The sequence below is a fragment of the Aedes aegypti genome, chromosome 3 (genome assembly GCF_002204515.2).
Source record: "Aedes aegypti strain LVP_AGWG chromosome 3, AaegL5.0 Primary Assembly, whole genome shotgun sequence".
Taxonomy (NCBI): domain Eukaryota; kingdom Metazoa; phylum Arthropoda; class Insecta; order Diptera; family Culicidae; genus Aedes; species Aedes aegypti.
In genome coordinates this window covers 259,656,920-259,801,098 of record NC_035109.1, presented here as the reverse complement: position 1 = coordinate 259,801,098, position 144,179 = coordinate 259,656,920, and the positions used below count along the sequence as shown (strand labels likewise).

General features: G+C 39.6%; 3 protein-coding genes and 2 long non-coding RNA genes across 7 annotated transcripts; 3 read left to right on the top strand and 2 right to left on the bottom strand.

The window, feature by feature from the left end:
• Positions 1 to 23,156: 23,156 nt before the first annotated feature.
• On the top strand, positions 23,157 to 24,163 carry LOC5567501 (eukaryotic translation initiation factor 3 subunit K). Its single transcript, XM_001651746.2, has 3 exons — positions 23,157 to 23,322; positions 23,412 to 23,851; positions 23,917 to 24,163. Exons 1-3 carry the CDS (start codon positions 23,252 to 23,254, stop codon positions 24,069 to 24,071), a joined length of 666 nt encoding a protein of 221 aa, XP_001651796.1. The 5' UTR covers positions 23,157 to 23,251; the 3' UTR covers positions 24,072 to 24,163.
• Positions 24,164 to 31,426: 7,263 nt separating this feature from the next.
• On the bottom strand, positions 31,427 to 32,179 carry LOC5567500 (39S ribosomal protein L12, mitochondrial). Its single transcript, XM_001651748.2, has one exon. It carries the CDS (start codon positions 32,037 to 32,039, stop codon positions 31,482 to 31,484), a length of 558 nt encoding a protein of 185 aa, XP_001651798.1. The 5' UTR covers positions 32,040 to 32,179; the 3' UTR covers positions 31,427 to 31,481.
• A 6,939-nt stretch (positions 32,180 to 39,118) lies between these two features.
• On the top strand, positions 39,119 to 85,465 carry LOC5567511. Its single transcript, XM_021849434.1, has 8 exons — positions 39,119 to 39,375; positions 39,443 to 39,558; positions 64,916 to 65,924; positions 67,012 to 70,156; positions 81,512 to 82,296; positions 83,182 to 84,473; positions 84,546 to 85,037; positions 85,098 to 85,465. Exons 1-8 carry the CDS (start codon positions 39,346 to 39,348, stop codon positions 85,345 to 85,347), a joined length of 7,119 nt encoding a protein of 2,372 aa, XP_021705126.1. The 5' UTR covers positions 39,119 to 39,345; the 3' UTR covers positions 85,348 to 85,465.
• Positions 85,466 to 99,374: 13,909 nt separating this feature from the next.
• Positions 99,375 to 100,665, bottom strand: LOC110679234. Of its 2 annotated transcripts, none has more exons than XR_002502316.1 (3): positions 100,541 to 100,665; positions 99,881 to 100,145; positions 99,375 to 99,827 (listed from the first exon to the last, which is right to left on the bottom strand). It is a non-coding gene; the product is annotated as an uncharacterized LOC110679234 (long non-coding RNA). The 2 variants fall into 2 exon arrangements; XR_002502317.1 differs by having other exon boundaries at positions 99,881 to 100,107.
• Positions 100,666 to 117,821: 17,156 nt separating this feature from the next.
• On the top strand, positions 117,822 to 119,301 carry LOC110678443. Of its 2 annotated transcripts, XR_002501620.1 has the most exons (3): positions 117,822 to 118,056; positions 118,128 to 118,521; positions 118,598 to 119,301. It is a non-coding gene; the product is annotated as an uncharacterized LOC110678443 (long non-coding RNA). The 2 variants fall into 2 exon arrangements; XR_002501619.1 differs by lacking the exon at positions 117,822 to 118,056 and having other exon boundaries at positions 118,071 to 118,521.
• The last annotated feature ends 24,878 nt before the right edge of the window (positions 119,302 to 144,179 follow it).

The window sequence follows — 144,179 nt, the reverse complement described above, 5'->3', positions numbered from 1 at the left end:
GCAGTTATCAAAATAAACGATTATACACGTGACATCAGATGTTTACGACATTCTGCATTTTTCATTAGATTTTAAATAAGACTTAGAAGTAAGTCTACGTAGAATTTGATGAAATTGTGTGGCTGACAGTTCGAATTTAGAAATGCCACAGTTGATTTGACTTGAACCTGGATCTGTTTTCGCTAGTTCATTGCGAGTCGGGTCGGACCTGACCTTAGGTTTCAAACCGAAAACGCCATAAGATCCAAAATTATGGGACAAGTATACTCCAAGAGGACGAGACACTAATTTTTTGACCCACATAATTTTTGAGTTATTCATATTGTGTTTTATTATTTTGGTTTGAGTTTGTTTCTATATAAATAAAAATGGAGTGGTGTTTGTATGTCACTTGAGAACGGATGAACGGATCGACATAATTTTTCAACAAGAGGTGTGACGTGATCGTGCGAGGAAAAATGTTGTAAAAGTTTCCGGAATAATCGGAAAAACGGGAGAAGATTGATTGGTCATTTTATATGACTGTTACAACAGCCTACTTGGTGGCAAGACAAAGTTTGCCGGGGCCACTAGTTTTAAATATTTTTAAATATTTGATTAAGAAAAAGTTTGTACTCCTAAATAGATTTGTAATACAGACGACTCTCCTCAACTTGATATCGAAGAGACCATCGAGATAGGGAAAGATCGAAACAAAGAACATATTTTTAATGAATACTAGATTGAAAATCGCTCCATGCATATTGACATACGGAGAGAAAATTGGGAACAAAAAATCAACAAGAGCACAGCAGGATACTGAGATATCGAGATATGAGGTGGAAAAATATATGTAGATTGAAGGAACCGAAGAAATCATCGCCATAGGGAGAGATATCGAGATGTGGAGTTGACTGTAGTTCTTTAATATGCAATAATAAATATTTTAGTTGTAATTTGTGGGGGCCCCTAAAATGTGGGGGCCCGGGGGCCATGGCCCCCTTGGACCCCCCGTAAATGCGGCCCTGCTCATACCCATTTACAAGTCTGGTAGAAAATCTGATGTTCGAAATTATCGTGGAATTGCTATTATTTCATCCATTCCAAAACTATTTGGATCAATTATAAATAAAAATGTGTTCAGCCAAATAAAACATAGAATAACGAATACACAACATGGTTTCTATAACGGTCGTTCTACTACAACAAACCTTCTGGAATTTGTAAATTACACTTTGAATGCAATGGATAGAGGTAACCACGTCGAAGCACTTTACACCGATTTTAGTAAGGCATTTGACAGACTAGACATTCCTATGTTGATTTTCAAGCTCATTAAAATGGGAATTGCGATGAGACTCCTCAACTGAATTGAATCTTATTTAACAGATCGCCAACAAATAGTTAGATTTGAGGGAAAAATGTCTAAACCTGTTCAAGTTACATCAGGAGTTCCCCAGGGTTCGCATTTAGGTCCATTGTTATTTATATTATTTGTAAACGATATTTCATATGTGCTTAAACATCTTAAAATTCTGATTTATGCCGACGATATGAAACTTTATATGGAAATCAATAGCAACAAAGATAGCGACATATATCTGAATGAAATAAGTATATTTGATAAATGATGTAGCAAAAGCTTACTTCAATTAAACGTCAAAAAATGTAATTTAATCACATATAGCAGAAAACGGAATACACCACAGATTACTGTCTCTTTAGGAAATCAAATTGTTCAAAAGTGCGATAAGATTAGAGATTTAGGTGTCATATTTGATTCTAAACTTACCTTTACTGATCATTATAATACGATTATCCATAAAGCAACCAATATGTTGAGCTTTATTAAGCGTTTTAGCTACAATTTTCGGGATCCATATACGATTAAAACCTTGTACATTGCTTATGTAAGATCAGTTCTAGAATATTGTAGTATTGTGTGGTCTCCGCATATAAAAACACATGGTGATAGAATCGAATCAGTACAGAAGCAATTTCTTTTATATGCCTTACGCAAATTAGGCTGGACAACGTTTCCACTGCCATCATACGAGGCTCGATGCATGCTTATCGATATTCAAACCTTAAATGAGCGTCGCGAAATAGCCATGATTTCATTTGTCAATGATATTGTATCGCAGCGTATTGATTCCACCCATCTTTTATCATGTTTGAATTTCTACACGCCCGCTAGACAGTTAAGAAATCGGAATTTGATTGCATCAAATAATCATCGAACTAACTATGCAAAATTCGGCCCAATGAATCGAATGATGTCTCTTTATAATCAGCATTGCACAGAAATTGATCTGACCATGTCGCGAACAAAGCTAAGACAATATTTAAATTCCTTAAGATATAATACAACATAGAATTAAGTAAACGTGTAGTCTACTATTGATTGACGAAATAAATAAATAAATAAAATAAATTTAGCATAATTTCTACCTACATTCACACAAGGTGACCAGCCCATGGTGGTATGCCGTTTATTAACGACATCGCATTTTTACATAAATTTATTAAGGCACACATACTACAACTTATCAAGTTTCAATCAATGTTTCCTATTCTACAGAATAATTGAAATCATTGGAGTTCGTTATTGAACATGAAGCTTTTTTAAGATAACAGACAATTGTATAATTACATGCAACCATTAAAATAAACCGCCATACAATTATATAGGGCAATGCACTGTTTAAATTTTGTATGGTGTGTTCACATCTAGCTGGTCTTGTTATTCACATTTGTTTTGATTGAAAGATGGAGGAAGATTCTACGTAGACCTGTATACGGTATGTCTACATCCAAAACAAGAACGCATACAAATATTGTAAACTATCGTTACATATACAGGGTTTATACAGAAAATGTAAGATGTGAAAATAAAAAAAAAACTATGATAGTCTTATATTTCTTGTATGAGTAACAATATTATATAATACTTGTAAAGTTGTCATGCAGATTTAAATGGAAATCTTGCAGCCGCTGGTTGGGTGCGTTTGCTAAAACCTCACATCATTAACGTATCCCTAGTTACATTCATATACTTAAAACTAAATACATACCATCAAACGGCGTAACTTTGATAGTTTTTTTTTTAGAGAAAATCTAAATATTTTATTTTTTACTAGTGGTCCCGGCAAACTTCGTCTTGCCATCAAGTAGGCTGTTGGAAAACGTCAAGAAATTCCCCATACAAAATGACACTTTAGTCTTCTCTCGTTTTCCCCATTATTCCGGAGACTTTCCTGAACTTTTTATTCACCCGAACACGTCGCATCCCTTGTGGAGGGCAACAGTGAAAAATTTGCGTCAATCCGTTGACCCGTTCTCGAGCCATTTCGTGACATACAAACACCACTCCATTTTTATTTATATAGATTTGTAAAACAAGCACTGGTTTGTTAGTTATCGATTGCACATGAAAGATTGCATAACGGTTCGATCTTAATGAATCTATAGTTTTTCATATAATCGAAAGTCAGTTTTTGGTAATGGGGTAACATTGATAATGAGTAGATAAGCACATGAAAATCCAACACAAACTATTGTTTGACATCATCACAGTTTGAATTGGATTGGAGAATGTTAACCTTCCAGTCGTCGCGCGGTTTGCCACCGTCAGAACCACCACGCTGCTGTTGGGAACGAAGAGCGAGGTTTTTCCACCAGTGTTGTACAGAATACAACAGCGCGACGACTGAAGTGTTAAAAGAGAAACTGGATTAGATTTTATCAATTAAAGTACAGAATTTATTGAACAAGAAACATCTTTAAAACGGTTTTCAGTCAAAACAAACATGATAAACACCTTCATAAATTGATAATAATGGGTATAAAAGTATATCTCTGAATAGATATCTATCGATAATCATGTTTCGACATTGAATTCACCATAAATCAATCGTTTTTGGAACATGAATGAGTATAAATCGAATGAATCCCGTAAAGTACATGAGGCGTTGCATACCTCTAGGCTTTTAATGTTATATGGGAATTTGTGACTTTGATTACGAAAATGATTCCAAATTGTAAAACTGTTTTTCCCTATGAGGTTTGATACCGGATTCATGTTCTACTATAGCTAGGCCATCAAGCATACGTACCGAACTCATTATAGTTTCATGAAATAGTGATAGTAAAACAGATTGTTTGTGAGCGTTTTGAAAGTACCAAAATCTCATCATTTTTAAATATTCGAATATAAAGCCTCAAATACTCTCGATTGGCACGAAAACAGCTCAGAGATGAAGTGTCACACTGATACCCCTTAGTTTCGTATTCGTTTTGCTTAACTGAATAACATAATTTTTGTTATTTTGTTTAGTACGTTGCGGATCCTGCACTATCAAAGTTAGCCGCATTTTCAAAGATACCTCGTTTTACGATACTAAAAAGTATGTGTCCATGTTGGATATTGAAATTGTTGTGTCTATTTCGCAAAATTTGCCCCCTCCATAAGTGCGAAGTCTTGAATAAAAGTGCTGAACTACGTTGGATCGATTTGTCATCGTCGCCACATTTATTATTCATCCTATGACAAATAATTGGAGTGATGACATAATGTCGATCCGAAGTAATCCAGCCCTTTTACTCAAAACCAGGCACTTCAAACCCCAAATATCATGTGCGCATTGCATTTGAGTAGATTAGTGACAGCACAAAACTTGTATCACGATGAGCTTGAGACCACATTAAGGCTGTATAAGCCGTTTACTGTTAATCATGTTATAGTGAACCCTCTCTCAAGACTTTTGCGCGTATAAGCACATGAATACAGCCTATACTGCCATGTGTATCCATTTCTGGGAATTCCTATTCTGATTAGAAAACTTTACCGTATACGTAAAATACTACTTATTTGATTCAGAAAGAAGAATACAAAGCGTTCGTATGAGCTTTTCTGAAGTGAAAAGTGAAATTTCCATTATATAAAATACGGCATACCACCATGGGCTGGTCATATTGTGTGAGTGTATGTAGGAAATGATGCTTAATTTAAAACATCTAAGAATTCATTCATGTTAAAGATATGTCAAATTGATCATTAAGCCGTTAAAAGTCATCATATTAGTGTATCTCTAATATTCTCCTATGAACTCATATATGGGAGAAGGGTAAAAATACAAAAAACGTTTTTTCCTATTTTTTGCCGATGAAAGATTTTTTAATATTCTGTAAGCTTCTTTTGACTATCAAGGCTAACTTTTAGTGAAAAAAGATCGGAGGTTCATGCAAGTTCGATAATATGTGTGTTCCAGCACACCGTGTGCCGTAAATAGACTCGCTTTCTGGTATGGATCAGTCGATATGACGTTTGGCTTGGGCCCGTTCAATATAAAACGACCCAAGCCAAACGTCAAATCGACTTATCCCTACCAGAAAGCGATGCCGTTTGCGACAGCCATTAGCGCTCGTAAAAAGCTGGATTATGGAAGAAAAATGCAGTAGTAATATTCTATGTACATCGGAACATTGCCCGAAGCCTAAAGCCTATTTGCAGAACCCTACACAGTGTCTCAGATGGCACATGGCGCCATGGTACAAACAATTTTCGCATGGATACTAAATACATTTTTCAAGCGTGTGCTAGAATAAAGACGTAAATAACATGATCGATTTCTCTTCATCGATCTTCTTTTCCACGAATAAAGATTAAGAGATATCGATCATGTTACTTACGCCCTTATTCTAGCACAAGCTTAATTTGTTGAGGTTCTGAGGACGACTGTGCTGTGAAAGAAGACACCAGAAAGCTTGTATGAGTAGATTGCGAAGGCATCCATAAGTTAACTTTTGAGATTGCGCTTAACGTAAAGTGACCAAACATGTTTGTTTTCAATGCTAGACACAATTTATAAACATTTGAAAGCTAATGAGAAAGTAAGGAAAAATATCCTCACCGTAAGTGTTGCTTGACTATCGGACCGCGGTGGAAATTTTTTTTTTTTTTTTGTTTCTTCATTAGTATCATTCCAAACATTACATTCATTTCTTATATCTAGGTGTTCTGTGTTATTAGAAAATACTATTATCCTAATTTGGTAAAACAAATTTAAAATTTTATTACCATTTTGTTAACAAGATATGATTACATTTCATTTGCCGTAGCAGTTCAGATTTTTACAGGTGAGTTGATTTCACCTGCTCATAAGAGAAAAAACGCTTTCAATTTACTTAACCTAAATATATAACGCATTAATCGTGACAATACAGTCAAATCCATGAGTCAATATTGAAGGGACCATCGACTCATGGAAATATCGAGTCATGAAGCACATATTTTAGGTGTCGTGACGCTAACGGTGTTTGGACGGTATCCGCCGAATCCGTTGGCTTACAAAACTTTTTACTTGCTAAAAGTGCGTCTATTCGCTCTAACATTATCCAACAAACTGATCACTCGTATCATGGCAGCGGCTATTCGAACCGCTTGGTACCGACCGACCGACACGTTCGTTTAAACTTCGTAAACAGTTCGTAAACGTTGGTTCGAGTGCGTCGTGGAATGCTCTCTTTGACTGTTTAAGGCCTTTTGGTGCGTCATCACAAAATGGCTTCTTTCAAAAACATTAACATAACGTTATGATAGTATTGGTATTTGCATCATCAATAAAATATAACGGATCATCGCCTTATTATATAGATATTTTATTCGAAGAAAAATGCTTCAGATGGTACTCCAATATTTAATCATAAATTTCAGATACAGCATTGCCAATTTAGTGACAATATACTTGAGATTTATATTCCCAAAAAAATCTCCAAACTTATGCCGCATTTCATTGCCTTACACAACTACACTTGTGAATAGAAGGGGCTTACCTTTTCCGTTGTAATTCTGCATTAAAAATGAGCGTATTGGATTTTATATTGCGTTCACAACACTTTCACTTAACAAATCTTTCATTTACTTTCCTTAAAGGAACACATTTCAAACGGGAACTGAAAATTTTTATAGTTTTATCAACCGCAACATTCAAATGTGATGGCGGCGTTTTTCACTTGTAGCAAATCGACGACGACGACGACACCACCGTACGTGCACAATTATCGCGATCGTGAAGCGCAGTGATGCCAAGGATGCCTTCCATACATTCATTGCAATTAATGAGAATTGATCATAAACCTCGTGGACATTTCATTAAATCAGTTATCTTGTGATAAAAAACTTTTTGAAGAATTATAAGGTTTCATAATATGCCGCAAATGTTCTGAAAACGAACATATTACAATTCGTAGAAAAATCTGTCACCTACCACCTGGCAACACCGTCATCTCCTGCAAACATAAACAGTGCCGATGCATAACAAGAATATGCGATGAATTCAACATCAAACAGAGAAGTTCCGTTGCTCGTCAATAAATCATAATGTGTTCTTTTGATATGTACGATTAAACAGCAGATTTTGATTTTCAATACTCGTCAAATTACTGAATTTCCCGTGTGTTTACATAAAAATATGCTAAACAAAAATTATATATTTTTTGTTTGTTTGTTTTGAAAATGTACATGGAAAGGTGACACTACTACTATTACATCAATGATGATTCTAATGATTCTTTGACTTACACGCCGCTTCACCTTAACGATAAACTTGCGACGATCTACGCGCCACCAATTTCATATAACGGAGGGTATTAGAACTAACTTTGAGGTGATGATTTGGAGTTGATTTGGCAATTTGTAGGTAAAAATCCCCTCCAAACACTAGCGATTTTGCGGTGGGATGTTGACGTTTGATGACGAATCACATTTGAAACGATTTCGGCAGAGCAAGGGTACCAAAATCATTGTAGGTGCACGGTATCATTTTCTTCCTATTTTTTTAATAGCAGGTTTCGGTTTCACAACCGACACGCTAAATATTTATGAATCATGGCTCATATTTTTATTTTACATTCATATTGGAACCTATATCTACTACACTAGGGAGAGCTGTTTGAGGGGACTATCATAGTAAACATTATTTTTTTTTTTTTATTTAGTATGGTTTCATGAGTCGATATCGAGTATTAGAACATCGACTTATGGAGACTCACGGAAAGCGACACGAGACCGGACATAACACATATTGTTCTTACAAACGAATGACTTATGGAGGTTTAACTGAAGAAGATTGTAACGATTTTTGCCTGAAATTATTAATTATTTTATTTGACATTTATTCGAATGGTTCAACATTGGATATTCTATGTAACTCATTGGTACTATACTTCAGAATCGTTTTCAAAATTATTATTTTGAATCCTCTGCAGAGTTTTCTTCCTGGTATTACAACAGCTAGTCCATATTGGTACAGCATACAACATGGCTGACTGAAAAATTGTTTGAATATCAAAAGCTTTTCTTAAGACAAAATTTTGATTTTTTGTTAATAAGGGGATAGACACATTTTACATATTTGTTACATTTGGTTTGAACGCCCTCAATGTGATTTTTGAAAATAGATACTTAGCTTCATCTCACCAATTATGGAAACCCCTCTCATTGTGACAACATGTGTATATCGTGTGACAGGTACGAAGATACTCTATGCCCTGGGAAGTCGAGAAAATTTCCAACCCGAAAAGATCCTCGACCGGTGGGATTCGAACCCACGACCCTCAGCTTGGTCTTGCTGAATAGCTGCGCGTTTACCGCTACGGCTATCTGGCCTCCATGTCGATTCTACCCCATTACCCCGAATCCCATTACCCCGAATGCCATTAACCCGAATTCCAAAACCCCGAATGATCCATCACCCCAAATGACATTACCCCGAATTCCAATATCATGGGGAAATGTCATCAATATCATCATGTGAAGATAATTGTAAATTCGGGGAAAAAGCATTCGGGGTGATGGAATTCGGGGTAATGGTACATTGGGGGTAATAGAATTCGGAGTGGTGGCATTCTTTTTTTTTTTTTTTTTCTTCTAGGCAATGGGGGGATAATCTGCTCAACAGACGCCGTGTGGGGTTAGGGACCATTTACTACATGCAAGCAGTAAGCAGGACTACACCCTTGACCCACTAAACCATTTCCATTGCCGCCAAACCCTTCGTCTCTCCGGGACCACCAAGAAGGCATTGCTTCGAAGAGGGGCTATTGCACATCGCATCCTCCAGGTTAGCTGCGTAGCCATGCAGCAACGAACATCGATGACACGCTTAGGGGGGTCCACCAAGGTAGCATGCTGGCGCTTTGCCAGCTTCCCAAGTAATCCTCACCTCCCGTTGTCCGCTGAAAGCGGGCAGGGTCGACCACTACGCCCGCGCCCAGCTGCACCGCAGGTATCAAGAACTGATACTGCGGGCTTCGCAATTTGACCTACTGAAGGCTCAGGCCCTATCAGCTAGCACCAGCTGGGATTGCTGACGAAGGGGCCTCCACCTGCCCCGAACAACCAGAGGCTCGTATCCACCCAGTAGGCCGGCGCCACGACAGCAGCGCTACCAGGATGTTCTCCCCGCGGCCACTTAATCGCTGTAAGGGTCGATTTCGACCGTAGGGCACCGGTATGACCTACGTGGCCGACTGCGAACCCTTGGACCACCTGTTGTTTAGCGTCTGCACTAGCCACTCCTCGAGTCCACTCGCCACCTCCTTTGCAGTTCCGAGACGATGTGGGTGATAGCCGATGAAACGGCATTCCAGCCAAACTCGTCTTCACACATCCTCTGGATCAAATTGTCCGGAGTCGTGTCCCGACCGCATGTGGCTAACATGCGGTCACGCATTGTGCGGAAACGCGGGCACACGAACATAACGTGTTCCGCCGTTTCCTCTAAACCTGCACAAACTGGACATTCGGGAGAACCCGCATGACCGAAACGGTGTAGATACTGTCTAAAGCAACCATGGCCCGAAAGGACCTGTGTCAGGTGGAATGTTAGTTCCCCATGGCGCCTATTGACCCAGATATCTAACCTCGGAATCAACCTGTGAGTCCACACTCCCTTGGTGGAACTGTCCCACGCACGCTGCCATTTGACCATGGAGGCCAGTCTGGCAGTCCTGCGTATGCCTCTTGTGCCGCGCATTTCGAAGCACTCTATGTCTTCCATGATAAGGATACCAATAGGCATCATACCGGTGATGACGCAGAGTGCATCGTGTGACACGGTACGGTACGCGCTCGCAACCCTCAGGCACATTAGCCTATAAGTACTCTCTAGCTTGCTACGGTAGCTCTTGGTACTTAAGGCCGTGCCCCAAGCCGGGCCACCATACCTCAGTATGGACGAGGCGACACTGGCCAGAAGCTTTCGCTTGCTGGCGTACACCGCAGAGCTATTGGACATCATCCGGGACAGTGCCACAATAGCTGTGGAGGCTCTCTTGCAGGCATAATCGACGTGGCTACCGAAGGTAAGCTTATCGTCGATCATCACCCCCAAGTGTTTGACGGAGCGCTTCGAAGTGATCGTGCAGTCGCCTACACTGATCACCGCTTGCTGCACCGACTTTCGGTTGTTGACAACAACCGCCTCAGTTTTGTGGTGAGCCAATTCCAGTTTCCTGGAGCTCATCCACTCCTCCACAATTGCGATCGAGTGGGCTGCAGTCAATTCCACTTCTTCGATCGATTCACCGTAGACCTCCAGCGTAATATCGTCGGCAAAGCCAACGATGACCACACCCGCCGGGAATTTTAATCTCAACACCTCGTCGTACATGACATTCCATAACACCGGGCCCAGGATGGAACCTTGCGGGACTCCTGAGGTTATGTGAAAGCACTTCCGACCCACCTCTGTGTCATAGACTAATACCCGATTCTGGAAGTAACTTCCGAGAATCTTGTACAGGTACTCGGGTATCCCCAGACGCAGGAGCGCATCGGCAATAGCCGCCCAACTGGCACTATTAAATGCGTTCCTTACATCCAGAGTCACTACTGCGCAGTAGCGAATCCCCCTCCTCTTACGCTGGAGTGCTATCTCAGCGGTTTTCTTAACCGTCAGAATAGCGTCTACGGTGAACTTCCCTTTCCGGAAGCCGAACTGGTTGCTTGAGAGACCATTTACACTCTCAGTGTACCTCAACAGTCTGTTGAGGATGATCTTCTCGAGCACCTTCCCCGCCGTGTCAATCAAGCATATTGGTCTATACGCCGACGGGTCACCAGGTGGTTTCCCCGCCTTTGGCAATAGTACCAGGCTCTGCCTCTTCCACGCATCTGGAAATACTCCCTCGTCCAGGCATATCTGCATAGCAGATCTGAACATACCGGGAGCCTCCAAGATTGCGACTTTGAGGGCCAGGTTTGGAACTCCGTCCGGACCTGGTGCCTTCCCCATGCTTAGGGATTTTGCAATCCCTACAAGTTCCTCATCGGTTACTCTATCCTCATCGCCAGCCCCAATCCCCGGCTGTCCTACAAAAGGAGGCCATGGGCTAGGGTTGTGGCGCGGAAAGAGCCCCTCGATGATCCCCTCCAGCATCTGTGGAGATTGCTCCGTAGGAGCAATTGCACCTCTTGTCTTCGCCATAACGATCCTGTAGGCATCACCCCACGGGTTCACGTTGGCACTCTGACAGAGTCTCTCAAAGCAGGCCTTTTTGCTTGCCCTTATCTCGGACTTCAGCGCGACTTTGGCAGCGGTGAACACCGCCCGTCGTTCTTCACGCTCCTGCTCGGTACGTGCTCGCTGCATCCGCCTCCTGGCCCGTAGGCAGGCACGGCGCAGGTTCGCAATTGCTTGAGTCCACCAGTACGTCGGTGGTCTCCCATTTCTAGGCTGGACTTTCCTAGGCATGGTCGCATCGCACGCACGCGAAAGCACCGCTACCAGTTCGTCCCCGCTTAGGCCGAGTAGGTTACGCTCACGACGGAGCGCCTCCCTAAGTACTTCGTCATTGAAGTACGATGTCTTCCACCTACGAGGGCTTGGCCGTGACCTAGCCGCTTCCTCTACGCGCTGCCTGCTGTTGTTGTAGTCGATACTGTAGCGAACCGCCAGGTGGTCGCTGTGAGTGTAGGCATTGTCTACCCTCCAGTTCGAACTACTCGTTAGGCCAGGACTACAAAAAGTAACGTCGATAATCGACTCCGCTCCGTTTCGGCTGAAGGTACTTTTGGTACCAACATTAGCCAGATCGACATCTAGCACGGCCAGTGCCTCTAGCAGGATTTGACCTCGCTGGTTCGTGATGCGGCTTCCCCATTCCACGGCCCAGGCATTGAAGTCACCCGCTATTACTACTGGCCTTCGCCATGTAAACACGGTCGTCATGCAGTCCAGCATCTGCGTGAACCGCTCGGTCGACCAACTCGGAGGCGCATAGCAGCTACAAAAGAGGACCCCGTTTACCTTGGCGATCACGAAGCCCTCGTAGGTAGTAGACACCAACTCCTGGACGGGGTATTTACCCGTCGTCCATATCGCCGCCATTTTTCCGGATCCATCCACGACCCAGTTGCCGTTGCCGGCGGGTACTCGGTATGGGTCCGATATGATGGCGATGTCCGTCCCCCACTCAGCAACTGCCTGGTACAGCAGTTGCTGAGCTGCGTCACAGTGTTTCAGGTTCAGCTGCGTTACCTGCACTGTGACTTTTCGTTAATGGCTCGTTTGAAGGTCGGGCACCTTGAGCCTCCCGTTGGATGATTGTTGTTCACGGACTTGCCGGAACAAATCAAGCACTTGGGAGGGTTCTTGCAGCCTAGTGCCTTATGACCTTCCTCACCACAACGCCTACACAACTTGGTCCTATCAGGGCCTTTACAGCCCCAGGACTTGTGTCCCGGTTCCCTACACCTAAAGCAGATCACCGGTTGCTCATGTATGTTCAGTGAGCATACTGACCAACCAACCTTGATCTTGCCTACCTTAGCGGACTTATTTGCGTCCGCCACAGGTAGGTGTACTAAGGCCACCTGAGTACCTGCCGGACCTTTCCGTAGCTGAACGGCAGCGGTGGGCACCTGAATCTCGCACTGTTGCCGCAGTGCTGTGACGAGCTCTTCTGCGTTGGTGATCTCGTCAAGGTTCATCACCTTCAGAGTCACTGACTGCGTCAGAGCCCTCACTTCGACACCCTCGCCAAGGACCTCTTCCGCCAAACTTTTGTAGGCGGCGCCCTTGCGCTCCTTGTCGCGCTTAAGCTCGAGAATCATTTCACCTGTACGAGTGCGTCTGACACTGCGTACGTCGGCTTCAAGATCTGCGAGCTTCGCGTCACTGCGCATCGCCTTCAGGACTTCCGAGTACTTGGACTCTTCCGTCTTGATGATGATCGCATCACCCTTTTCGCGCTTGGCACCTACCCTCCTACTTTTCTTAGGCCTGGTATCCCTGCGCTCCTGAACTTCCTGCTTCTCCTTCTTCTTCTTTCTCACTACGGTTGTCCAGGGGGCGCCCCCCCCCCCTGATCCGCCCTAACCTGTGGTGATTGAGGACCTCTCAAAGGTCGCAACCCCCTGTTCCCATCACTCCGTGAGGGGCCAGCCTTTTCGGGCCCACCCTTCTCGGCTTTCCGGGACGCCTGGCTAGGGTCCGATTTTCCGGCACTTCTGCCGGTTTTCGGGGTTAATATCCGCCTGGCCTTGCGAGCGCCGCCGGGTAGCTCCTCCCCTGACGGCTGCCTCGCGCGCTTCTGCGATTGCTTGTTGTAAGCATTCGCTTCCGCACTTTTGGGGCTACCCGCGAAGACGAAGGGCTCCGTCTGGGTAGACTTCGGCACCTTCAATTTCACGGGTTCTGCCGCAGCCACAGTCGCCATGGGTTCAGCATGGTTCTGCTTGGCCGCGAACATCGACTTACGAAGTCTGAACAGGGCCTGCTTGAGGTCCTTGCTGATGTTAGACTTCGAGGACGCAAAGTCAATTATGGAGTCGAGCTGCTGTGCAGCCACTTCCATCGCAGAGAGCCCATCTCTACTTTTATTGATGGCCCTCATCAACCACGCTCCATCCATAACCTCACCCGATGCGTTAGCCGGGGATGAAATATGGTTTCCAGCACTGGCACTACGTGCACTGCTGCCTCCTCCTGCTTCCGCTCTCCTCAACGGAGACCTAGCTAACCCACTTCTTGCGAAGGGGTTCGCTTCCCTACTATTGCTACTACCTGCACTACTACTATTATTTTGATTTTGGTTTAAGTTTGTATTCATGATTGGATCCCACGAGTAGCACGGGAAAAGAGGTCCACCACGCCAGAGCCCTGCATTAACGCGGTAAGGGACAAAATACTGTGAGGGGTGCCCAGGTGCCCCACAGGCTCCGTTAACGGCCGAACATCTTTTTCACCCCTTCGACCATTCATTCCTCAGCACGGTTTTTCGCATCACACCTTGAATTGGGGTTACCCCGTTTGGTGGACTCTTACCACCGGAACAGGTCGTCCGTAGTTCTATTCTATACGCCGGAACTACACGGCTGGTGGTGGCATTCTGGGAAATGGTATTCGGGGTAATGGGGTAGAATCCCCCATGTCTACTTGAAAGTTTCAAATAAAGAGCTTTTGGTTTATGTGGGAATATTATTAGTAGAGTTTTGGAAGCAATAGGAGAAATCTTCCATTTTTGCAAGTATGAAGAAACAATATACAAACTTTTTTGTAATCTACTCCAGATGACACGCAGGCTTCGTCCTTTAGCGGAGAGGCCTGTGCCATTCGCAAACAAAGATTTTTGACATCGCTGAGGTAACTCAGGAAAGTCAGATATATTGTATAATATTGGTCCCAAAATACTGCCTTGAGGAACATCAGCTCTTTCAGGAAGTCTTTCGGATCTGGAGTTCCGATAATTAACCTGAAGTGTACGATTTGACAGATAACTTTGTATTATTCTAACAATGTTTGTTGGAAAATTAAAGTTTTTTAATTTTATAATCAAGCCTTCATGCCAAACACTGTCGAATGCTTTTTCTATATCTAGAAGCGCAAGACCAGTAGAAAAGCCTTCAGATTTGTTGGAACGGATCAAATTTGTTATACGTAAAAGTTGATGAGTGGTCGAATGTCCATGGTGGAATCCAAACTGTTAATTGGCAAAAATTGAATTTTTGTTTATGTGGATCATCATTCTGTTCAAAATGACCTATTCAAAAAGTTTACTTATGGAGGAAAGCAAACTGATTGGACGATAGCTAGAAGCTTCTGCAGGATTTTTGTCAGGTTTCAAAATTGGTACAATCTAAGCATTTCACCATTTGTCAGGAAAATATTCTAATTGAAAACATTTGTTGAATATATCAACTAAGAATGATAAGCTACTTTTTGGAAGTTTCTTGATGAATGTGATATCCTGTCTATTACAGGAACTAAACTGCGGGTTTTTGCACTACAAGCACCATTTCAGTGACCGACTATCTCACGCACTCGTCCGACTTCCTCTCTCTCCACCCATAGCCTGCTGCATACGCATACACTCTAATATTAGGATACCACATCCTCTCTTTGCCACAAATGTTTGAATATCAATTAATTGGCATTGAAATATTATATCGAAACATTTACAATACGAGTTGAACCAAGCGTAAATTATTTATCGCTCATGAAAGATAGTTGTAACATAATTTTCTTAGCAACTTTCTATCCTGTCTTTCTTCCAGCTATTATAAATGTGTCGTAATTGTCAATAACACATCTTATTTTTAAGTGTGTAACTTAGTCCAACTGTTCCTCCTCGTTCCAAAATAAAATATTTATAAATTTTAATTTATAAATTAATACAGTGATTTTAATTTGCCTACAGCATTGTTGGCAAGCGAATAAGCATATTACTAATTCTAAAACCTAGACAATAAATTCAATGTTCATACAGTACTTAAATTAAAATTACTTTTCTATATTGCCGAATTTTATGCGCCTTTGTCATAGAGTACGCTAGGGAAAAACGTGTGTTTAGTCCAGAAATCCAAGAAATAGCTCAGCAAATTGATTTTGTATCACTTTCTTGCAACTCAATCTCAAAATATTTCAACCGCAATCAATAAATACCCAGCGATCAACTAGCATTCAACAGCACTAAGAAGGGGACCCTACCACTGCATTGTTGTGCATCGATAATTGATTCCCAAACGACTTTTCCTGATGGGACATTAATATAAGGCGAGATTGATTGTGGGTTCTTAACGACTCAACAGCAAATTCAATCATAACATATAATCCGGCAGTTTATAACCTTGAAAATTTAGCCAATTTTAGGTTTATGGGTTCAACTACGGTTTTACGATGAAACCACTCAACGTTGAATAGTTTTTGTTTCTGAACTGCGTGGAGGTTTAGTTTTGAGAAAGCTGTACGCTGTACTCGAAAGTCTAGTAACTTCAACTTGCGGTTAAGTAAAAACAAACTTTATAGTTTTGCGAACAATTAAAAACAATCAAATTCATCATCAATCCGAACAATTGGGTCCTAAAATGTTTAATGAATTCTTGTTTTTATTTAATAATACGAAAGAGCATGTTATTACAACTACTTTAGCAAGTTTTCCAGCTCAAATAACGGCTATAACATTTTTAAACTTCAATTTTAAAAAGGGTTTCGAATATGAACCTTGACACTTGTGATCTTGTTTGACATTCACTTTTTCGACAAAAATGCCACAGGGCATATAGTTTGAACACTGGGGTTGTTCCTATCTGACATTTCGGAAGGGACACGGAAAACAAAATATACCCAACATTTGAGTTTAAACCAAAAGGTGTGACAAAATCATAAAAAAATGTTCTTTGTACTTAAACCAATGAAAATCAATTAAAAATTGAGTAAACATGTGTTTCTGCCCTAAACTTAAGCGTTTGGTACTAAAATTGAGACAAGGCTTTAGGACCCTATTCAAATTGAAATTGCCACTCGTAACATCAATGCTGGGAGAATTGAATTCAATTTTCGATTATTGGCCACCTGATCGCCCATAGTGTGTTCTTGAGTCCGACTGCACACACAGCAATCAACACAACCTCTACCCGGCACTCACCGAAAGACATTGATTAGTGTTCACCCACTGACCGGCACTGCTTTTAACAATCAAATACATTCCATCCACGCTACTTTTTTTTATTAATTCAGGTGATCCAAGTATACTGTATATATATCGTTGACTTTAAAACTATATTCAACTCGCCTATAAATTACCTCATCCAAACATATACCAAACGTTTTCAATATAATTCACGATTTATATTTTGTACAATATGCAAACATTCGCCCTTTCTTGATTTCACGCAGTTCGCTACAACTTTGTGTCGAAATTGCTTAGCGTGTGAAGCTAATGTGCACATACACAAAGGCAAATGAAATGAACACTGTTATGTTTGCGCTTCGTCTTTCTTTTTGAACTTGAACAGTGTGGTCAGATGAAATAGTAGAAAAAAGAGCCAACATATGTATATCATTTTCAATTCTCATAATGTAAAATTTTATCACTTAAGGGATATAAAATCTCGATAGGTAATAACTTATGTCTAGACGTGTTTACTTTCATTGATGTCTCCCGCTTTCCGGTCTTGAGCTATACTTGACTCAGTACGTAAGTTGGCCATAGGCTTAACCCGACTCAACTACAGTCAATTCCACATTTACCTATGTTGGCCATGGGCTTTACCCGACTCAACCACAGTCGACTCCGCTTATGCCTACGTTGGCCATGGGCTATACCCGACTCAACTGTCTAAAACGCTTGGTAATGAGCTGAAACTCTACGCAAGCTTTCCACTTCAATGTTTTATTGTATTGGCCATGAGCTAAACTCGACTCAACACGTCCATTTACATTGGCCTTGGGCATCACCTGGCTCAATATTTGATACTTGGTAATGAGCTTAAACTCTACGCAAGTTATCAAGTTTCTGCTAATCAACATTTCTGGCAACCATGTCGCAAGAACTCTTACCGTTTTTATGTGAATATGACAGCTTTGAAAACACTCATTTCACTCGCCACCACGAAAAAAAAAACAAACAAACTTACAAATTCTTTTCGATTTCTAAAACCACTTTTTTCGCAGATTCTTTTCCGCATACTTTAACCATATTCATGGCAGGATCGCCAATGTGATATCCTGTCTATTACAGGAACTAAACTGCCGGTTTTTGCACTACAAGCACCATTTCAGTGACCGACTATCTCACGCACTCGTCCGACTTCCTCTCTCTCCACCCATAGCCTGCTGCATACGCATACACTCTAATATTAGGATACCACAATGAAGATGTAGAAAATTCCATCATCGCCAGTGTAGTGATCAGAAGCGATTATATATTTATGGAAAATTTAAAAGTTATTATAGAGGTTAAATTAAAGCGGTAGTAAAATGTTATTCTTATAATAAATAATAATTATTGACTCAGATTGTTGCATTGTCTGAGATATTTGCGTAACTGTATTATGTTATAAAATGCAAGCATCACTGGCAACACAGTAATTGAGAAATGAAATTATTCGAGAGAAATTTCATACTCATAAAAAAAGCGAAGCAAAGGCTGAGAAGCTTCGATTCTGGAAGAAGAGAGAGAGAGATACAACGAGAAAGTGAAAGAGAGCGGAATCCAATCTGAAATTGGTTTGTCGTGGTCTCACGCTATTAGAGAGGCATTCTATAGTCAGATTTTGCGACGATCGGACGCTTGACGCGCAAATAGTTCCCGGACCAGAAGCGGAAGAATTTCGGCCGATCCAAAATGGATGGACGCGGTCACCACAGCCAGGAGCTTTCATATTTTTGAATTTTTGAATAATAGTTCTCACTTTTTCCAAATCAGTCTCGCAGGAATTTTCGAAAACCTTCTCTTGATTGAGAATGTTTTCGAAGTTCTGAGTAACTTGAATTTCAAATGGACTATTAAGTCCTAAATTAAAATTATGCGCGCTTTCAAACTGCATAGCACAGACAAACAGACGTCACACTCTCATCATAGTCCATCGGTCCATCCTTTTTAACGATCGATTCAAAAATATGGTAGGTGGCCATTCCACCACCCGCAGCGCTCGCATCGTTTTTGTTCGTGTTTGACGTTTACACACTACCGCCATCTGTTGGCCTGTCGGCCAAACACACCAATTTTAGCATTGGGCGTACATGTCCTCGTGACTATGATTTTGATCGAGATTTGTTCTAAGTGTTACGTCTGTTTGTCTGTGTGCATAGTGTTGAATAGATAGAAGTGTAATGATAAACAGGAGAAATAAATCTGCTCAGAAATCATTTGGTACTCAACCGAAAAACTTGTGTTTTAAAAACCCCTTTGAGAACAAATTGATAGTTCCCTGACTTAAAACCCTGTTCACGATATTTTACACATAGCAAGTTTTTGAGCTATTTCGCAATTAGTTAGTAATAATTTGTTCTCCTCTTTCAACGCCGGTATTGGCTTCTGAGTTTTTTTTTTTTTAATTTTAGACAATTTCCAAAAGGGCTTAGAGCCAGGGTCCAATTGAGAATTTTTATTTTCAAAATTTTTATTTCTTGATTGTAAAAAATGTTTTTTGGTTTCTTTCTGCAAATACTGCCATATAATTTTCTAGCAGGATCGCGAGTGCGTTGAAATTGCCTTCTCCTCACGTTTTTAAGACGGACCAAGAGTGTAAGATCATCGTCTATAATCACGGATTCAAATTTTACTTCCCATTTTGGAATTGCAATGCTCCTGGCGTCAACAATGGAATTTGTTAAAGTTTCAAGAGAATTGTCAATATCAAGTTTTGTTTGTAAAGAAATGTTAACATCAAGATTGGAGTCAATATACGTCTCATATATATTCTAGTCGGCTTGATAATAATTGAAAGTGGAGCTGATAGGATTGAAAATCGCTTCATGGGATATTTGAAATGTATCAGGGACATGATCAGAATCAAAATCAGCATGAGTAAAGAGTTGGCTACAAAGATGACTAGAGTCGGTTAAGACGAAATCAATCGATGGCAATAGATGGCTCTAGTAAAAACGAATGCCTAAAGCAAAAAAAGCACCATGGGGCATGAACTGAACACAAAAAGTTATGTATTCACTTTACGCTTGATTTCTAATTACTACTTGTTCGATCCAGTTTCCTAATTGCTTTTAATTCACGGTTTTCTTCATTTTCCATACGTTTTAACAGTTCTCGACTATTATCATTCTTCCATGCGCTACAAACTACAGTGTCGCCGCTTGGTGGCGTGTGAGAGAAACTGGGTGTTCGAAAGGTTGTTGTCTGTACTTTTTGCCGCTGGCGCCAACTGTTAGCGTTTACTTTGAAAGCAGTCGTGAGGGTTCATTCACATATTTCATAACGCCAAAAATTGCCATTTTTGGCACCCACCCACCCCCTCGTAACGCTTTTTGTATGAATATTCTACAACTTTTGTATGAGCCGTAACATCTTGAGGATACCCACCCGCCCCTCTTAGCGTTATGAAATTTGTGAATAAACCCTTACCCTATTCATGAAAATAGTGAGTTTAATGACTATTTACATGGAAAAGTAGCTTTTAGTTGCAAATAGTGACTTTTTAGTCACCAGGTTAAAAGTGAGTTGCTAACAGACCTGTAACTATTCGTTTTGGCCACACAACGCACAAAACAAACAGACGTTTTCTGTGTGACCATCCGGATTGAACAACCTATCCCACCACGGAAGCATTATATTTTCGGCGCGAAGAATCGGCTCTTCTTCGAAGTTAGGTTTGTTTATCATTTGATGACTCTCGAAAATGTTTATCATTTGATGACTCTCCACAGTATTAACTCGAATTTGTCGAAAATGTCGAATGTGACAAATATGCAGTTATAGGCAGAATAGTTCCTTGGTGTTCCAGCTCTAAGGTCAGACCGATGGCCACATCGGTATTCGATGAGGGACCGAAAACGTAAACGGCATCCATAACAACAAACACGAACTAGCAAAGTAATTCCCGATCTGTCTGTCTTCTCTGAAGCAGACTTATTTTTGCCAGATCAAAATCAAAGGGGAAATAATTTCCGAAGTGTCAAATTTAAGTTCGGACTAATTTTAATAACGAAATTGAGACAGACCCTAAACAACCTAATTCAATGCAGGTTGGTGCTGCTAGGGTAATAGGCAAATATAATGCGCCACCACAGACAAACAGACGTAACACTTAGAGCAAATCTCGATCAAAATCATAGTCACGAGCACATGTACGCCCAATGCTAAAACTAGCGTGTTTGGCCGACAGGCCAACAGATGTCGGTAGTCCGTAAACGTCAAACGCGAACAAAAACGATGCGAGCGCTGCGGGTGGCGGATTGGCCACCTACCATATTTTTGAATCGATCGTTAAACAGGTGGTCGATGGGCAATGATGAGAGTGTTACGTCTGTTTGTCTGTGGCGCCACCATCATAGAGGTCGCTGGGGAATAATGAAATAAATGTCACTGAAAATGTTTGTTTACGTCCAAAATTCAATTTTTCAACCCAAAATTTGGGTAATGATCAATTGATTATTGAACTTTTTTCCATTGGCATACCCAAGTAACCATAAGCACTAATAATAAGCCCTTAATCAGCATCATAAATGCGTACATGCATTATAATAGCACCACAAATGCTTACACACCTTATAACAGCACTACCGCTGCATAGAAACCCTATTACAGCATCATCAATGCTTCTAAGCCTGATGCATACGGGCATTAAATAAGCACTATATTGGCTCTATATTCCAATACAGGGCCTGTTTAAATGCCATCCAGTGTTTTGACAGATATACCACGTGCTATGTGTTTACATATAGTGGTGAGAGGGAGTCAAACATAAGTCTTCTCACTACTACAAGTGCAGGTTTTATGACGGGGAAAAGTGGTGGTTTAAATTGGTCACTTTTCTTTCCAATACTATTCATCTTATGTGGGCGAAGGAGCAAAGGAGCAGAACTTCAACAACTCAACAATACAGGTGTCGCCGGTTCGAGACGCAAAATGAGGAATTTCATCATCATAAAACAAGGATCAATATGTGGCAATTTCAAGTCCTCAAAAGGATGAAAACCACCAAAATGAATAAGTCTGATACGGAGAAGTATAGCTCAATCATTTTATTACATTTTGCATACTATTCGAGGTTTCCGTTTTCATTCATTTATTTATTTACCTCGTGTACCAGCTGCTTGGCCGCATACGCGAAAGCTCTCTGGCTGCGTACGCGAAAGCACAAAATATTCGCCCGAAAAACCTGGCGAAAACAACTGACGTTTCTCACGTGGTCTTATATCAGCACTAGTGATGCCGAGAAGCACGGTTATATCTTCGCATTATAATGGCACGCTATTTCGCCTTTTCTGGCATTATAATAGCATTATATGCGTATATAAAACTGACAAGCATCAAATGATTACCCTATATGCGCATATAATGCTGTTACCGTGCCGCATTATCGTGCTTACTGGTTACTTGGGTAATCATTTGGAATCATTATTCTTGCGATACGCGCGATTTCACAACAAATTTAACCGCTAACAAAGAATCCGGAAGTTTATAACCTATGTTGCCAAACATCAATTTTCCAATTTTATCCCACTAATCGTACATGAGCACTGACCGGATCTGTACATTTTCATTGGAAAACAAGTTTATTATGTTTTTCAATGCTCTCTGATCGTCTACAACATAACTATTCCGAGAAAAAGTGTGCTCCTTCCTATGCTGAACACGGTGCGTTCTCAACCCAACCTCTTTTTTTAATGTTCTTCTACTAGCCACCAGATGTCGGAGAGATCGTTTAGCTTTGAAAATATTTGCCTATCAGAGCACCCCCGCTAATTTGAACGGTACCTCATGCAAACCAGAGAATTTGTTTAGGGTTTATTCACAAATTTCATAACGCCAAAAATGACCATTTTCGACACCCACCCACCCCCTTGTAACGCTTTTTGTATGAACATTTAACAAATTTTGTATGAACCGTAACAACACGAGGACACCCACCCACCCTCTTCAGCGTTATGAAATTTGTGAATGGACCCTTATATAGAGAAGTGAGAATGAATGACGTTTGACCTATTTTTACTCTGAACGATGAGCAAATTATCGGGGTACAAATCAAAAAGTGTTCAGATTAAATGTGGTCAAACCAACGGGGGTACCCGGTATTTCGATTTGCATTTCTCCGTGTACATTATTGTTGGATTGTTTCAAAATCTCACTAATAGAGGGCCAGACGCAGCAAAACACGAGACGCCCTTTTCAAATTCAGGCTCCAAAGTGTCATTTTGAACACCCCTGCAAAGTTGTCAAATTTTTGTGTTCTTTCTTCGATCCGCCGTTCAGTCGTGGAAAGTTGTAGCATTTCCAGCGTAAATTTTCCCTGATTTTCTTGCAAAAAATGGTGCACTACGTGAAAATGGAAGATGGCAAAGTTATGCCAATACAGGATATGCTGAAAAGCATTGAACGGTATGTAAAAAGATATTAATTGACTGTGTAATCTTCATTGCAGTGAAAGCTAACCTAAAACTGGGATTTGTTTACTTGCCTCCTTCCAGCTACAATCCGGAACATCTGAAAGTGATCGAAGCATATGTTGAGGAACAAGCCCGCGACAATCAGTACGATCTGGAAGCGAATCTAGCTTGTCTGAAGCTCTATCAGTTCAATCCGCAGCTGATGAACCTGGACGTGACGTACGTGATTCTGTTGAAAGCTTTGACCAACTTCCCCCACACCGATTTTGTCCTGTGCAAGTGTTTGCTGCTGCCGGCCCAGATGAACGACGACACGGTCAAGGAAATCATTTACCTGGCTGATATCCTGGAGAAGTGTGACTTTACGCTGTTCTGGTCCCGCGTTGCCAAGAATCCACCTTTCTTCAAGAAGATTAGCGGATTCTTCGATTCGATCCGGAAGTTTGTGTGTCACGTCGTAGGAATCACTTTCCAGTCCATCGAGAAGCAATATTTGGTGCGACTTTTGGGAGACGTTGACGGTAAGTACAGTAAAGCTTTATTTGAGTAAGTTCAGGAATTCAACGTTGAAATTTTATTGTTCTAGATAATGTTCTCCGCGCTTGGGTCAAGAAGAACAACTGGAAGGAGGATGGCCAATACATAACGGTGGCCGTGCAGGAAGGCAACATCAAGACGAAGCACATTACCGAGAAGATTGACTTTGAAAATCTTGCTCCCCTGATGGCCAACTGTTTGTAGAGAGAGAACTGTTGTTGGAACTCGGCTGGAAGATGTGCCAGCTGCATTCCTAGAGAATAAGTATGCAAACTAAACGAATGAGAGTACGAACACTTTGGAAGTTTGTCATTTTTGATGACCTAAATTATCCTAATAGGCTTAAAAAATATTACTTTTTCCCCATACAATTTTGGGCTTCCCGTGTTAAAATAATAATTCTGTCGCTACTCGTGTAAGAGTTTTACGTCAATATTGTAGTGTTGAGAAATAAGCCACTGGAGTTTTTAAATGCGTTATTATATATAATATATACGCTAAATATCAAAACTTGTAATGAAATAATGAAAACTTCGTCAAAATTTGCATAGAATCCGCTTATCTGCATAGATGAAAGGAGATTAAGGACAATGCAATGGTTAATCTTCTCTTTCAGAAATTCCTCCAAAAACTCTTCTTCCGATTCCTCTAGTTTCTAATGAGTTCATCCGAGAAAATCAAGTCAGAGTTTTTGAAGAAATTTCTATAGGGATTTTTTAGGATACCCTACAAGATCTCACCCGTGATTCCAGCCAATAAATTCTTAAATAGATTATTTCAATAATTTATCTACAGTTTCTCTCACAAGTTGCCCCAAAATTTCTTCTGGGTTTAGTCCACGAAATTTATTTAGAAATCATCCAGGACTCTCTCAATAAATTCGATCAAGGATTCCTTGATAAAGTGTATCAATATATTTCCTTAGGAATTTCTCCAACATTCCATCCAGTCCCTGCTGTTCCCACAAACATTTCTAGGTTTATTCCTGAAGTAAAATGTATGTAGATGCTTCAAAAGTTCATTAGAGGGTGCATACGAGTAATCTACTATATGAATTATTCCAGTTATTACTCGGACCATTCTTACACACACTTCTGGAATTCCGTCCTATGTTTTATCAAGGAATTCATTCAGAAAATCCTGCAGGATATTGGCCTGAGATTAAATACTTAAGATTCTTATAATTATTTTGTACACATCAAGAGAATCCTCTAGAACTTTTTCAAGAGCCCAGTTTTTTTTTCATACATTCTTGCTGGAATTACTACACAGTTTTGTAACAGAAATTCCTAAGGAAAATCTTAGGAAGTGTCCCTAATTTTTTTTATCTGGTATTTCTCTGGCATTACTGGGTCAATTCTCAATGATGCCCCAAAGGATTATATTGGTGGAATCTTAAGAAAATCGATAGATGAATCACTGAATAAATTCCTGGAGGACGTAGGACATTCATGGAAAATTTCTAAAAAAAAATATAAAGACTTATCAATGATAACAGCAACTTGAAAATTATTTTAGGATTGTTTTTGAAAACCCACCTCATTCAATCGTATGATTTCAATATACAGAAGAGCTAATGGTAAACAGTATAATATATATATAATATATCCTTGAGACACGCAAAAATGTCATTTTTGTTACGCTGTGTAATGCAACGCTAATAGGTAATGAAGTGAATGCTTACAATTTTTTCGGAAATGTTGTTTTAAATAGATATACCCTGGGCAAAGGCACAACCTTGTGATCAGCTTGATTGCTGTCAGGTCCTGGGGCTTAAATGTATCTTTACTCTAAAGAGAAAGATGCACACTAGTGGTGCTATTGGTGATGCGAGTCAGAAGTGTTTCAAACTTGAACACTTTCGATGAATGTGGTGTACAGAATCTGCGTTATAAGATTTAAAATGATATGCTTCTCTCCGTGCATGTGAAAAAAATGTTTCAGTGTTGTATGATGTGAGTGCTCAATCCTACACACGACCCAACTAGAGGCATATAACAGAAATTAAATTGAATTTTATCAGAATATAACCTACATATCTCATAATGATATAATTTTGTTAGACACTGTGATCCACAAAAAATATTGAAACAAAAATATATCATAATGTGTTACCCCTCCCCTTGGTTATGCGACCTTGCCGCGATGGGAGGGCATAATCCATTAGCCCATATGATGGAAACCAAAGGCGTAACCTGTAGTGGTGGTATCACATTTTGGCATTTTTTGCTTAAAGCCGCGTCATAATTCATATGGCATAGACGCAATAATATCTCGGATGTGATCCAACGGACATTCTGCGTCATTGATAGAATTGATGCCCATTTCAAATAATTAATCTATTCGAAGTGGACATTAATACTATTGGTGACGTTCAGTTTGCCTTTTGCTAACCAGAATGATCCGTAGCCACTCTTACTATTAGCTAGCTAGATACATCGTTATCATATACGACGTAGGGAATACTTAGGAACTCTTAGGAAAATGACATGTAGATTCACTGAGTAGAAATGAGTGGTAACAATCTTATTTTAATATGGTTTTTACATTGCCATAATAAGAAATACCTCTTTTGTAACAGCGGTATAAATAATCTAATTCCAGCTTCATTTTCGCAAAATTTACAAGTAGAAAGTAGGCGTTGTGAAGCATTGCATTTGCCACCGAAAAGTGAATCTTGTAGGAGACTGTAATAGAAGCCTAAGGTAACTTTACTCTTCAATATTCACTATAAAAATGACTATGGGAAGTAAGACGCTGAGATCGATCATTAGGGTACACTTGCTAGTTTCGAAAAATTGTTGAACAGACAAGGAAAGCGACTTTTTTCTTTAAGGATATATGAACGTAATGATCAATAAATACTTATAACAACAAAAAATGAAATTAACTAGAACTACTACTAAACAGCCTAATTTTGTTAAGACTTGACGACACTTGACATTTAAGACTCTAATCTTACGTAAAAGACAATAGTAATCAGAATAGCACTTGAATGACAAATTATTCAAAACCATTTCGACTAGACAGTATTAGTAATGCACTACTATTTCAAACAAATTCTACACTACTGTTTCAAACAAATTCTAATGGAGCTGCTGATTTTCATAATGCTTCCTTTTCTCAGAAGCAAGGGAATATGGGTACTTTTCAAAAACTACCACGTCACAATACTAATAAAAAAAACAGTGTTCATGTGGGCGCCATTGCCTAGTCGGTCTGAGCCAGACCGAGGGTTCAGCCTTGACAAGTTAAGCTGTCAGGCAGCTCCAACTGAATACCAAAAAAAAAAAAAAAAAAAAAAAAAAAAAAAAAAAAAAAAAAAAAAAAAAAAACATAATGTGTTATATTTATTTTGAAAATGTTCCTATTTGTTTATTTCTAACAGTTTTATAATGAAATTCAACACACATCAGTGCATTTCAATAAGTTATCAAATTTGGAAATTTACTTTTTTTTTCTAGGCTTACGATTATTTGGTTTTAAGTTTTTTCATCCATTTCATTTCAATCCTATTCTTTATTGTTTCAACATTTACACAAAATGAATATCTAAAAATCTCTTGGATTTGTCAACAAAATGTTACGATCATCACCAAATAATTGAATATTTGAAAGTGATTACCCGACTAAGGGTACATAACAAAATTATATCAGCATATGTTATTATGTTATAAGATTTTTTCGAACATAGGTTGTTACAAACTTGATGCAGGATGTTGTTAAAATAACTAAAATATAACAAAAAGTGTATGAATAGTAATATAAACATAACAAAATGTGTTTTAATTCTTTCAAAAACATATCAAACCAAGTTATAATGTTTGATACAAAGTATCAAAATTATAATACTGTTCGATATACGATAATATTGTACATTATTGAAATGCATTACTATCTATTTATTTTGTTATAAAGTTGTTAAAAATGAACAAAAAAATATCTTATAGGGAAATAAAACACATTATGTTAAATTTCTGTTTTATTATGTTCTATGGATAACGGAGCCTAACAAAATTATATCATAATATGATATGCATATCAGATTCTGATAAAATTTTATTATATTTTTGTTACAAGCCTCTAGTCGGGTAGAAACTTTAAAACATATTGCTTAAAAAAATCCAATATTTTAATTGCTTATTTTATAGCAAAACATACTTTTCTGTTTATTGCACGGAATATCATGTCTAATTAGAATTTTCTTAGAATTGATCAACGATTCATAATTAAAAACAAGTATTTATCGAGCAACGGACTCATGTTCCGTAACCGGTCGTTTGAGAACGTCGCGACCCATTGGAAGCCTACACAATAGAAATCTCAGCCACCACGTCGGTGGAGAGTGTTGTGTGGCATTTCACTACCTAAAAAATAATGCGCTCTCGGGCTAGGCATTGGATATATATAGAAAGCGTTGTGTTTGGATGGGCATCTGATTCTTCCGAAAGAGGTGCACTTTGCGAAAGAGGACCACGTGATTATTGAGCTGAAATCGAATTCAGGTTAACTTCTGCGTTCATGAGTCCTCTCATGGCGTAGTGGTTAACGCGCCCCAACTAGAGATCGGGGAGTCGTGAGTTCGATTCTCACTGAGAAGACGTGTAACTTTTTCGCAAATCTTCACATCAATTTGTCCATCTAATCCAATTGCAAATTATATGTAATGTTTAGCTTTTCGGTAGTTGTTAAACTTCCACTCGGCTGGTTAGCCGTAAACCACGATTCATAATTAAAAACACGTATGATAAAAGTGTTTATAATGACAACGAGTGCAGAAGAATGGTTCGAAGTGATTTTTTTTACCGTAATATTCTTAATCGTAGTTTGAATAGTAATGATTCTAAAGCAACAAAAAAATAAAATTCAATCTTTTAATTACTAAGTAATGATAACAGATGGTAAATGGTAATAACAATGAATTTATGTAAAAATGGTGGGATGTAATTTTGATGAAAATTTGTAGCTGCGTAGTGAAAAGTGATATAAGGTACCGTGGGGCAAGTGGGTAATGGATTTCGCATATCTGGGATTCTTCAAATTCTAGAGACCTTAAATCAAAACAAATGAGGTCGTGCATATTTTTTAGCTTGACTTCCACCAAATATAAGCAGTACATATACTGAAATTGATTTTTATGTAGAATTGAAGAAAAAAGTACAGAAAAAGTTTTTGAAAAACGTCTCCTTACTGTGGGGCAAGTGCCCCACTTTTGGGGCAAGTGAAAAGTAAGAAGACATTTTTCAAAAAAAAAATTTTTCTTCAATTTTTCATAAAAATTAATTTCAGCATGCTGATTATATTTGGTGGGAGTCAAGCTAAAAAATATACACGACCGCATTTGTTTCAATTTAAAGTCTCTAGAATTTGAAGAATCTCAACTATGCGAATTCCATTACCCACTTGCCCCACGGTACCTTACTAAAATTCGGACAAAGGACAAGCATTTGAAAAGGGCCCAAGAGGTCTTGAGCCTTGTTTTTTCAGAAACGTTGCTGTTGAGCCCTTTTCAGCCCGCCCACGCAAACTAACCCCACTATCAGAAAGATTGGTGTTAGCTCTTCCTGATAGTGGTATTGGTGAGCGTGATCGAGTTGAATTGGGTTCAACAGCAGCTTGCAAAGCCAATGTTTACCAATGTCGATGTGCCCTTTTGAAATGTTTGTCCAGGAATGATTGTTTACATTCTGATTCCGTTCGAATGGCATTCGGGTTTGAGTGTTAATGAGTATTTGGTATTCACTTCTCTTCGCGTTCTTCCGATTGTCGCTTTTACACAATCGGTTTCGACGCTTTCATGCTACACTCGGCCTAGGACGGTTCAGCTATCACTGAATGTTTGATAGCAGCAGATTTTTTGCTATTTTTCATCGGTGGCGTTCGGGTGAGTGAGTGGATTTTCCCATGCTTGCTGAGGGTCAGTCCCTATTACCTATATTATTAAATGTTAGGATCGTTTTCAATTAAAGACTGTTGGTCTCAATAGTAAAGGTTACAAATAAAGGACATACAAAACACCCAACAGACCAATGGAGAGTGCTCCGATTGACAAAAAGCTTCTTCTGACTGGAAAAGGAAGGATGGTTTACTGCGTTACACTTACAATGCGTGTAAATTACTGTTCGCCGTTAGCGCACGGTTATGAGCTCCACAATAGATCACATTTTCCTATGGGAAGCGTGCGGGTGGTCATCGGTTTTTCAGTTCTGTCGCCTAAACGGTAAAAGATACCACTTTGGCTTCTATGGACGAAAGTTAGAGTATGGATTGATGAAACAAAAAATATTTTTTTGAATTTTTTTCATGATACAGACGATAGTTTTTTGGCTATTTTTCCGACAATTTTTTTCATGGTGAAAAATTTTCTGAGAAATGTTTTTCTTTTTATATTTTTAATAGATTGCTGAAATTTCCTTTCGATTTCATTAATAGACTTTTGTTCTACGATGCATAGTTCAGGAGATATGAATTTGCAAAGTTTGAGGTATATAGGAAAATCGTGAAAATTCATCTAGAGTTTTCCGGGAAAATAGGCCACCATAATTTTTTTGAATTTCACTTTTGGTCATGTATCCACCTCTACCTCTGGTGAAAATTTCATGCAAATCGGAGAATCTCCGGCCCAAACCTGTCCGATAAGTAAAAAAAATTCCCCTAAGCTTTGGAATTGAACCTTGAAATAGCTTCAACACGCATTTTAAAAAAATCTGGAGGCTTGAAACACTATTGAATCAAAATTATTTTGTCAATATTTTTTTATCTGAAAGTGTTTCTTGAACCTGAAATTATTTTGTAAAACCCGGAGAAAAACGGGAAATATCAGGGAATTTCATTTTTGTAAACGAGTAGACACCCTCAGACGTCCGATTTGAAAATGGGTTTCTGCAAAATTGTAGTGTAGCTGACAAGTGTATCAGCGTTGCTCTAACCCTCAAGAACACTTGGCCAAAGACTAACCGATTGAAAGGATGGTTGCTTTTCCCATTGTAATTCCGATACAAACTATAAAGGGCTTCGACAGTCTCAGTTTTTCATCCAAATGAGCTCAAATTTTGAGAGCACATCAAAAATTTAATCTCCTTTTTTTTAAGTTTTTTATGTTATGCTAAACGATCATTGATAAAATGACCATTATGCCAAATGGCCTTTGATCATTTAATTTATTATGCCAAATGACCTCTTGCCTTATGGTCTCCTTACGGAAAATTTGGGAATTTGAATTTCAACTTTTTCGACCAACTCTCCGAAAATTTTGTAAGGCTTGTCACGCTTGGCTTGACCCCTTCCTCCCTTGGAGCATGACCCCTTTTGTCTATAGAATAAGACTGAAAAAAGGGTGCATCACTATATTGTGCAAAATTAAACAAGTCATTTGAAAATTTTAGAAGATGGGAAATTCTTCAAAGTAATGTGCCTGAAGATATTTTTATCGGAAGTCATGGTGCAATTTTTAAAGAAATCCTGAACATCTGTTTTGAAAATAAAAAGAAATCTATGGAGGCAACTTATGATCTCATGGGTGTGACGAACTCGCCAAAAACGAAATGTTAACTATATTAATAAAACATATTTTCGGCTCCCATTTTTATTCAACTACAAAATTCTTAAGACATATCTATTCTATTTCAATAACCGCACCCACTTTGGTAAACGCTTCTTTCAGCTTTTCCGCCTCGTCTTTCGGGATATCTTCCTTTACAATCGTTGGGGCACTTTCGACGAATTTCTTCGCCTGCACCAGGTTCATTCCCTCCAGCAGGTTTTTGACTTCCTTGATAAGCGCCACCTTCTGCTTGTCGTCGAATTTGACCAGCTTAACTTTGAAGGTGGTCTTCACCACTTTGGGGGCGGCTTCTTCCTCGTCAACTGGCGCTGCAGGAGCGGCAAAACCAGCGCCAAATCCTGCCGGCATCATTGCAGCATCGGGAAGATTGAGCTTCTTCTTCAGCAGACCACTCAGCTCGGACACTTCGAGTAGATTCAGGGTGGCGATACTGTCCACAATGGACACCAGCTTGGGGTTTGCCGGCTTTTCCGCTCCTTCCGGAACGGGAATGGTTAATTTTTCTGCTGCGGAGGCGACGGCGGCTTCTGCATTTCGCACGCCGACGGTGTTTGAGATTTGCCGAATATTTCTCAAGGATAGACTAGCAACGGAGCGCAAATGCATCATTTTCGAAAGAACTGTCGGTTTTCTTAAGAAATTTAAACAAAATTTAATGAAACAGTGGAACTTGTGATCGGACGTGGGGTGTTACGTTATTTTTACGAAGAGCGAACATCAACTCAGCACGAGTGTTTGACATTCACATCAGGGTTACATAACGTCAAAAAACCAAAACAGAGGAAGTGTTGCCACTTTCTAGAAAAAAATAATTTAAATAAGCGCCATCTGGGTATGAAAATCTCAAAAGTCTAATCACACCCAGAGCACAGACAAACAGACGTAACACTGACGAAATTTCCATCGCTACGCATTTAACGATCATTTCAAATTCTCTGTGTTACAAATCTTACAACACACTTAAATCAGAATGCCGATCTCAGCTGTGCAAATCTCGGTTAAAGTTTGATTACTGACATCTCAGCAAAAATGACGTTTGATGTCAACGGCACCCAAACAAGTTGTAAACAAACTTAATGTTTTGTTGACATATCAGTTAAAATTCAATAGAGTAATGACTGTTTATTTTGTTTGTATTCCACTCACTGATCTCGCTACGCTGGATTCTCATATTTCTCAAAATTTCAACACAAGTGCATGGAAGAATGGTAGTCGGAGAACTGTCAAAACGTATGGAAAATAATGAAAATCGTAAATTGCTTGCAATTAGGAAACTGGATCAAAAAAGTAGTGATAAGAAATCAAGCACGCAGCGAACTGGACTATCGAATTTCATACATTTTGCCTTATGAAAGGTGGAACGAATATTCCAATACGAACGCTTTATGTACCGCCTCATCAAGGCGTCGATAGGCGCGTGGTGTACGCTCGGGCCTATCGATCGCAAGGTTCTTGGTTCGATTCCAGGTTGCCACGCAAACGTTTTTTGTTTTCAAATTCTGGTTTCATAAGGCAAAATTTATGAATTTCAACCCGATTTTTTGTGGCGAATTTTCATAAGGGGTTCATTTATCGATAGTCCATTTGCCTGAGTGAGTGCAAAGTGAATACATAACTTTTTGTGTTTAGTTCATCTTCAGTGATGCTTTCTTTGCTTCAGGAATAGAGATAGAAAACTATAGAGGACGAATGTCGCTGCTGTTCCCATTGTTCTTGCTCAGAAACATGTCGGGTACATAAGTGTCAAACTGCATACTTTTTCGCGTTGACATTTATAGCCCCGCCTATCTCCGCCAGCAAAAGATGTTCCTGCAGTGACGCCAGCGACATTCTTCCTCTATAGTTTATTACCTCTATTGCTTCAGGAGTTCGTTTTTACTATCATTGAAAAAGAGCCATCTATTGCCTTTTCAGCTTTGAATATCGCCATATTGCTGACGGCTTGGCTGTGCGGATCTCGGTAAAAGAATGAAAATTAGCCGAGCTCAACTGAGTGTGAACCAGAGGTGCACGCATAGTTTTTCTTCGTTTTTGACGTTTCGCACTACCGTCATCTGTCGGTCTTGTTGCACGAAACACCTTTTCACTCAGGTAAATGGACTATCGATAAACATTGGAACCCCTTATGAAAATTCGCCACAAGAAATTGGGTTGAAATTCATAAATTTTGCCTTATGAAACCAAAATTTGGAAACAAGAAACGTTTGCGTGGCAACCTGGAATCGAACCAAGAACCTTGCGATCGATAGGCCCGAGCGTACACCACGCGCCTATCGACGCTTTGATGAGGAGTAATGTTAAAACGATACATAAAGCGTTCATATTGCAATATTCGTTCTGTTACGATGGGAAATAAGGCGGAGAATTATGACTCGTAACAAACAATAACTTTATTCAATAATTAATAATTAAACGAATTAAAATGTACATGCTCTGCACACAGGTGTACTGCTACTCGTATATGTACGAACTGATGACAGACTTCTTCGGTGACGTAGCAGTTGGCACTGCCGATAGGCGACAGTGTAGAAGAATGGCAGAGTCGGCGATAGGGGTGCCCAACACCTCCCCTGTTTAATAAAGCTGATACGGCTCGTAGCGGATCGGTGCACGTCGTTGCCTCGATGATCGTCGCTGAATAACTTCATCTAACTCAGGTTGCCTAACCGGAGTTCTCTGTCGACGTTGCTGCTGATCTGGTTGCATCAGGTTCCGTAGGAATTCCAACTGTAACTCGTTCAATCCATCAGGCTCAGTTGGCGGTTCTACTGCTTCTACAGCAGCTTCGGAGTTTGTTGGATTTAAACTCCACGTGTCGAGCAGAATATCGAGTGGAACATCTGGATTGGTTACTTCTGGGTTGCTTTTGCTGCCGTAGCGGTTTCGTAACTGGTTGCTGTGACAGCGGATGAGCCGTTTACGATCAGGCAGCCAAATGTTGTACATGACTTGCCCAATACGTTCCACTACTTCTCCTGGTATCCAGCTCCACTCGTTTCCGTGGTGTACTTGCGCATACACTTGTTCCTTGACATCAAAATACTTGGCTTTTGCTCCATGTTTTTCGTTGTACTGGCTGTCTTGTTTGGAGTTCACATCCTTGAAGAATTTGCTTGGTGGTTTCATGAGCTCAAACGATGTTCGAAGAGGTTTGCCGAAAAGAATCTCGGCAGGTGATTTTCCTCCTGGCGCATTTCGACTGGGTGTAGAGCGATAGCAGAGCAAGAAAGTGTCTATGGCTTGGTCTATATCTTCCCCTCCTGCTTGAATTTTCTTAATTGTCCTTTTGAAGGTATCGACAAACCTTTCGGCTAATCCATTGCTCTGTGGATGGAATGGAGCAATTTTCAGATGCATGATACCGTTGGACTCGCAAAATCTCTCAAATGCATCGCTGGTTAGTTGGGCTCCGTTGTCGGAAACTAAGACTTCCGGCATACCAAACCGGCTGAAGATTTTACGAAGAATAGCTATGGTGGCTGCTGTCGTGATTCGCTTTGTTGGAACTACCTCGGGCCATTTGGACAGTGCATCAACCAGCAGAAGATAGTAAGTATCGTTGACGGGACCTGCGAAGTCCACATGAACCCTCTGCCATGGCTTTTCAGGCACTGGCCATGATTGCAATTTAGTTTTGGTGTCTGTTTTGGCCACCGCTGCGCATTCATGACAATTTCGAACCAGAGCGGTGATGTGGTCGTCGATATTTGGCCAATAAACGAAATTTCGAGCTAAGGAGCGCATTCGTTCGATCCCCGGATGTCCCTTGTGCAGCTGCTGAAGCACCTTTTGTTGCAGCTTCTTGGGGATAACCACTCGGTCGCCGTACATCAGGACCTTCTGCGCTTCATACAGCGAATCTCGACGTGCGAAAAACTGTTGTACGCTTGAATGCTCACTGGTTGCTTCGGTAGGCCAGCCTTTCCTGATGAAGCTCGTAACTTTACGCAGTGCTTCGTCCTGTGCTGTCTCTTCCGCTATCATTTTGTATGAAACGGGAAGATGTTCGATGGACTGGCCTACAACATTGCAGATAACCTTTTCGATCTCGATGGACGCAATTACGAAATCCTCATCTGGCTTGATGTGAGAATTTATCAGGCGTGACAGAATATCTGCGTGACCAAAATGGTCCGTAGAAATATACTCGATTTGAAAGTCGTATAATAACATGGTGAGCGCCCATCTCTGTAGCCGGTTGGCTGTGTATGGTGGAATACCTTGTTTCGATCCAAAAATTGCCAGCAGCGGTTTATGGTCGGTCTGGAGAGTGAAGCGTCTTCCATAGATCATTCGATGAAATTTGGTGACCGCGTAAACCAATCCCAACGCTTCCTTTTCAATTTGGCTGTATCGGGATTCTGCTGGTGTGAGGCTTCTTGATGCGTGATACACAGCCTTTTCGGAGCCGTCTGGAAATCGATGAGCTATGCGGGCGCCAATGCCCACATTTGATGCGTCGGCTGATACTACTATATCCAAACGAGGATTATAGTGCGTCAGCATGAGAGGAGATTGCAAGATTTCCTTAAATCGATCAAACGACCGTTGGCACTCATCTGTCCATTCGAAACTGGTTCCTTGCTTCAAAAGTTCGTCCAGAGGGTGGCGAAGCTTTCGCATTTCTCGAATATACTTCCCGTAATAATTTATCGCACCTAAGTACGACCGCAGCGTCGAGACATCGCTAGGAGGTGGCATGTTCACTATCGCTTTCACCTTTTCAGGATCAGGGCGGATGCCCTCCTTGTCTAGAAGTTGCCCCAGATAGTTCACTTGGCGCATGAAGAATCGACATTTATCGATCTTAACGGTGAACCCATATTCTTGAAGGCGTTCGAGTACTTTATATAGGTTCTTCCTATGTTCCTCCTCTGTGCGACCCCCAACGAGAACGTCGTCGAGGTATGGGCAAGTGCAGTCCAGCCCAGCTAACATCGCATCCATAATTTGTTGGAATGCACCCGGGGCGCTTTTGATACCGGGTGATAACCGGTTGAACTGGTAAAGGCCCTTATGCGTATTGATGTTGATCAACTTCCTGCTTTCGTCATCCACCTGGACCTGAAGGTACGCATCTGATAAATCGATATGGCTGAACACTGTACAGTTAGCCATTCGATTGAAAATATCCTCCGGGAGAGGCAATGGGTAATTGTTTGCCTCAAGTGCATTATTCAATCCGGTGGAAAAATCGGCGCAAATTCGAACGGTGCGATCTGGTTTACGCACCACCACAATTGGTGCGGCCCAATCTGCGTACGTTATTGGCGTGATGATACCTTTATCTTGCAGGCGTTTCAATTCATCTTCAACGACGGCCTCCATGTTGTACGAAACCGGTCGCTTTGGCTTGAATACCGGTTGAACGTCTTTTTTGAGCGACAAATGCACCTGCATCTTTGAGCACAACCCCAACTGATCGGTGAAAACGGTCGGGTACTTGGCTTTCAATGCAGCGACTTGGTGGTCTTCTTGCTTGGCGTCAACCAACTTGCAGAACGACGAGAATGGTACGTCCCACAGCCCAAACTTATCGAGTAGGTCTGAGCCTAGAACGTTAAGAGATAGATTAGTTCTACATACGTAACAGTTACCTTCTCTTTGATCGCCGCTGATGGAAATACAGGCACGGAACATAGCAGCGATTCCCAATTTATCGCCAGATGCGGTCTGAACTTCACAGTCCGGTGGCGATGTTTTCGGTGCTCCGATTTTGAGCCAGTTTTGTCTGGATATAATGGTGATATCAGAACCGGAGTCTAGTTGAAGGTTAACCGGAACTCCGTTGATGGTTGTCTCGACGTATCTTCTGCTCCGTGTGACGTTTTTCACGACGACAATCTTGCTTGAAGGTTTGTTCCGATTCGCTGGCTTTCCTTTTCCTGACTTTGGACGTGATTTTGACGAAAAACAGCTGCAATAGCCTTCCTTGTGGCCCGTTCTACCGCAATCTCGACACTTATGATCCTTGAAGTTGCAGTGGTTGGCAAAGTGCATGCCACCACAAGACCAACACGGTGTCTTCGGTGCCTGGTCTTTTGAACGGTTTGATTTCTCCTTTCGATTTGGCTGAGAGTGCGTTCGAACGGCATTTGTTGCAGCCACGGCTGGCGTGGGGGGTTTTCCTCCAATGAGCACCGTATCCTGCTTCAAATTGATCAGACTCTTGCACTCTTCGACGATTTTCTCCAGGGTCATATCGCTGGTCTCGTTCATTCTCGAAAGAAGGCGCATTCGTATGTCCGAATCCTTAGGTGATTTGAGCCCACATACGAAGATAAGACATTTGAATTGATCTTCCTTTAGCTCTTGGAGCTTAAAATCAACACATGCTTTGTTGACTTTACACGAGTAGCTGATAAAATCCTCATCTTCGTCCTTCGTCGTCTGAAGGCACTGATAACGTCGATGGAACGTAGATACCGGTGTACCGAAGATGGTCCTCAGTTTGGCTACAGTTTCCTCAAACGAAAACTCCTTCGACAGTTTGGGGAGGATGAATGACGTGTACCGTTCGTGCGCAGAAGGACTCAGTTTTCGCAGTAACAAGCGCACCTTGGCATCGTCCTCCAGCTGGGCGGCATCCTTCTCAAAAAGATCCGCATACCGTGAAAACCAAGCATCGAACGAGTAACCTTTTTCAAGGTCGTATGCAAATTCCGTGATATTCGTCGCTAAGGAATCCAATATCAACTCGTTGCGGTTTGCGTTTTGGATATTTCCTTCGATTGCCGCCACATGCTGCGACAGCTTTGTCATCAGCGCCTGCTGATTGCTGAGAATTTGCAAAATTGTGTCTTTGAATGGTTGTTCACCACTGCCGGCCAACGAAGATGGCGCCTGTGGCTGCGACATTCTCACACGCGGTTTTCGGCGGCGCGATACTTTCGACCCGAAATTCGGTACTCCGCGAACTTCCGCAGACTCGTCGCCACTTTGTTACGATGGGAAATAAGGCGGAGAATTATGACTCGTAACAAACAATAACTTTATTCAATAATTAATAATTAAACGAATTAAAATGTACATGCTCTGCACACAGGTGTACTGCTACTCGTATATGTACGAACTGATGACAGACTTCTTCGGTGACGTAGCAGTTGGCACTGCCGATAGGCGACAGTGTAGAAGAATGGCAGAGTCGGCGATAGGGGTGCCCAACACGTTCCACCTTTCATAAGTCAGAATGTATGAAATTCGGTAGTAGTTTTCGCTGCGTGTTCGTGCAACATGCTCACTATGATGATGGTGTATACTGGGCGATGGATTTTGAAGAAATTTGTCCTAAGTGTTACGTCTGTTTGTCTGTGATAAAAATGTCGTCAGTTTTACGTCTGTTTGTCTGTGCTGAAGCTTTCAATCTAGACTCAAACATATAAATTCACACAATGACAGCTCGTCCCGCAGTAGAATATGATGAGGGATGATTCAAAAGCGAATTCCATACTAACTTCAAACTGGCTCAATTTTTAACGTAAAATAGGAATATGTAAGAAAAACTGGATACCCCTAAACAAGCCAATTTCATAGTTTATTTTTAATATATGCCCTTTTCAAATGTTTCGCTAGAAATTATTGACAACCCTTCCTCAGGTCTGAAAATTCTACCGCTATATTGGCATGAAGATACGAGTAACAAATTTTCTTGCCAACCGTCCGTCAACGAAAGCGGTTATTTTTTGAAGCAACCGGTTCTGCACTCGCGAGTGATGCATCGAAAAACCAAAGCGAAGCGAAAACAGAACGTCTGAAATAATTTTGTGCTAGTTGTTTTTGTGCATTTATTTCGGTGAAAATAGCTTACGAAACGAGTAAACGGTGTACAAATCGAAAGAATAGATTGCGGAAAGCATTGGGCTTGAAGAAAATTCAATGATTTCCCATTTGTTGTTGCTGAAATCCGTCAATAAACATGAGTAGTTCGCGGCACAAACGATCTTCGGTAAGTCCGTTACAAAATATGTTTTGGCTGGAATGGTGTGCGAACGACGTTTTGCTGTGTTTTGCAGATTCTGAAGAAACGGGCGTCGATTGATCCGGCCAGTTTGGAGGGAAGCCCGTCGGAGACTACGGCAACGTCGAAAGTGATAAAACGAATCGGATTCAAGCCGAAAAAGTCCGTCAAGTAAGTTTGTTTACAAACAGTGACACAAATGCATCTTCGTACAGGGCAGAGTTTTCTTATCAAGTTGGTAAAAAACTATCAAACTGATCTATCAATTTCAAATTACTTTATCAACCATGAAGGCCATAAGTGGCATCTTTTGTTCGACAATCATAAACTGTTTTCATATTCTTGCGTCTTTGGAATAATGGAACAGTAGGGTGCAGAGCCACTTGGGCACTTTCATGATTCACTTTGGCATGGGGGTTATTCTTGGCTGAATTGTCTGAAACTTTGTAATTAAAAGCGCTTCAGTACGAAGCATATTGCGGCCAAATATAAACTCTGTAGCTTTCAAAAAACCCCACTACCTAAGTGAATCAAAAGTGCCAAGAATTGGGTCCGGCCCTATTGATTTAAATTTACTTAAGTATTTTATAACATCGTTCATTTATATTGAAGGACATTTGGATAATTTGCAAGTGGTCATTTTTTTAATTTTTCAATAATGTTTCTTATAAAATACACTTAGTCGAACAGTAAGGTTTTGTTTAGAAGCATTTCCTTTTGAATGATATTTGGGTATACTGAAAGAGCTCAGTTTGCAACTTGCTATGGTTGAATGTAGATGCGTTGATCGCTATCTCCAACTGTGAAGATGTTTATCCATTCATTAACCCAAACCGTTGATACGCGAGGCTACAAATAAAACAAACTCGGTTTGTGAACTGTGGTGGTGTGCAGTAGAAGTGAAAGCTTGAGTTGTGGCTATAGCCATCTGTCCCATTAAACATTTGACAGTTCAATAGCCGACTGAAAAATTGGTCGATTGTTGCACCGACGCTTATGGAAGTTTAACACAGCGATTGACTGACTAATCGCCAGATTAACGATCAACGCTCCGTCATCGTAATCATCGTCATCATCGAAACTTGAAAAGCAGTTTTTCTGTTCAAAACTAAAAATTATTCGATGGAAATGTGTTCACTGTGTTTCGGTAGGGGAACAGAATACAATGAACACATTTTCCTTTAAATTTTCTTGATTTTGAACGAAAAAACTGCTTTTGAAAATTTCGAAATCAATGACGGATCCTGCCCCCTTAAATCGGGTGACCGACAAAATCTGCTGTTTAGTAGGTTAACTTGGTAGGATTTTATTTAATGAACCAATTTATCTACCTATTTATTAAGATTACGTCGGTATATCCAAATTAATCGGGTGATATTCGGTTGATTCCTGTGTTAAACATCCATAAGCGTCAACAATTGACCGATTTTTCAATCTATTTAGTCGGCTGTTGTACTGTCAAATGTTTAATGGGGTGGTTGTGATATTGTGAAGCTGTTTTCGACAGGCGTTCCCAACCTTTCCTGGCATCGTACCACTGACGCGTTTTTGTAGAAACCGTATTTTGAGAGCTTTAGTGACAGAAGAGCCGAGAAGAACACAGTAGTGAAACTGGTATTACGAGATTGTTACAGCAATTTATTATGGGCTTCGTAGCCGTGCGGTTAGCGGCGTCAGTCGTTTAGGCGTATTGTGCTACGGAATGTAGGTTCGATTCCCGCCCCAGTTGAAGAAAACTTTTCGTCAAAACGAAAAATTCTTCACTGGTCCACTGGTCGTTCTGTGTGTCCGTTGTCTAATGTTAGTTATGTTCAGTCTGTGCAGCCTATGGCTGAAGACGGTGTGTAAATTGTCTTCTATAGTGAACAATTAGTGAATTGCCTTTATGGTAACGGTGCCGGGAGGCTCCCCAACTGGATAGTGCGGTCTCAAGACGCGTCGCCGGTAGCTTTTCAAGAGCTACACTGCCAGGCTTCATGGACAGAGATGGGATGTACGAAGATCTACACGTCCTCCGACTGCAAGGCGTTAACAAAAATGTACTGCCACACGACCCTTCATGATACGAAAGTCTATACATGCTCATCTTGGTGCAAACATTGAAAGAGCCTATCCTAAGGCTAAAGAAAATAGCTACACGCTAAAGGTGAGGAATGTCCACCACTTCGAAAAGCTGCTATCGATGACCACACTCTTTGACGGTACTCCCATTGAGATTATCGAGCACCCTGCACTGAACACAACGCGTTGTGTGGTCAGTTGCGATGTGATCGATGAATCAGAGCACAAAATCGCAGAGGAACTTCCTCCTGGCCGTAACATACCCCCTCAATCAAGAAGGTGGGCTAATAAGATGTATAAACGCGATTCCTAGCTTCAAACCGAATAACATCGAAAACGACGATTCTGATTAATCAATTTCGGAAACACCGATGGCGTCAGCATCTCGAACGCTTTGATTTTAAAGATTATTTGGGTGGCCAAAAGCCAAAAGGAGAAGAAATACTCAACCGACAAAATGTTGCGCATGGAGCGTCAAGTATTTTTCCTTGTGTGTATATTAGGTACACTGTTGTTGAAATGTCTTAAATATTATTGAGACTATTAAACAATTTGTTGCAATATAAAGAAAATAACAAAAAAAAAAAATATATATATATATATATATAAGTTACGTCATTGGCCTTCGGAGGAAGTTTTTTAAAAAATATAAAATCGACTACACGGGTTGACTACTCAACTAAGAAATGATTTCTGCCTTTATTCCTACCATGTACAGAGGCCTCGCTTAATTGCAATTCCCTAGCTCTTTCCTGACTTATGCTTACTAGTCTGAAATATGAACTGTTTTCCGTTGAACTGCTGTGTAGCTCGGCACCTGTTGGTCGGTTAATCGTCGGGTGTTGGTTGATGGACGTTGGACTTGCTGACTATGGGGTTAAGGTGTTGGGTAATGGTGCTGCTGCGGTTGAGGAATCTGGCAACTGTTGCAATTGTTGTTGGAGTCGTTGGAGTTTGGTTGAAATGTCTGCTAGACTATCACCTTCGAGGTTTTGCTGATTGGTTACGTCTGTAACTAGATCGCCCCTAAGTGAGGAACGTCCCGTTCCGTTAGTTCTGCTGTTGTAGAAAATTTTTATGAAAATGCCAAGTATCGCCAAGCTGAGTATGGTTGAAAATGATAATCCTCCAAACATTGTCCAAAGCTTCAAATGGAGTCTATCCTGAAGCAGGTAAACGTGGTTTAGTTGCTGCCTGTTGTTAACTGCTGTTTCGCTGATTGCTGCGATATCATGTTGGTGGGTTAAATTCCATTCGATGAAACTGTTATGAAATGCGCCGTGGATGACTTCCGTCTCAACTGTTAATTCTGAGCTGGTAAAAGACTGGTTATTGAAGTGAATAGTACAGTCTCGGAAAATGATGATGTAATTCCCGGTTATGGTTCTATCTTCGGGTCCGCAATTTGTTTTTAACGTGTGGTTTTTTGCATTCGAGATAATTATTGTGTTCTCGTTAGCAAGCTGTTGCGTTGTACCGTTTTTTGCGATAGAATTACATTGGGATCGTTTTCCCAACATGATGTTCTGAATACAATTGTCTTCAAATTCCTTGATGTTTGATGATTTTTGTACAAAATCTCCGGGGGTATCTGTTGTAAATAGCCTATTCCCATGCCGTATAATGTGGCTTGGATATGACTCGATGATCTGGTTATCTACGATGAGTGGAAAGATTCTAATGACGGTTGATGTGGTGTTTTCCAGGTGGGGGACATGCAGTATGTAAAGCAGGTCTCCCTTCTTCACTGCGATTTTGGGGGTGACGAATTGTAGTGCTTCGTCTGGAAAGTTGACTTCAATTCCTTGTTCTTGAAGGGTGGATTTGATGACGTTTACCTCACGTGTTGATAACATTTTGTTGTTGGTGACGGAAATTTTCGAGAGGGTGACTGCTTCTTGAATATTGTCCAGGAGTTCATTGATGACATCTACATTCAGCATGATTGTGATAGCATCCAAAATTTCCAAGCTCGCCTTGTTGTTGTTGATCGCATTGGCCATCTGGTTAATTGTTCCGGTTAGTAGTGAAATCCGTTTGTTGATGCTTTCGTTTACTTTGTATTGTTGATTATTCTGGTTGATTATCTCGTTCATGGTAGAATTTATGATGTGCAAGTCTTGGGCGTCGGGTGATCCGGCGATCCATTTCCATGCGGTGCCTATTGAGTCCCACCGCCGGTGTCGCTGAATCTGCTGTGGCTTCAGTCCATACAGAGTCGAGTACAGTCTTTTGACCCTAAACTTAATTACTTCGTGTAACTGATTATTTCGGGTTAGTTTATTATAAAAGGTGTTAGTTATTAGCTCTATGCTCTCCTCAATGCTATCTAGGTTTATTGGGTGTACAATTTTTATTGATCCCGTTTGGATTTTGCAATCGGTAACTTTGATTTGGGCTATGGGATCATTCGAGGTGTTGATGATTTTTAACAATGGCTCACAGAATGTCGACGAAAATAGGGTGCATAATATGAATGGAATTGGGAGTATCTGTAAATTAGGGTTAGTGTGTTAGTATGTGTTATTAATTTATAAAGTAAGTTTAGAAAATTTTAGGAGTAGTTTTGAGATGGTAGGCTCCTCTCCCCCTTTAAGTGCTGAAAATCCTTTTCAGGTTCTATAGTGTTTTACAGCTTTCTTTTCCTTTTCAAATTGATCTTGTGTAATCTAATATTCCTACGATCGATAACTGTTTTCCTTCTGTTTGTCCTAACTGTTTGTTTTTTAAATTTTTGTTTCTTTTTGTTGGGGATGCCTGAAGTTTTAACGTATATATCATCATTTGGTTCGAAATTTGGGTCATTTTCTCTTAATCTGTTGTGGGAATCGATTAGTTTTTTCTGACGGGATTCTAGTTCATGAATGACTTCATCAAAATTTCGTTTCTGTCTTCTAGTATTTTTTGGAGATCAAGTGGCCTTTCGTCTTCATCTCTCATTCCAAAAAATACTTCAACAGGTTTCAATTTTGTTGAAGAATGAATTGTGGAATTGTACAATGTAGTTGCAATTTTGTATATCTCTTTATTAGAGAGGTCCGGAAATTTACCTCTAATGCACCTAAAGATCTCACTCAAAGTGGAATGAAATCGTTCAACGATCCCATTCACTTCACTGCGATCTGATGGTGTAAAATAGGTTTCGATATCCAGTCTCTGAAGGAGACTACGTACTTCTATCGATTTGAATGCAACTTCATTGTCACAGACAATCATTCTTGGAGTTCTATAGGTAGTGAGTAATTTTGTTAGCCCCCTCTTGATATCAATGATAGATCTGGATTTAACTGGGATTAGTATTGCAAATCGCGATAGCTTATCTACCGCGGATATGAAGAGGTCAGGGGTAGATATAAATATATCCACATGAAGGATATCTAAAGGTTTCGAGGGAAGGGGAGTATAGGCGAATTTAACCTTGTAGGGGTTTCTATCGTATTTGTTCTCCAAACATACGTTACAAAGATTGACAAAACTTGTTACCTTGTTCCGCATCTTCGGGAAGAAATACTTTTGGGAAATCACTTTACAGTTGTCTTCGATTCCGCGATGGGCACGGTCGTGTGTTTTTTCGATGATTTGGTCTTGTCCCTCTTCGGAAACGATATCCTGCAAAATAGACTGGGTGAGTATAACTTTGAAGGATTTATTACGAGAAAAATGATTCCGATAAGCTAATTGAATCCATTTTAGCCATTTCTCCGGGCATAGGATACAATTCATTCGGGTCGGATGCATGTAGTCTCGGAAGATGGCTACAGCGTTCACCATTCCAAACGTTGCTCTGGTGATGGTCCGTCTGAATATAGAGGGGAAAATTTCCTCATACAATTCATCGTTCCTTGGCCCTTCTGTAATTAAAACTTGGTTTTTGAAAACATTAATTGGTCGTAAGGTCATTTTAATCAAATCATTTGCATCAGATGAGCTGGAGTGGACAGTCCCACTATCGCTGTCATCATTGTCATCATTGTCATCATTGTCGCTATTGTCATCAGATTCGTTTCCATCACTGTATGATGATAAGGATTCTTGCTCGTTAGCATTTATTTCCGGTTTAATTCGAGATAAACTGTCGGCGACAACGTTTTGTTTGCCAGGCCGATATTTTATTTCGTAATTGAATTGTTCCAGCCTCAATTTCATTTTGACAAGCCTATCATTTGATGTTTTCAAATTTAAGGCGTAAGTAAGAGGTTTGTGATCGGTGTAAAGGGTAAATTTACGACCGAACAAGTAGGGTTTAAAATATTTGCACGCCCAATCTATAGCTAAGAGTTCTTTCTCTATGGCAGAGTAGTTCTCTTCGGTACGGGTTAGGGTGCGTGAAGCAAAGGCTATTGGTTTGTCCTTCCCGATGGGGCCTTGAGACAGTACCGCGCCTAATGCGTAATTCGAAGCATCTGTGGTCAACACAAATGGCTTCGAGAAATCGGGATATTGTAGCACGTGGCTACTGGTCAACAATTTCCTACAGCGATTAAAGGCAGATACAAAATCAGGAGTATGCTGGATTGTTTCTCCTTTTCGCAATTGTTGGGTTAGAGGTTTCGCGATTTTTGCGAAATCTCGGTATGAATTTTCTGTAATAGCCTATCATGCCGAGGAACCCCTTCAGTTCCTTTTCGTTACTTGGCAGAGGCCATTCTTGAATTACTCTTATTTTTTCGGGATTGGGTCTGACTCCTTCGGGAGTTACGACATGTCCCAAGAAGGCAACTTCCTTCTGTAAAAATTCACATTTATCAATTTGAATTTTCATATTGTGTTCCCTAAGGGTTTCCAATATGATTTTCAAATTCTCTAAGTGTTCCTGTAGGCTAGTGGAAAAGATGATTATATCATCCATGTACACTAGACAGCGAACGCCGATGTGTTTCCTGAGGATGTTGTCCATCACCCTCTGGAACGTTGCAGGAGCGTTCTTCAATCCGAAGGGCATTCGGATGAACTCGTAGTGTCCACCATCGACACTAAAAGCTGTTTTCCGGATGTCCTTCCGATCAATCTGGATCTGGTGAAACCCGGAGGCCAAATCCAGAGTGGAAAAATACTGACATTTGCCAAGTTTGTCTAAAATGTCAGTGATGTTAGGGATTGGGTATTTATCGTCAACCGTTTTGCTGTTTAGCTTGCGGTAATCGATAACCAATCTCCATTTTTGTTTGCCAGAAGCATCAAGCTTCTTTGGCACGACCCAAATAGGTGAGTTGTAGGAACTATCCGAATGTTGGATAATTCCTTGAGCTAACATTCTATCCACCTGTCGCTGAACCTCTTCCCTATGACAGAAGGGGTAGCGGTAGGTTTTAGAATAAACAGGAAGTTCATCCTGAGTATTTATACGGTGATGAATCGCATTGGTAAAAGTCAGCTTTTCATCTTCATTGAAGAAGATATCTTCAAATTTATTCAAGAGTCTGAAGAGGTTGGATTTCTCTTCAGCGTTCAAATTATTGTGCCGTATTTTATCGGTACAAAATCTGGTCGCCTGGACATTTTGTTTTGAAACGGTTTCCTTAACTTGTGGAGAGGTTGTTTCGAAGTTATTTACCTCTATATTGAGAGTATCGCCAAGGCTAAACTCTTTGGTGTCGTCGTTGAAATTATGAATCAAGATTTCAGCTTTGTGATTCTTGCTAGAATAAACTCCAGCCAAAATATGAATATTGGGAAGCAATTCGACCTCTTTTCCCAGGAGAAAGTCACCATCCGAAGTGGATGTCGGCAAGAAGATAGCCTTGGTCTCATTTGCATTTATGTTAATTATTTCAGGATATTTTTTATGAAGTGGAATCGACCAAGAACCGATTTTTAAAATATCTCGTGCTGTGTCTATGACAGCTCCTAATGATTTTAAGGATTCGTACCCTATCAGTCCGTGGAAATAACTATGAAAGTTGAAGAGATAAAATTTTTGATAAGGGACTGTTTTACAGAACTCTGCGAAAGGATTGAATAAGGTGTATTGATTAACACTATGCGTACCATTTATATTTTTGATTAATTGGGTAGGGCAAGATCTGGTTATTTGAGAGGGAACGAGAGCTGGGGAGATATAATTTTTGTTGGCTCCCGTGTCAATAAGAAGCCGGAGTGTGCCAAATTTAGGGGTTTTCATCTCCATGAATGGTAAACAATTATTTATCATTCCGTTTGGTTGAGACCCTCTAATATATGAAAATTTAGATTTTCATACTCTGTTTCTTGTTCTGTTTCTCCCTGATCCTGTACATTTTCTGATTCTGGGTATTCTGATTGAGCAACTGTTTCGGATTGTGGATTGTATTGAGGATCATACTGTGATTCGTTTTGGGGAATTTGTGTGTTTTCATGATAATTAACACCATGTCTTGTTTGATTAGACCGCTGTTCCTGTTTGATTTGATTTTGTTGTGGAATGAAATTGTTATTGTTTTGGGAAGCATAACGATTACCGTACTGGTTCATTTGATTCCGTTGTGGGACGGGATGGTTACCATTTTGGGAAGCAAAACGATTACCATATTGTGGACCAAATCGATTACCGATATGAGGGTAACCCTGATGGGGTTGTTTTGGAGTGGCTCCTTGCGCATGCTTTTGTGTGTATCCCTGTGACGTTGCTTTATGGAAAGGTTGTTGGAAATGCGGTGGTTTTTGCTGTGGCATCTGTTCATTTCTCTCCTTTTTTCGCTGATAAGCATTAAGTTGCTCTATAGCGTATTGGTGTGCTTCGGTTAACGTGCTGGGGCGTGATGCTCTTGTGAGCGTTGAATACGGGTCAATTAACCCGTCTACAAATGCATTACGAATCATGCATTCGTAATTAGATATTAGCGCCTTCGCACACGGTTGCAAACTTTGATCTAGCGCAATTTTTGACGAGATGTCAGCGAGTAATTCGCTACATTCATTGTGAAATTCATCAATTGTCTTCGATTTTTGACGGAGGTATGAGATTTTGGTAACTAAAGTACCCAAATCTCGTTTATCTCCAAAATTATTTTCAAGCGTTTTTTTAATGTCCGCCCAGACGGATGGTGTGTGGTTCTGCACCAACACATCATTGGCTTTATCAAGGATTTTATCCCTGATAATGCTATTCCATAAGGGCATAGCATTTGCCTCATCAATAGGTGTCGGGCACAAATTTTTTGCGAAGCATAATTTGCTTTCTACGGAACTTATCCAATGGGAGAGGGTCTTACAGTCGCCACTGTAAGGAACGATCATTTTTATCGCATCGGGAACTTTGGACGCATCAAAGCGAGTGTTGCTTTGATTGTTTACTGCAGTAAGAGCAGGGACAGCTCTAGTGGGCGTCTCTGCTGACGACGTTTGGAGTGCAGCAATCTGAGCGGCAGCTGCATCCGCTCTCTGGATTTGCAAATCAATGATGGTCTGCATCTGCTCAATCTGAGCTTGCAGTTCTGACACTGAGACATCGTTATTGCTTTGTCTCGTTTCGCGTGGCATTTTTCTAATCGTTTAGTCACGGTTTCTTATTTCAAATTGATTATTTACTGAATTTATCGACTGTGCCTTTTCTTTTGTCAATCACTAAAAACTCACTCTATTTCACTTTTCACCAATTTTAAATTAATTATCCACTAATTATTCGACTGCGCCTTTTTTTAAAAATACAGAATAAGAAATAAAGTTTTGACTCACCTCAAAAATCCTTGGTATTCCGCCAGTGGTTGATGAGATGATAAAACTGTTGGGTAGCGGGGTTCCGGGCTACCGTCCGATGATCCGGTGTACAGGAATTCGTCGCAGGTCCTTGATGTTCCTTCAAAGATGCTTCCTTCGCACGAAGATTTTCTCTCTTGCACTAAGTTAGCGGGCGAATTCACTAGTTACACTTTTTCACACGCGGCACTACCGTATCCTACCGACTCAAGCCAGTTACGTCATTGGCCTTCGGAGGAAGTTTTTTAAAAAATATAAAATCGACTACACGGGTTGACTACTCAACTAAGAAATGATTTCTGCCTTTATTCCTACCATGTACAGAGGCCTCGCTTAATTGCAATTCCCTAGCTCTTTCCTGACTTATGCTTACTAGTCTGAAATATGAACTGTTTTCCGTTGAACTGCTGTGTAGCTCGGCACCTGTTGGTCGGTTGATCGTCGGGTGTTGGTTGATGGACGTTGGACTTGCTGACTATGGGGTTAAGGTGTTGGGTAATGGTGCTGCTGCGGTTGAGGAATCTGGCAACTGTTGCAATTGTTGTTGGAGTCGTTGGAGTTTGGTTGAAATGTCTGCTAGACTATCACCTTCGAGGTTTTGCTGATTGGTTACGTCTGTAACTTATATATATATATATATATATATATATATATATATATATATATATATATATATATATATATATATATATATATATATATATATATATATATATATATATATATATATATATATATATATATATATATATATATATATATATATATATATATATATATATATATATATATATATATATATATATATATATATATATATATATATTTTTTTTTTTTTTATCTCTGTGATTACAATACTTTCTCACGAGATCACATTACTCTCTCACAAGTAACATAACCACAATATGGAATATTTGGCTCCGACATTCAGGCTCCCGCTTGAAAAGCAAATTGAGTCAGACCGCAGCACCCAGCTATGAACGAAAACAAGACAGACACACACCACCCACTGTTTGACGCCGATAACTGTGTGTCAACACTTGTAACATTTGCTGATCCATTTTCATTTTGATCAAGAAACAGAGGCGAATTTTTTTTTCTATTTTCTGTGCTATGTTTGCAACCAAAGGGATGTTCAATAGTTCAATAGATTATAATTAGGTTGTTAAAGGCTGCATTACCAGAAAATATGAAAGTTATTAGCAATTTTATGCAAAACATAAATCACCAGAATGGGTCGATACTGTTGCAGTCTGTGAGAGTTGCTGCTCTTGAACGCTCTCGTGCCACTTACCAAACGAGAGAGTGAATGTTTACATTCATAGGGCTCTCCGAATGCGATGTGCCACGAACTGTTACGGTTCGCAAACTGTTACACTCTCCGAATATGGTTCGATCGGCTTATTCGGATCAAAATCCAAACACTGGTATAAAGTAGTGATCCTTTATAGAGAGATAAGCGGATGTAAAATGGAATGATTTGGCAACAGACCAGCAGTGCTGATTTTGCTCGGCGTCGAGAATAATATTGTAACACGGACATGACTTCCTCATTGCAAAAAAGTGTATTTTGTTTCGTTATAGATGCTCGATTGGCTCACACTTTGACAGAAACGTCAGCTTCCGCGAATCTCTCTTATAAAGGATTACTAGTATAAAGTATTAAGAAGTAGGGTCAGTGTTCCCTTAGTGGACAGTCCCCTATAGTCGCACTAGTGGCTTTTTACGGCCGTTTTGCTATAAACCTTTTCAAAACATTTTTTGACATGAAGGTCAGGAGCTATTTATCTAAGTACCATTGATACACAGCTTAATTTTGTTCAAAAAATGATCGAAATAATTAGTTTTGCTTAAAATTTGAGCTCCCTTGCGCCTATAGTAAACCTATTGTTCCTATAGTAGCACTACTGAGAGAAACTATTTTTTATTATACGAAATAGGTAATAAATTACAAACTTTTTTACATCAAACGAAAGCTTTTGGTCCATACTTTGAAGGAAAAATATAAAAGATTTGTAAAAATATGGTTTTGATTAGTGTTTTGCCAACGCCGTGATGCTAATGCTACTATAGGAACAGAAATTAGAAATAGTGTTACTATAGGCACATGTATTCCTATAGTGGCACACGCGATAATAAATGCAAACATTTGAGTTTTCGTGGTTTTCATATTTTAATCAAGATAAAAAGCTTTCAAATGATGAAAAAATAATGACGATAGCGTTATTTTTCGATTTTATACGATTTTTTGTTCTTAGCTATGCGGCTATTGGTACATCGACCCTAATGACAAGATAATTTTATGCACTTGTGATTTCCGTAAACTAGATATACCCCTTCTAGCACTAAACCGAATAGCGTCTTCCGCTTTGTTACAAGAACTGACTTCTCTGTACGTTAAACCTAATGTCGGAAGTTGTGTGCTGTATAGATCATCAAATGATCTATACTGCGCACTGCTTCTGACATAAGGTTTAACGTACAGGAAAGGCAGCGCTAGTAAAAAAGGGGAAGGCCTTACTCGGTTTAGTGCTAGAAGGGGTATGAGCGGTTCCATTTGAATTCGAATGTCGGTTTACTTTTGTATTTTTTTATTTGGCTGAAATTTGGCATATGCTTTCTTTATACCCAAAAATTTGCATAATCGGTTCGCCATTTTTACCCTAGCGTTACTTTTGAGAAGGGCCTAAGAAAAAAAGCCTTAACAATTTTCAAAAAATTAAAACTCAGAAACTATTTGCCTGATCGGTTTGGTGTCTTCCGCAAAGTTTTAGGTTATTGTTGGAACTATCTGGAAAAAATATACACAGTAAAAAAAATTGTATTTTTTTTTTATTTCGAAAATAAAGCTTAAAAATCCATTTTCACAAAAATCGTTTTCTTGATTTTTTTTATTTTTTTTTATATTTTAAAGTAGACAAAAAATGGAGTCTTTTGCACAGTGGGTCAAGATGGAGAAATCATGGACAAAAAAGTTATGATTTTTTGAAAAAAGGTGAATTTTTGAAAATGGTCATAATAAACTTTTTAAATATTTTTCAACTCGATTTTATGAAAGTACGCAAAATTTACAACAAAAAAGGTATACAGAAAAATCAGGCTAACTTTTACCGTTTTAAAGATACAGTGATTTTAATACAAAATTATGATATAATTTTCAATTTTCGGTCATTATAATATAACTTAGAAACGGTTTGTCCGATCAGTTTGGTGTCTTCCGCAAAGTTTTAGGTTATTGTTGGGACTATTTGGAAAAAAATATACACTATAAAAAAAATGTTGTAATTTTTTATGTATTGAAAATAAAGCTTAAAAATCAATTTTCTCAAAAATCGTATTTTTGATTTATTTTTTATTTTTTTATATGTTGAAGTTGACAAAAATGAAGTCTTTTGCACAGTGGGTCAAGATGGAAAAATCATGAACAAAAAAGTTATGATTTAAAAAAAAAGGTGAATTTGTTTAAAATGGTCATAATAAACTTTTCAAATGTTTCGGTAGCAATTAGCAAAATTTTCTCATATACCTTTTTTGTTGAAAATTTTGCGTACTTTCATAAAATCGGGCCGAAAAGCATTCAAAAAGTTTATTTACACGCAGAGAAAACAGACCTTTTTGTTTCAAAAATAAAAATTATTGAAATATTTTTTAAAAATTACAATTTTTTTTGTTGAATACAAATATTAGATTTTGTTGTTCCATTAAATTTATTGTTGTTTTTACACCGAACTGATGGGAACACAAGTTGCTTAGATTAAAAAAAAAAATTATTGATTGTTGACATAATCTGTTTTGTTTTCAAAAAAAAAAATTGATTTCAAAAAACCCTAATATTGACACACATACATATTCATTATATGATACTGTGTGTGTGTTTTTACGCTAGTTGTGTACGCACAGCTTGTCAGACGCCATTTCATAAACAAAGCTCAAAATGGACTCGACAGAAGAAGTACTCGTTTTGGAAGTTGAAGAAGTTAGTGACGCGCTGGTGGATTTACTGCTGAGTTTCAGGCTCTCTGAGGAAATCATCAATCGTTTTCTGGGTAAGAAATTGTTTTGTTTATGTGATATACGAAGTTTTACCCTTCGTTCGATTTTTTTTTCTCTAGAAAATCAGTACACTCTCGAAACCCTGCAAATCCTGGAGCGGAAGGAAATAGAAGAGTTGATACCGCCGCCATTTCTTGCTGAACGGACGAAATTGCGTGCATGGTTTGAATGTTTGGAGAGTTGCACAGGTATAAATTAACGGGTGTAGTGTTTTAACAACAATTTCAACTGTATCTTTAATGTACCATAGGGATTTCCACCGTTATCAACAGATTGCCTTTCGACTGCATCGCCGGTGGTAAGAAAAACTGATTCAGAACCCATCACTCGCGAACGGTGCGCTGCAAATTATTTGCTGACCGCATCAACAAAAGGCCGGGCTATCTTGCAGAAATGCCAAAAGCAATATTTTCTGACAAGAGCTGATAAGAAGGCTATAACTCATCTGGTAGTTGATGATTTCAAGGATCGATTCGGCAAACTAACTCCTGCGGAGCTACAAGACCGAGCATCTGAGCTTGGTAGACTTGACAATGATAAATTATATTTCAGATTTTGTATTTTTAATGTAACGGATAAACTTATTGAATTATTATTTGTAAATTAAATGTAAATAAAATCAAAATGGAGAGAAAATTGTCTTTTTATTTAGAATTATTTGAAATAAAATAGAAATTAATAAAAATATAAAGCAATCTAAATAAAAAAATAAAAAAATGGATAAAAAATTATATATTTAAAAACAAAAATAAGTTTTTTTTGTTTTAAAAAATACTTTTTTTGATTCAAAAAATATAAATTTTCAAAACAACACAGATATTTTTCGGTTCAACATAAGTTTTTGTATTATCAAATACATTTACTATTATTTAAAAAAAATAATTATTGGTTTGTGTTCACGACTGATTCTAGAAACAAAAACATATTTTTTTAAAACAACAAAGTTTTGTTGTTGAATTTAAAAAAATATATTATCAGCCGAGAAACAATGATTTTTTTTTTTGTTGATTTCAATACAGAATATTATTGATTTTAAAATTCATTTCTCTGCGTGTAGACCATATTGAAAAATAAACCTTTTTTCAAAAAAAAACATAACTTTTTTGTCCATGATTTCTCCATCTTGACCCACTCTGCAAAGGACTTCATTTTTTGTCTACTTTAAAATATGAAAAAAAAAAAACAAAAATACGATTTTTGAGAAAATTGATTTTTAAGCTTCATTTTCGATATACAGTCATCTCTCCCTTACTCGATATTGAAGGGACCATCGAGTTAGGGAGGTATCGAGTTACAGAACACAAAACCAGTGCAACTGCGATCTAAGGGACCATCGAGTTAGCCATGAAAACCAACTTTTACTATGGTTCTCTATAGAAATCCTTTATAAGAGAGATTCGCGGAAGCTGACATTTCTGTCAAAGTGTGAGCCAATCGAGCAGCGAGAGCTGTCAAAATGTGAGCCAAACGAACATGCGCTATGTTTGTTTTGAACTTTTCTTGAGGAGTAATGTAATCCGCTTGAAATTATTTCAGTAAAAGTAATTTTGCATGAAGCAAAAATATGAAATGTTTTACTTTTTTGATTTTTTGTCGATGCGATTTTTAGTTTTTGATTTTTTTGGCTATTTATTAGTTTTGATATGTAGCTCAAAGATCTATAACGAAACAAAATACACTTTATAGCAATGAGGAAGTCATGTCCGTGTTACAATATTATTCTCGACGCCGAGCAAAATCAGCACTGCTTGTCTATTGCCAAATCATTCCATTTTACATCCGCTTATCTCTCTATAAAGGATCACTAGTTCTCTAACTCGATATCGAGATACGGAATATCGGAATATAGAATACATTTTTTTTACAGTGTATATTTTTTTCCAGATAGTCCCAACAATAACCTAAAACTTTGCGGAAGGCACCAAACTGATCGGACAAACCGTTTCTAAGTTATATTTTTTTGAAAATTATTAAGGATTTTTTTTCTTAGGCCCTTCTCAAAAGTAAGGCTAGAGTCAAAATAGCGAGCCGATGATGCAAAAAGGCATTTTTGGGTATAAAGAAAGCATGTGCAAAATTTCATCCAAATCAAAAAATATAAAAATGAAATTTGGGAAAAAGGCGTCATTTTCTGTGGAACCGCTCGTATGCATTTCAACCGAAACTTTTTCAGTACTCACGTATATCACTCTTACAACAGAATCGTTGACAAAAATATACGTTATTTTTCGACTTATCTTCTTATTACGACCATTATTTAGATCCATTTTGACATATCCCGTATATCAAGCGTGTGCTAAACTAAAGACGTAAGTCGCATGATCGATTTCTTTTCATCGATCCTTTCTTCTGTAAATAAAGCTGACAAGAAAAAGGTTTGTCAACATTTTTTCACTTCAGGACGCAAGATTGCATCGCTGCCTAGCGTCCTGAAGTAAAAAAAAAGCTAACAAGCCCGCTTCTTGTCACCTTTATTCACAGAAGAGAGGATCGATGAAGAGTAATCGATCATGCGTCTCATGCCCTTATTCCAGCACACGCTTGAGTACTGATACAGGGTGTCGACTACCTGGAAAAACCTGGAAAGTCAGGGAATGTCAGGGAATTCAATTTTTGACCTGGAAAGTCAGGGAAAGTCAGGGAATTTCACTAGAGGTCAGGGAAAAACATAAATACTACAACATCAAACAAGTTGATTTTCTCCAATTTGATCCGATGTCTGCATTTAGTACGATTAATGAAAAAATGGTAATGAATCTGAAATCATGTCGATCTCTACGAGTTTGCTCAAAATATCTTAATAAAACGATAAATAGATAAAAAACAATGAGGGTTCTCATTTTCAAGAGCACACATCTGCAGGACAGGATATTTCCTGTTTTTTTTATCAGGTAGTTTCTGGAAACAGTACATATTAATATAGTGCCTGAAAGTGCTCTTATACTGATATTTTTCCATTTTGCTATTTCAACTTCGATTTTTCTATTTCAATTTTCCAGATTTTTTTTTAAATGTGATGAATTAGAGATCAAGCGTTACTTCGGGATTTTTATCTGGAGATTACTCACAAATATGTACAGTTTGTTTTTCTTAGATTATACTCAGGAAATTCTCCAGATTCTCTGAAGATCATAACATTTCTCAACCAAATTTCTTTGGGAATTCCAGAAAATCTTTGCCATTCCTGATTTTTTTAAGTATTCCTGAAATAATCTTTAGAGATTCACAATGAATACATTGAACGAATGCTTTTTTTAAGTTCATAAAAAGAAAATAATTTTCAGTTATTCTCGGCTAGTTTTCAAATTTGCTGCTTTCATCCATGGTGATGATAACTCATCAAATGTCAGAAAAACTAGACAAAAATTGGGTCGAAAAGGTATCGAGCATGATACATGAAAGCTTTCATGAAATCGAGTGAATACAATATTCCTAATGGCTGCCAATCGTTCTGATATATTATATATATGTAAAAAGGCTCTCCTTCGATCACACTAGCAAGAAAAAACTTCTCTGGGTTCGTTAATTTGCACAAAAATAATTCTTTTTCACTAAAAAAAAGTTGAGGAGTTTCTGGGAGAAATATTAGAAAAGTTCCTGAAGGAGTATTGGAGGAATACTCGAAAAAATACGATTGAAAATTAAAAAAGGAATTTCAGAGAAATCTCTGTTGAATTCCTTGAAGCGATTCTCTAAGAAAGTTCTTTGATAGGCTAGAATTTTACCTGGGACTAGAATTAGTCAAAATTTAGGAAGGAAGCACTTCCACTAAAAACATGGTGGATAATCTTATTGTGTTGCGTTGTAGATACAAAAAATGGTATACTCAGAAAGCGAAATATGTCAAAAATGGTCGTTTATGCCAGAAATTTGTGAAATTATATCTGAGGTAGTTCAGTATCCGCGTATATCGTTTTTACAATTTTAAATGTTTATTTTGTGCTTGAAGGTTTCAAATGAGTATGGCCATTAGGTGGCTCAGAATTTTATAAGATTATTACAATCAAGATTATACTCAACTTTCAACCGCTTTATTCATATGAATCAAGTTTATATAATTTAAATCAAGAATATCAAGTTTAAGAAGTAAATACTCAAGTGCTCAGTTTTATCATATCATCTTGAATAAACGCTCGAGAAAGTTATCTGTTAGGTGTATTTTAGTAAGTGAAAGCTTTTGCTCAGTTTATTCATACGATCTAAAACAGTGCTTCCCAAACTTTTTCAACTTTCGCCCCCTTTAGGCCAATATTTATCTGAAATCACCCCCCTGATATGTGATTCAAGTATGTTAAATAGGCTCTGAGCGCCAAAAATATCTTCGACTCACAAATCCATAGAATCATAATACAATAACTTTTATGTTCATTTAAAAATATTTTCTTAAATATTTTTAACCCATAGCTATTAGGAATGATTTACTGACCTGTAATTTATAATAGCAAATTTAAACAATATCTTGCGTGCCTACCAGGCTACTGAATCAGTTTTCGATACAAGTTCGGTCCAGTTTCAACTATTTATTTGTAATCTATGCATAGGCGTATGTAATGTAAAGTTTTCCAAAAAAATGCACTTATTTTCACATCGATATGTCATATTTGGATGCACTGCATCGATTTTGTTTGCAACAGTGCGTTTGTTAGGGCAGGAAAAAATCTCTCAGCAGCGTTAGTTTGGCGCAGCTCAAAGCTGGAAAAATTCATTGATTATAAACCATTTAGCAACAATTAGAAAACCTTTATGCCTGAAAGTTAGATAGGACAATTTAGCATAATGACCTATTTTGTTCATCGGTTTTTACCGATAATATATAATGTGTAATTCACTTGATTAGCAGCTTTGAAGAAAAAGTCCACATTTAGAGCAATTAACAATCGTAATATAACTGATGAACGCAGAATTAATAAAAGCTAAACTATCGTGGCGCACATTCCATCAATCTTATGCCGTTAACAATAGCCATTGTCACGGCATTCAACCCTTGTTGTATGCCTCACTCTCGTTCGGATTCTGCAGTACGTATTCACCCGTGCTGCCAGAACATCCCCCGCCCCGTGGATCGAGGGGAGGGTCTTCCGTTGATCCACCCAACTCCATCACCGCTAACTTTACGACTGGTCGTTCTAGCATACCAGACGCCGTCCGCACGATCGCTTGTCGTACTCTTCCGTCCTTACCGCAGATGACTGCATCCACGATGCCTCTGGTCCAGGACCTTCTTTTGCCTTCCGCCACGTAAACCATGTCACCAACCTTCAGGGACTTCATTTCATCTAACCACTTGCTTCTTCTGTTGATTGTCGGGAAATATTCCTTTGACCACCGCTTCCAGGCGATTTCCGCTAGTTGTTGTGAGCGTAAAAAACTGCTGCGAAGTGTCTGTCCCAAATCTATTGGTGGTTCCAGCGGTTCGTGAGCACCAGACGAACGACCGAAGATAAAATGATTGGGTGTTAAGGCCTCTGGACTATCCAAGTCTTGAGGCATATAAGTAAGCGGCCTTGAATTGATCAATCCTTCCACTTCGACCAACGTAGTCCACAAGATTTCGACGGTAAGTTTTCGACCATCGTCCAACATAGCCATTGCTTCTTTCACACTCCGCACCATGCGCTCCCACACTCCGCCCATATGTGGAGCGGAGGGGGGATTGAACGACCATTTCGTCCGGGCATCAGTGAACGTACCGGCGCACTCCAGATCTATTTGCGTCTGCAACTCACGACTGGCACCGACAAAATTAGTCCCGTTGTCGGAGAAGATTTGAACGGGAGATCCACGCCTGCGGGTGAATCTTCGGATCGCCATTATGCATGATTCGCTAGAGAGATCGTACGAAACCTCTAAGTGCACGGCTCGTATGACAAGACACGTGAATACGGCCACGTACCGCTTCTCCTTGCGCCGACCAATGGTTACTTCCAGCGGGCCCATGTAGTCGATACCGACGTAACTGAAGGGTCGCACGTTCGGTGTCAATCGTTGCTCGGGAAGGGGAGCCATTCTAGGAGGGCGAGGTTTACACTTATTTACCTTGCAAAACTGGCAGTTGCGTGAGGTGCTGTTTATGGCCGACCGTAACTGCGAAATCTGAAACCGTTGACGGACTTCGTTTACCACGGTTTCTTTGTTCGCATGACCGTAACGACGATGATACTCGTCTAGTAGCAGGCGTGTGATGTCACTATCTTTGGGGAGAATAATCGGGCATCTTGCGTCGAAATCGGCATAAACGGCATCGACGGTTCTCCCTTCCATTCGTATGACTCCGAGTTCATCGGCGAATGGTGAAAGTCTATACAGAGGGCTGTTTCTCTCAACAGCTATCCATTTTTCGATCGGTTGATTCCGGTTCTTCAGCAGAATCCGTACTTCGTCAGGATAGTGCTCGCCCTGCACCATTCTCCAAAGAAACTGCTCTGCCCGTAGAAACTCCTCTTGTTTCAATGGTACAATAGAAACGGTCAGTGAACATTTCAACAACTTCTCCTGATTCTGCGTCGCCCGAATGGTTTCTATCGGACTTCTTGCGATGCGTAAACGGCAGTTGCCAATGAATCGGTAAACGTATGCCACCGTTCGCAATAGCACACTCCACTTTGAAAATCTACGAACGTCTATCATTTTACCGGGTAGAAAGATATGAGCGAGAAGGTAGCTTGAACGCAGTTCTTTCGTAGTGTTCGTCTTCACGCGCTGACGCGGCCACATCTCTTCGGAGTTGTACAAAAACGCTGGACCCTTGAACCATCTACTGTTACAGTCAGGCTCAGTGTCGCGCACCCATTTCGTCAAGCAATCAGCTACGTTGTCTTTTGACGGTACCCATCGCCAGCTTTCCGTTTCGGTCAAAGACAGAATTTCTCCGATACGATGAGCGACGAACTGCTTATAACGTCTGTGGTCCGAGCGTATCCATGAAAGCACGGTCGAAGAATCGGTCCATAAATAAACTTCGTGAGGTTGTAAGGAGTGATTTGTTTGAACGGTGTGAAGCAATTTCGCACCTAATACAGCTGCCTCTAATTCCAACCGTGGGATCGACAAATGTTTAAGAGGAGCAACTTTACTCTTTGCCATCACTAGGGAGCACCGCACTTGTCCGGAGCCGTCTACAGTACGAAAATACACCGCGGCACCATAGCAAACTTCGCTGGCATCAGTAAAAACGTGACATTGCAGCGAGAAGTGGGGAAGACGATCGGCTTCGCTGAAATAGTAGCGTGGAATGTTCAGCTTGCTTATAGCGGGCAGCAACTCCACCCATCTGGTCCATTTCTCAAACTCTTCATCTCTCATTCGCTCGTCCCATTGCACCCCACTTCTCCATAGATCTTGGATCAAAGCACGCCCGTGGATTAGATACGGTGCTAATAATCCAAGAGGATCAAACAGGCTCATTATGATTTTTAGAGCAATGCGTTTCGTTGGGCGTTGTTCACCTAATGTGTAGGGTAGCAACTGTTCCCCCAAATCCGTTGAAAATGTCAGTGTGTCCGATTCCGGGTGCCACAACATTCCCAAAACTCGTTCCCATCTCGCTTCAGTAGTAGACTGCAGAGGACGCGGTTCAACAGTGGCACTTTCTCCGAGCTTCTTCAACACTTCTTTACAGTTGCTTACCCAGTTTCTCATTTCAAACCCTCCACGGGCGTGGATGGTTTTTACTTGTACAGCCAGCGCAGCCGCTTCTTCGGGAGTATCGGCGCTGTCGTAATAATCGTCCATATAGGTCTTATTTTTAATCGCTGCCGCTGCCAATGGAAATTCGTCTGCCCACTTATCGGCGTTTACTCGCAACACATGTTGAGCGACGCACGGTGAGCATGTGGCGCCGAACATCGCTACATCTGCGATGTACACTTCTGGGGGTTGTCGTGGGTCGAAGCGAAACAAGAAGCACTGGAAATATTTGTCCGCAGTTCTCATCCGAAGCTGTAGAAACATTTCTCGGATGTCACCTCCAAATCCGATGCGCTTTTCACGGAATTTGCAGATCACCGATGGAAGGGACACTAGTAGATCAGGGCCTTTTAAAAGCTGGGAGTTGAGGGAAATTCCATTAACTTGTGCCTTTCCGTCCCACACGAGCCTCTTCTTCCGCTTCTTCGGATGCGTCACCAAACCCAACGGTAGATACCACACTTGCCTTCTGTTGATCTCTCTCAGCTCTTCTTCGGTGGCCTTGTGGACGTAGCCCTTCTGTATGTAGTCAACGATTTGTTCATTCACACTTTCTCGCAGATCGGAATCCTTAGCTAATTGGGCCTCAAAGCTTTTCAACCGCTTCATTGCCATGGGAAGGCTATCAGGAAGATCGATGTCGTCGGCTTTCCAAAGCAGAGCGGTTTCGTATCTCCCGTCGACAAATTTGGTGGTGTTTTCTAGCAATTCGCGGGCGCGTTTTTCGTCGTCTGACTCGAGCAAGGGAATTGTTGAAATCATCGTGTCCTCCATAATGAACTGCTGCCGAACTAGATCGTTCAGTTCCTTGTCTGCACCGCAGTTGCACTCGTGCAGGTTCACAAATCCTTTCCTAGGTTGTGTATTTGCTTCCGGACCATAGACTGACCAGCCAAGGAGCGATTTCACCGCAATGGGTTCTCCTGGTTGACCGATGCAACTATCCAGTGGTGCAAACAGACTAAGATTTTCCAAACCTAGAAGAATCCTGGGGACAGCCTCGGTATATGACGAAACAGAGAGGTTACGGAGGTGTGGGAATCTCTCGGACAGATCGTTGATGACCAAGCTCTGGCTCGGAAGGTTTAGTTCTCCAACAGTGTGCGCATTTTTCAAAACGTAACGCTGGAGCTGTCCTCTTCCGGAAATTTCAAAATCCACTCTTTTAGAACTGTCCTCGTTCCTCTTCACACTTGACGTCCATCTTAGCTCCAATGGTTCTGGAACGCCAATTGCTCCAAGCTGCCGCGCTAAACTCGATTCGATTAGTGTCAAGGAGGAGCCTTCGTCTAAGAAGGCGAAAGTTTCGCATTTGCGGTTCCCATTGAACAGGGTAACCGGAATTATCCTAAACAGGACCGATCTTTGCGATCGCTCATGAGCGTTGCATTCCGAGGCTCGAAATTGTCGCTGACGCTGCTCTTGTACTGGACCGCGCCCTGAACTGTGGAGTAGTGGGTGATGGCGATCACGACAGTTTCCTACATTGCATCGGATTCTTGAACGGCATCTCCATTGGCCGTGGTCAAATAAACAAACCTCACACAATTTATAACGATCAACGGCCTTAAGGCGAGCTTGTAGATCCAGTTGCTGGAAGCGTTCGCAGTTCCGAACGCGATGATCGGTTTTACCGCATATTGGACAAGGTTGTCTTTCCTCTCTGCGGTTTTGTACTTCGACAGCATCTTCGTGGGAAAGGACGTGTCCCTTCTCTTTCGGCTTATCCTTTTCGGTTCTCGAAACCGCGGTCTTCTGCTGGATTGTCGACGTGACTTCACTAGCGTCATACACTAGTTCTTCCATAAATGCTCCGAAGTGTTTGAGAGTAGGTTCCGCGTACGCTCGCTTGAATCTCGCCCACTCGAGCTTTATTGACGCAGGCAGCTTTTCCACTAGCTCACTAAGTAGCGTGGGATTGGACAGGTGGCCTTTGAGGTTCGCGGCCTCTAAATGATCACACAGCTGTTGTACCGTTAACCCAAAGTTGATCAACGATTCCAAACGTTCTGGTTTCGGTGCTTCTGCTCGCCGCACTTTGTTAAGCAAATTCTTCACTAGGAGCTCAGGTCTTCCGTACAATCGCCGCAGCGTTTCCATTATCGCTTTCACGCTCTGGGGAAACATCAGTTTTGTAACGACAGCATCTCGCGCTGGGCCACGCAGACACTCCCGCAGACGAATGATGTTTTCAACGTCTGAAAAACCACATGCGACGTTGGCTGACTCGAAGCTGTGGACGAAAATCGGCCACTCTTCAGGGTCACCCGAGAATACGGGTAGCTTCTTAGGCCAGATCTGTCTCGCAGCTATCTGTTCACTATTCGGCCCCGCCCCATGTGAAACAGGTTGAACCGCCACACCCGCCATCTCATGCAACGACGGTGACTGGCTAGCATTGGATCTAGCTGTATCATAGGAATGTCTGAAACGATTACCGTCAGACTGGTTATGGTTGATAGCGATATTGTCACCGTGGGTCCGAAGATTCGGAACTATTTCTGGATTGACTGGATCCTCTTGCTGTCTCCGATCCACTTCCAATTCCGAAGGACGCTGATGGTGAGTTTGTTAGGGCAGGAAAAAATCTCTCAGCAGCGTTAGTTTGGCGCAGCTCAAAGCTGGAAAAATTCATTGATTATAAACCATTTAGCAATAATTAGAAAACCTTTATGCCTGAAAGTTAGATAGGACAATTTAGCATAATGACCTATTTTGTTCATCGGTTTCTTACCGATAATATATAATGTGTAATTCACTTGATTAGCAGCTTTGAAGAAAAAGTCCACATTTAGAGCAATTAACAATCGTAATATAACTGATGAACGCAGAATTAATAAAAGCTAAACTATCGTGGCGCACATTCCATCAATCTTATGCCGTTAACAATAGCCATTGTCACGGCATTCAACCCTTGTTGTATGCCTCACTCTCGTTCGGATTCTGCAGTACGTATTCACCCGTGCTGCCAGAACAGCGTTTTTGGAAGGTCTCGCTCCTCTCATCCCCCAAAACACGTCACCAGTTGGCGCGTTTATGAACGCTATTTTATTCAATCCAAAAACCCTGAAAAACTATATGCAAAACCAGAATGTTTTTCTTCAATGCAATATTTCAAAAGGGTACACCAAGAAAAACTCAAAATTTTTTGGGCGTTCTGAAATCTGATTCGCATCTCTGACATTTTTCTGAATCTATGTTTAAATTTTTTATTTGCTAAATTTTTCAAAATTTGTTTCTTATATGATTTGTGCCATAAAATATGATAAAAATAAATGCAACCGAGACTGCACAACGGGTACCGTAGATTTTTTTCCGAATAAATGTGGATACCAATATACATTGGGCATTTGCAAAAAAATATATAACAATTCTCAGATATGGTTTGTACATTCAAAATATGTTGTGTGTTTTAATTGTTATCATCCCAACCTAGTGAAAATCTCAAATACCGACCATTCTTAAAATTCATATATCATCAAGTGTTGTCTATCATAATTTCAAAATGACCATGATTAGAGATATAACGATCTAAAATAGTCCTGGGATTAGTTAAGTTTGGAATTGAACCTTCAGATGTGTGTCCTCCAAAGGCTATGAGTAATTATTCTAATATGCTTTCGTGTTAGCTTTTTCACCCCCCAAATTAAGTTCAACAAATTTTCGCCCCCTTGAGCATAAAAATCGCCCCCAGGGGGCGAATTCCCCCACTTTGGGAATCACTGATCTAAAACATACCAAATCAACAAATCAGCATGGTCTGGAATTTTTCTGGGAAACGACTGGAAGGTCAGGGAAAGTCAGGGAATTTTATTTTGAAAATTGAGTCGACACCCTGTGATATTTGACCATGTAACGGAGCTCCAGTCCGATCCTTGTTTCGCTTCTGCTTTTATGGCAATCCCAGAAAACTACAAAAATAGATGTTTCGGCAATGACCCGGTTTCGACAACCATTTCTCGCGGTGATATAATTTTTAACAAACATGATGTGAGAACAGTAAGATATGCGTTTATCTGAAATGTGATTTGCTTTGACTTTGGATTTTTTGCAGAGAATTCTTCGCTTCCGAGGAAACGGCAACGATTTGGTGCAATTCATATGAACTATCTGCAGATGGCACACCACCATGTATTGCTGCGGCTGATGTCAGTGCCCTAAAAGAAGCATCGAAGGTGGAATGCCCTGCAAAAACCGGCGAATGTCCGACGAGTAACAAAGAGAACCGTTTGTCCGCTGGGGAATTGAGGGCCAGTTTTGGCGATAGTAGCAGCATTTGGAACTTGTCGATATCGGTCAGTGAAGAAGAAAGGCGACGAATAAAAGCAGAAAACTCAGTTCTTAATACAACTGACAGACTGACCCAAGATCCTATTTCTCTACCGAGGCCAGTTCTGCGCCAGAAACAACTGGAAGTGTGCGAAGATTCCAATGCAATGGACATAAGTCCTGTGAAATCGGCTGGAAACATAAGTTCTCCGAAGAAAGTTCTCTACCATCATCCCAAACAGAACATGTTCGTTACGATTGTGAATGAAACCCGTTCAGTGCAATCGCCGAATGACTCGGAGATCAATTTCTTCGGACCTCAAGGGAATCAGCCAGCACCCCAAGAATCGCTATCATCTAAAATACTGTTCCAGACATCCAGCGCCAACAATCAATGGAGAAACAAGTCCATTCAGACAGAGCCACGTCCATCAATGGCTGCCAATATGCGTTCGACTGCAGTGAATGCCGATTTGTCCGCTGGCTGGAGTTCGCACGTTGCCGCAACGGAACCCTTTGGACAGCGGTTGACATTCGGCAATAGTCAATTCGAAATATCGGAGGCGTGGAACTCGCATCCAGCTGCTGCGCTGAAACTGAAGATGCTTCAGCAGGGTAAGATTTCGACGGTGTTCGATCCGCGGCTTTCGGATGGCGGAGGAGGAGAGGACATCGATACGACATTGGCAATCACGCAGACGGTGGCGAAAATGTTGGGACCCGGTTCGAAGACCACCTCGCTGGAGAACACCCGAATAATGGAGGCAGAAGCTATGGACGTCACCAAAGTCAAAGTAAGTGAACATTTTCTTCTAATTTTTAAAATATAAATTATCTACTACATTTTTTTTAATTGATTTTGGAAGAATTGCTCTTGTTTATTTTGCATAAGAAGTTGTTTTTCCATATGACCTATGACTCTTATTGCTTATATTAATATTTTTCCAATTTTTTGAAATTTACCAGCACTGTCTCGGACATAGAACAAAATGAATACAATATCTTAAACGCTAACCGTTGGCGCCAGCGGCAAAAAAGTACAGGCATAAACCTTTTGAATATTCAGTTTCTTTCACTGGCGCGACGACACTGTTAATTGTATTCCACTCACTGATTGCGCTACGCTGGATACCTTGGGATAGACCTGAGACGAGACTCGCGAAGACGGTCTTCTTTTTCTGTGATTGCTGAGTTTTTTTCTTATAGGCCTATTCACATGACGTTCCAAAACAGCTGATCGGGGAGCTCTTTGACAGTTCTTCTATGAAAATGACAGCCTCGTGTATGCACCGGTCCTCCACCGATGTAAATAAATGCATAGACGGACCTGTCACATGAAAAGGCCTATTCCACTTTGTGTTTATAACAATTATGCGCAAGCCGTTCAAACCTTCACATGAACCTCTCAGCAAAAAATGATTGAGTTTGCATCACATCGAATCATAAATAGCCGTTTGAGTGTAATTTCATGCCAGCAAACGTAACAGACATTAGAAATAATTAATCTTCCGCTTAGATTTATCAGCAACTTTGGAAAAAACTGCTCCGCTGACTGAGGTTTTTAATAACAATTTACTTTAAATACAATACTTTTCACTTTTTCAGCCATAAAAACGGTGGGCTGCATTTGACGTTTCGTGAGAGGGGAATCTGGGCTGCATATGACGTTGATATTTTTCCTCTTCGCGAGTCTCTCTCAGGGATAGACCATGTTTAGGTACCTATCGAAGAAGCCTACTGTAAAAATGCTGGAAAAAACTTCTTTCCAAAAGTCAGTGTTCCATCAATTCAATGTCAATAATAAATTATAACGTCGAATCACTTCCATTTTCAAAATGTAAATCAACATCATCTTATGATGTATTTTGTTCTCTTTTTTAGGAAAATTACACGGATGAACCTATGGATATCTCTGTGAATATGATGGAACTAGCGGATGATGCGACGATTAGCGATGTTCACATTCCGACCAACGCTCTGACAAGAGCCCGACCGTCTTTCGTCCCAAGCTCCGCTCCGATGGACGAGAGCGACTGCCAGTCACCTGGGGAAATTGTCTCAGTCTCTGGACATCGAAGGAAACCTAAACAGCGCGATACGATTCTGAAGACAGTGCCGATCGAAAGTATCGAACCAGAACCGGATAGTTTGCTCCTGAGAGCCGGTCCATCTCATGAACCATCACCTAGAAAACCCAACCAAAGTACGAACAGGCAAACTATTCTTCATGATGAGAAGATTGTGGAAGATAACCTCCTTGGAGTTCCGCAGATTGAGGTGAAGACTCCTCCAAAATCAACAATGAGAAAAACGGTTTACAATTCGAATATGGAACAATCTCCCGTTGTTGACCGTTCAGTCAAACGAGACCAGAATAACTTGTTTATGGTTGAACCAATCAAGTTGGACTTGCCGGAGTTGATCTTCGGTGAAAACAGTATCGGTTTGGAGTTGACCACGAACAATGAAACTAGTCGTCCCAAAGTTCACCGAATGCCTCCGAGAAATTTGAAACTGGAATTTGGTGCGATGAAGCCTGTATCTGAGTCCGGAAAAGTAGCTACAAATGAGGATCGGATCAGTACGATAGTCATTGATTCGCCTGAACCACAGATGGAACCCAAACGCAGAACAGTAAATGGGGCTGCTGATATCTCTCTTGACAAGGAATTGTTAAATGATTGCAATAGTTCTGAAAATATCCCATCCAGAAAAACTAATTTTCAAAACCTGGATGTTTCGGTTGAAAAATCTGCGGAGAACACGCCGGATTACAAACGAGGTACAATTTTCACCAATGCGAAGATCGACGAGTCAGTAAATCAACCAGAAGAACCTAACAATCCGCCTCGAGCGACAATTTACTACAATGAAGCCCTGGATCAAACTCGTGCTGAGTCTCTTGAAGATCTCAGAAGCACTGGTAAATCGCGTAAAACCATTCAGCAAAATGATGCTATGGAATGCGTATCTCCTGATCTAGGTAGTCGTGTTAATCAATCGAAAAAATCTCGGATGACCAATTTTGTGTTGGATGAAATGGACCAGTCTCAATCGAGAGATTTAGTTGTAGAATCGAAACCAAGGCTGACCACGGCTACTGTTCAGGATATGGATGAAACTGTGTGTCAATTACAAAAGGAAACATCAACCAAAAAGATTGGATTGACAACTCGCAGAACAGATCATCACAATCTTGATGTTTCGATGGACAGTCCTCAGTCATTTAATAAACGGGAGACAATTTCCACGAACAAACCATTCGATCCTCAACCTTTGTTGGATCCACAAAAATCAAGAGGCACAATTTTCTTCAATGACCAATTGGAACAAACGCGCTTGGAACCGCGTTCTGGGTCACTGGAAGATCTAAGAATGTACGGACAAGCACGTAGAACAATCGAACGAACCAAATCAGAAGGCGCTTGTTCCGAAGTGTTGAATTCAGATAAGCCACACAGTGCGCGCAAAAGCAATTATCTATTAGGCGAAATGGATCAATCTCGAATTCCATCTCCGATTGGGAATCTCAATCCAAGAAGGACTGCTGACGGTAATCGCCCGGTAGATGAAACTTCTAGCCGATCGTCCATCGTCTCAACGGCTCCAGTAGATACGGGAAAGCATCGCGCAACCATCAATTATAACATCGATATGGATCAGTCTAGCTGCTCTCGAAAATCGGTTTTACCGGAGGTACCACGTCAGAAATTCCGCCAAACTATCATTGGCCGCGAAAGTATGGACCAAACGTTGGTCGATAGGCAAGTGGAATTACAGCAAGTGACGCAAGAAATACCACAACGGAGGACTTTGGGTGGCACGAAGACACGACAAACTATCACAGGGCGCCAAAGTATGGATGAAACATTGATCGACAGGCACGTAGAGCTGCAGCAAGAACCGCAACTCCTGTCTGAAACCCATACGGAAGAAACGGGAGTTGTTCCGGAGAATCTACGTAAATCTAGAAGCGTATCTGATGTAGTTTTCCAAAAATCGCGGCTTACTAGCCATCACGAATTGCCTATGGAAGAGACCAAAATTCTTCAGGATGATAGTTATACTGCGCTTCCATCACCGAAGAGCTTTGCTCGAGAAACTAATTCGTTTGCTAGAATAATGGAACAAAAAGACTGCACTGCCCTGCAAAATCGACAAAGTGTTCTGACCGAAATGAACATGGATGAAACTAATCGAAATGGGATGATTGAAGACTCTCACATCAACGAATCTATCAGGCAATCTCAAAATCATCAAAGTCAATCAAAATTCTTCGGTAATAATGCTGTAGATTCGCGACATACCAGTTATGCCATTAATAAAATGAATGAAAGCGCTTCCCCTACGGCCAAGTTAGAAACTATCCTCTTAGAGAGATCTAGATTGTGCACAGAAATGAACGGTCCATCGGTTCCGAGACAAACAATATATCAGCAAGTGGAAATGGATGAAACGCGGTACGTTACTCCGCCACAGAACTCAGAGCTACCACTGCGAGGCAGTATTATCCATTCTCCGACAAACACTTCCCGCCGAACGTTAATTGCAGAACAGACGATAGATGAAACTGTTCCAGTGTCAGAACTCATCAAACAGTCTAACATAACGATTCCAGGGACATACCAGGAGTTTTCAACCGTCCGCCACACGACCTATGAGAGGGATCCCATGGATGAAACAACGCTTGCCCTGCAAGAAATTTGCGTTACTCAAAAACAAAACTGTGTTCAATCACCGAATATGCCAACTGCAGATGTTCTACAACTTCGCCAAACGGTCAACGCGGAACAGGATATGGAGCGAACGGCGATTCACTCGAATGACCAATCGATTATTCAAGCACCACAGCGGACATTGGTCAAATCTTTGAATCTTGGCCAAACGTTCCGTAATCATCCAAATATGGAGCTGACCGTTGGGGCGATGATAGACAACGATGATGACAATCAAGATGCCAACGGAAGTGTGTGCGCTGAACCTAACGTTTCGATGAACCGTCAATGGGCTGAGCAAAGTAAGAACGGTAAGCATAAATTTTGTTGACCAAGTAGTTTCAAATGACCGAACCTTGAGTTGTCTTCCATGCCCGGACTCTAAGCCGTTTCAACAAAAAAAAAAAATTTGAGTCCAAAATCATGCTGAAATCCATAACAATCCATAGTGTCCAGAACATTTAACGATCATTGACACACATTCAAACCCATTTATCCGTCTGCATTCACACGACATGCATGACATTTATCGTTCGTAGAATATAACGAGCCACGAAAGAAAAAAAGACAGACACACACCATCCACTGTTTGGCGCCGATCACTGTGTGTCACCAGGGATTACATTCGTGGACCACACTCTTATTCTGATTAACCCTCTAATACCCAACCCCGCCTTTAGACGGGATACACTTTGGAATTTTGTGTATTTTTTCGTAGCTCAGAAATCAAAATGATTTTATTTGTGGCTTTAACCCTGACTCATAACATGCATATCAGACAAGTTTTTTATGACTTTTGAAACTTTTTTCTATTTTTGAAAATTGTTTGAAAAATTGTATTCCTATATAACCTACAAATGACTGGGGTTCATTTAACGTGTAATATAAAAATGCGAACCTTTTATATTTTTTTACGATCAACCTATTACAGAAGAAGAGCTTGGTGGTATTAAAATAATTTTAAACCTGTTTTTCCGTTAATTACACGGAAAATAAAAAAATATCACAAAAAAAATTAAAAATTTCATATTTTTAAAAGTATCCTGAAAACTTAAATTTTTATTATTGCCAAAAATCAGTAACCAGAAGAGGCTTCAAGAAAAAATGAAAAAGGATAGGGATGTTCAAAAATAAAAAGAAACAGAGGCAAACATTTTCCATTTTCTGTACTATGTTTGAAACCAAAGTGCTGTTCGATGATATAATAGATTATAATCAGGATTCTGAATTTTCGTATCAAATGATGCTAAATCTACGATTTTTCGCACGTAAGGAGAATGCTTTTTTCGCTTCCTCACGTGAACATCTTTTATCGCTCACACTAATTTTCCCTGGAGCTACGATGGTTGATAACCGAAAATCACTCCACTCCATATTTTCGCTCACCAACAGCTCCCGAGAATTATCACTATGTGGATAAACAAAAACTAGTGCCGGCGACGGGATTCGAACCTAGAACATTGCTAAAAACAACCGCGATGCGTGCACGCTAACCATACTACCACACCAACTTGACGAAAGGAGTGGTTAATTTGGTGCATAAAAGCAACTGCTGCTTGTGGCGATGCATACAGGAAAAGTTCTCCATGGATCGGAGAAAGAGAAAACAAACTTCTCATAGCTGCGGAAATGTGCAATTATCTATTTTCGCTTTGTTTTGTGGACGGATAAAATCGCAAGGCAGCTAATCGCTGAAAATTGCTGTGAGGGATAAATCCATTATAGTGAGAGTGAGTGAGAATTCGGAAGCCTGATTATAATTAAGCTGTTTGAGGTTGCATTACCAGAAAAAATGAAAGTTATTTTAAAATTAATATGCAAAACATAAATTACCCGAATGCCTCGGTACATATTTTCTGACCATTTAGAAGCATGGCGTCTTCGGCAATTTTTTTTCAGTAAGTTAAAAACTATCGTTATTCGAGCTAGTTGATTCAATATTTTGCCACTAGGCGGCGCTAGTGATCATGAAACTTGTGTTTTGAAGATATCTCATGAGCCTGACCACATACAAAGGTAGCGTCTTCGGCAAAGTAGTGAAGTAGCTCAAGGCCTATCATTATATGAGACAAGAAATACATGATTTGACCATCAGGATGCGCTAGTGAGCATTAAATTTTGATTTTTGGATACTTCAGGAGCATGACCTTTTAGAAAGATGGCGTTTTCGACAAAGTTGATCAGTAGCTCAACGGCTGTCATTATTTTAGCCAATGTCGAACTTTAGGATTAAGGCGAAGTAGGCCGTCATTGAAATTTGTATGCGTCGTTGATGATTGTTGCTAACTAATCTCACGATTTCGAATCAAAGAAAATCAGTTGGTTTTGCACTGAAACAGCTGAAAAAGTATCAGCAAACCTTATGCATGTTAGCGCGTACAGTGATACATTTTCAAGTCTATATAAACTATCAATACTGAGTTTTATCACTTTGAAATGCAAGCTGAAAAGTCATCATTGTTGCCAAAACGAATGACGGGCTACTTAGCCTTAAACAAAGAGATCATTAGAGCTACTGACCGTCTCTGTCGAAGACGCTATTTTTCTAAGTGGTCGGGCTACTGAGATATTTGCACTGGCGTCATCTGCTGCAAAGTTTGGGTTTTATTCCTACACTCCTCCTAAAATTACTACTGAGGCACAAGCCCAATCCGTTCTACGAATCGGTTATGCAACGTTGGTCCCAAGGGTTTCGTCAACGCGTCGGCGACCATATCAGCTGTAGGGCAGTACGTTAGTACAATGATCTTGCGTTCACATAACTCCCGGATGAAATGTCCTTCGGTTTCGATGTGCTTCACTCGACCGCTTGACCTTCGCGAAACAAATATACCCCTGGTTATCCTCAAAAAGGGTTGTCGCTCCATCTTGAGGCTCTCTTAACTCCTTCAGCAAACGTCTAATCCAAATAGCTTCCATGCACGCAACGGTTAGCGTTGTTTCTACTCAGCTTCTAACTAGGAGAGCGCAACGCACTCCTGACTTCTGCTGATCCAGCTAATGGGTCCTCCACCAAAGAAAAATACTATTCCAGTTGTGGACTTTCTTGTTCGTTGGTCACCGGCCCAATCGGAATCGGAGTAGCCGATCAACTTCCAGGCCAGCCCTGGTCCAAATTTCAGCTTCCAGTGTTTCGTCGCGTTGAGATACTGGAGAATTCGTTTAGCGGCTGCCCAGTCACTTTGATTTGGATTACTCACCTTCCTTCCCAATAGTCCTACGCTGATGGCTTGGCTACATCCGAACGAGTGTTGACAGCCAGATAGAGCAAGGCTCCAACTAGGCTGCGATAGCGTGTAGTATCCGAGAACTGCTTGCTGTCACAATTATCGGTAACATACCCCGGGTTCATTGGGGTCTTGACCGGTGCTGAATTCCGCATTCCGAACTTGTCTACCAACTGTTCGATGTTCGAAGTGAGCCGCAACGAACCTTCATCTCGCTCTATTTCAAAACCCAGAAAAAATCTGACTGGCCCAAGATCGGTTATGTCGAACTTGTCACGTAGCGCATAGTATACACGATTGATTTCGTCTTCGTTCATACATCCGATGATAAGGTCATCTACATACACCAGAAGATAAACGGTGATGGATCAGCTCCGTCTGCTGGAACCGAAGGTCACGAAGCACGCCATCCAGCGCTTTATTCCAGCACCTCGCTGATTGACGCAGACCGTATATACTCTTCTTGAGTCTGCACACAAGCTCCTCCTGCCCATTTACCTCGAAGCCCGGTGGCTGTCGCATGTACAGCTCTTCGTCCACGGTCCCGTTCAAATAAGCAGTTTTGACGTCATATTGCTTCAGGATTAATTTTTGCTTTCCGAAAACAGCTAGTAGCGCACGCAATGTTCTTTGCCGCGTCACCGGAGCAAATACATCGGTGAAATCTACACCGAAACGCTGTGTGTAGCCTTGGACTACAATTCGAGCCTTATGCTTGATCACTTTTCCCGTTTCGTCTCGATTGAGTTTAAAAACCCATTTGGCTCCAATCACTTTCTTCCCAATCGGCAAACATGTCTCGTTAAGTTCATGAGCTTTTAGTCCATCTCTCATCGCACTATTCCAATCGGGTAAGGCCAAGGCCTGCCGGAAATCGTCCGGCTCTTCATTGTGATTCATAGTTCTCAAAATGTTTCGGTAGAACTCCACAAGTTTGTCGATCAGATCTTCTCAAGCACTGTTCATTTTCGAGATTTTCTTCTTCTAGTTCATTCTCTTCAAATCTCAGAAAGTCACTTTCGTCCGTATTGTCAGCATCTTCAAACACTGATTCTTCACCGATGGCTTCTTCTTCAATTACTTCCGTTTCATTTTCACCACCACTCATCGTTACTTCACAATCACCATCAACAGCTTCTTCCTGATCAACGACCACTTGCTGCCGATCTTCATCTTCCGTTAGCTCCGATCCATTAGCCAATTCAATAAAGCGAGCATCGCGACAAATCACGACTCGATCCGTCGCACGATCAAGAAAGCGGAATCCTTTATGGTGATACGAATACTAGCTTCTGAGCTTTCGCATAGAACTTCTTCCTTTTGTTGTCCGGAATGCATACGTATGCATCACACCCGGAACCGAGTTAGATCTGGTTTCGTTCCGGTCCACATCTCGTATGGGGTACGTTCAACGACACGGGAAGGTAGCCGATTTTGAATATATGCCGCGGTAAGCACCGCCTCACCCCAATAGCGTTTTGGTAAATCGGCGTCCAAAAGCATGCAATTGGCCATCTCTTGGAGAGAACGATTTTTCCGATCTGCTACCCCATTCTGTTGGGGGGAGTAGGGAACGGTAAGCTGTGTTTCAATACCTTCCGCCTTATAAAAGCTCAACAATTCGTGTCCGGTGAACTCACCTCCGCCATCCGACCTGATGACCCGAGGCTTCCGACCGAAAATGTTTTCAGTCCAGCGAACATACTCACGCATCTTAGCCGCTGCCTCAGCCTTAGATTTGAGGAGATGCACCACACAAAATCTGCTAAAATCATCGATTACGGTCATCAGATACTTTGCCGCTCGTTGTTGAGTGTTCCATCGGCCCACACAGATCGCTATGGATTAAATCCAAAGGCTGCTGGGAACTACGCTCTACGATTGGCGGAAACGGACTCCGTGCCAACTTTCCTTGAAGACAACACTCGCACAGAAGCTGCTGGCCACAGTCCTCAATATCCAATCCATTGGCCAAATATTTTGGTTTGATAACGCTCATAACACTGGGATCTCGATGGCCAAATCTCCTGTGCCGGGTGTGTTGACACCGATCGCTGTGATTTTCAATCATGACCGCCTTGCACTGCTCTGCCGTTTTGAGTATATACTGGTTGCCAACCGTATCGCCTACCGCAATCACCACTCCATCGGCCGTTCGGATCTCGCAGCAATTTACCTTGAACACAACGGCCAATCCTTTTAAAGCCAGTTTTCGAACTGAAATTAATCCACCCTCAAGCGACGGCACGAACAAGACATTCTCCAGTCTGATTGCAATGCGATTTCCTTCACCATTCACACCAAACAGCACACCGTTGCCACATCCAGCCGACTTCGTTGTGGTACCATCTGCAAGTAGGGTTACCAGACGTACTCTTTTTAGAGTACATGTACTCTTTTTTGTCTCAAAAATGTGTGTACTATTCTTTTTGCTTAATGAGCTCAAGTGTACTCTTTTCTAGTAATTATTGACGATCACCGAACAAATCAAATAACCTTTTGGAAAATCCAGATGTTGTCTACGAAAACAAGATATCCAACGATTTTCGTTAAATAATAGCTTAATCGAATTGGAACGATTAGCTAAAAAATAATAAGCTCATATAAGCTCACTAAATATAGAAATAAGTGACCTAGCGGTAAAACTACCTATTGATAAGCAATTAACTAACTAGGTATTGATTTTTAGTTTATGGCTTATTATTAATTTTTGAATTGGATTCGAACGATTTGGAACAGCTTTTATTCATGCACTTTTACTAGATAGGTCGTTAATCAATGGTGCTGAACAAAGTTGTGGGAATGGAAGGGTTTAACTTTAAAATATAGTGTCTTAAACATGAAAATAAACTATTAAATTAATCCAGCTTGCATTTTTTATATGCTTGAACAATTCTTTAGAAACACTTAAATGAATAACAATGCTTTAGATTCTTTTCAGATCCAAGGTTTCAAAATTCGTTCTTCCTAGTTCTAGTTTTCTGTACAAACAAATATTGTTCTACATTTGGTAAGGAGCCACCTTGCTAAGTACTAAAATAGATATGCGTCATTATAAAAAATATACAATTCACTCAGAATCAGTGACAGCACATTATAGGATTAGCGAATGAAATTAAGATTAAATTACGTGAAATCTTTAATAAAAAGGTAAGACAAACTTAACTGTGAATGTGGGAAAATTGGCTGTGAAGGTGAATCTGACATTTGTTTGCTTTATTTCGGTAAAAAAGACGTAATTATTAAATATTTCCACCCTCATCAATAAAGTTAAGCTTAAAGGATAAACGTACTCTTAAGTACTCTTTTCCAGAGTTGAAAAAATGTACTCTTTCCGGTGAGAGCAAATATGGTAACCCTATCTGCAAGTGTCACCTCGACTACGACATCTCTTTTAAACTCGTTAAAAAACTCACGGTCGTTGGTCATGTGGCATATGTAGCCACTATCCAGGCACCAGTAATCGCTCCTCCGGCAATGAAGCACCCTGTACCGTGCTCGAGCTTGCCGATGCATTCGGCTTCGATTTCCGTTCCGCATGAACCTGTTTCGCTTGCTGCTCGCTGGATTTAGATGCAGACTGATCGGTGTTTTCATTTTTCTTCGCAGCCAGAAACTTTCGACAGTTCTTTCGCATATGGCCTGGCATGTTACAGAAGAAGCACTTTCGTTTATCGTATTTCGGCTTAACTTCTGTTTTCAAAGCTCGTTCGTTGTTTCCGCTGGCTTCCGACTGGCTCGCCCGCTTCTGACATTCATCCCGCATTCGAGCCACAACCAAATCCATCGTCAAATCCTCTTGCGGGCGGTTTTCCAAAGAAGTGACGAAACTGTCGAAAGAGGGTGGCAAACTACGCAACATCATAATGATTCGCAGCAACTCGCTCAATTCCACCCCGGCATTATCCAGTCGTTCGTAAAGGCATTCAATTTCTTCAATGTGCCGCTCCACATCGCCACCCTCGCTTAGGTTCAATGCACATAGCTGCTGCAACAGCAGGGCCTGGTAGCCGATGGTCGCCTTCTCATGGTAAGTTTTGAGGTTATGCCACATTTCCCTCGCCGTAGTCGCATTTTTAACAAAACGGAGCTGGCTGTCCTCCACGAATAAAGCGATGATGATGCGGGCCTTCCTATCATCCTTCTGCCACTGGTGGAACGCATCGTCAACTTCTTTCGGCTTCGGATCCGTGATGACGTGCCAAACTTCATCATCCGATATTTCCACGACACATAATTACTGCCGTTCAATTTCGCAAACGTAACTTTCACGTTGTCGGCCATCTTTCCACTTCTCACGTTGCACGTTTTCCTTATATCCGTCCACTTTAACCGAAACCCTGGGCCCATAACCTGTGGGCAGAGCACCTTGCAGCGTACCGCGGATTATACGAAGAAGGACAAATCGACCGGAAAAGCAAGAGAAACTCGAGACGCGTGCTTTCAGAGGAAAGGAATAACTTTTATTGAAACAATGCTTTTGTTTACAGGTCAATCAGCACGAATTATCAAGAAAATATAAAGAAAGGTTTACTCTGTTTTTCGGTACGAGGGGCGCCTGAGTGGTTATTTTACTCCTACATGCGGTGCGTGCATTTTGATGGGTAGTGCCAAGTTACGGCTCACGCTATTGTTCATTATTAGAGGAGCGACGGATTGCAAAGGAGTTTCGAAAAAGGCATTAAGGGACGATTCAAATATGACGTCCATCATTATTTAGTTTTTCTAGAACCCCCCTCCCCCCTCTGTCACGCTTTTTCCAATACCTAATGCATGCACTGTCACACTTTCGTAGACCCCCCCCCTCCCCTAAATGACGGACGTCATTTTTGGATGGCCCCTAAGCGAGTCTGTTCTGATCAGCAGCGCATGATCAAATTGCGTAAATATTGTCGGCCAGAACGTCTACCACACTCAGGCAAATGGACATTCGATAAGCACCCCTTATGAAAATTCGCCACAAGAAATCGGGTTGAAATTCACAAATTTGACTTATGAAACCAAAATTTGGAAACAAAAATATTTTTCGCGGCAACCTGGATTCGAACCAAGAACCTTGCGATCGATAGGCTCGTGCGTACACCACGCGCCTGTCGACGCCTTGATGTAGGGTGATGCTAGAACGATACATAAAGCGTTCGTATTGTAATAATCGTTCCACCTTTCATAAGGCAAAATGTATGGAATTCGATAGTCCAGTTCGCTGCGTGCAAACGTATCCTTTGGCACTATCCTTTCCATCAACATTTCACAACATCCCGTAACACCTATGAGAGGTCATACAGTTCTCTGCATCTTTCTTAAGTAGGTGTTCAATCAATCATCCTTCCCCATTCACCAGCTTTCGCAAGGACGTGGCCAGGACAGCTCTCGATTATAGGACGATGCGTCAATCTTGTCTAAGAGTTAAAGGTTAGCCCCAAATTTCTGACTTTGGTAACGGACGGGAAGGAGGCATCCCTCATACAATGGTCTAGGACTACCACCTACGAATTTGTGCGAAATGCTTAGTGCTAATGTTAAAGCTTGACGCATATAAGAAAAGTTTTTTATGACTTTTGAAACTTTTTTGCATTTTTGAAAATTGTTTGATAAATTGTATTCTTATATAACCTATAAATGCCCGGGGTTCATTTAAAGTGTAATATAAAAAATCGTACCTTTTATATTTTTCTACAATCAACCTATCACAAAACAAAAGCTTAGTGGTATTAAAATAATTTCAAACCTGTTTTTCTCGTCAATTGCACGGAAAATAAAAATATTTCCAGAAAAATATGAAAAATTTAAAATTTTTAAAAGTACCGTAAAAATTTGAATATTTATTATTGCCAAAAATCAGTAACTAGAAGAGGCTTCAAAAAAAAAAAAAAAAAAATGAAAAAGGATAGGGATGTTCAAAAATAAAAATTACCTACCTTGATACCTTGATGGCTACACCGTAGCGTCACGCCATTGCCGGGCGTATTGTAAAGCTCCATCTTCGTCGGTCTTGAGCGAGACTTATATAATTGTCCCGAACGTTTAGGGTCGCCAGGTCCTCTTCCACTGCGTACAGCCAGCGTATTCGTGATCTTCCCCGAAGCCGCCGACCTCTACCTGGTTCGCTGCTGAATATTATTTTCGCAATTCTTTCTTCCGACATACGCACTAAATGATCAGCCCACTGAAGTCTCCCGTATTTTACACGCTTGATAATATTCGCATCTTTGCACACTTGATACAACTCGTAATTCATGCGTCTGCGCCACACATCATTTTCGAGTTTCCCACCGAGTATTGTCCGCAGAACTTTACGCTCGAAAACACCGAGAGCTTTCCGGTCTGATTCTTTCAACGTCCACACTTCGTGCCCGTAGAGATCCACCGGAAGAATCAATGTTTTATACAGGGCGAATTTTGTTTCCGTTTGCAAGCTGCGGGACCTAAGCTGATTACGTAGTCCGTAAAAGGACCTGTTCTACGACTGTGTCTTTTCAATTTGCGGGAAACGTCGTTGTCACATGTCACAAGTGTTCCAAGGTAAACAAATTCTTCAACAACTTCAAACACATCCCCATCAAACACTACCTCAGCACTTACACCATAATGCCTGACTCTATCTCTACCTGCAACCATGTACTTCGTTTTGGAAGAATTAATTGTCAGGCCTATCCTTACTGTCTCCCTCTTCAGAGGCACGAAAGTCTCTTCAGCTGATCTGCGATCGATTTCAATTAGGTTCATCTGGTCCGTTGACGAACGGCCCTCACGAAAACCAGCTTGGTTTTCGCCGACGAAGGACTTCTCGAGAGGTCTCAGTCTGTTAAACAGGATGCGCGACAAAATTTTGTACGCCGAATTCAGCAGGGTAATTCCTCTGTAATTGGCACACTCCAGTCTGTGCCCTTTCTTGTAGATAGGGCGGATAGGCCATCCAACCAGCCGGTGGGCAATTCTTCGTCCTCCCATACCTTCAGAAGTGCTCGGTGGATCGACTGGTAAAGCTGCTCGCTTCCGTGCTTGAGAAGCTCGACCGGGATCTTGTCCTTCCCAGCGGCCTTACAGTTCTTCAGCTCGCTGATAGCCTTTTTAACCTCTCCTATGGTCGGTGGGTCCACAGCCTGATCGTCGTCATCTATGTCCATCCTGTTCCTCCCTACATTTCCATTTCCACCGTTCAACAATTGCTGAAAGTGCTCCTTCCACCTGGCAGCCACCGCCGTTTTATCGGTCAGCAAATTCCCTTCTCGATCATTGCACATAGCGGGCACTGGTACGGTATTGTGCCGTGCACCATTGACCGTTGCATAGAATCTCCGCATATCATTCCGGTTCATGCTTTCTTGAGCGCCAGCTACCACACTTTCTTCGTGCTGCCTTTTCTTTATGCGGTGGATTTGCTTTTCTTCGGCTCTCGCTGTTCTGTCGGGTACCGGCCACAAGCATACGGCTTCATGAAGAATGTCATGTCTGTCACTCTCTGGCACTCTTCATCGAACCAGTCGAAAAAAAAAATAAAAATTATAAGAATACATTTGCGAATAAAAATAAATCATTGTCCAAAATGTGTTTAGAACGATTTTAGATAACTAAAAATGATATTTAGATCGAAAATAAAAATTTGAGTAGTAGAGGGTTAATAAGAAAAAGGTGAAAAAGTAGACAGTGACGCGAACAGAAAATTTCGTTTAAAAGAATAAGTGTATGAATGATTCAAAATAATGTCACAAAACAGTATATGATTAATATTAAAAATGTTTCTATCAATTATATTTACTATGACAATTAATATTTCGATTTTTTTAATGTGATTTACAGATGCTGTAATAATAGGCAAACAACTATTTGTGTTGTTCTATTATATACGGTATAGGTTATTCTCAAAAATATATAATTTTACTAAAAAAATCGACGTCTATCATGTAACTAGATCCATGATGAACTGAAATACTTGCTACATGTAATTGTTTTAATCCCATACTTGAAAATTCACGCCTATGAAATTCGTTTGGTAAATAAAGGGACCAGTTATATGGATACTCTTTGATGCATCATGTAAAAATGTGCTTTATACGGTAATAATCGTTAAATTTTCAAATTATTTATTTAGTTCAGCTTGAGAATATTATAAGCTTTCACCGTCATCAATGATATCTGTAAAATAGAGTTTTCGATTATCAATGAAGATTTATTTTATGAAACAGAATTTTGGGCAAATTACCCTATCCATGTCCTTAATGTGCTGAGATTTTTCAGATTATACTTTGACTGTTTGCCCCTTCCTTGGCCTCGACGACGGATGTGAAAATCTTGCATTTGATATTAATATCAAATTTATGTAGACTTCCTCTGCCTCTCCGTAGACCACCGTAGACTTTAACGTTGAACCCTTACCCCTCAACAGTCTATATTGTTTATGGACTGCCACTAATTTCTATATTTCAATATTTGTTTTAGGTATCATTCCCACAGCTACTACCAGTTTCAACCATCACAATCAACAATTCGAAGCATGCAAACCACATCGTAAAACCATACTCATTCCGGAAGACATGGAGCAATCCCTCGAAATGGATACCTCCGGTCTTACGCCATTGCAAGAAAAATCACCACCTTCTCGCCGTACTATCGTCCACCCGGATAACATTGCAGAAGAATCCGTCAGATTTGCCATTAAAGCTGAACAATCGGAATCGACATTGAACGTGGCATCTCCGACGTACGCTCTGCAAGAGCAAACAAAGCAGGACTTCTCATTTGCTGTACCGCAGTTGCCGGACGACTGCGTATTGAGAAGTGCAGCTCCCATGCCAACATACAAAACGAACCCAACATCTCAGACGGCACCGCAGCTTGCCCAGCCGGAGTTTGCAAATTACTCGATTACAGATCCCTGTGCTTCTATAAGGAAAACCATCGCCGTCGACAATCTGAGCGAAATTTCTGGGCTGGAGCTTTCCAACTGCCAACCGGCGAGATCGATTGGTGTGATCGGAGCTCCGCCCGGTGATGTTTGCAGTTTGACGCTAAAGGAAGTGACGGAACCAGTTATTGTTCAACCTGCGCCGGTGGCAGTCTCTGTCATACAGGAAACACCCAAAAAGGCTAGCATGATACCGGTGCGCAAGAATCGGGGGTCTATCTTTGATAGACAGTCGATGGACTTGGATGAATCCGGAATCGCGCCAATCGTATCTCAAGAGCAACCCGAACAGAGTGAACCTGATCCACCAATGACTGAGGTAAGAAACATCCTTGTCCGATCATAATCATGTTTCAGTGGAGCGGTGGTGATTATCCGCGTATTGCATTTCGAAACCTTAGGAAACACAACTGGGAACAATATGCACAGTGCTTAAATTCAAACTTATTTACGAAAGATGAAAAAAAAAGACTATTCAAAAACTAGGGTCGTTTTCTCAACAGGTAAATGTGAAAATAATCCATTCGTTCCACACTAGTTGTCCTATGGAACAATCTCCTTCTAGTAAAGAAGTGCCTTGGTGGAACACTAAACCTTAAAGGTTACGAAAACTCTCGAAAGCTTCCCAATTTCCCAATAAAGCGAAATAATCTTCGGACTAGGCTCAATACATGAGAGCTTTGACTGAACATAACAGGGAAATAAGAAAATTTATAATAAGATCATGGCCTCCAACATTTGAAAATATAAGCACTACCCCTGTAATCGCAAGACTATACAGAAAGCGCTTGTCAAAGAACACACGTTCAAGCTTGGGTTTTTGAAACGAGAGGACTGAGTTTCTACGAATAATTTCATCTGTTCAATTTTGACCTTGTTGTACCTCTAACCCCTCCTCGTCCACCACGCCCATTATTTTAAATGGTAAGAAATATTTGAAGTTCGGGAACATAAGTTGTTAGAAGTTCCCTAAGTTCATGGTAATTGTAAATCAATAGTGATTTGATTGTTAAATAATCATTGCACAATAATTATTCGATCAGCAAACATACTAAACGAGCCCTTAATATCATTCTAATACATTAACACTTTTGGTACAATATGCGCCGAAAAGTGATGGTGCTCAAAGAAACAAGAAGAGTTAAGGGGTTAATTTAGCTTACAAGACAAAGACCATACTTAAAAACATGCGTTTTTTTTGCAGATTCATGATCCTTATCCGGACGATGAAATTGTGATTAAAAACGAACCCATTGTGGATTCTAGTGACGATGAGTTTTATGACGCAAATAATGATCCCGAGAACGAGCAGAACGATGACCATGATGATTGTGTGTACGTCACAAAAGAAGCTGTCCAGCCCAAAAGGTTTTCAGAACGAGGAAAGTTGAAGTTCGTCGAAGCAACGATCCTCGATAATACCTCCGCAGAGTGCCGAACGCTCAAGTTCATCGATGTAGATGATCTTGAACAGACTACTCAAAAACGGCAGTTGTCCCGAATATCGAAATCGATTTTGATCGAGCATGAGAATGATCCCCTAAACGTTTCCCTCTCCGATGATTATCCGATGAAAAAAAGGAAAACTAAAATACCTACTCCACTGAAAAGAACGGAAGAAGCATCCGCATCCGCACACAAATCGCTAAGACGTGTTACCTTCCATCAAGATGTGATACTCTGTGATGATTCGGACGATAAAGATAAACGTTCTGACGGTAATGTAACTAGTCTCCCAGATGTGGAAAGGGTAACAATCAAAGAGGAATGCGTGACTATAGACGTTGACGAGGAAGAGCAAACTAAATTTGGGCAAACGATCTTAACGGATCCATCTGTTTTCATCATAGAAGAAAGTGATATGCTAGCAAACGAGTCCAACATATCGTTTGTTGGATCTCCGCCATCGGAACAGAACCATCGTGGAAGTACATTGAAGTTCGACAACACCTACTATGAGGAGTACGTTAATCTAACGTTGCACGTCAACCAGACGACAAACAGTTCCTGCATAGTTATCAGTGACGATTCTCTCACAGTGGCCAATAACTGTGAAAGACAGAACTCCATTCCACCCCCACTGGAAAGGCGATTAACCATGGAGGATCTTCCTGAACGGATAAAAAGGACTCGAGAATCACTGGTAATGAACTCCACCGTCGCCAGTGAAGTAATGTATGAACTGAACCAGCAGATTATCGAAGCCAAGAAAACATGCTGCAGCTTCCAAGGGAACTGTAATTGTCGACAGAGAAGAACCATGGCCGTCGTCAAACGAGATAACGTAGAATTGGTGCGAGAATCGTGGAATCAAAATTTTGATCGAATACTCAGTTCAGTTTCTGATTTGCCTGTCCATATCATTCCCTTGGATGATCGAATTTTGGAAGTGTTGAATAGGCCTATGAAACCGCTTCCTCTTCCGTGTTTGGAGAAACAAAAACCGTACCTTCCTGAGCTGCCTCCGCTAAGATTTCTCTGTGAGAATTACCTGATGTGAGTACTAAATCATAAAACTGCATTAGTCATCGTTATTCATTTGTATTTTGTTTTCTTGCATTTTCTCAGGTGCCAACAAGCCGATAATACCCCATCTGTAGAATGTAGCCCATGTGACCTTCCTGCGACACCCAGTGTAACGGCATTAATTTGTAACAAGCTTCGCACGGAAAACTATCGGTGGTTCTTAGATACTACAGATGAGCACGACATGCGCCTCTATTTACGACATCGAGTTTTACGCAGTATTCGATTCAAAATTCAACTCCAAAATTCTCGTCGCTGGTATAGCAAACAAGAAGACACTCGAATTATTCGGATAGAGTTGATGGAGAATCCAAGTGATCTTGTAGACTCGACTCGTCTTCTGGTATCACACTTAGAACTAGTACGTGCTATGAATAAAACGGCAGTCGATCTGCTGTCCTCACAATATCCCAGCACAGCCCACATAATGGGACTAATTGTTCATATAGATACCCTTGTTGAACAAACTTTCGGCAAAGTCGATCAATTATACCGCATTGTTCGAAACAACGGAGCTATCTTGGAACAGATTGGGTAAGTACTGATCAGTTCGTTATCTAAACCATCGTATTAAATATATTTCTTCATTGACAGAGACAGCAGTCGACTGCAAATTGACAAGTTCTACGAATATCAACATGAAGGTGTAATTCACTGGAATCGAATCTATGTGCAGTTTGATTCGATAGATCGGATAGACCACCATAGCGTAATATTCCATCGAAAAATGATCAACGCGGCATGTTTGCTCCCAACCGAGCATCAATGTGGAAAAATCGGTATCCACGGGTTGACATTTTTGGAATGTTTACTGTGGAACGTTGAAAAAATTTCTATAGATTAGAACGTTATATTTAAGACGATTGTACAGCATTTTTCCGTTTCGAATCGACCTCGTCCATAAGTTTTGTATTTATAGTGTTTGCTATTTTTACTCAATAAATAGGAAAAAAAATCTCGTATCTAAAAAGTGCTTAAACATGACTAATGTAACAATCCAAAATTGCTAATGAGTGATGCATTTCTAGTGTAAATCTCGAAATATTGTTGAATATTAGGTACGTTTTGTATTCTTCGAATAATATATATATTTTTAATTCTAATAATTTGATTTCATTGAACGTATGTAAATATTCCCCATCCTAGCTTTAGTCTTGCTCTGCATGCGGCTCCACTGGATAACAAGGTCGATTTTCATTATTAATTCGAATTCAAAATACCGTTGTATGAAGGGCCAAAAGGGAGCCGTAAGCAGAGACACTTACGCGAAACCAACGGGGAAAAGAGAATCCGCTTCCAACAGTATAATCTAACAAACAATCGTCTCTAGTTTACTTCAAAGTTATAGTTGGAATAAATATGTTAAATGCTTATAAAACTATGCAGTAATTTTAAAAAAATACCTTTTCAATTCTCTTTCGTGCAAAAGTGCTCCGCGGGCCGCATTCTTGGGATTATCTTGCGGTCCAGATGAGCACCATTGCCCTATACCCAACGTCATTTAGCACGGCGGTTTTTATTTGTTAACTCTCAAAAAAGTACTGAAAAGTGCTACTTCTCGATACAGGGTCGCGATACTTATATCAGGATGGTGGGGCTGCCACGTTAGGTGTAGCTGACGTGATACAGCATTTCATACTCAGCCGCTGGATGCCAGAACAGACGCTGTTTGAGCCGCACCTCCTTGGTGGAAAGACACTCGGGACGCACCTCTTCACTCTAGCTGATGTCAGAAGGATAGCAGTGCCCGGGCTGCACTACCAGCTTGGTGTGGTGTGGTGAGGTGTGAGGACCAGAGCTATGTTGGACGCTCCTTCCTAGTTGTCGGCTCACCATTTCACAGCCCACTTTCTAATACAGTTATTAGTGTTGGAAAGTAGTACTGTTCAACACTGTTTCTTTTAATAGGTAACGTAGGTCGTTAAAAAAAAGACCCCGATACGTTAATGCTTCCAGTGGACGATTATGTCCTTTAAAGGAAGCATCACACTAGACAACGGGCTAGCATCAACGCTCAGTGGCACAGTCGAAATACGTTCCTGACGAAAAGTTTTCTGGACTGTAGCGGGAATCGAACCCACAATCCTTGACTCGATGCGACTAAATGCTACGGCTACGAAGATCATTCTGTTGATGTAAACTAGGGTGATGTGGGTGATGGCTTTGTTTTGACGTTTAGTGGCCTTGTGGTTTACTTATTAATGTCGTTTTCGTTTTTAGGAACTGGGTCGGTGATCAACACATAAACAAACAAACGTCAAGAAGCAAATTGTAGTTCGGTCGAACCTGAATCGGGTTGGGGTTGAAACTGTGATTCAGAACGGGTTGCGCCAGTTCCAACCTGGGTCAAAAACGAATTCGACATAAGAGAGAATGCAATCGGAGTCCCATTGCAAACATATTTTTGATTTACTTTTTTGTTTTAAATTAAGGGGCCGTCCATACATGACGTAGCATTTTTTCACTGATTTTTTACACCCCCATCCCCCGTCGTAGCATTTCGTCACAAATGAAAAATACGTAGCATATCAAGCACCCCCCCACCCTTTATTTGTTTCCATCAACAATTAGGCTAAAACAAAACATTGAAATTCAGAAATAAACAAAACTTGATATGATTCATTTGAAAAACAGTTTTAAATACAGGTTCAATTTATTTGTAATACTTTTGCTGTTGTTATCATAAGAATATAAAACAAGTTTACAGTTAAAAAGGTACAGAAAATTGAAACGTTTTTATTTGGATTTTTACTTATTTGGAGCTTCCATTAATGAGTACAACATATTTTATATTAACAATTGTAATGATTGGAATATTTCGAAATTCTAAGCGATTATTACACAAATTATTAATCTCTTTTAATATTTCCATTTGTTCTCGCTATAATAATCGCTAAAGCAAATTTGATTCAGTGTTATCCTACCAAACTACATAACCTTGATTCAACTTCCCATGAAATTTGCCAACACTGTATGAAACAGAAAATAAAGCAGTCATTGTTAAGAAGCTCACGCGTGCGGTCGTTTTTTATTTCGCTAACGCTGAGCCCTATTCGATTATACAGTCCACTCTCTTGGAGCTACAGTTTTTGGTCCTTCGAGCCGGATGTGTGGCTGAAATCGGAAAATCGAATCGATCACATTTCCTAGCGTGGAAATTGCGAAATCGCGAAGTGTAAACCGTGTATTGAACAGTTTGAGTAGTGAAAAGGAACGCCATTGAATCGGCGTATACGTTTGATCGTGTCTGGGAACAAAGAGTGCGAACGCGAAAACAAAATGGCGCTAACTGCGCACACTCCGAAAGGCAAAAAGAAGGGAAAAAATATGGCGGACGATGCGAATATCGGGAACGAGAATGAAGATGATTTGTCGCGTACGCTCACCATTAGCGAGCAACTCATTCAGCAGAAATTTAAGGAAGTGACCCGACAAAAGAAAGAAGAATTTGATGTGTTGCTAAAGAAGAAAGAAACGGTTGCGCGAAAGCTGACCCGTATTCAAGTTGCTCTGCAAAGGCCCGAAGCAGCAGACAAGCATTATCTGCAACTTCAGGTGAAAATGTTGGAAAGTGCATACGGTGAATACAGTGAGTTGCAGAATCACATATACGACCTAAAAACCAGTGAAGAAGTGCGTTGCGCGGAAGAAATGCGGTTTATTGAGTTCGAAGAGCTTTACAGTGTGCTTTACGTTCAGCTGACGAAGCAAATCGACGCCGTAGTGAAGAACGAGACGGAACCGGCATTATTGCAACCCGTTCATAATCAGCCGCATATCCCTCCGTTGAAGGCTCCGTTGCCAACATTTGACGGCAATTTCGAAAATTGGTTCGCGTTCAAAAATATGTTCCAGAATGTGATGGCACGTTACGAAAATGAAGCTCCGGCCATCAAGCTGTACCATTTACGCAATTCGTTGATTGGTGCAGCAGCCGGTGTGATAGACCAGGACATCATAAACAATAACGACTATGATGCGGCGTGGGAGACGCTCCGAGAGCGTTTCGAAGACAAGCAAGTGATCGTCGACAAGCATATTGATGCGATGTTCAACATACCGGCCATGACGAAGGAAAGTGCAGTTAGTCTTCGAAAGCTGATCGACACAGTTTCGAAGAACGTCGATGCTCTAAAGAACCTGGAACTGCCGGTGCAAGGATTAGGAGAAATGATGCTGTTGAACGTGCTGGCAAAGAAGCTCGACCTTGAAACTCGCAAGGCGTGGGGATCGAACCAGAAGGACAATGAATTGGCGGATTACCAATCGACGATGGAATTCCTCAAAGAAAGGTGTAAAGTGTACGAAAAAATCAGCCGTAGCAGCAAGGAAACAGTGGAAGTGGTGAAGCAAGTGCGATCCGCTGGGAAAACAGACTCAAAAGTGCAAAGCCTTGTTGCTACCAATGAAAAGTGTACGCACTGCAAAGGAGATCATGAAATCTGGAAGTGTGAACTGTTTAAAAAAGTGAACTTGAGTGAAAGGTACAATTCACTACGCAAGAGTGGATCCTGTTTCAATTGTTTGGAACGAGGACACATTACAGGAAAGTGCAAATCCGAACGGTCGTGCAAGCAGTGTGGCAAACGCCACCATACGTCACTGCATCCCGTCGATACGTATCCGGGAGATTCATCATTGCAACAACCAAGTGTCGCCTCGAAGAGCGAAGCATCGAAGCCGTCGACAGAGGTCGCTAATACTACGGCAGCACCATCGACTAATGGATCTGTTCTTTGTTCGAACGTCGAAGCTGATCAGGACACGCTACTGGCAACAGCCATTGCACTCATCCACGGTGCTGGAAAACGAACGGTGCAGTGCCGAGCAGTATTGGACTCTGCTTCGCACAAGCATTTCATTACGGAAGCATTGGTAGCTAAGCTCGGATTGAAACGGAAGAAGGCTAACTATACGATCGTTGGCATTGGAGGTAACCAGCTAGCTATCCAGCACAAGGTGCATGCGAGGATCAAATCGAAAGTTAGTGAATACGAGTCACAGTGCCTTGAGTTCCTGGTCGTCAAGAAAATCAAGGGTGATCTTCCGATGCAGCCTTTCGAAATAGCCCAGCTGAACATACCAGAAGACCTTCAGTTGGCTGATCCTGAATTCAATGTGCCCGGTCAGGTCGACGTTCTGATTGGATCGGGTTTATTTTTCAAGCTCATCAAACACGGGCAACTGCAGTTGGCAGATCATTTGCCTGCTGTACAAGAAACTTCGCTTGGTTGGATTGTAAGTGGTTTGATTCCAACTAGCCAGATGGGCGTTGGCGGTACGCTCTGCACGATAGTAACCCAAGATGACATCGGTAAGTTACTTGAACGGTTTTGGCATTTTGATTCCTATGACGAAGCAGCTCCGGTGCTTGAGCGTTCACTTGAGGACGTTTGCATCGCGCATTTTCTCGAAACGCACCGACGTGACGAAAACGGAAGATTTGTCGTGCGGCTCCCTTTCAACGAGGCAAAGGAGAAGCTGGGCGATTCCGAAACCATGGCCAGGAAAAGGTTTTTTACAGTTGAGCGAAGACTGGATAAGGATCCGGATCTGAAACGACAATACGTTGACTTCATGAGCGAGTATGCAGAATTGGGGCATATGGTAGAAGTTACGCCTTCGCAAAATGAAAATCCAACAGATGCGTTTTATTTGCCCCACCATTGTGTGCTAAAGCCGACCAGCTCAACCACAAAACTTCGCGTGGTGTTCGACGGTTCGGCGGAATCGTCGACAGGAGTGTCCGTCAATCAAACGCAAATGGTTGGCCCGACAGTACCAAATGATTTGGTGTCCATACATTTGAGGTTTCGAACGTTCCAGTATGCAATCAGCGCAGATATTCCGAAAATGTATCGACAAGTTCGGATGGACGATGATTTTCTGCGGGTTTTCTGGCGAAGCAACCGTGATGATCCGTTGAGGGTATATGCGCTGAAAACAGTTACATACGGTCTTGCATCCTCGCCCTTCTTGGCAACGATGGCACTGCGACAGCTAGCTGATGAAGAAGAACATAGATATCCACTGGCCGCATCAACCGTGAAGAAATCCTTTTATATCGGCGATATGCTTGCCGGTGCGAATTCTTTGGAAGAGGCTGCGGAACTTTTGCGACAGGTGACCGGCTTGCTGCACGACGGAGGGTTCGACATACACAAAGTGTGTTCGAATTCAAAGGAGCTATTGGACATGGTTCCCGAGAACACAATTGACGCCGCTATCAATTGTTTGATGAAAACACTTGGAATTGTGTGGAATCCTGTCTGTGATGTATTCACATTCCGCATTGTAGAAGTTCTCCCAGCGACACAATTGACCAAACGGGTGATATTGAGTGAAATTTCTAGAATTTTCGACCCGCTTGGTTTTCTTGGCCCAGTGCTCACAGCGGCCAAATTGATCATGAGGGAGTTGTGGCTTCTCGATCCCCATTGGGACGATGCTTTGCCTCAGGACTTGGTGGAGCTTTGGATGGAGTTTCGTGACCAATTGCAGTCATTAAACGGACTGGAGATCCCACGTTGTATGTTGAATCGGGATTGCATTGGTATTGAACTTCATGGATTTGCCGATGCATCCGATCTAGCATTTGGAGCTTGTCTCTACGCCCGGTCAGTGTTCCGAGATGGAAAGGCTGAAATGAGATTGATTTGTAGCAAGTCGAGAATACTACCGAAGAAACAAGGAACGAGAAAGGAAGTAACTACACCGCGTGCTGAACTGCTAGCAGCTCTTCTATTGGCTCGTCTTGCCGTGAAATTGATTGGTGCCATGGAGATTCAATTAGCGTCCGTTGTCCTATGGAGCGATTCTCAGATAGTACTCTGCTGGATCAAGGAGTCTCCGGATTCGTTGGAAATCGAGTGAAGGAAATCCAGATGCTGACGAACGAGTTTGTTTGGAGGTACATTCCATCGAAATTGAATCCTGCTGACCTCATTTCAAGAGGGGTTCAGCCGAGCCGACTGCGAGAACAGCAAGTTTGGTGGACCGGACCGGACGCCCTGAAGCAAGCGAACTTTCAGTTGGATGATCCACCCCTGATTCAGGAAGCTTCTATTCCCGAACTGCGAGGAATTACTCTGTTCAGCACGAGCGTTTGCCAACGATTGAAAATGTTTGACAACGTGAGCCGGTTTTCCATAACGCAGAGAGCCATGGCCTACGTGATTCGTTTTACGGACTACATCAGAAGCGGACGGCAGCAACTTACAAAAGGGTTGCCTACTGTTGATGAAATGAAACGTGCTCTGTTGCTGATTATACGACTGATCCAGAAGGAATGCTTCGGTGACGAAATTCGTGCGTTGGAGGAGGAGAAGGAATTCAAGTATCCATTGAAATGTTTGAATCCGTTTATCGATGAGAAGGACGATACTCTGCGTGTAGGAGGACGAATTCGACATGCCCAGATTCCATATGGCAGCAAGCACCAGCTTCTGCTGCCTTCTAGACACCCAGTAACCGTTGCAATCATTCGATATCTGCATAAGGCCAACATGCACATCGGTCAACGAGCTTTGCTTGCTGTTGTGAGGCAACAGTTTTGGCCTCTTCGAGCGAAAAATGTAATTCGTGACGTAATCCATAAGTGCACCCCATGCTATCGTGCCCATCCGAAAAGAGCTACGCAGTTGATGGGAGACTTGCCGGAGTACAGGGTCCAAGCTGCGTATCCATTTTGCAACGTCGGAATAGATTTCGCCGGGCCTTTCACGCTGAGAGCGGCTGTGTCTACTAAGAAAAGTTTGATTACTAAGGGGTACGTGTGTGTTTTTGTGTGTATGGCCACGCGTGCTATACATTTGGAGGCAGCGTCAAATCTCTCGACGGACGCATTCTTGGCCTCACTTCAACGGTTCGTCAGTCGAAGGGGGTTACCCACGAAGATCTTTTCGGATAATGCCACCAATTTTGTTGGTGCGAATAATGAGTTGACGAAACTTGCCGATCTTTTCCAAACCGAAATGCACCAGAAGAAGCTCAATGGATTTTGTGTTCAACGAAACATCGAGTGGTCCTTTATTCCCCCTCGCAGTCCTCACTTTGGAGGAATATGGGAGGCCGGAGTGAAGTCGGCCAAATTTCACCTGCGACCCATTTTAGCAGATCACAAACTTTCGTACGAAGAGCTGACGACGGTATTGGCGCAGATAGAAGCTACTTTGAATTCGCGCCCTTTGGTTCCGTTTTCCGACGAACCAAATGACATGACAGCTATCACGCCAGCCCATTTTTTGATAGGCAGAGAATTTCAAGCGGTACTCGAACCATCATATGCGCACATCAAAACCGGAAGGCTGTCTAGATGGCAAGTACTACAGGACCTGAAGCAAAAATATTGGCGAACCTGGTCAACAGATTATCTACAAGAACTTCAGCGACGTCAACGGGACTTCAAAACAACTAAATTCAAGGTGGGCGCATTAGTTCTCATTGTTGATGACAATCTGCCCCCACTCCAGTGGAGCCTTGCGCGTATTACGGAGTTGCATCCGGGGAAAGATGGCCACGTGCGTGTGGTTACTTTGCAGACCAAGGACTCTATCATCAAACGGGCGGTTAAATATGTGTGCTTATTACCGCTTGACGAAGAGGAGTCAGCTGAAATTTGAAATGCAGCCATTTCAACGGCCGGGAAGATGTTCTCGCTATAATAATCGCTAAAGCAAATTCGATTCAGTGTTATCCTACCAAACTACATAACCTTGATTCAACTTCTCATGAAATTTGCCAACACTGTATGAAACAGAAAATAAAGCAGTCATTGTTAAGAAGCTCACGCGTGCGGTCGTTTTTTATTTCGCTAACGCTGAGCCCTATTCGATTATACAGTCCACTCTCTTGGAGCTACACCATTATATTTCATTATCGTTTCCCATACTGAAATATTCTTAAACAACTCATAATGAAATAATAAAAATGCATTCCCTGAATTTCCAATTAGATATTTGATGGGGCAATTTTGATAACACATGAATCTGATGTCCTCATTATCCAGGCTATTTCATCAAGATCATTGATGTATAAAAAAATCAATGATTTGATAAGGTGGAAATTTCCTGCAACATTGAACGCATAAATCACTGAATAAATATCTTGTTTTAGTATAAACTAAGATGATTAGTTTTAGATGAAACTAAGACGATTCATTCTATGTTTTAATAACAAATATAAAACAATGTTTTCCAAGTCGATAAAGCATTGATTTAAAATCAACTTATTGAACTTTAAAATTGTTTGTTAATCAAATAATTAATTTAGAATTCAAACTAATATCACATAATGTTTAAATGCTTCAGGAAATTTGTGTTCCTATCAAATAAAATCATCAAATAAGAACCCGTTTAAAAAGTCAAACAAAAACCAAAGTTTGTTCAAATAAACTGTTTGGCAACATTTTTTGTGCGCTGCTCTTTTAAGGGGGCAGGATCCGTCAGTGATTTCGGAATTTTCAAAAGCAGTTTTTTTCGTTCAAAATCAAGAAAATTTACACGAAAATGTGTTCACTGTATTCTGTTCCCCTCCCGAAACACTGTGAACACATTTTCATCGAATAATTTTTAGTTTTGAACAGGAAAACTACTTTTCAAGTTTCGATGATGACGATGATTACGATGACGGAGCGTTGATCGTTAACCGACATGATTCAAAATGCTACGTCCATTGGTTGGGACCCCTCCCTCCCCTTCGTCACACATCGCCACAAATTCCTGAAGGCCCCCTCCCCCCTAAAATGCTACGTCATTTGTGGACGACCCCTAAACAGATTTTCAATTTACAAATTTGGATTTGCCCTCTTAAAATAAAAATAGACAAAATCGGGCTCTTCTGGACCAATGGGATCCACACAGTTTTTCAGAATGTGTTGAAATTACACAAGTTATGTATTGGTCCAGAAGAGTTCAATTTTTGTGCGTATCGTACTCAATTTCGTGTAACTTCATTCAAGCGTATGTAGCTTTATCAATTTTATCCCTTTCTTTACCACGACTTCTATCAACTAAAGCTTTTTTTTATAAAAAGAGCTTGAACAAACAATCTTACCAATAGGCCTTATCATGTGACAGCTCCGTGTATGCATCTGTTTACATTTGCCGCAAAGCGGTGCATACACGGGCCTGTCATTTCCATAGAAGTACTGTCAAACAGCTTCCGAATCAGCTAATTTGAAACGACTTGTAAAGACCTAAGGGTTTAAATTTTTCGAAATTAGTTTATTGCATTTAGTTTTTTTTTTCATTAATAATTGATTGCTTATTAATACTTTTACTATTCAAACAGTTAGTTCAGCTTTGGATTAATCGGATGAGTAAGGAAGCATATTCGTGTAACCATTGCATACACGCAAAAATATTGTGCGGTAAAAACTACCATTTTAGGGGGTTAACTTAAGCGCTCGCACCGGCAATTTTCAGCAGACCAGAAATGCGCTTGATTTTACCATGTCCGTAGTCGAGATCAGATTGTTGTAATTTATTTCTGTCAAATGTACCAGTAATGTGGTGGGATGTACCGTAAACGTAGTAAATTGGTCTGAAATTTCATGGTAGTTTCAAGAATGGGCGTAGTCAGCTAAAATAGTAATTTTTACCACAGAATTTTTTCCCGTGTAGTATTCATCTTGTCTCAAGTTCGTCGAAATTCAATGAAGCTCTGGAGCTACTATGGGAAAGAGAGGTTCCACAAAGGCGACACTCTGGTTTGGCATCGTGTAATAACACGAAAGAACTGGTAATGTACAGTACGAAGCGCAAGCTCCGGTAAACAGGGAAGATCTCAATAAACGACAAGGATTTAAACAAAAAAGAGTAGATGGAAGTTTAGTTTGTTAAAAATATGGCGCAAGTAGGATAGGGCGGGACAGATGAGCACCTTAAGGATAATGCGTTTTTCGCTGAATGTGACTATTTTTTTATATTTCAAATTACATGGAACCATTTTTACAACATGTTTTCTATCATCGATAAACATAACGAGGTCAAATAAAAAAAAATCATTGAATAAAATGACTAAACAAATAAGATGTTTTTCAGCTCGCTTAAATACTCTGCCGGCAAGTTGAGCGCCCCTGCAGGGTAAGAAGGGTACTTCTTTAAATTATGTTTTAACTATCAACGGTTTCTGATTGATACGCATTGTATATTTTGTATCAAGCTATACCTTTCAAATTTTGTTTGAGCAGAAAATCCAATGAAGTCAGAGTGGACCGACCAAGTATTTTTTTTCCATATTTTGAGAAAAATTAAAAAAAAATGATAAAAATGAGCTTAAACTCTAACAGTTTGCAATTTATCAAGGCGTGAAAATGTTGGTTAAAATTTTCCTCACACCTTTATGTTACTTCCAATATAATGAAGTAATCCATAGCGTGTAAGAAATTATTGTAATTATTGTATGTAGTCTACTTTTGCTTGACGAAATAAATAAGTATAATGTGCAGGTGGGGCCCAGATAGCCGTAGCGGTAAACGCGTAGCTATTCAGTATGACCATGCTGAGGGTCGTGGGTTCGAATCCCGCTGGTCGAGGATCTTTTCGTAAAGGAAATTTTCTCGATTCCCAGGGCATAAAGTATCTTCGTACCTGTCACATGATATACATATGCAAAAATGGTCAATCGGCAAAGAGAGCTCTCAGTTAATAACTGTGGAAGTGCTCATAAGAACACTAAGCTGAGCTGATTATGATACAATCAAAAGAATAATTGTCATGACAATCACAGGAGGCAACATTGTTGCAACCTTTTCAACTTGTGATTACCGTGATGAATCAAAATCAGGACGGTACCAATATCCGAACACTTTAACAATATTATTAAATTAAATCTAGTTTTTGACGCGTATATATTCAAATATTACTCATATTCTTTACTTGTAACATTGTAGATCATTGTACTATTATTTTAAATCTAGTTACCACTGCCAAATAATTGAAAAAAATAATAATACTAGTTGCTCCTATTGAACGTCATTTCGTCGCGGTCTATGTAAAGTCAAGTTCGAAAATCTATGAACGCACAAGCCAAATCACAAACAACGTTTTGTTGAAGAAAAAGTTTGTGAAGCATTTTTATGCAGTGTTTTAAACATAATGGTTTATAGAAAGGTTTTTTTGAATGTTCGATAATCTCACTGTTGAAGACTATTGTGCAAATTTGTGTTTTACGGTGTGTAACTAGACTGTCCGGGTTTACGATTCCGTGGTTTTAAATCCGGACATTATTAGGAAAACGTGATTTGAACTAGTGAAGGTGTTTTTTTTAATGGAAAAATAAGAGAAGATTCGAACAATAAATTGTAAAAAGTGGTGTGAGTAATCAGGGTACGATTGAATGTAAGATAAATCGCATATATCTTTCGTTATTGACACTCAAGCCACATGCACTTCAGTTCGAGCTACACATAATTCAGTTCAGGTAATCAAAACATTATTATTACTTGCTATTATTTGCGACACTGTGAGGGAAATATGTCCATTGATTCGGTTGTAGAGTAATATTTAATTGAATTTGTCATGATTTTCAAAAGCAATATTCAAATATTTCATGCTTTGACACGGATGTCCGGATTTATGAACATCTTATGCATCCGGTGTCCGGATTTAAGGACAAGGTAAGCACCAATATTTTATCAATTATCTTGTAAAAATCATGTTGTATACTGGAAAATTCGTTACTTCAATGAAGTTCTGGTTTGTAAAAATGTGCTGAACAATAAATTGTCAAGAAAATTCTAACAAAACATACCTAAAACGGTGTTCGAAAATTCGAGTCGTCTTAAGCGTCAGGGTATTGATTCATCACGGTAATCAGTTATTTTAAGCATATTTTTTTTTTTTTCGGATGCTGTGCACGAGGTAAGGGATCATTGTCATATTCTGTTCAATTGGTGGTAAACTGTTATGACAATGTCTTTGTTGCTGCGTAATGGGAAGCGATAATCATGAAATAACATAATCCAAAGCTCTAATAGAATGATTTTTTGATGTGCTTGTTCTACTCTGACTGAACCAAAGAACAACATTTGTCAAGTCGAATCTAGTACACGACACTGAAGACGGCCTTACAGTTGAGGTCGAAATACGCGTATCTGTCAAAGGATACAAACTCTAGTGGAATTCAATGGTATAGTACTAAATTCGGTTTTTTTCATCTTCTTCAAAGAACAACGTTAAGTGATTTCGACTGAACTATTTCTTGGAAACTGAATTATTTCTTGGAAAATAACAAACATTTTGTTATTGCATGGTCAAACTGGGTTCATATCTCGAATACCGTGTACGCACCTAAGTTTGCGCGGTTAAGAAATTCTAATCTTGTTTTCGCTACAAAAAATGCCAAAATAAGTTTTTAAGTATTCAAATCGTTGTCAACGATTGGCCTTTAACCTTTTAGTAGGAAGCATAGTTAAAAAAGAATAATTGTGAATTATAAAAATTGAATGAAATGTAAAAGGTGATTCAATACCGTGTGCCTAACATTGCGCATAAAATCTAGATTTTGCCAAACTTTGCGCATGATGTTTCTAACATTGCGCATGGTTTAAAATACTTGTTTGTTTTAAATAATTTATTTTTTTTATTTACATATACTTTTCGCTCAAACAGGAATTGCTTGTTTGTAGTCCATTTTGCTGCAAATAATTAAAAATAAAACTTTAGTTAAGGTACGTTTAAAGTAGGCTTACCAGATGGTATCCTTTGGGAGGACATGTCCTCCCGTCCTCCTTTGGGCTGAAAATGTTCTCCTTTTCCAAAGTAATCGAATATTAAATTTTATATTCAATTTTTTTGTTAGAATCTCTTGGGTAATAAGGAAGGAGTTTTCAATTCAAACCCATTTTTTCTAATCTTTATGAATTTTTCAATTTTAAAATATTTGTTTAGATATTTGACATGTACATTTTCAAATATAGACATTCAAATCGAATATGGAACAGTTTTAGTGGTTTCTTTGATTCTTATTTGATTAGCCTTTGAAAAAAATACCTTCGTTGTTTCGGTTCCGTCATCTTGTTTGGTATGCTTTCTGTTAATCATTGGAAGGTTGAAATGCTTCCGAATTTGTCGAAGAACATTTTTTTTTCAAATTTATTACAAACCGAACTAACAAACTTCATTTTATCTTGAAACAATTAATTAGAAAATTACTAAACATTCAACATTTGTTTTAACATTTTTTTTCTGAAAAAAATTGAAACCAACTTTATCTGAATTCACACTTTTCAAATATAAAAATTGAAAAAATCTGTTCGTTCAAAAAAACACAGTTCAAAGCTCTTCACTTCTTAGAGATAAACCTTTTGTTTTTCTTAATATTGGATACAAAAATGACCTCAATCGTCGTAGTTAGCCCTTAACTTTTTGTAACACTTTTTTGTTTAATTTGTTAATTTATGTATTTTTCTCTACAAATGATTCCAATTTTCATAACTTCTTCTTCTTCTTGGCATTAACGTCCCCACTGGGACAGACCGGCTACTCAGCGTAGTGTTCTTATGAGCACTTCCACATTTATTAATTGAGAGCTTTCTTTGCCAAAGTTGCCATTTTTGCATTCGTATATCGTGTAGCAGGTACGATGATACATTATGCCCAGGGAAGTCAAGGAAATTTCCATTACGAAAAGATCCTGGACCGACCGGGAATCGAACCCACACACCTTCAGCATGGCTTTGCTTTCTAGCCGCGGACGCTAACCACACGGCTAAAGAAGGCCCTAATTTTCATAACTATCATTGTTCATATGATCAAAATTTCAATTTTTGTTCTGATATAGAAAAACTTTGAAATGTCCTCCTTTTTCAAAGCCAGTAATGCAGAATGTCCTCCTTTTTGAAATATCCTTTCGGTAAGCCTTGCGCATGCTTTACGTTCTTTATTTGACTTGATATTTACAATATTACAATCAGGTTCACAGTTCACAAACGTGGCTTTTGTGTCTTAGTTTTCGGACGTTGCTTTACATTAGTAGTTTTCTTCTTCCTTTTTGTTTCTCTGGCAGTTTTCTTTTCTTGGCGTTTCTGTTCTTCGTTTTCCTTATTTTGTTCCATCTCTTTGTACTAGGTAGGTGGTCGTGGACGATTCGGCTTCGCACGCTTTGGTGATTTTCTTGAAACCGTTGGTATGGTGAATACTTTCTCAAGAAAATCCTCTCGGCTGTTCATGTCTTCAGCCGGACGTGATGACTTTGACAAGCTTGCAGAACTAGTAGGCTCTAACGAAAGTTCAAGCGAGTTTTCATCAAGAGAATTTTCATTCACAATGCTGTCCAATAGTGTTGCAAAAATTAGGTTGTCTGCAGTTCTAGTGCGCTCATCTATAATATAATTAAAATGAATCATTTGAATGAGTGCATTAAAAAAATATTACCTTCAAGGGCAGCTTCGTCGAATCAACCGGGAAGCCAACCTTCGCGCTATCAATGATCCAGTTTACAATAAAAGTCTCCCCTTAGTCAATACAGTCGGCCTTCCGGGTTTTTTCTATGCACGCTTTGCCTCCAGCTTCATACGAACTGCACTTACTGGAACATTACATTGAGCCGCTGCCCTACGGATTGGGTAACCGTTTCTGGCAAGATCGACAGCTTTCGCCGCCTGCGTTGACGAATAAACCATGTACACGGGAAAAAATTCTGTGGTAAAAATTACTATTTTAGCTGACTACGCCCATTCTTGAAACTACCATGAAATTTCAGACCAATTTACTACGTTTACGGTACATCCCACCACATTACTGGTACATTTGACAGAAATAAATTACAACAATCTGATCTCGACTACGGACATGGTAAAATCAAGCGCATTTCTGGTCTGCTGAAAATTGCCGGTGCGAGCGCTTAAGTTAACCCCCTAAAATGGTAGTTTTTACCGCACAATATTTTTGCGTGTACCTACTTACGAGCCATTTTGAGTTGCGCAAAAAATAAGAACACAATGTAAAATATGGTTCCAAACATTGCGCATCATTTTTTTCTAATTTAAATGCTAAGTATAATCTGGAAAAGCAATGGAATTCAAAGAATATTACCATCCTTGCTATTACACCGCAGAAATACTCATCACAAATCAGTTTTATCACGAAAATTATTGATTTTTGACAGAGGCACTCCTTAGCGCTTGTGCTAAGACAATGAAAGAGTTGACGTTTGTCCCTGTGACGACAGGGTTTTTTTTTTATTACCGAGGGTTTCATAGTAAACAAATACTCGTTAAGTCCTTATTACACATGAATAATTGTTTTGCTGGGTTTCAAATGTTTGAAAAATCAATATTTTTTGGATTTTTTGAAAAAACCAGGACATTGCGCAGAGTTAGGAGCTGCGCAAAGTTAGGTGCGTACACGGTATATACAGATTACCAACATCCTTCGACATTAGTATCGCAAATTCTTCAAGAATCCATATCTTTAGTTCGGAAATCAATGCCAATTCATATTCAAATATGCGTTAAATCAGAGTGGACCAAGTGAAAATCTTGAATACCGTAATCCGGGGGAAATTAATCACGGGGCGAATTTGATCAGGTCGGTACCAAACATCATTTCCTTCCAAGGATGCTGAATGTTTCTTTGGCATCACGGGCTCTAGTTTATGGATGTCTAATGACAATTTTGAACTATTTCATTTTTGTTAATATGTTTGCCTAGAAATATTTGCAGCTTGAAAGGTGTAAGCAATACTGTTGGAAATTTCAGTATTAAACAATCCGCTTGTGCTGAGCCTACATGCTATCTTAAAGTATTCAAAATGTTGAGTAAGCTTAAGTGTAAACTACTGAATTCATTTTTGGAATCATACAGCTTTATAAGCATAGTTTTTTTTTATTATAAATTATTGTTCTTATTTCAAGGGAAATTGCCTGCATTTAAGCGTATATGTGGATTTATGAAGTTTAATTTTGCAATAAAATGATTTTTTTATTCTTCAATCTGCTTTGTTATATAATGATCAATTTCGCCCCAGTGTGTCATTTTCAATTTTTGATATAAAATAAATTTTATAAAATGTTAAATATTATTGCATAAAAAATCAATTACATAAACTGATAAAAATCAATGAAGTACTGATTTTGTCGAAATTAGTTTGACAATATATGAATTCCGAAGCATAACAAACCAAAAAGTTGTAAAATAGTGATCAATTTGCCCCCGGATGATGGTACCAAAATATACTGGTCCAAAGAGCGGTTTCTAGGATATTTCATACAAATTCATATAACTACCTAAAACTTCTATCGGACTTTGGAGAAAAATACTCATTTAATGCCGAAAACAACTGAGAAATCACTTCAAATTCCAAAAACTAGGGTCTAAGACCGCCAAAACTGTGTTCCGTAATTAATGGACAGCCAAGGGGCAAGACAGTGAGCAATTCAGAGTAATTGTGGGCATCCCTTCATCAAGAATAGTAGTTGGATGAACGTCAATTAAACAGTTTAGTGGCAAAATTAAGGGGTGAGCACCCCTTGCCCCGTTCTACCCTATTGCACATAATTTGATGGGTTATAGGGGCAGTATCCGTCATTGATATCGGAATTTTCAAAAGCAGTTTTTTTGTTCAAAATCAAGAAAAAATTACAGGAAAATGTGTTCACTATATTCTATTCTCCAACCGAAACACAGTGAACACATTTTCATCGTATAATTTTTAGTTTTGAATAGAAAAACTGCTTTTGAAGTTTCGATGATGACGATGATGATGACGGAGCGCTGATCGTTAAGTCCAAGGTGCATGCATTTAGCCTAAGAGAGTAAGTAAAATTAAATTGTTTTGCATAAACATAGCTAATATGTATTTATTTATACCCGGAGAGTTTCAAATTAAATTTAAAAAAAATGGTGCAATAATATGAAAAAAAAAGTTTTTTTCGATTTATAAAATAATAATTAGTGATGATACAATGATTCTGCAACAAGAGGGATTAGGTAATTTGTTTCGCAGTTCGCCGCACGCTGTCATGGTAGATGTTAATTGATCCACCTTGAGACGATACACACATACCGACAGATCGATGATAGTTTCTGATCTGTTGCCATAAATTGAAATAGGCAATTTCCCCCAGCCCCCTCCAAACCGCTCTTGAATCTTATCGCTTGAGCCTTCTACCCCGAACATGCAAGCCAGTCTATGTTACGACCGCCTTTACGATTCTACGACGAACTAATTTGGACAAAATAAGACTGAATGGATTGAAACGCGTGCTCAACAAAGGAGCATCAGCGTATGACTTTATCTGTAATATGACTTTCCTAGAAATATAATCCGCCGTAATTTCTCGGAAATACTCACTCGAAGAACTGTTTGATTTGTGTTATTTGTTTTATTGACTTCTATCGTTGATTGAAGTCACAGCGTTCTACTGAAATCGGAAGGCCTAAAGTTTCAGAAATATCCCACCCCCTAGTACGGAAGAATTGAGATTTTATCATTCCTCGGAATTTCCTTAATTTTGTATGTATTATCAAATTATCGCACAAAATCCTATCATAGCGCAATTGACAAATCCATACATAATTCACGCCTCTCTACAGTCTGATTCAAATTGAATTATTGCGTTCGTTGTGTTACAGAAAGCAGGTAAAATGGGAAAGGATACAATAAATTATCAGTGTGGCATACAACATGTAGGGAAATAAATTGCAGCAGTTGCCATTTGCCAGTAGGCATCACAATGAATTTACACATCAGAAAGCATTAAGCATTTACTGGACGGATATCACTCGCATACAGTTTCGCCTTTGTTCCAGAGCATAATTCATTCGGGCGAACTTATTGGCGTGTAATCCTTACAGAAAAGAGCAAACTCTTTCGCACATGTGGAACAAAGGTTTATTGGCGCGGCGTGTTCAGCGCAACCCGGCCACTCTTTCAGCCATCGAAAGCCGCGTAGATCCATATCTCTAGAGAGGATAGGATAAACATTTCCACGATTGCCACCTTCCGATTGTCGCAGCATTAACATCACACACTTATGGTCAGACAGGCTTCGGTGTGCTGCTGATTTCCAGTTTCATGCAATCCCCAATCACAAAAGGGGGCTCCGTACCTACAGAAACCAACGCCAACCGACAAATGGTGCATTTCGTGGTCAATGAACAAGGCAGTTGAAAATGAACGGGTTACGATCTGTCCATTATACATTGTTTCCAATCGACGTCAATTCATTACTACATTAAATTATATTTATTAACGTCGAAATCGTTCGGCTTGATTTATTGGCGCAAATTACCAGCGGTGCGAACTTTCCTTTTATGCTCTTTTCGCACGCTTCTTGAATCGCCGCATCGTGAGGATACAGATATTACAAACCATATAAACCGAGATGGCATTTAGTAACTTGTAGTTTTTAGTTTCAATCAAGGCGCGCAAATATTATACACAGAGAAAGCTCCTTTCTGCCCCTTCTTGCTATCTTGTGATGCGCCGATATAAAGATATTCAAATAATGATCATTAATGGTATCTCAATCAGTGCTGTTAAATGTCAAAATTTTAGAAAAAAAAATGCTCATAGCATTAGAAAATATTACCAGCCGGAAAAGATAGTGGAAAAGGTCATCGGGAAAAACGTTTTCCGATGACTTTTTCCACTGGGAAGTTGTGGAAAATATTGATATTAGGAATTTTCAATTTTCAAAATCATGTGATATTCATGACATTCAACAGCCCTAATCTCAATAACACAATTTTTCATAAGTAATCACATACGTCATTAATGAACGACTCGACTCCTAAAACAACAACGATAGTATGGAGGGAGGCTGCAAGTATGTTAAACAAATTTGAATAAATTGAACTATTCCATCAAACTGTTTCTCACGCAAAAGTTTAAGTCCTATTTTGCATGGCCAATGGATTTAATTATGAAAAAGTAGTTTAAATTTCATTCAAACATGAATAAACTCATTATTTTCTATAAGTTTGACGACCTATAGCACAAAATTACAAAGCTGTTACAACAGTCGCTTGATCTTGATTTTAATCCTATCTTAGTCAATTAAAAGTTTTCTCGGATCATTCACTATGAAATTTTGCAAGTATGGGTGTGTCGAATGACTTCATCTCATCCCACCATATGTTTGAATTGAACATTATTCTAAGGTTCTCAAAACTTGCTATAAAAACCTTAGTTTCATAGCAAGTTTAAAGAGCCTCAGGAAAGTGATTAATCCCCACTGTCATTTAAAACTTTAAGATGTTTCTGACTTTTGTTTATGAAACTCTGCAAATTTCGATCTATTCATGGTCACCATTAATTCCACTCTCAATGTTTAGTCAGAAACGCATAGTGAAATTAGAAACCGTCAGCCTAAAGTAAAGATTGAAAGAATGACTTCAAGTATCGAACATTAGAGTTGCTTGATTATAACATAAGAGTAATTCTCGCTGAGACCAACCCACTATTTGCACTTGGTCTTTCAAAATGTTCAAATTTATGCTCACTCCTGTCGAGTAAGTAAAGAAACCTCTCTGGTTGGTCAAATTGATGGATCACTCGATAATTATAATTAAAACAATTTTCGAGGACCCCTCGATTTTTGACAATTTTTCGCTCATTCAAACTACCACAACTTAGAAATTTGTTTAATAATTCCTTCACATAACATGGTTTTGGAAAGAAAAAACATAGGGGCATCATTTGCAAGCATAAAAGTATTTGGCCACCATATTGGATTTCTTCGGAAAACTGAATTTTCATAGTGTTTGAAACCGATTTTGAATTTTTTTGCAACATTGGAAAGCTGAGCTAATTTTACACAGAATATGATAAAATCAAAGGTGTATGTTTTTTGTTTTAACAAAAGCTACGATTTTGTAAAACATTTCTTCACGCACTGTATCGCGCTGGTGCAATTCGCAGACCCTTACAGGGGTTCGAAAATATCTTCTCTACCGTCTGCGCCATTGTAGTTATTTGAAGACGTTTTCTTCGAAGCGTCTTTTCGGGTCAAGATTAGACCAATAACAGACAGCATATTTGTTTCTTGCTCTGATATTTCTCTAAGCCTGCTTGTCAATTCAATTATACTTAATTATTTCCTACACAGTTCGAACGAAACGTGTAAATTTCTGAGACATATAATGCACATAATTGGAGCGTGGAATATAATGGATATTTACATGATATGTCATGTAAACTTCAATTATATGTCATGTAATCCAGCAGGATCCTGAGTGATTACATGACATATAACACATTTTTACATGATTTCAAAATTAAATTTACATGACGTTGTGTTTACATGGCATAAATGAAGTTTACATGACGTGTAATCTTCATTATTTTTAACTGTGTAACATTTCTGACATCGACTCCTTCAGCAGAAATAAGGGCCAGTATAATTGTATTCAGTCAGCTACAATGCTATATACAACATTTATTATGAAATGTTATTTATTTACAACAAATTCTGTGACAAAATGCACGAAAGCAATTGATTCTTTTTAGCACGTACTTCCATCTTCGCACAGCAATTCACTTCTGATTGTTATCTATGTTGTTTTGTTACTGATGAATGCTAACTGTCAATATGCGTATTGCAATAAATGCTATAATTTAAAATGAGCTATTGTGCGCAACAGATAGCAACAAAGAAATTGTAGTTTTTACTGGAAACAGGAATCGTTTGTCAGATTTTTCAGTGTTTTCAATTCAGCAAAATTTGTTCGAAAATTGCCTACCTTTAGGCGTATTTCGTGCACGCAGAGAAAATAATTTTGATATCAAATATATTCTGAATCATTACAACATTTTTTCTGTATTGTTTGCCGGCTTATAATAACCTTTCATTGTTCCAATAACTGCTCATTATTTAGTTTAAAAATATTTACTGTTGAATCTGACAGCTGAGTATAACGCGGTTCAACAAGATAAATTTTTGATTCAATGTATTTTTCTCTTGAAACAACAATATTTTTGCATTGAAATAACACTTTAGTATTTTAAACCAAAGTCTATATTTTTTTGATTTTATAAAATTTTTATTTGTAATGATAATATATCTTTATTGGTCCCAGGCCCCTCTCTCTTCTTTTTTCTTATATTTTGAAATGAAAAAAAAAACACGATTACAACGATTTATTAACATTTTTCATAAAATTATTCTAAATGCTAGAAGTAGGTTCCTGCGCAACTTTGTCTAATCAGTGAATGGATTTTTCCTGCTCCGCAAGCGAGGGAATGAAATTAGCAGCTCAATTTTCTTCTAATAAATTATTATCAGCGTTTCAATCTTGTATGTAACTGCAATTATGAAAACAGCTAATTAAAATCAGAATTCTAGAAAAAAATGTTATAACTTACCAAAAATAGTTTTGATCGTTGATTCAGATGTTCCCAAACGATTGATGGAACTTTTTCTGATAAAATTTTCTTGACGTAGAATGCTTCAATAAATATTTTCGCGTCGGCTATTTTTACTTTGATATGGTTGCGAGCAAAAAACAAAAATGGCGGGTCACTTTACACACCAACAATGGAAATAATTGAAACAAACAAACCTTCCATTTGAAATGAAATTTGTTTTTGTTGTTTTTAAAATATATCTAGTTAAAAATGCTCTCCGTAAATTCAACAATATTTCTGTTTTGTTTTTGATAAAAATGATTGTTGTTTCAACGCAACTTATTCAATTACAACAAATTGAAAGTTTTTTTTTTTTTTTTTTTTTTTTTTTTTTTTTTTTTTTTTTTTTTTTTTTTTTTTTTTTTTTTTTTTTTTTGTTTTGGATTTTAGCCTCGGAAAACAAATGGAAAGTGATTGTTGAAAAAAAACAAATGTAATCATTATTTTGAATCGCTGGTAATTCTCTGCGTGCGGTTAATGGTATTTATGACTTCGGAATAACTCAAAAAGTAAATTGCTTGTAAGTGTTTGACCATTAGCCAGTATTAAGGAAAAGTACGTAATTTTAACTCTTTTTAATGTATTCGAATCCTCTGAGCAGAATCTTAATGGAGAAACTTAAAAGTTAAATTCCGCTTTAAATGATTATCTTTGACAGATACGCGTATTTCGACTACCACTTGCAGTCTTCTTCAGTGTCAGTTACTCGTATCCACCATGGTGTTCTCACAGAACTGTGGCGAATAGAGTTGTTATAGATTGAAATATAAAAAAAAATAAAGTAAATTGTTTACGATTCTGCTTGTATTATGCTATGCGTGTACAAGAGATGTCAAACAACGAGCGAAAATGAACGAAAAGCAGATTAGGCGAAACGGGCGAAACGAGAACTGTTCGGGAAAGAAGCCATTTTTGAAAACAACTCGATCCAGTTTGGTGACAACTTTTGTAGCGAACGGACGGTGTTTGCTATAGTGTGTTTATTTGTTGGTTCGGCTCAAGTTTTGCCGCTTAGTTAGGTTTCGGTTACTACATGGCGCAGTCGGTTAATGGTAAGTTGTGTTTATCTCTACAGGAGATAAACATCGAATGTATTTTTATTGCCGGGAAGAGAGTTTTCCGAGCAATATTAAATGTTGATTATGGAGAGAGAGTTCTCCAGGGCCGGAAAGAGAGTTTTCCGAGCCAATGTAAAAAAAAAAAGATTGGAGAGAGAGTTCTCCAAGGACGGAAAGAGAGTTTTCCGAACCGGATTGTGGAAAGAGAGTTTTCCAAAATCAATCCAAATTGCCGGGAAGAGAGTTTTCCGAGCAATGTGAAAAGTGGATTATGGAGAGAGAGTTCTCCAAGGATGGAAAGAGAATTTTCCGAGCGGATTTTGAAAAGAGAGTTTTCCTAAATGTATTCAAATGTATTGCCGGGAAGAGAGTTTTCCGAGCCAATGTAAAAAAAAAAAGATTGGAGAGAGAGTTCTCCAAGGACGGAAAGAGAGTTTTCCGAGCCGGATTTTGGAAAGAGAGTTTTCCAAAATCAATCCAAATTGCCGGGAAGAGAGTTTTCCGAGCAATGTGAAAAGTGGATTATGGAGAGAGAGTTCTCCAAGGATGGAAAGAGAGTTTTCCGAGCGGATTTTGGAAAGAGAGTTTTCCAAAATGTATTCAAATGTATTGCCGGGAAGAGAGTTTTCCGAGCCAATGTAAAAAAAAAATTGGAGAGAGAGTTCTCCAAGGACGGAAAGAGAGTTTTCCGAGCCGGATTTTGGAAAGAGAGTTATCCAAAATCAATCCAAATTGCCGGGAAGAGAGTTTTCCGAGCAATGTGAAAAGTGTGAGAGAGAGTTCTCCAAGACCGGAATGAGAGTTTTCCGAGCGGATTTTGGAAAGAGTTTTCCAAAATGTATTCAAATTGCCGGGAAGAGAGTTTTCCGAGCAATGTTAAAAGATGATTATGGAGAGAGTGTTCTTCAAGGACGGAAAGAGAGTTTTCCTAGCGGATTTTGAAAAAAAATTGAAAATGAATCCAAATTGCCGGGAAGAGAGTTTTCCGAGCAATGTGAAAAGTTGGTTATGGAGAGAGAGTTCTCCAAGGCCGGAAAGAGAGTTTTCCGAGCCAATGTAAAAAAAAAGATTGGAGAGAGAGTTCTCCAAGGACGGAAAGAGAGTTTTCCGAGCCAATGTAAAAAAAAGATTGGAGAGAGAGTTCTCCAAGGACGGAAAGAGAGTTTTCCGAGCCGGATTTTGGAAAGAGAGTTTTCCAAAATCAATCCAAATTGCCGGGAAGAGAGTTTTCCGAGCAATGTGAAAAGTGGATTATGGAGAGAGAGTTCTCCAAGGATGGAAAGAGAGTTTTCCGAGCGGATTTTGGAAAGAGAGTTTTCCAAAATGTATTCAAATGTATTGCCGGGAAGAGAGTTTTCCGAGCCAATGTAAAAAAAAATTGGAGAGAGAGTTCTCCAAGGACGGAAAGAGAGTTTTCCGAGCCGGATTTTGGAAAGAGAGTTATCCAAAATCAATCCAAATTGCCGGGAAGAGAGTTTTCCGAGCAATGTGAAAAGTGTGAGAGAGAGTTTTCCAAGACCGGAATGAGAGTTTTCCGAGCGGATTTTGGAAAGAGTTTTCCAAAATGTATTCAAATTGCCGGGAAGAGAGTTTTCCGAGCAATGTTAAAAGATGATTATGGAGAGAGTGTTCTCCAAGGACGGAAAGAGAGTTTTCCTAGCGGATTTTGAAAAAAAATTGAAAATGAATTCAAATTGCCGGGAAGAGAGTTTTCCGAGCAATGTGAAAAGTTGGTTATGGAGAGAGAGTTCTCCAAGGCCGGAAAGAGAGTTTTCCGAGCCAATGTAAAAAAAAAAGATTGGAGAGAGAGTTCTCCAAGGACGGAAAGAGAGTTTTCCGAGCCAATGTAAAAAAAAGATTGGAGAGAGAGTTCTCCAAGGACGGAAAGAGAGTTTTCCGAGCCGGATTTTGGAAAGAGAGTTTTCCAAAATCAATCCAAATTGCCGGGAAGAGAGTTTTCCGAGCAATGTGAAAAGTGGATTATGGAGAGAGAGTTCTCCAAGGATGGAAAGAGAGTTTTCCGAGCGGATTTTGGAAAGAGAGTTTTCCAAAATGTATTCAAATGTATTGCCGGGAAGAGAGTTTTCCGAGCCAATGTAAAAAAAAAAAATTATTTATTTATTTATTTATTTCGTCAAGCATAGGTAGACTACATACAATAATTACAATACTTTCTTACATGCTATGGATTACTTCTATTGTTCTTTAGTTGTGTTTTAAGCTGCTCTTTGGACATAGTAATGCCAATGAATTCGCAATGTACATTATACTGACGCATCATACGGTTTATTGGTCCGTTTTGAGCATAATGCGTTCTGTATGATTTTTCTGAAAATAATTTTCTTGTTCTTAAATGCCGAGAGGGTGTGTAGAAGTTTAGTTGAGAAAGAAGTGCAGCGGAGTCTACACGGTTCGAAATAATGTTGTTTATAAAGAGAATCATTGCGAATTCCCGGCGTTGCTTAAGTGTTTCCAAGTTGATGAGCATGCAGCGTGCTTCATACGACGGAAGTGGCAGCACAGTCCAATTCAATTTCCGAAGGGCGTATAAAAGGAATTGCTTCTGTACTGATTCTATGCGTTCTTCGTGTACGACATGATACGGGTTCCATACTAGGTGACAGTATTCCAGAATTGGTCTTACATATGTAGTATACAATAGTTTAATAGTATATGGGTCTTGAAAATTGTTGCTGAACCTCTTAATGAAGCCAAGCATGCTGTTTGCTTTGTTTATTATGGAATTATAATGTTCTACAAAAGTGAGTTTAGAGTCTAGGATTACGCCCAAATCCCTTACAATTTTACACTTCTGCACTACTTGATTTCCTAAAAATACTTCAATTGGTGGTGTTACATATTTTCGGCTAAATGCTATTGAATTACATTTTTTGATATTGAGCTGAAGTAAACTTTTATGGCACCAAGTGAAGAATAAGTTAATGTCATTCTGGAATTCTTCTGCTTCGCTAGAATTACTTACTTCCATGAAGAGCTTCATGTCGTCTGCATATATAAGAAATTTGATTTTTCTAAGTAAAAAGGAAATGTCGTTAACATACAAAATAAAAAGAAGTGGGCCTAAATGAGAACCTTGAGGTACTCCGGAGGTTACAGAAATGGGTGCTGATAATTTATTTTGAAAGCGCACAATTTGTTTCCTATGTGATAGATATGACTGGATCCAACTCAAGAGTCCTGGCTCCATTCCTATTTTCTGCAATTTGAAGATTAATAATGGTATGTCGATTCGGTCAAATGCCTTACTGAAGTCAGTGTAGAGGGCTTCTACGTGCTTGCCATTGTCCATTGCGTTGAGAATAAAAGATACAAATTCTAGCAGATTGGAAGATGTTGAGCGGCCTTTAAAAAAGCCATGCTGCCTACAAGTAATTTGGTTTTTTACTTGCTGGAAAATTTTGTCGTTTACGAGAGATTCGAAGAGTTTGGGAATACATGAGATAATGGCAATTCCGCGATAGTTCCTTATGTCAGATTTTGTACCTGATTTGAAAACAGGCACCAAATATGAGGATTTCCAAGCTACTGGGAAATTTCCATTATTTAGAGACATGTTGAAAAGGCGTTCTAAGGGAAGGGTAAGTTCTTCTGAGAGATTTTTGAAGAACACGGGTGCAATGCCATCCGGTCCTGCTCCCTTAGTTGCGTCCAGGTTTTTTAGTGCCGATAAGATTTCTTGTTGTGATAGTTTTTCAATAGATATACTATTAGAAATTTCTGGGAAAAAAGAAAAGAAATTGCGGTCGCGGTCTTCTTCAGAGTAGGTGGTATACACTTCTTGAAAGAAATCTGCAAAGAGGTTGCAGATATCGGAAGAGTTTTCACCTACGTTTCCGTCAAAATGCATTCGCGAAGGGAAATTGCTACTTTTTAATTGTGTGTTTACATAATTAAAAAAGTTTTTAGGACATGATTTGACTTCGGATTCGACCTTACGATTATATTCTTCATGTGCGGAGTTAATGGCTGAGTTGAGTTGGTTACATGTGTCATGATAATTTTGTAAGTTGGTGGCAGTATTTTCTTTTTTGTATAATTTATGCGCTTTCTGTTTCTTGTTCTTTAGGTTTTTCAGATGTGGGCTAAACCACACCGGTAATTTGTTATTTTGTATTCGTCTTTTTCTTCTTGTTGGCACAGTTTCATTAATTATTTGTTGAATAATTGATTGGAACTTGTCTACTTCGGTGTCGACATTTCCTTCAATACTTATGATATGTTGCCAATTAATTGTACATAGTCTACGTTTGGCTTCGTTGTAATTTGCTTTATTGTATTCCGGCACTTCCTCGTACTCCCAGTCGCTGGGGAGAGAAGTTTTATGTATGAAGATTGAATATTCAATTGCTGTGTGAAATACTTCATTTTTCCATAGAGGTGATAATGATGTATACACACAGAAATCTTCAGTGCAATTTGTAAATAAGAGGTCCAAGTAAGAATTTTGCTGGTTTTTTACGTGATTAATTTGATTTAGGCCAAAATATGATGTTTTGTCGAATAAAAATTGTAAAGTACTGTCTTCGCCTACGACTGGGAGTAAAAGTGATTCATTTTCATTGTCTGTAATGAAGTCGGCATTGCGTTGGTTGAAGTCGCCATAAATATGCAGTTTTACTTCAGGTTCCATATTTGACATAATAGTTTCGACAATTTACTTAGAGAGAGTTCTCCAAGGACGGAAAGAGAGTTTTCCGAGCCGGATTTTGGAAAGAGAGTTTTCCAAAATCAATCCAAATTGCCGGGAAGAGAGTTTTCCGAGCAACGTGAAAAGTGTGAGAGAGAGTTCTCCAAGGACGGAATGAGAGTTTTCCGAGCGGATTTTGGAAAGAGAGTTTTCCAAAATGTATTCAAATTGCCGGGAAGACAGTTTTCCGAGCAATGTTAAAAGATGATTATGGAGAGAGTGTTCTCCAAGGACGGAAAGAGAGTTTTCCTAGCGGATTTTGAAAAAAAAATTGAAAATGAATCCAAATTGCCGGGAAGAGAGTTTTCCGAGCAATGTGAAAAGTTGGTTATGGAGAGAGAGTTCTCCAAGGACGGAAAGAGAGTTTTCCTAGCGGATTTTAGAAAAAGAGTTTTCCAAAATGAATCTCAATTGCTGGGAAGAGAGTTTTCCGAGCAATGTTAAAAGTTGATTATGGAGAGAGACTTCTCCGGGGCTGGAAAGAGAGTTTTCTGAGCCGGATTTTGGAAAGAGAGTTTTCCAAAATGTATTCAAATTGCCGGGAAGAGATTTTTCCGAGCAATGTGAAAAGTGGATTAGGGAGAGAAAGTTCTCCAAGCTCGGAAAGAGAGCTTCCGAGCCGGATTCTGGAAAGAGAGTTTCTCAAAATTAATCCAAATTTCTGAGAAGAGAGTTTTCCGAGCAATGTGAAAAATATATTAGGGAGAGAGAGTTCTCCAAGGCCGGAAAGAGAGTTTTTCGAGCCGGATGCTGGAAAGAGAGTTTTCCAAAATGAATCCAAATTGCCGGGAAGAGAGTATTCCGATCCGAAGTGGGTAAAGACTTTTTCCGAAGCGAATGCAATTGGCCGGAAAGAGCTTTTCGAGCAATGTAAAAAGTAGATTAGATTTTCGTTCAACTCCGATTGAATTTGAATGTGATTTAGAATGTATTTCATTTTGATTGGATTTTATTTAAGGTGGAATCAAATTTGGATTTCATCTGGTTTAGAATTTTATAAATTTGGATTTAAATACAATTTCAATTGAATTTTGTTTGAATTTTGATTACATATAAATTAGAATTAAGAATAAATTCTGATTTGATTAGTCTCTAATTTTGGTTAGAAAAAGGATTGGTTTTGGATTTGATGTAAGAAACCAATTTATCAAGTTTAACTACATTGTAATCATAAGTGTGGAGAAGAGGGCGAATGTGGCGAATAGAGTTGTTATAGATTGAAATATAAAAAAAAATAAAGTAAATTGTTTACGATTCTGCTTGTATTATGCTATGCGTGTACAAGAGATGTCAAACAACGAGCGAAAATGAACGAAAAGCAGATTAGGCGAAACGGGCGAAACGAGAACTGTTCGGGAAAGAAGCCAGTTTTGAAAACAACTCGATCCAGTTTGGTGACAACTTTTGTAGCGAACGGACGGTGTTTGCTATAGTGTGTTTATTTGTTGGTTCGGCTCAAGTTTTGCCGCTTAGTTAGGTTTCGGTTACTACAAGAACCTCAGGCCAGATTAGCATTGAATCTCAACAAAAGTTTAATCAACGATTCAATCCTGTGTGCAGATAATATTTGTAATATTGATCTTAGAACATGAGTGAAAGACAAAATGATGTAGGGTAGCTTTTGTAGCAACATTGGTTTTGTTTCTCAAAAACAATGCTCCGAACTGACTGATAAATGTTTGAATCCTCACCTAAATTTTCATAACATTGATTTCATTTGATCGCTATTTGATCATCTTTAGCCCATTTTTGCTGAAAATACTAGAATATGTTTTGGTAAGATTTGTTTGGAAATCTTCTTTTAATCTAAAAATTAAACTTCAACTCAAACGAGTTCATTGCGCTACTAAATTCCTCAAAATGATTAAACGCTAATCATTCGTCAAATTATTGATTACACTGTGGAACACGATTCTATCTTAAGCACCAAAATACTGCTATTTACTTAATGAATGGTTGCTGAATCCATTGCCATTTACAGAAATATCATAGCACGTCTAGTTTTTTTTACTATTTCAGCCAACTTGCATGCAAGTTTTCCAGCTTGTATGCCAATTTTCTCAATTTGCCTCAGAACTCAAACCTCATGGGTATAACAATACTTATCATCAAAGTTCTCAGTAAAATCCTGCGGAAGTCCTCATTGAACACTAATCTGAGAAACAGCTCTGTCCCATTGAGGACGAAAGGCAAAAAGAGGAAGAAGAAATAAGGGGCGCTCAAATGACGATTAGCCAAGGGCGCTATAAGGCCTATAAGGTATGCAATACAGTGTTAATTTCACGATTACTATTTTTTTGTGTTGGCCATATAATTTTAGTGGTTTTGGTTTATTGATACATTTTTTCGAATATTACAAACATGCGTCATCAAAATCCTTTTCGATCATATTTTGCTCAGAACGTAAAACTTCTTCAGCTCTACCCTATGCTCGTCAAGTGTGTCAGCTGTTTGATTCGTTTATCTATTGATAGACCATCAATATAACTCGAAATGGATTAGATAGTTCCAATCAGAAATTACTTCGGCGCTCTAGGAAAGCCCCGTAGTCACCCGGAATCGTTTGGTTCGATTGGGTCGAATTGTTATATTCCAATTTAGTGTCTCTTATTTTCACTAACTGTGAGCAACATGTGCAAAGTATTGGGATGTTGCTGCAATTGTGCTGCACAGGTGGCCTGTTGGTAGGTTTGATTGATGTTTATAATTTACATTGACTGCAATCAGCACTGCTTCTTCCATGTGATTCAACAACTAGGGTCCAAGAGGTGAAGTGAAATTTGCGATAGTTGCATCGCATATTTTTTACAGTGTATATTCTTAGTGCGACTAACGCGAATAAAAGTGCGGGATTTCCTCAAATATTGTTGTATTTTCAAAGCAGTTATTCAAGTAAATCAAATACCTAATGTAGTTCGTGACTATTTTGATATGGAAAATGTTAAGTGTTAGGTACATATTTGTATCTATTTCATTCATGGTACCTAAGAAATTTTAGTGGAAACAAGTGAAATTGAATCAGTGAGCCGTAACAGAAACAGTGGAAGTTGTGAATTAATCCATCACCCAAACATTTCTGAAAAATTAAGTTTATGGAAGCGAAGATTTTGTCAGAAATATAAACATTGATTTGGGGCTTCCTTAGCCGAGTGGGTAGAGTCCACGACTACAAAGCAAAGTCATGCTGAAGGTATCCTGGTTCGATTCCCGGTCGGTCCAAGATCTTTTCGTAATGGAAATTTCCTTGACTTCCCTGGACATAGAGTATCATCGTACCTGCAGCACAATATACGATTGCGAAAATGGCAACTTTGGCAAAGAAAGCTCTCAGTAATAACTGTCGAAGTGCTCATAAGGAAGCTGAGAAGTAGGCTCTGTCCCAGTGAGGGCGTAATACCATGTAGAAGAAGACAGAAGCTTATCGTAAGGAATATTTATCGGCTGTGTCATTGGAATATGTTTGTCCGTTGTCTAGTGTTGAGGTCTATGCAACTAAATGACTGAAGTGTCCGTTTTTTTTCTTCACAAAAAGATCCTGAATAGCTGAGCGTTTACTGCTACGACTATCTGGGCCCATATTACAGAATGATAGTAAGGATCCTGTTCAAAAATGAAGGAGAAATACCAACTAATATGGCATAGCATGGTATACACAGATAAAGATCATATTTTTGATATGAAAATCAGTAGAAGACCTCCAAGAACCACGAAGTATAACGAGCATATATCAAGGATATGCTAAGGAATGTGTGAAAAGGATCTTTCCACAATCCAGCTTATGAACACTTTCAAGTTATTAATATTAACATATATCGTGCGGCAAGTACGAAGATACTCAATGTCAGAGATTTTCAAGATTTTGAGGATCATGGGACATTAAGCTTTATTTTTGGGTGTGTGGTAGAACAGCAACTTGAAGTCCACAAGTATCACACATTTGCACTTATTTTCAATTTCGAGTTTTACAACATTGTAGGTTTCATATTGTGTTGTAACTATGATATAAACTTATGAAACCTCTGCTCCAATTAATTAATATTTCAATTGACAATTAAAATTAAAATTTATACTTTTGTATGATGAATTGAATGAGTGTTTTGATGATTCTGAATAGTTTTCAGATTTTTCATCCAGAGGTTTGCAAGTGCTCTTCAAAGATTATAACATTAAGGTTCTAATGCCGTACTGGTTCAAACCTTGGTCGATTTTATGCTGAGAATATTGACCAGATATTTCCACTATTCTTTAAAAAATGTCACAGCTTTAAGTAAATCATTAGCAAACATAATTATAAAATGTTTTTGTCCAAATATATACGAAGTAAGTTTAGTCTTTTGATTGAACTATAGAGAATTTCAATTGAAGGTGTGTTCACAAAAATATGGACAAAACACTTTTGTATGTATATCGGGAGTGAACCCAAACTTTTGTAAGTATGGTGCAGCAGAGCTATTTGGGCACTTTGATGATTCACTTTGGTATGGGGGGTTTTTCTCGGTCGAATTGTCTGAAACTTTGCAATAAGGCTGTGAACCGTTTCACCAATTTGTTTTACTTTTAGTTAAAATTTGACAACTCGAAAGTTGTTTCTCCTCCGGTTGAAAATAACTCTGCTCTGGAGCATGGTTAAACTTGACAGTTCGAAAGTTATTTTCTGCTCCCGTGAATTTAAGAATAACTAACTATCTGTCAACTTTGTTCTGAAATAACTACTCGACTGTCAAGTGGGTCGAACGCGAAGTTCAATTTAACCATTTGAGAGGAAAATAACTACCGAAATGTCAAATTTTAACTAATAGTTTAACGAATTGGTGAAGCGGTTCACAGTCTAAGAAACACTGCAGTGCGACGCATATTGTGGCCAAATATCAGCTGAGCAGCTTTCAAAAAACCCCACTGCCGAAGTGAATTTAAAGTGCCAAGAATAGGATCCGGCTCCCTATGTGCATTACTGCTAAGCTTCTTGACCGATTTCATTCTTTTGGCGGCTACACCTTCTTATTGCACTTTCTAATGTTATGTTGAACAATATGCCCTACTTCAATCCGTCTAAGGTTACAAAAGATGTTAAAATCTCATTTGCAACCCATATCCTGGTTTTGATACTTCCGACTTCGCACGAATCAGTCTAATAAGTATCACCGGAAGTCCCTGTTGTATCATTATTTTGCCCTCATGAGAACTAGTTTGTAATTCACTTATGAAGGACTCTTCAAGCGGTCTCATTCTGTTAAACAGACACAGGGACAGGGTGACACAAGTTTGTATGCGGTAGTATAAGACACTAACTCTACGTAGGTAATGATCGCAGTAGGCGCTTTGTACTTTCATGTAAATCTAATAGACCATCCAAGTGTCATACAAGTAAAAGAAAGTGTTGAACGATGTGTTGCTTATTCTATGGACTGTTCAAGCTTTGCTCAGAAATTTTTAGGTAAAATGGACCGTCTTTGTTGCAGAAATCAACCAACTGGCCTTCATAACGATAACATTCATTCTCAACAGGTGAATTCAGCCTCGTTTATCAGTTGAGCTGATAGCAGGAGATAGTATTATTGATTAGCAAACACACAATGACTCATGGGGTGTTGTTTGGGTTGATAAGAGATATCGAACCTTTACGGGGGAATTTCTAGCACGAAATCACTGACAGTTGATTCAGTTCCAGCTTTCCGGTACAATACCTAGCAAATCCCTATCAATGTTAGTTGTCAGCAGTTGAAAGTAGATAGCATAGTCGCTTGTGGATTCCGGTGAAGATAGGAATTTATTTTAGTGCACTCTTGGGTCAGTTGCTTGAGTTCATTCATTGGATATAGAATAGCGTTACCTTAATATTTTACACAATGTGTGGTATTTTCAGATGCTGTTGTGATTGCACGAAGAAAGTCGTTTGCTGGTAACATTTTTTATATTATTCCTCAATCATTTTTAGAAAGTAGTCTAATTATTTCCATTTTTTTATTTCTTTTCAGCTGTTGCTCTTGTGCCCTTCAAAGTTTGTGCTGCATTATATTTGTGGTGTTAATTATAGCACTGGCCATCTTCCTAGGAATTTATTTCGGAATATTCCACAATAATGATGATTCATCGGGTAATACGACGACCACCACGGCCGCTGTGCCTAGTAGACTTTTAACAACTCTGCTGCCAAAAATAGATGATGCTTATTCGAGTTCTTATGAGTGAACCGTTTGCTGACTGATGACCACCTTAGTTGTTAATGTGTGACTGTCATATTATGTAATTCAAATATTTTAAATATTAGCCAAATAGAATAACCACGTTTAGTGATTGTCTGAAATGAATGTGTATGTTCAACCGAAGTACAGGTCGGACTCGATTATCCGGAGTATCGATTTTTTTCACTCCGGATAATCGAATTTTCCTGATAATCGAAATTGAAAAAAATTGATATCTTTGATGGGTATTAAAATCATTCCATATATTCCTTATAGATTGCATATTTTTAACACTTACAAGGACCACTTGACACAATCAAACATATTGCAACCTTTCAATTTTTTTTCAATTTTAATTTGATAGGATTTTTAAAATAGAAAATAACGACCGTTAAAATTGAAAATAAGGGACATGTTTGTCTTGTCGACTGAGTGGATATGAGTAACTGATACTGGTCAATAAAAAACAACCTAGTTTATTTTCTCTCCTCCTGGAATTCTAGTAGTCTACTTACTTCTACCACCCACCGTACAATAACTCAAATAGGGTTTTTGGGTTATTTAGGGGCATCTACTTTATCACATATTCTGAATCTACGTTACAAACTGAATCAAAATCCACGTTTTAACAGTTTTTGGTACCTTGGAACGATTCATCAAGGCATTTAAAGTTTATATAGAATTCGTTCATGAATCACTCCTCGATAAATTTTGCTTCGAGATGAGCTGGCATTAAGTGTATCGATATGTCATAGCGTTTATAGATTGTTTTTTATAATCATATATGATATCAAAATATTTTTTTAAAAGCATGATAAAATTCTGCCATTCTTAGAAAAATAAACTCTTCCGAATAAGCTATAGAAACCATAATTTTAAACATTTTCAATGTTTTGAACTTTTTTAAGAGTTTTTTGAAAAAAAAAAAAACTATTAAGCTCTTCAACCAGAAGTATTTTGTTCGATCTTATATTCTCATAACATTGTTTAATAGTAGTTTGTTCATCATTCAAACCAATTACTAATATCATTAATAAATTAAAAAATATAACAGAAACAAAGTGTCCACTTTATAAAATTATTAATCCTTATACCAAATTCAAAGTTTTCGCAAATCAAATCAATACAAATTTATTATGCGTTACTTCATCCAAACTATGCTTCATTTTTTTGCGGAGACAAACCAACTAAAGGCTGAAAGTCTGTCTCGATAATAAAGATAATAATAGTTAAAAAAAATAATTTTGGTGCGTTGATATTTCCAGCAATGCAAATTGTTGAATGTCAACTCAGAATGCTAAAGAATCTGCTGCTATCTACTGAAGCTCAGCTATCTGGTTTGCCTGAAACATCAGCTTAACTAAATCAAACAAAAAATTAATCCAGTGAATGGTTTGTAGGCTTGGTTAACCTAATGGCCTTGCGACATCGTCAAAGTATAGGACAACCGACGTATCAAATAAAAGGGGGGTAACGTTTAATAAAGAAACTCTTTATTGTATCTTGACTGAAAGACCAGCAAATATGAGTCATAATTCTCGCTAGTTCGTCAATTTGGTTGTAATCGTATAATGATATTTAGTGCACAAAGATAAATGTACACTGTCAGGAAGCTAATTCTTCTTTAAGAAGTAGTATAAATCTTTAAGAAACGTGTACATGTACAAAAAAGCTAGTATGTAGGGGGATTATTTTATATAAAAAAAAAAACATTTGATTCATTATAAAATTTGTATTGTATATGAACTGTTTGTTATTCTAACTTTTTTATTGTCCTTCGAAATTTGATTTTACCTTTTCCTCAGCTTTAATTTGGTACATAAGCGAGACGGCCAAGGAATTTATTTTTTGAGCAAAGTAACCAACCTAGAAAAGTTTTCTTTTGCTATTGTTATTGGGAAGAAGCTTTTCTGTGAAGTGGTTTCGGATAGGCCGGGAGGAAATTACAATAGTAAAACCGCGATTAACTTTAACTAAAAGATGGTTTTATTCGAAACGTGTTTTTCACTTTAACATTTGTTTACATCAGATGTCACTTTCATAGCGACCGAAAGAACTTCAAAGGTGTAGAAATAAAAGGGGGCAAAACATAAGTACGCTCATAGGAGCAGAACAAAGTGGGGGCAACTAGAGTACGGTGGTTACACTCAACACCCCTGCTTAACCACGGTAGTCTTCTCTACGCTCGAGTCCTAACTTGGCACATAGGCCTCTGAAAGCGGCCACTGGTAGACCTTTGGTCATGATGTCCGCTTCTTGATCCGATGATCTCACGTACTTGATGGCAACAACTCCACGCTGCACAAGGTCACGTACAAAGTGAAACTTCGTGTCCACGTGTTTAAGCCGGCTATGATCCTTGGAGTCCTCAGCTATACGGATTGTGGACTGATTGTCCTCAAACACCGATATCGCTTGTCCATATTTTCTTCCCAGATCGCACACCAGCCTTCTCATCCAGACGACGTGACAGATGGCCAAACAGAGCGCAGCTAGCTCCGCTTCGGTAGACGATAAAGCAACGGTTTGTTGCTTCCGGGTCGTCCAACTTACAGTACACCCATATATCTTGCACACATATCCGCTTACAGATCGCCTGTCCACGTTGCTATTCGCCCAATCTGCATCGGTAAACACTTCCAGCAAAGCAGCACCCTCTCGCTTCCGATACACCAGCCCAACATCTAGCGTCCCTTTTACATACCTTAGTATCTGCTTCAAATAGTTCCAGTGCTCGTCGCTAGGGCACGCTTGAAACTGGCTGAAAAAGTTGATAGCTGCCGACAGGTCCGGCCTTGTAGTCAGCGACGCGTACATAAGACAGCCGATGAGTTCACGGTACGGCTTATCCGTTCTCTGCTTTTCGTCCGCTTTGCTAAGCTTCAGCCGATTCTCGATCGGCGTCGACCTCGGCTTGCATTCACTCATATCGAAACGTCTGAGCAATCCGTCCAGGTAGTTTCGTTGGCTTATTCTCAATACGCCTTATTTGAAATCACGCTCGATGTTCATGCCCAAGAACTGTCTTACCTCGCCAGAGTCTGTCATCTCGAACCGCTCCGACAGTTTTCGCTTGACTTCTTGGAGAATCTTCAGTGACGAACTTGCGATCAAGACGTCGTCGACGTACAGCACCAGGATCACCTGTTCCTTGCCGGATCCAAGCGTGTAGAGGCACTGGTCATTGTCACTACGTGTGAAGCCCAACTTCTCGACGAACCGATGGAATTTGTCGTTCCATGCTCGCGAAGCTTGCTTCAGCCCATAGAGGGCTCGATTTAGGCGGCATACTAGTCCTCTCCCCTGCTCAAACCCGTCTGGTTGAGCCATAAAGATCTCCTCTGACAGTTCACCATTGAGGAACGCGGTTTTAACGTCCATCTGGTGGATGTGCATACCGCTCTGGTTCGCCAACGCCAACACTGCCCGCAAGGTGTCCATCTTCGCAACAGGAGAGTATGTTTCGGAGTAATCGAAACCCTTCTTCTGGCTGAAGCCTCTCGCTACCAACCTGGCCTTGTATTTCTCCGGTCTGCCTGCTTCGCCACGCTTAATCCGGAAAACCCACTTGCACGACACCACTGAACGTCCCTCCGGTTTCTTCACAAGTGTCCAAGTATTGTTCCGCTTTAGAGAACTCATTTCGTCTTCAATCGCTGCCTTCCACTCCTTCCAGTCGTCGCGCTTCTGGAGCTCAGCGATCGTTCCGGGAATCTCATCCACGTAGTTTACTGCACTCAAGGCGAAACTTGCGTATTCCATCTCGAAATCTTGATGCCATGCTGGCGCCGACCTGTTCCGCTGTGGCCTTCCGCCGGAGGCGATTTCTTCTTCTTCTTCTGCTGGTTCTTCCTCTACGAAGCTTTCAAACTCGCCGTCTGACGGGTCTTCTTCCGGTACCTCCAGTTCACTATTAGCATCATCTTCTTCTTCTGCAGGAACATGAACCACTTGATCAACAGGTAGGTTTCTCTTCACCAACGAAACACTGTCTTCCACGAAGTCAACATCACGCGCGACGACAATCTGCTTCTTCATTGGATTCCATACTCTGTATCCGTTGTGACTGTATCCCAGGAAGATTCCGCTCCAGGCTTTCGAGTCCAGCTTCCGTCGCAGTTCATCCGGGACGTGCACGAAAACTTTACATCCAAACACTCTCACGTTAGATACGTTTGGCTTCCGGGACTCCCACCGCTCAAATGGTGTTTGCTTCGTACTCAGTGCGTTCGTTGGACTTCGGTTGGTAAGAAAGGCTGCAGTCAGCACAGCCTGCCCCCGGAACCGTTTGTCAACTCCAGAATCCTTCAACATCGCTCTAGCCTTTTCGACTATCGTCCGATTCAGTCGTTCGCTCAGCCCATTCTGTTGGGGCGTATAAGGGACCGTCCATTCGATTTGAATGCCTTTGCTTCTACAGAATTTCAGGAATCGCTTGTTCTTATATTCCCCTCCGTTGTCGCATCGGAGGCGGGAAATCTTCTGTCCGAATTTCGCTGTGGCCCAGGCCTCGTACTCCTCAAAGTACTCTACCACCTGGTCTTTCGACTGCATCAGGTACACGACTGTGAAATGGCTCCAGTCGTCGGTGAATGTCACGAAATACTGCACACCCGACAGCCCAACCGGCGTTACAGGGCCACACACGTCCGTGTGAACAAGCTCGAGCACACGCGACGCGCGCTTTGCAACCGACGAAGAGAACGGTTTCCTCGTCTGTTTCCCAACGACGCACGATTCGCACACAATCATGTCCTTATCACTGTTATCAACGGAACTCATGTTCATTCCCGACACCATTCCGCTCTGCATCAGTTGCTTCAAACTGTTTTCCACAGTTCCACACGAACCGACGATGCCACAGCTCGGAACTCTTACGAATTCGACCGCACGACAACAAGGCATCACCCGCACTTTGCCTGGTCGAATAGAAATCGAGTTCATATAGTTTTTCACGCCGAGACGCACTCGCGACGATTTCGGAGCCGTTATACACCTTCGCTTTTCCGCACTCGAAAACGACACGCATTCCCGCTTTCTCCACCTTCATCACAGAAAACAAGTTGCAACGCAGTTTAGGCACATACAAAGCGTCTGAAATCGTGCAATCGATCGGTTTACCGTTCACTACCGATATAATCTTCACGGTGCCGGCAAATTCAGCCACTATCGTTTCACCGTCTTTTGCCACCGCGATCTCAACCGGTTTCTTCAGTCGATGAAGCTCACTGAACAACACTTTGTCCCGCACTAGATGGTCCGTTGCACCAGAATCGATGTACCATCGGGTACGCTGGTCTTCCGGCAGATCCATGCCCCCACTAACACCGACAAAACAGATTCCTTTTCCAGCATCCGCCTCAGCTACGTTAGCTTTCGATTTTCGATGATTCTTCTGGTTCCCCTGCTGTTTCCTATCGGAGCAATCAATTTGCTTATGCCCTTCCTTCTTGCAGTGAAAACAAATCAGCTTCTTCTTCTTCACCTGCTTCGCTCCGGAAAAAGCAGCATCTCCACCCGACGAGGATGACGATTCAATCCCACGGCGCTTGGTTTCTTCATCCAGTAGTCGACATTTAACAAACTCGAGCGATAGATTTTCTTCTGGCATCGTCTCGAGTGCCGTAACTACCCCGGAATACGAAGGGCCAAGCGTTAGTAGGAGATGGCAAACCACGTCTAAATCCTCCAAAACAGCGCCAGTCGATCGATACTCACGTACCAGCTTATCGAAGCGAAGAAAATGTTGCTGTAAATTTCCTCCTTCGAATCGCAGCTGCAGCATCTCCCGCTTCAAATGCATCCGGCTTGCGATGCTGCGACGCTCGAAAACACGATGCAGGGCATCCCAGATATCTTTGGGAAACTGCTTGCCCTGAATATATTCGAGCTGCGTATCGTGGATTCTCGACACCAGCAGGGACTTACACCGGCGGTCCTTCTTCATACGCTTCTCCAGCTTCTTGGCTTTTGCGGCTTTCACTTCGTTCGTGTCACCCTCCTGGACGACCAGCTCCTCCACCTCCGCTGCATACGTGTGGATGCACTCTTCGAGCTCGTGCTCTTCCAAGAGTATCAGCATCCGAAACTTCCAGGCAGCAAAGTTCGAGCCGTCGAACAGCGGCAGCAACACACGATCGAACTTTTCCTCCTCCATACCGAAAAACGCAAAAAAACGACACTCCCGACTACTTTTCGATCAAAGCGCGACCGGGGCCCACAACCTGAAGTGGTTTCGGATAGGCCGGGAGGAAATTACAATAGTAAAACCGCGATTAACTTTAACTAAAAGATGGTTTTATTCGGAACGTGTTTTTCACTTTAACATTTGTTTACATCAGATGTCACTTTCATAGCGACCGAAAGAACTTCAAAGGTGTAGAAATAAAAGGGGGCAAAACATAAGTACGCTCATAGGAGCAGAACAAAGTGGGGGCAACTAGAGTACGGTGGTTACACTCAACATTCTGCACTTGTAAACTTATTGTGGGTGATTGAAAAGTATTGCCGTATTATGGTCATAAAATAAGCATTCAACTAGTGTATCCATTATGTCCTTAATCCCCCTACTTTTGAATCATATTCCAATTCAAAGCATTCGAAAGTTGGGCATGCAGTTTTTATCATCTGATTAGTATAATTAGTTTACAGTGAAAGCAGTGACAGCAGTTTGCATTTTTCATCGTTGTAGGATCGGCTCCTTTAGACGAATTAATTCGTTTTCCATCATTATACTGTACGGTATCATCGTTACCGAAGCATAACTTTATCGTAAAACTAATTTTCATTGTGTCTAATTAGTTCTCACTCAATTATAGCCACATGTTACCGACTCTTCTTCTAACCAACCATAGCTTCAGTTAAATTTTGATAGTTTACGCACGAAGCTTGAAATTGGTACCCTGTCCAATCTGATCAGCTCCTAGGTACCTACCCAATGTAAAACAGACATAGAGATGTTATCACCTAAATCAGGAATGAAAGCACGTCAGCATGGGCACAACCCACTTATGCCGCGAAATTAGCCCCCGTTCGCTTGCCGTACAATGGGTTCAAATACCTATTGGTAGGAAGCACGTTTCAAACGCCCACTTGAAGTGGAAGATAATTATCGAAATTTCGAAACGCGCCACGTGATGCTCAATTGGATAAATGGAACCATCAAATGACTATGATCTACACCTAGATTGGCTTCACATTGACCGCGCAGACTAACAGGTATTTTCACATTCTATGGGTAACTGAAGCAACAGTTTAAAAAGTTAAAGAACCTCAGTACATGTTTCACATGTACTTCCACAAAAATATTTTTATTTCAAATATTAGAGTTGATTCCTTTTTGTTACCATGCGTATAAAAAACAAAGAGCTGATGAAACAAATATTCATAAAAGAGTGCTTCAAAATATCGTGATTGCTCCATAATGCTCATTCAGTTCAGTTCTAGCTTAGATTCTGAGTAACCTCTCAAACTTGGAGCTCATTTTGTACCTTCAGCGAAATTAAAATAACATCACCATATTTTTCTACGGCAAACAGTGTATCCAAATCGATTGATAACGATAATTTACTTACTCCACTTGATGTTTAAAGTAATTTCCATGAAAAAAAAAAAAAACAAAAAAATAAATTTCATTTCTTCGGTGTACTAAATCTAAATGACATGTTTCGAATATTCAGAAAAAATGTAGTTTTTCTTTATTTTAAAAATTAACATACCGTGATGCATCAATACCCGGACACTTAAGACGGATCAAATATTCGCAGTCCATTTTGAATATATTTCTATCGGAACTAATCAAAATCTTTTCACATTATGAACAGTTTCATGTTTAATCTTAGTAATCGTGATAAATTTTTCGAAGAAATTTGAGATTTTGCTATAGAAATAGTAAAAATAATGAAGCATTTCTTGTCTTTAAATCCGGACACTTGAGTCAAGCATGTCGATAAATCCGGACACTTTTGAATCAAAATCCGGACAGCTATTATTTAACATGGAATTATCAAATTAAACTATGTCAAACTTTTTAACTACACTCGATATATCACGATTGTAGCAAATTTGTGGGAAGCCTGTGCTTTGTAATGGCATAAACATACACATTTTCAATTCAACGTCCGGATTCAAAAACACTTAGCTTAATTCCCGGACAGCCTTTTTGACCATTTCAAACGTGTATTTATCCCTTGTGTCTGCGATGTGGTGTCACTTAACTGTCCAACAATAACTTTATGAACAATTATGTTGAAATCACTACATAAATAATACATTTTTCACACTTTTTAGCTGATAATCGTTGAGGGCGCTTGTCAACTCTACCACCAAAATCACTTGTAACGCGACGAAAAGACGTTCAACAAAAGCAACCATTTTGTTTTTGTTATTTTCAATTATTTGGCAATGGTAAACTAGATTATAAATGAATGTAAAATGATCAACTGTTTTCATAGCAAAAGTATTAATTAAAAATAAACATTTTAACATTCAGTTTTGCCTTTAACTATCAAATATTCTCGAAGTGTCCGGATATTGGTACCGTCCGGATTTTGATTCACCACGGTACAATTCGGATCATTTTGTATCCCATCAACATCATGCTGGTTATTCCATCACCAGTGAATTGATGGCGATAGACCATGGATATCACTGATGGGTTATGTTTAGCCTTAAATTAAGCACATAAGATGGCAATTTATCAGTACGATATTTTTGACAGTGCTTCAGATAGATTGAAACTATATGTTGGTCACTGAAAAACAATAATAGCATGGATAATTACCAAGTGATCTCTGAATCTGCTTTCTAATAATGGTTTTATTATTTTTTATTAGAATTGTGAATCAGGATACAATTCAGCATGTTATAATGGTTATTAGTTACTGTTCTCTCGTGGAAAAAATGGGCAAGAAAAATAATAGCTTATTTGAAAGTATGGATTATTCGCTGCCTAGTAGTGAGTGACTCATTGAGCAGTATTTGGTCCATCAGTTGTGTCGCTTGCGAGTACCGTGAAGGCCCCTAACTCTGCGCAGCTCCTAACTCTGCGCACTTTCACCAAAATCCACCAAAATCTGGTAAAATACACATTTTTGTTCAAAATTTATTTTTCATATATTGCTACAATAGTAACATAAAATAACTTGAATAATTTTCTAGACAAATTTACGTTTATTTTTAATAAAAAATAAAAGTCCACGAATCAAGTGTGGCAGCACACTCTACAGAGCTTAACCACACCATAGACTGGGAACACGCGAAGCTTAAAAAGAGCATCAGAAAAGTTTCCCACCTGAATGCTTGGGAATCAATGTTCATCGCCACTGCAGAACAACCACTGATGAATGATGACGATGCTCCAATAACTTCGCCACTTTTCCTCTTGACGAAACGAAATATTCGTTGATGCTTTCTCTTTCTGACGAGTACTGGAGAAAGTACGAAGCTGTGTTGTTTTCTTCGTGTAATCAGTTGGACATCGTCCTGTAGATGGGCAAAATCGAGCCCGAAACCGGTCGACGGAAAAGGTAAATTTTAATTCCTTTTTATGTTTGTAAGAACAATAAGTGTTGTGTCCAGTCTCGCGTCGTGTATTGTAAATGAAAAAATAAAATAGCTTTAAAAATATTGAAAAACGTCCAAATTAACTGCCCGGGTACTCCCTTAGCATTTTTGCTAATGGCCATTAGCAAAAATGCTAAGGGAGTACCTCATCACTTAAGTAATTTGAAGCAAATTAAAGAGAACATATTTCAGATTTTTATTACGAAGGCATTAGTTTATTTATCGAGCAATTATCACTGGTAAATTACAACTTATTTTCTCTTCTTTTTTTATTCTTTTTAAGTGCGCATAGTAAGGAACCATTTTTTTTTAACAATATGCGCAGCAGTTGTAAAACGTTATTTTCAATATACAATCAACCCTCCTGAGGTCGATATTGAAGGGAACCATCGACTTGTCGACACCACCGAGATATGGAATAGAAATGCTTTGGAAAATTGTTTGAGGGGACCACCATATTAAGGGAAGATTAAACAATGACGTCCATCATATTTTAAGGATTTCTACACTCCATCCCCTTAATCCACTGTAGCGATTTTTACAGTACCTAATGCATGCATTGTCACATTTTCGTAGACTCCTCCTTTCCTGAACGATGGACGTAATTTTTGAAAGCTCTCTAACCATTAGACTGGCCCAGCTCAGTATGGGAGAAAAATAAAGTTGTATGATTCCACGGGGCACCCCCTAGGATTATTTCTTGGGGTTAGAGGAAGGCTTTCTGAAAAATTCAGCTCATTTGGTCGTTCCATGAGATGGCGCATTTGAATTGAAGTTAATATGGGATTTTCAGCTCAAACATATGGGCAACAGCACATCATCTACTGTTTGATTCAGGAAAATTGATGATCGCGTTCAATTGTACCCAGAATGTCAAAAACACTATTTGATGTAATAGCGAAGAATATTGTAGAAGATTGTACCATGTTCAAAATTGATAAAGTTGGTGTTTTAACCATCTGAAGTTTATCATGCATTACTGCTTGTATTTTTTCAACATAGCTTGGAGGTAGCCACTAAGCGCATCATAGCCACCTATGACGCTAGGCGAGCTGAGGTACATGTCGCATGCATATAAGTGACTGTACGGGAGTGCTGATCTAAGCCTAACTTTCAACAACTGAAAGAGTAATGAAAATGAGATTAAATCCAGATACAACCTTCTGCAATTATGTTCATTAGGGTATCAACTAGTGTATTTGTCATTCTGGGCTTATTTGAACGCGAACAATTAGTATACGAATCGAAACAGTGACAAAGGACCAATTTTCAATATATTTGAGACGAATATCCCATACAAACTTCAAATCGAATGCGCCAGCTGGTGGAGCAACCAATTGAGTTGAAATTTTGAGAGAGCGTTTTTCTTACCCTAAGGCTCATATCTAGGGGGTGCCCCGTTGAGTTTTACAACTTTTTTGTTTAAGGGCCAGTCTACTAACCATGCAACAAAATAATTATGATTTTTTGTATAGTTTCATGAGTCAAGAACGAGTAATGGAACATCGAGGTTTAATCGTATTTGCAATATAGAAACGCCAATAAAGTACTGTTATTGATCTGCATTAGGAATCGTTCATTAATTACGTCACGCTTATACAGAGCGGAAATAGTTCTCGATTGAGTGATGAACAATACATTAAGAATGTATATTCCCTTACGCATAAACTATTCTTCGTATTTAGTAGAAATGTTCGGGTTTCACATATAACAAACCAGAACCAGGTTCTAATTTATTTTCTTCAAATCCGGATCCGACACGTATCCGAGACAATAATTTAATACCAAACCCGGACCCGAACCGAACCAAAGAAAATTTTTGTTTTATATTTTCTAGTGAAAAAACATAAACAGTCAAAGCTAATTTTCCTTTACACGCCAAGGGTGAACGCAAAAAAGCCGTATTTTGTACCCTTTTTGTATGTTGGTTTAGATTTTAGAATACTAAGTTTGTTGCATGTTTTGGAAATCTTATAATGATTTCGATTGTTTTGAGAGTTGCACTTAATGGCATTCAATTGAATTATAGATAAAATTCACTTCACTAAGTAAACTTGTGTTAGAGACATTCCATGCTCCACTGGGGACGTAAAGTCGTATAAAGCAAGAAAATGAAGATTAATTCGGAGTTTAAATGCTAGTATTGTAATTTAGTAAATACTTCAATTGTTATAAAAAATATATCGACAAACCTGACCACCGAATGTTTGCGTTCCTGCTAAAGATTTTGCACTTGTTTGGTTGACAATTGTGGAATGTTTTCACGGTATATTACGAAACTATCGGCACAAAAGCCGCAACGATTTTAATCTTCGTTTCATTTGTTTACCAAAAGAAAATATAAACTGGGAACTAAATTGACGTATAATATCTGTTTTCATGAACTGAGTTCATGATTCAGGGATCCTGCTTCATGATTTCATGACTCAACTTTCCACTTTTCAGCACCAAAATCGGAATCTTAAATGACAGCCATCTAAATCATGATATCAGATCCTGCTTCATGATTTCATAACCGAAATTGCCATTTATCGTATTAAAAAGTAGGAATCATAAATGACAGATGACTAAATCCATGAATAGTGCTTATGTTTCCATGAATTTTATTCATGGTTCCAGCAGACATACTTCATGATTTGAGGATTTCAGCTGACATTTTTCATCGCTAAAAATTGAAAACGTAACGTACAGCCGGCGTTACGGTAAAATGCTTCATGATTTCATGACTTTTGGTCATGGTGTATTTTCATAACATGAAAACACACTTTCCTTCCGAAATCATGACTCATTTTCCTTATTTAGAGTGCCGCATTTTTACCCGTGACCCTAGCCTAGCAGAGTAAACTGGCACAACTCGCCAACGAGGCGTGTCGCATGAAGTTCGAGATCCAAACTTTGGGGAACACAGAATACCATCAGGACAGCTTCTGCTATATTCTGGCCTGCGAGGTGAACGAGCACGCTACTCGGCACCGTGAAGTTGGCTTTCTGCTTAGCGCCCAAGCTTACGCCGCGCTTATGAAGTGGGAGCCTATAAATGAAAGAATAATCGTCGCCAGATTTAGAACACTGGTTCGAAACCTTACCATAGTCCACACACTTAGATTAAATTACTGGGGTCGGTAAAATTTTACTGGGTTTTGGAACTACCGAAAAAGTCAGTAAAATGAAAACTGTCGCAACGCGCAATTGAAAATCAAATTTCACCATGTTTTATTTTTTATCAATATATGATATAAAAAAAAGCTCTCTGCAAAATTTCAGTGAAAAATCTCTGTTTTTCGATTTTTGACATATTTTTTTAGTTTACTGACTTTTTCGGTAGTTCCAAAACCCAGTTATTTTTACCGAACAGATTGAGTGTGCAATGTTATGTGCCAACCGATGCTGCCAAATTGCAGGACAAAGAGAACTTTTATAGCCAATTCAATGCTGCCGTGGATAAGATTCCGAAGGGTGATATCAAGATCTACATGGGCGACTTCAATGCGAAAATCGGATCCGACAACTCGAGCTATGAGTCCGTCATGGGACGCCATGGACTCGGAGAAATGAGCGAAAACGGAGAGCTGTTAGCAGAGTTTTGTGGCAATAACGACATGGTGGTCGGGGGATCGCTCTTCCCCCATCGTCCTGTTCACAAGGTCACGTGGGTCTCCCGTGACGGCTTTACTGAAAATCAAATTGACCACATCTGTATCAGCCGAAAGTGGAAACAGAGCCTTCTTGATGTGCGGACGTCGCATCCGACCATCACCTCATCATCGGCGAGGTGCGTCTGCGCATTGCGCGGATTCGTCGACAGGGGGAAAGAGTCGGACGTCGATTTAACCTCAAGTAACATTATAAGCTGAATATCAGTTTCTTCAGCTGCAGTATGTTTGAGAGTGATTTGTTCAACTCTTATTCAGCAGTATTGCTAGTTGGGACATACGCCGACTGGAAGATGCCACAGTGAAAAGGTCCTTTGTCGAAGAACTGGAGACTCGTGCTGCTAATATTTCGGAAGGTGGCAGCGTAGAAGAGCAATGAACCGCTATCAAGAATGCCTTCATTCTTAGCAGCGAAAATAATCTGGGTAAGCTACGCACTCGGAGAAAACAATGGATTACCGATGAAACCTGGAGGAAGATAGAGGAGCGGAGAGAAGCCAAAGAGAAAACCAGAGAAGCTAAGGCACTTTGCCGTCAACGATGCTCGGCTCTAGAAAGGGAAGTTAAACGTTTATGTAGGCGGGACAAACGAGCGTGGGCGGACTCCCTTGCTGACGAAGGTGAGAAAGCCGTGGCAACCGGAGACATTCGTCTCCACTATGATATCTCACGACGCCTTAGCGTGGCAAAGATGAAAACGACGATGCCCGTGAAAGACACGACTGGACAGCTGTTAATCGACGCCTCTGACCAGCTAAAACGCTGGTTTGAACACTTCGAACAACTTTTTCAAGTATCAACCTGACTACCAACACCTCAGCATGACCCGCCTAGGGTTCGGCGTATTAGTCGCGTTAACACCAAAGATCCATCACTGCATGAGATAGAAACAACAATCCAAAGTATGAAATCTAAAAATTAAAGCTCCTGGGGTCGATTGCATATCAGCCGAGATGCTCAAAACAGACCCCGTAATATCCGCTCAACTGTTGCATCAACTATTCCGCAATATCTGGGACACCGCGACTTTTCCGGCCGACTGGATGCATGGCGTGTATGCGATAATTGGCGGGGAATCATGTTGCTATGTATTGTTCTCAAAGTTCTATGCAAAGTGATCCTAAACCGGATCCAGGAAAAAATCGATGCAACTCTCCGTCGGCAGTAAGTGGGATTCCGTGCCGGACGATCCTGTGTGGATCATATTGTCACGCACTGTATCATCCTGAAGCAAGTAAATGAATTCCAAGAGTCCCTGTGAATGGTATTCATGGACTACGAATAATCTTTCGACCGACTCAATCACGAAAATATGTGGGGTGCCCTGAGATGCAACGGTGTTCCTGAGAAAATCATCGGCCTCATCGAAGCGCAGTACGAGGCCTTTACGTGCAGAGTATTGCACAACGGGGTCTTGTCTGAACCCATCCGGGTTGTAGCTGGAGTGAGGCATGGATGTATACTATCACCGCTACTGTTCCTCATCGTAATTGACGAGATCCTGATAGGCGCCATTAACCGTGAACAAAACCGTGGGCTGCTGTGGCAGCCTATTACTATGGAGCACTTAAATGACCTCGATTTGGCTGATGATATTGCTATACTAGCTCAACGGTGCTCTGATATGCAGAGTAAGCTCGACGATCTAACTGAACGCTCCTCAGCGGCAGGTCTCAACATCAACGTCAACAAGACCAAATCGTTGGATAGAAACACGGCCAGCCCCTCCAGCTTTACAGTAGCCGGGCAAACAGTGGAGAACGTCAAAAACCTCCAATATCTTGATAGTCAATAGGGTGCTAAAATGTTAAATGAAATCTAGTTTTTATTTAATAACACGAAAGAGCATGTTACTGCAACTACTTTAGCAATTTTTCCCGCTCAAATAACGGCTATATCAAATTTAAACTTTAATTTAAAAATTGGGTCCATAAATAAACCTTGACACTTTTTGTCATGTTTGACGTTCGCTTAGTCGACAAAAGCACCACAGAGGTTGTAGTTCTAACACTGGGGTCCTATCTGACATTTCGGAAAGGACACGGAAAAAATACACCCAAAAATTTGAGTTGAAGCCAAGTGGTGTGACAAAATCTTAAAAAAAACATAAACAATGTTTTTTTGGACTTAAACAAACGAAAAATATTAAAAAATTGAGTAAACATGTGTTTTTGGCCTAAACTTAAGCGTTCGGCACTAAAATTGGTGGCATGGTGGCCACACAACTGGATCTCTAATGCTGAGCTCCATCGTCGGTGCCACCAGCAACCGATACAAACCGAAATTCGACAACGAAAGTGGGGGTGGGTCGGCCACACTCTACGTCGGGGCGGAAACGAAATCTGCAAACAAGCGCTGGAATGGAATCCAGCAGGACATCGCAGCAGAGGCAGGCCCAGAGGCTCATGGCGGCACAGCCTAAACAAAGAAATAAAAGAAGTCGACGACAATTTGACCTGGCCGCAGGTCAAGGCAAAAACTGGCAATCGCCCAGGATGGAAATCTTTCACGTCGGCCCTAAGGACTGTTCATTTAAGAAAGTGGACACCTAAATATTAGCATTTTGGTGTAAAAATTCCATAAAAACAAATACAATTTTGTTTCAGTGTGATCTCAAGTGTTTATTTTGACAGCAGACAAAAGTTGACCAAAAAAATTTTATAAATTCTAAACGATGGGTTGAATTGACATGACGACTCTCAATTTTTTTCTGCACAAATGGTGTACAGAAAAACTGCCGTTCCGAGATTTGGCTTAAATCGCGAAGTGTCCAAATTGATTTTTTTCAACGCTGTGGTCAAAACAGATATTCCTGACGACGTACGATACATCCCAACAGAAAAATTAGGGAAAAATGATTTGGTATGGCAAGCAATTTGCTCCTGCGGTATGAAAGTACTACATATTTCACGACGGGTTCAATCAACGGCGAAAATTACAGAACTGAATGCATTAAAAAATGGCTTCCGCCCATCTACTGAAAGCATACCATGCCTCCATTGTTTTTGCCAGACCTAGCATCGGCTCACTATGCTTCAGCTACTTTGGAGATGCTCAAGAAGGAATAAGTCGAATTTGTAGAAAAATGATCGAATCCATCAAATTGCTCAGAACTACGCCTCATTGAAACATATTGGGCAATAATCAAACGGCATCTTAAGAAGGATGGAAGAGTAGCAAGCTCCGTCGATTTTTTCAAGAAAATGTGGTCAGCAGTTCAAAAAGCAGTTCGAAAAGTTCCGAAAAAAGTTGTGCAGAATTTTATGGGAGGTATCAAAAGAAAAGTAAGAGCATTCTCCAGCAATGCTCAATAAATGTTTAAATTTATGTGAATTTGATCGAAATTACGTTGATTTCCATGTATTTTAGGTAAACTCATGAATTTGTTCGAAAATAAACAGTTTACTGTTAAAAACACGTGTCCACTTTCTTAAATGAACAGTCCTTATGCACCAGAATGGGTGCCCAGGACCCATAAGTAAGTAAGTAATATAAGATGATTACGTAGGAGTTGCCTACTTCCCCTACATAGGGTAGATGTGCCAATAGTGGAGGTACTAAGCACGATTGAACTTCATTTAAACGCCCAAATTCATGATGCGCAATTAATGTACATGTTAATGTTATAACAGGAAGTAACGATCATTGACTTAAAGAGAAAAATGATTTTATCGCAGTAATCCACATGTCAGTGAAAAATAATACCTCCACCATTGATACATTGTTCCTTTAGTTGCGGTATATTTTTAATTTGTGTTCCTATAGTTGCGGTATCCGTTGTTTTCTTATGGGACCCTCCACTATAGGAACACTTTACCGCAACTATTGGTACAAGCAAGTGAAGTTTTAGCTATTTTAGTGATATTTCATCAATTTGGAAGCAATTTGAACAATCTTTTCAACTGTTCCGTGTATCAACAAGCCAATGCGTCGATTGGCAGTGTCGGTTCTGTGGTTAATGTAATAAAATCAGTGAAAACGGCACTACCGCAACTATAGGAACACCCACAACTAAGGGAACGCTTACCCTACATATAATTTCAAGACAGAGATTTGGAATTTCACTTTAGTTCTAAGACAAGATTTACGCATTCTTTAATAGTCAAGATCTGCTTTCACCAAGTTTGATGATTTTTTAAGAGTATTACGAAGACGACTGAAGGTCCTCTCAAATACATTGCTTCTGCAAACCTGGAGTGTCTCTACTCCATGTTAGGAGCGGCTCACAAAAGCGTATGTTTCCCATGCCAGGGTCGGCTGATCATCGTTCGAGTGCCAGAGACGGACTGTAAGCTGAACTGTGCACTATGGCGCCCCGAACATTTAGGTGGAATGGTCCTCCGGAAATTTAGGGGGTGGCTTTCAGGCCCTTCAAGCCAGCCGTAAAAAATCAAGTAACGAATAATCAACGAGAGAATGCGAGACAAACGGAGAATATCATACACACTCCGAAAAAATGGTATTTCACGTCTTTTGGATGCACATAAAAGAAGCGAGCCAAAATGACGTGGATTTGTGTCACATTTTAAATACGATGGAGTCTGATTCGGGAAATGTCAATCATACTGGCATCGTTTTCATGTCCTTCATCATGTAAAATTACATATTTCGTTCAATACATCTTTCAGATCACATTTTTTCGCCATTTCATCACTTACACCATGTGTCATTCAGTCATAATGTGAATTAAGTCCGCAGTAATTTCCATTATTTTTAAGAGTGTAGTGACGTGAAGGGTCTAGTAATTGGAAGCTCGGTACGTGGAACTGTAAATCTCTCAACTTCATCGGGAGCCTTGTTCACACACGCACCAAATGTACCATGTACAAGACGCTCATAAGGCCGGTAGCCCTCTACCGGCATGGAACGTGTACGATGCTCGAGGAGGACTTGCAAGCGCTTGGAGTCTTCCAATGCACATTGGGTAAATCCGAACCCAAAGGTGGAAAAAATTGATAACTTTCACAATAGAAAGATAAAAAATAAGTTTTATAGCTCATTCGAAACGAAATTTTCTCAGGAATCGATTGGTGATGGTTTCATAAATGTGGGGCCACTCTGGGATAAGCTATGGTGCCCGTTTTGCCCCGATTCCTTGAAAATTTTAGATTTTCAGGTTGTTTTGAGTAAAACTGTTTAATTGTGGAGATTATTTCCTATGAAATCCATCATTTCTAGTCCATTCAACAATGTTTCACAGAGAACGTTATAAAAAGATGGAAATTTAGGGGATTATGGGGCCAAATGTACAATGAAATGTTTTTGAAGAGGAATTTTTGTTTTAAATTTTTTCAACGTGTTTTTATATTAAAATACATTTTAAAATAGTCAAATAATCATGAATATAGCTTGCAGAAATAAGTTGTATTAAAATTTTAAAATTTGTATGATCATTATTGATGCTCTATGCAAAATATTGTGAATAATTTACCTTCTTATATCACAAATTCCAAACATTTTCAAACGATGTGCGATAGTTTGGGTAAACGATATTGATCTAAATGATCGATTGCCGTTAGTCTCATTGATAGGAGATAGTGGGAGCATATAGTTTTTTGGCTATGTTTGCCCCAATTCCCCTAAAAACGATTTCTTTCATAATTAATTGAACAGATATCTCCGAATTAAATTTATTATGTACTAAATTGTTTATTCAGCAGTTGATACAGTATTTAAATCCTAAAACATAGGAGATTATGGGGATCTTTTACACATAAATAAAAAAAAAAACAAATAAAAACGCTCAAAAATGGATCCATTATGTAACGATCTGCAGTTTTTTTTTCTGATTGAAACAAATCACTCATAATTAAAATAGTTACACAATTAGGGGTGATCGGGGAAATATGGGCCGCCTAAGGAAAACGTCATGGAATGCATAAAAAAACAGCAGAAATTATGATTTAAATGCAAGTGACTTGTACTATAAAATGTTATCTTCCAAGTTACGTCGATAATTAATGTTAACATGGAAAGGAAATTGTATTAGCTTTGCTTGAAATTATTGACTCTAGCGGCTTATTTTTTAAAGATAATAATACATAGTAAATCGACCATGTTATACTAGTACTAAATTGCGATACTTGGTTCAACGTATTTTCTAGCAAAGTGTTCCACTTGTAATGGTGCATAAAGATGACTATGCAGTAAAAGAATAATCTGGTATATTTAGGCAATGCATTTTTATGTTCAAAACATCGTTTTTTTTTGCTTAAATCTAAGTGGCTCATTTTGCCCCGCCCCTTCATCTTTAACATAATATATTGTTTTTCAATAATTTTGTTTACGAACAAATCTAATTTCGCTCACGAACTGTTCATTATGATCAGAAGTTTCAATGGATTGGTAAAATTTACCAGAATTATAAATATGATTGTCTTATAGGCTTAATTAAAAACTGCCAAAATTATAAGCTTTTCATGACGAAGGACTAATTTGTACATTTTTGTAAATATCTTAAGTGTTCAAACGAATATTCTTACGGTTTTCATTGTGGTAGCTATTTGAGGCATCCTTTAGCAGATCATAATGACACTAGACATTAAAACACTGTTTTTGAGGTCAAAACCGGGGTGGCTCATATTGCCCCGTATGTTCATATTGCCCCCATTGCCCCTATACCTGAAGAAATGTCATGAGAATAAAATTGCATTTTGAAGAAATTTCATAAGAATAAAATTGCGTGGAAGTGCCCAAGTAGCTCTGCCTGCACCCTACCACTGAAAAAGTGATCATAAACAAACAAAGTCTTCCATATATTTCAATATGGCACATCTTGATTGAAGATGTAGTAGTTAATAATGCTTAATTCAAAATAAATTGACGCTTATATTGACTGTTCGGTGGTCCAATCCGCATGGTTATTAAATTAATTAACTCATTCTTCTTCTTCTTCTTGGCATTAACGTCCCCACTGGGACATAGCCGGCTACTCAGCGTAGTGTTCTTATGAGCACTTCCACAGTTATTAACTGAGAGCTTTCTTTGCCTTAAGTTGCCATTTTCGCATTCGTATATCGTGTGGCAGGGTACGATGATACTCTATGCCCAGGGAAGTCAAGGAAATTTCCATTACGAAAAGATCCTGCACCGATCGGGATTCGAACCCAGACACCTTCAGCATGGCTTTGCTTTGTAGCCGCGGACTCTAACCACTCGGCTAAGGAAGGCCCTAACTAAGCTATCGAGCCCGTAAAGCGCTCGTCTAGCATACAAGAGTCCTGGGTTCAAATCCCAGCCGAGCTCGTGGATTTTTTTTTCATATTTTCACCCATAATTTGTCCATCTTTACCACGCGTAATGAGTTAATTAATTTAAATTTCTACATGTTATGCATTTTAGAAGGCTCTTGAACATGCTTGAAATTCAGTCAAAGTATGGTTAACCATGAGGAACATTGATGTCAACCAACAAGCAATCTGTTAACAGCATATGTAGAGGCAACATAACAAACATAGTAACTATAAATTATACTAATGAAATGAATGATCGATTTTGGAAAAATCTAGAATTGAGCATTATTAACAACTGCATTATCACTTTTATGATAACTTTTTCTGTAGTGTATGATGGCAATTGGAATATTAAATACCAAACATCCATAAAAAGACAAAATTATTTCCCGAATAATTTCTTGTAAAATGCAATTTGACTCTTACGAAATTGCTACAGTAATGATTGAGTAACTAACCTGACCCTGAGTAATTTGTTGCAATCAGAAAAAAACGACTGATGATTTCTTAATAGATTCATTTTTGATTTTTTTATTTGGTTATTTTTTTGTTTATGTGTTAAAGATCCCCAAAATCTCCTATGTTTTATGTTTAAAATATTGTATCAGATACAGAATAAACAATTCAGTACACAATAAATTTTATTTGGGAAAAAAAGTTGAATTAATTACGAAAGAAATCGTTTTTAGGGGAATTGGGGCAAAAATAGCCAAAAAACTATATGCTCCCACTATCTCCTATCAATGAGGCTAGAGGCAATCGATCATTTAGATCAATATCGTTTACCCAAACTATCGCACATCGTTTGGAAATGTTTGGAATTTGTGATATAAGAAGGTAAATTATTCACAATATGTTGCATAGAGCATCAATAATGATCATACATATTCTAAAAATTTTACTACAACTTATTTCTGCAAGCTATATTCATGATCATTTGACTATTTTAGAATTTATTTCAATAAAAAAACACGTTGAAAAAATTTAAAACAAAAATTCCTCTTCAAAAATATTTCATTGTACATTTGGCCCCATAATCCCCTAAATTTCCATCTTTTTATAACGTTCTCTGTGAAACATTGTTGAATGGACTAGAAATGATGGATTTCATGGGAAATAATCTCCACAATAAAATAGTTTCACTCAAAACAACATGAAAATCTAAAATTTTCAAGGAATTGGGGCAAAACGGGCACCAAAGCTTATCCCAGAGTGGCCCCAAATTCATGAAACCATCACCAATCGATTCTTGAGAAAATTTCCTTACGAATGAGCTATAAAACTTATTTTTTATCTTTCTATTGTGAAATTTATCAATTTTTTCCACCTTTGGGTTCGGAATTCCCCAATGTGCAATGTCGGGTGCTTAGGACGATCTTTGGCGGTGTGGCGGCGAAAGATGAACTACGAGCTCGTCCAACTCTACGGCGAACCCATTATCCTGAAGATGGCCAAAGCTTGAAGGATACGACGGGCAGAGCATGTTGCAAGAATGCCAGACAGCAACCCTGCAAAGATAATGTTCGCTTCGGATCCAGTTGGTACAAGAAGGCGTGAAGCGTAGCGAGCTAGGTGAGCAGAACAAGTACGCATCGATTTGGCGAGCGTGGGGCAGAACCGAGGATGGAGAGATGCGGCCACGAACCGAGTATTGTGGCGTGGAATTGTTGATTCAGTGTTATCGGTTTGGATGTTAACTAAATAAATGAAAAAAAAATTGAATGGATCATTGATATATTTTAATACATAAGTGGGGCACTGAGATTGAAACTTCACAGTTAAAAATAATGAAGATTACACGTCATGTAAACTTCATTTAAGCGATGTAAACATAACGTCATGTAAATTTAAGTCTGAAATCATGTAAATATGTGTGTGTAAGCACACAGAATCATGGTGGATTGCTTGACATATAATTGAAGTTTACATGACATATCATGTAAATATCTATGATATTCCACGCTCCAATTATGTGCATTATATGTCTCAGAAATTTACACGTTTCGTTCGAACTGTATTGTCAGCCCTGGTGGTGACAAAAATAGCCCTTTTTAAAGAATTTATGCTGGATTATGCAATATTAACTGCTCAAGAATGTATAAAAACATGAAACTATTGCCTAAGTATACGTGAATCTTCTAAGATATACGGTGGTTTCATGACAGAAGAAATCAATCACTGCATAAACCCTTGCTAAACACGAGAATGAGTGGAATTTTAAAGAATAGAATTTTCAACTGAAAAAAGCGACGAAAATACTTCCTACTAAGTTTTAATTAAATAGATGTGTTTATCACAATGAAACGTGACAGAAAGCCAATAAAATTGAAGCTACACAAGAAAAGTCAATTATCGTTCCTCAAATAGAAGCCAAATATTTTGTTTCCAAATTAAAAGCGTTCTTTGGAATTTATCCAGCATCCTTGTGGGTTCTGAATTTTGAAAGTGAAAAAAGCTGGTAGTCTACACGAAATCTTTTTCAGTCACGCTATTTATGTATTTACCCTCGCTTCCATCTCGTTCCGAGTTGATTGGGTGTTTGGTTCCTCTTTCTTTGTTTCGTCAATGATATATATAATTAAATGATAACCATTTAATTTCATATCGTCCGTGACTCCTTGGAATGAAACGGTTGATGTTTTTGCTTGTTCGTCGCTCGCACGAAACCAGTCAAATTATATTGGGAGCTATGCATCGAAATGAGGGTTGATTCAGAGAATATGATTTTTATATAATTGGAGTTCTTGAAGATTGAACTATAGAAAAAAGTTTTGTCTTCAAGAAATCGTTTATTTCACACGGAACTAAAGGTTATTTGAACCTAGTCGACATGTTTTTTTCCTCATGAGATTAGAAATATAACGGAATCGAAGCTGTTTTTTAATAACTGGACATGACGATTGACCGTTTCCTGTGGAGAAGGTCAACCATTATCCAACCCCTAATCTCATTTTTATGTCTAGACATAAGCCGAGTGAGAGAGGTTTTGCAATTTATTTCCCAATGATTTGATTAGTTGAATGCGATGTCACGCTTGCGATGTGATTGTGATATAAAATGTGCGTTTGGTTGAATGTTGCCACTCAGCTATCTCGAGCGTGACAATGTTGCTCCAGTTATTTAATTTAATGACTCAGCAACGGAAGGATGCTTGCCAGTAACGAGGAAGGCAGTAAAAATTTGATGATTGCACTCCTGCTACTGGAGTGTTGTGGTGATTTGTTTTACTGCAATAGTTATGATGATGGACAGTGAGACTACGAAATATTATCGTGCAACATAATATCGTGACAATCATTACGTTTACAGTCGTTATTGAAAGTGTCTGATTGGGGTTATGAAGGGCACGCGAATGGCTTGGCAGTATAAATATGTTGGCATAGTGTACATTTTACCTTGACGGATAAAGAAAATTTAAACAATGTCTTTGAAAAATGTTGCGATATAACATCATGGTAAAACGTAGCATGAATGACGATAAATAATTATCGATCAACATTCCTCCTATAAAATATCAATAAGACGTTGAAAGAAATTTTTGTTATTACAGCCAGAATTTTTTATAGGAAAATTCCAATCGCGTCAATTTTCCTGTGCTCTATCCGGAAAACTCAGCATAACTTCCACAAGAGCGATGATTATGGAGCATTTTTTACTTCATTATCGATTCCTTCATGAGCAGACCTTCCCACTAGCTGCAAGAGGTTGTTGGAAAAGTGGAAAAGTTGAGTCAAAGTGCTGGGAACAAAGTACAGTGATACCTCGCCAATATCGAGTATGAAGCATTTTTCAGTTCAAACCATTATCTTATTGATTTGTGTTTTTCGCATTTGCATGAGTATCTTTTGTCGAGTTCATCATTATATTGTGATATCAAAGTATTCCAACATCGAGGCTCTACTGTAAATGTTTCCCCAGAAAAAAATACTAAAGCAAGTGAATTGCTGTGCAACGATGGTGAATAACTCATGTTCAGTATGGTTTGCGAAGCAGAACATCATTTTCGTCGTTGAAAACATGATATTAGGAGATAGGTCTCCAGTTCACGTACAAATATTTGTTTTTCTTGAATTTTGAATTCCAAATAATGAAAGCATCAGTTCGACATATCAGACATAGTCAGATTTCAAATACTAGTAATTATAGGGATGTAGTTAAAGGGATGTAACAGCTGTGGGATAAGTAAAAAAACTGTGTTTATGTGATTTACTGAACAGTTTTATTAATTTGATTTACTGAGCTAAAATATTGGACTAAAATACTTGAGTTTTCATCAATCATGATTTATGAGTCAGGAAAATTATTTTTTTATTGCTTAAGTAGAAATTTCATTGTGAAATCTTAGAATTATATGGTCGGCCTTAAGTCAGAGTGGACCAAGTAACATTTTTCATATTTTGAGAAATATGGGTTTAAAGTCTAACGCTCTTTAATTTTTAAACTCGTTTAAATTTTGATAAAATATTTCTACACATCTTTATGTTATTTTCAAACAATATAATGTGAAGTGACAATCATGAAAAATCATAATCCAAACCTCGGATAGAACGATTTTTTGATGGACTGAACCAAAGACCACCGTTCAGTAAGTTGATTCACTCTGACTGAATAATTTCTAGGAAAATAACAATCATTTAATGCTTCAATGGTCAAACTGGGTGCAAATCTCTAAGATAAACAGATTTTCAAGACCTTTCGACACCAGTGTAGTAAATTCTTTAATAATCCATATCGTCGATACTGAAATCAGTGGCATCACAATTAACATTTTGCAAGGTCAGGGCATTGAAGAACAGTAATGTTCATATATGCGTTCAGTCAGAGTGGACCAAGTGAAAATCTTGAGTACCGACCAAAATACACTGGTACAATAAGCGTGTTCTAGAAGATTTCATACATACACCATATAACTACCATAAACTTCTA

Coding starts and splice junctions, on each gene's coding strand:
- LOC5567500 (XM_001651748.2), bottom strand. CDS start 32,039: ATGATGCATTTGCGCTCCGTTGCTAGTCTATCCTTGAGAAATATTCGG.
- LOC5567511 (XM_021849434.1), top strand. CDS start 39,346: ATGAGTAGTTCGCGGCACAAACGATCTTCG. Junction 82,297..83,181: donor CTGATCCACCAATGACTGAG/GTAAGAAACATC, acceptor TTTTTTTTGCAG/ATTCATGATCCTTATCCGGA. Junction 85,038..85,097: donor GCTATCTTGGAACAGATTGG/GTAAGTACTGAT, acceptor CTTCATTGACAG/AGACAGCAGTCGACTGCAAA.
- LOC5567501 (XM_001651746.2), top strand. CDS start 23,252: ATGGTGCACTACGTGAAAATGGAAGATGGCAAAGTTATGCCAATACAG. Junction 23,323..23,411: donor ATGCTGAAAAGCATTGAACG/GTATGTAAAAAG, acceptor GCCTCCTTCCAG/CTACAATCCGGAACATCTGA. Junction 23,852..23,916: donor ACTTTTGGGAGACGTTGACG/GTAAGTACAGTA, acceptor TTATTGTTCTAG/ATAATGTTCTCCGCGCTTGG.